General features: G+C 35.0%; 3 protein-coding genes across 4 annotated transcripts; 1 reads left to right on the top strand and 2 right to left on the bottom strand.

The window, feature by feature from the left end:
* Positions 1–13,039: 13,039 nt before the first annotated feature.
* On the bottom strand, positions 13,040–69,798 carry LOC124356821 (transcription factor AP-4). The gene is made up of 6 exons (XM_046808053.1): positions 69,368–69,798; positions 57,800–57,977; positions 17,513–17,663; positions 16,588–16,871; positions 15,510–15,829; positions 13,040–15,357 (listed from the first exon to the last, which is right to left on the bottom strand). The coding sequence occupies exons 1-6, from the start codon at positions 69,448–69,450 to the stop codon at positions 15,090–15,092; spliced, it is 1,284 nt and encodes a 427-aa protein (XP_046664009.1). The 5' UTR covers positions 69,451–69,798; the 3' UTR covers positions 13,040–15,089.
* LOC124356822 lies at positions 28,633–34,337 on the top strand. 2 transcript variants are annotated; one of them, XM_046808056.1, is made up of 3 exons: positions 28,633–28,660; positions 32,017–32,170; positions 33,705–34,337. In XM_046808056.1, exons 1-3 carry the CDS (start codon positions 28,654–28,656, stop codon positions 33,949–33,951), a joined length of 408 nt encoding a protein of 135 aa, XP_046664012.1. In that variant the 5' UTR covers positions 28,633–28,653; the 3' UTR covers positions 33,952–34,337. The 2 variants fall into 2 exon arrangements, with proteins under 2 accessions (XP_046664012.1, XP_046664011.1); XM_046808055.1 differs by lacking the exon at positions 28,633–28,660 and adding an exon at positions 29,437–30,233.
* A 9,357-nt stretch (positions 69,799–79,155) lies between the features above and the next one.
* LOC124358150 (polycomb protein Sfmbt-like) lies at positions 79,156–107,282 on the bottom strand. Its single transcript, XM_046810442.1, is given in 11 exon segments — positions 79,156–86,613; positions 90,016–90,192; positions 92,257–92,438; positions 100,482–100,652; positions 101,196–101,337; positions 102,815–102,928; positions 103,731–104,224; positions 105,104–105,143; positions 105,145–105,229; positions 106,251–106,372; positions 107,202–107,282. Coding segments are annotated over 11 exon segments (1,776 nt in total). The 3' UTR covers positions 79,156–86,445.
* Positions 107,283–109,659: the final 2,377 nt, after the last annotated feature.

The following is a 109,659-nucleotide window of genomic DNA, read 5'->3' as shown; positions in this document are numbered from 1 at the left end:
TCTGTCTGCCTGCCCATTAGCCATCTGTACGATAACTGTATAGAAAGGTCCTAGACACTTCAAACTTGAGACACAGGTTCCTCTTGGTCCTTAAGAACCCTATTTATTTAGTTGTCAAAAGGTCAAAGAACAGTTTGTCCGTCTGTATGTAAACTCTTTCATCATATTCTATCAGGTCCTCTGATATGTTGCATTGTTTCATTATTAATATTGGCACCAATAGCTCTAATAAATATTGAAATTGTTGTATTATTAAATTATAAATGTTTCTTTAAGTACAAATTCGACAACAATATTCATCTGACATTATTCGTTTCAATAAATATGATGTTCATGTTGAAGAGAAATATACAAATTGTACTAATCTATTCGCAATTTTTAATAAATTATTTGATAATTTTCTATGCTTAATATTTTCTAAAATGTACAATTTAAAGTGTACTTTTACTAAAACTTTTGCAATTTTCTGATCTGGATGAACTTTGTGCTCAACGTGCATTACAGGAAAGGTTAAAATAGGAAGTGTTGTTACTTTTACTGGACTATATATGTAAACAGATGTTTCTGTTATGGAATTTAGTTCAAAGTGTATCCAGCTTTTGAATTTTTGGTTCTCAGTTATGTTTAGATTATGTTTCATAATTATTATTATTTCCCTGAACAAAAAAAAATAAACTCCAAGAAAGTTTTCCAATATTTCTCTTCACACAGACCCAAAAACATAGCCAGGAAAAAAATCTTTGGGGGGGGGGATCCAGACAACTGATATTTTCCTGAGTGGACAGAGAGAGTAGGAACCCATTTTGTTCCTTAAAAAGTTCTTGATCCGTTTCTTTGTTGAGCATTTTTTTAACAGTACATATCAGTAATACTGAATTATTTAAATATAATAATAATCGTTTACTAAAAATAATAATTAAAAAATTTAAAATATCGGGGAGGTCTAGACCCCTTGGGCCCTCTTGCTGGCTACGTCCTTCCACAGACCTTATTCAGACTTCAACAAGTAATTGAACAAAAATAGGACAATTAGTCCAGCCGTTCTTGAGTTTAGCACTTTAGCAACACATTAAGCAATTCGCTTTTATGTCTTTAAAACTTACAATATTTCAATCAGTGAAGGAGATGCTTTTTATAGAATGAAAAAGTTTCCTCATCCGGGAGTACCAACCAATCTTGGAATGAAATACATTCCAAATAAGACAATAAAACTATGGGACTACAAAATATGAACAAATTTTCAATTATAAACTAAAAAAATTTGAATTGCTCTTAATTCCTATAAGTAGTAAATTGCAACCTATCATGATAGGTAAGTGTTTGAATGATTTAAATCATTTGAATATTTTATATTTCCCATGCCCATCTATACTATGCAGGAGGAGTATGCCAGTCAGCATGCCGTGTAACAGGCTTCACTAAATTTGCATATAAAATGTCAATTTAATTTTTGGGATATCCTGTGAACAGATAAACACAGAAAATTGTTTCCAGCACCTTGATTGATGGAATTCAATGTCGCTCAACCAAGTCCCATGGAAGTTCATAAAACTCAGTCTTATCTGAGTAATAATGAAGTTTCATGCAAAATCTAAAGTATAAATATGAGATAGATGTCCTGAAGATATTTAGGCTATGCAAATGCTCAACCAAATCCTATATAGAGCCATGTATCTTCATCAAACACAATACTGCCTATATAGAAATAAAGTTATATGCAAAATTTCAAATCTATAGCTCAACTCTCTATTCAATATGTCCTGTGGATAGATAGGCTTCAATGACATTCTCCCAAATTCCAAATAGAGACATGCATAGATTTGAAGTTACAAATTCAAATCTATAGGTCAATTAATTTGTTCTAAAGATATCGTACAGATAGGCAAAAGAGAATTTTTGTCATCCCCTTAAGTGACATGCTTCACTAACGCTCAGCCAATACGTTTAAAAAGTCCCAAGATCCAAGTTCCAACTAGTTCTGCTAGTTCAAAACAAAAACATAAAAAAACCATATATTAAATATGTAATGTCAGAAGGCAGGTCAATAGAATAAAACCACACAAAAAACGGTGAAAGAGAGTTAATAAAGAGTAGTAGAAATACAACTATCCAGTTTTTATAATTCCATTGTTTATCTGGCTCCAACTATGCACTGACTGTAATGGAAAACATTTATGTTAGTCAGGAGGAGATTTTGCTCTATAAGTTTTTCCTGTGATGTTTGACAGTTTCATTATTTTTATTTTATTTTATACTGTTTCCATTCATTCCAGTAATCTAATAGTTTTCTAGTATACTGGCCTATGCTACCTGACTATCTTGAAGAATCAGGTGTTCCAAAGAGGCCTGAGGTCCAAGCAAGCAAAACTTCAATAGGTGATTACAATTAATTAAAGTAACTACTCAAAGTTTATTGTGATTGTAATCAATTTTGGTAGTTTCTAACATACAGTTTTCACGTAAAAATATTCCACAATCATTTCTTAATTCTAAATTATTTTCAAACGATTAAAAACTTTTTGTACTAGAGACCCTTTTGTTTTTAATTAATTTAGTATTCTCTTTTCAGCTCCTAAAATTCGTAGACCAATACTTTTGTCAATTGCCGTAGCCAACCAGACATATGTATGTAAACAAGTCAGCTACAGGAAGTCAGCTTTAGGGAGCAAGAAAACAAAGTTTCTGAGAAAAGACGGTTTTGGTAAAAAAAATCTAATCTAAAAAAAAGGAAATTAGAACTTGGGCAAAATTAAATTTTAATGAATCTCTAAACAAATCTTTTAAAGATTTGAATGTACTGCCTGTTCATGAGCTGAAGTTTTTGACTCCAAGTTACTTCAATTTCTCTTGCCAGATTTCTAGCGTAATTAGGAATTTCCTAACTTTTCCAAGAAACCATTTCTTGTAACAAGCATCATGACAGCATTTTAAATACATCTGCTTCAATGAACAATCCTATCTCATCAGTTTCACAGCAGATCTCTTGTGTTTTTTCTTCTGTATCACCTAGTGAAGTGTTGAAAATAATTATGTCATTGCTGAAAAGTATTGTGTTGAGATTTTAGAGCCACTTACATATTGGTTAAATCAATGTATTTTATAGGGTATTTTTCCTTCATGCTAAAAATTCTCCAGAGTGGTACATATACGTATATAAAAAAGGAAACCTGGACTTAACCAGTAGCTACCAACCGATTTATTGTGTATCTGTCATCACAAAGATCTATGAAAAAATTCAGGTTGGTCATTTTTTGAATCTTTAAATTTATTTAGTAATTGTCAAAATGGCTACCGCTCTGGCAGATCTATTATTCAGGCCATAGATTATAATATTATACTATAATATATATTATTATACTACAGTTACTCTTAGCTCTTGAAAATGGTAATTCTGCTCAAGTAACCCTATGTGATCTCATATAAGCTTTTGACACTGTACACCATGATATACTACTTGTTAAATTACAATACTATAGTTTTTCATGGTAAAGACTGATGTTTTTGAATTATATTTGACCAACAGGAAACAAGTAGTAGACGTAAGGGGTACAATCTCACAGATTTTAGATTAAGTCAGGTGTTCCTCAGGATGTTGGGACCGGTACTCTTTTTGATTTTAATAAATGACTAAACCAGTATAGTTTTAATATTTTTAGTTTTTCTATAATCTATGCATATGATACCTCTATTTTAAATATACATAACAATATAGGCCAACTCAAATCTTTGTCTGATCAGACACTATGTAAAGTAACTAGTTGGTTTGAATCAAATGGTTTGTTCTTCAATAAAGATAAGACACAAAACTTAATAGTATCTTTGAACACAGACAATGTATTAGCTTGTAAAAATCATATGGAAAATTTGTGTAAAACACTGTCTAGGGTTATCTATTTAATTGTAAGGTTTAAAACACATTTTCATTTTTTTAAAGCATTATGAGGTATGGACTGATAGTGTGGGGATGTGGTACAGGCCCAGAGAAAATTTTAAAAGTTGTCAGAATAATTATGATAGAAAAACCATTAGTTCACTGTTTGTTCAGTCAAAAATTTTAACAGTCATCAACTTGTATATAAATAATGTTTTAATATTAGTTAACAAAAATTACACAACACTGCTTAAAGGAAAATTATGTATAGCTATGAGACAAGACATAGAGATATACTAGAGTTACCAAAATGTAGACTATTTAAAAGAATGAGTTACCACAAGTTGTCCTTAGCCTGGCTAGATTTAACAGAGAGAAAATTTGCTGACGTGACGTATTATTGGTTACTAAGAAACCCCTTTTATAAGCTGGATGAATATTTTAACTGTTCAACACTTTGACGTTGTAATTTATATTTTATGTTAAATTCTACATTACTTATGTTACATAGTCGTTTGACGGAACTATACTCTTAGTTTTAATTGTTTCACTGACAATGTCCATTACAATGTTTGTATATTATTGAAGGAAAAATAAATTATTTGGTTTGAAACACTGGCTGAATACAGAAAATAGTAAAGTAGCAGTTATTTATCAAATAGTAACTCTGTAATAGCAATCTCCAAAAGGAATTCCTCACCAGGCTCAAAGAGACTCTGATTTTCCAGTAAATTTATCCAGCCACTTATCGGTATAAGTAATATAGTTATTGCATCGACAATTAATACAGTTGTATTGCAATAGTCAACATTTGCAATTATAAAGGTGTTATATTTTAGCCACTCACTCAACTTCCACACATGTGCATGTAGGCATCACATGTTCACACATTTAAACATAAAGTATGGTTTAACCTGGGATCACAAAATGTTTTTCTCATAAGTGTGTTTGTACATGAATTCGCTGATCGAGTAAAAAGTCAAAATAATCATGATATACTTCAGTCAAGATTTGAATATTTTTGGATTTGTTTTATTTTTTAGTGCCTCAAGAAGACTATTTATACGCTTGATCCCAGCTTGTGACGGCAGGTTTTCGAAAGCTGCTGTTCTATGTTGGCTGTATCTTAAACAGCCTGTAGCTCTTGTTTCATAGCCATGTATGTCTCTGCCCGCTGTCAATGTACATTTTTATCGACAGTACAGAGCAGTTTCCAAGACATAAAAACTAGGCAGTGTCAATATGCCCAGCTCCCTGAAGGCGTTTCAACACGACTCTAAATTTTAATGTTGCAATAACTCTAACGGACCTCTTTGTAATCTTTCGTAACTGGGTATTCAATGTAGCCCCTTATTTTGCATTATAGTAAGAGACATATTGCAAGCTAGACCTCAAGATCTCAATTAATAAATTAAATACCTGTGTTGCCTCAAGAAATTAATCTTCTATACTCATGTGAAGTTGAAACAATATATCTCGGACCTAAGTATGTTAAACAACAGTTTATTTTATTTGCGAACCCAAACTTGCAGTGATATGTCTCATACTACGGCATCAATGTGTGTCTTATAAGTGTTAATAATAATAAATAATAATAAAAATGCCTTTTATTTCCAAGCGTTTCTCAGTAAAAGACTGTTTTTCAGAATAACTTAGGTCAATCATTATAAATATTTAAAATAGGTGCAACAAACAATATTTAACAAGTACATACTAAACTTAACAGTAACTAAATAATGAACTAACTTAAACTACATGACTATTTTTATAAAAACCCTTTACTTTTATTCTAAATGAATCTAGTTTTACTCGTTTGAGATTTTCGGGGAGGTTGTTGTACAATTTTGGACTGAAGTAAGAGAAGCTCCTCCTACCCAATTCCAGGTTCACTTTTGGAAAGTGTAGCAAGTGCGTGACATGACAGGTGTACTCCACTGTTTTGCACACATGAAGGAAAATCTGATGTGTACAGGTTGAAAAGAATTGGGCCCAGACAACTTTCCTGAGGTACACCTCTAGTTTAAACAAGACAGCAGATGCCTCAGCTCCCAACTTTGTAATTTGGCTCCTATCATCTAGATATGATTTGACCCAATCTATTACACTTTTGCCAAATCCATAATAATGCATCTTCACCACCAGCAGTTCATGATTTATTGAATCAAACGCTTGTGAATAGTCAAGCATTACAACTGAGCTATATCTTCCTTGGTCTCTTTCATCGATCAGATCACTGAATAAGTTTACCAGGGCAGTGCATATGCTGTGGCTTTTCCTAAAACCAGATTGTGTTGTTGGCAAAATGTTTTTTCTTTCCATATATAAACAATTTGTCTTGTTACAATTTTCTCGAGAATCTTGGATACTGGGGGTGATATCGATATGGGCCTTAATTGTTTGACACATTTAGGGGCTGCCACCTTTGGCAAAGGGTGTACAAGACTAATTTTCCAGTTTTCAGGAAAAATCTCATTTTATGAATGACTCGTTTATCAAATGTGTAATGGCCTCTATGGCAGACAGACTCACAGCCTTGATCATATCTATTGAAATTTCTTCACTCCCGACTGCTTTTGATTTGATTTCATTCATTGCTGATTTTACTTTGTCACTTGTTACTGTTGAAAAGATGAAATCATTTACCACTTCCTCTCGCCTGTTTTCCTTAAAGAAGGCAATTTTTTCAGCACTTACTTCTTTTCCACACCCCATTTCAATAAAATATTTATTTATATCATCAATATTTAATTGAAGTGGGAAACTTTTATTTTTGTTATTTCCAACATTACATTTCTTTAGGCACGTCCAAAATTCTTTTGGATTTTTATTGGATGACAACTTTTCTGCAAAAAAGGCTTTCTTAGTCCTCCACACCAATTTATTCAGGTTATTGCGGGCTCTCTTGTAATCTTTCCAATCATCACTGTCCCTGGTTTACCAATATTTGTTTCACAACTTATTCTTTAATTTGGTGTGTTTTATTATGATGTAATTTCTCCAAGGAGCTTTATCTTTGGTTACTATTTTACGAACTATTGGGGCCTCATTATCAAACACAGTTTTTATATGAGTGGTGATAAACGTTTCAATGCTATTTACCCCTTGCAGTTGAGTGACTTTTTTCCAATCAACTTCAGCAGTTGCACTGGCAGCTCGTCTTGGGTCAAATTTTGAAAAATCTCTATAGGTAATCATTTTTGGAATCTTTTTGCATTTCTTAAACATGATGGTGCGGCAAACCATTCTGTGGTCCGTAATCTTCGCCCCTTCATGGTCAAGAATACTAGGTGCATCAATGACAAAGTTGTGTTAAGGAACAACTTAAAAAATGTACAACTAGACAGGATATCCATGATTATCCTCCTAGAACAAAGCATTTGTTACAACTCCTACCAGTTAAATTAACCAAAACAAAATGCAGTCATCTTTTTATGAAAATTAAATTGCTTTAAAAAGTTACTTTTATATGCTAGATCTGTACCTTTAGTCAAATTTAAAACCGTTCTAAATAACATAAACTTATTCACAGAAAATAAATAAGTGGACATTGAAGCTTTGGTAAGCCATACACTATTTTTATTGCTGCTTAAACAGCTGGAAAGACCCTGTGAAATCATTTGCTGTAATACTTCTATAGTTAATTTTTATTAATTTTACCAATTCAGTCAAGTTAGTTCAGTCATGATTTCAGAGGTTTCATGTGAATTGTACGTTTTTAGTAGAATTAAATTTTTATGGCGTGTATAATAATTTACTTCTAATTTACAGACTTTTTATACCAAAAGGACTGTACTTATATTTTATTTTGAATTAAAGTTAAATTAGTTTTGTTGTTTTTGCTTGATCTACATAATTGCTGGAACGATTTGTAATAAATAGGTCTCCTAACTTGGCATCTGAAATGTGAGAGCCTTACATGCACTGGGGTTAAGGATTAAAGGTTGTCTACTACAGCCCAAACCTTAAAGCTTTAATATGACATCCTTAATTTCAGTGCATGTAAGGCTCTCATATTTCAGATACCAACAACATGTCCTTGAGGCTAAGGATTCAAGTTGTCAACTGTATTGTAGACAATACACTAGTGGTGTAGAATAGACACATCATTGTAGTATTAGCTCAAATACTGCACTATAGATAGCTGAGCAGTATCTAGCTAACTAAAACAATGGCATTATTCAAGGTTGCATGGTGTTAACTGAGATAAAAGCCTTGAGGCCAAGAATCCAAGTTGTCAATGGTAATGTAGACAATACAATGATGCTGTAGAACAGACACATCATTGTAGTATTAGCTCAAATACTGCACTATAGATAGCTAGGCAGTACCTAGCTAACTAAAACAATGACATTATTCAAGGTTGGATGGTGTTAACTGAGATACAAGCCTTGAGGCCAAGAATCCAAGTTGTCAATGATAATATAGACAATACAATGATGCTGTAGAATAGACACATCATTGTAGTATTAGCTCAAATACTGCACTATAGATAGCTAGGCAGTACCTAGCTAACTAAAACAATGACATTATTCAAGGTTGGATGGTGTTAACTGAGATACAAGCCTTGAGACCAAGAATCCAAGTTGTCAATGATAATATAGACAATACAATGATGCTGTAGAATAGACATATCATTGTAGTATTAGCTCAAATACTGCACTATAGATAGCTAGGCAGTACCTAGCTAACTAAACAATGACATTATTCAAGGTTGGATGGTGTTAACTGAGATACAAGCCTTGAGACCAAGAATCCAAGTTGTCAATGATAATATAGACAATACAATGATGCTGTAGAATAGACACATCATTGTAGTATTAGCTCAAATATTGCACTATAGATAGCTAGGCAGTACCTAGCTAACTAAACAATGACATTATTCAAGGTTGGATGGTGTTAACTGAGATACAAGCCTTGAGGCCAAGAATCCAAGTTGTCAATGATAATATAGACAATACAATGATGCTTGTAGAATAGACACATCATTGTAGTATTAACTCAAATATTGCACTATAGATAGCTAGGCAGTACCTAGCTAACTAAATAATTACATCATTTAAGAGAGGTTGGTGGTGACAACTGATGCTGTAACTTGTTAAATCTTATTGTCAAGGATACAAGCCTTGAGGCCAAGGATTTAAGTTGTTAACATTAGGTGTAGCTAACTAACAAAAGACATCATAAATATACTTAATATATGTGTGTTACTTTATGATCCAAGTTTTATTGGATAATGTATTCCGTATTTTTATGTTTTCCTTACTCTGAATGTCCATTATGATGTTAGGTTCACAATTGACCATTAGAAGATACAAGTGCTATGTATTGAATCAGCTAACTTGTTTGATGTGGGCTACTCTCTGGACGGTAGGGTATCCCTTGCCCAAACTGCGAGGAACTACCCTGGCATTTGCACTACCAACACTGCAGCATTATTATTTTAGATATGCAAGTCTTACTTATAAAGATAGAGCCAAGGATTAACGGTTGTATACTGTAGGTGTAACCTTAATTAAACAAGGACATTTTAGTCAAGGTAAATCAGTTTAATCATCTCAGATGGATTCTACTTACAAAAGTTGCCAGCCACTTTTGGCAAAAAATTACTTTTTCCTAAAAAAAACTTGACTATTTTTGAAGATAAATCATAATATTTCTTATATTACTCCTATATAGTTATTTGTCCACTATTACACAAACTTGTTTATTATTTTTTCATATATTTAAAATACTCAATAAAAAATTAAAATATTTGAGTTAAATTACATAACTCATAAAAATTTTTGAATTTTACTTACTTGGAAGAAAGTTACATTTTGTAAAACAAATATCTACTGGTTTTCATGCTTGTTACAGCAATTATACTACTGAGTCAACATTGGAAAATATCTTCACATATCAGTATGCTACCATGTTCTTGAAATGAATCAAAATTGTTCACAGGTAAACACTAAAAATAACAAGTTACTATTTAAATATACACAGGCAACAGGAAAACAGACTCAAAAATGAAGCAGTGAATTAACTGAAAGCTAAAAGACCCTGCAAGAGCTGAAATAGTACCAACTGGTGGTCCCGACTCTTGTAGGATGAAGATCATAGGGTGGGGGGTTTTAGTGGGTGTTAGCCTGGGGGAACCGTCAAGGATAGGCCTCTAGGTATCTGGTAGAGATTTCCCTCTCCCCTTGAAGCAAAAAGAGGGCAACAGCTGATTGAATGAAATATTTTTGCCAATTTCAAAATAAAACTAACTATATAGGTTTATTTTGATATTGAAAGTATCAAATTTTTTACAACACTTCCCAAAAATAGGATGCTGACAATCTATGCTTCAATTGCCATCATTCCAAAATTAGGATAAAGGCTGTCTACTGGAGTCACAACCCAGCTAATTAAACAATTGACATTGGTCAAGGTAAATCAGCCCAATCATCTCAGACGAGTCTTGCTAACTTTACAGCCAAGTATTAAAGGTAAGCTTGTCTCCCTAAACAAGTTAGGAGTATGCCACTTCATGTGTCGTGTAACAGACTTTGCTGAGTTTGTACGCTAGGTATCAAGTCCACAACTCATTTCATTCTCAAGATGTTCTGCAGACAGATATCTAGACAAACAATCGTAGAGTAAAATAGATCTATACATCCCACTGGGCAGGAAAAATATAAATTGCGTCAGCCTATTGAGCGATAGGCTTCAATGATGCTCAACCTAATTCCATGGTTAGACACGCACCATCAGAACTTTCTTTTGCAAGGTATCTTGCCCAATTATAAATTCACATTTTTCTTCGTTGAGTTAGGTTTCATTTATAAAAGTTTCGATGAGGTAAGGAGGTTATTACAAGAGTGCATCAAAATAAAATCTTATCTCAGATTTTTTTTGACTTTCCACTATATTTTTTTTCATTTATAATGGATGAATAAGCTACATGTGTTAATATGTCACATTTTAAAATCACATATGATTGTATTTAGTTTCTTTACAAATTTGTTCTTTCGGCTATTTTCTTGTTGCCATCACAGTTACCCATAAGAGCAATGCTCAGCCAAATCACATGGCATGGACATACAAAATCAGTGTTGCATATATATAAATATAACTTCATGCAAATGTTTCAAGATATTGTGTGAAAAGACAGCAACTTGAAACTTGACAGATATGTTAAGCTAACCAAAGGAACATTAATTAATAAAAAATAAAATATATCGAAAACTGTTAATCATACAATTATTATGCAAGGCTAATATTTTGTTGTACATTTAATGAACAATCCAAAGGTATCCCATTTTTAGTAATTGGTTAGAAAAATAAGTTGTTGGTTACGGCTATTTTAATTGTCGAGTGTACGTAAAAATATAATTTTGTTGTGATATAAATTAAATTTTTTATTTCAATTAAATACAGCTGTTAATGATGCTGAAACCAGCATAAGAAAAATCAGCACTTGAATCTAAAAGTACCTCTTTCTATCAGTAAGGCAGAATAAACACCCAAACACTGAAGTAGCTGTAGTAACTCTTTTATTTAAAAACTAATTTAAACAAACAGGAAATTGTTGGATTCATATTTACATTAACAAAACATTATTTTTACAAAACCTAAAGGTTTAAAATATATTTCAAATTGAAAACTTTTAATTGCCTCCATTTTGAAACAGAAAGTGAAAATATTTCGATTTTTGTTAATGCCAGATAACAGCTTAAAGAAGTGCCAAATTTCAAATAAGTTTGTTTTTCAAATAAATAAAAAAAATCATACAGACACAATGGAAAACTAACCTACCTTCATAGGAAATCTTTTCTTACCTTTGGTGTAAGTAATGTTAAAATCCTGTATTTATTAAGAAGAGTGAAAAGCAACCTACACTGTAATAAGCAGCTCTCATTAACAACATCAGTACTACATGAGGACTGGAAAAGGGATTTTGTTTTATATCTGTAACTACCTCGGACATTTAAGAGTTCTTTAAGTTCACTCAGAATCCAGCCATGCGAATGTGATATTCTAATTATTGTTTCTTTTTAGTTTACAGCGCTTATTTGAAATGAATACCTTCTATAGAGAATCCACTTAGGTGTGAGGTGCAATCAGTAATAAGGATTTTGGTGACAAAACATTACTCAATAGAAACTAGTTGGCAAGTGTGTTATTGTACTTGTACTTAGAGAATTATGTATCCCAAAGGGTGGAATTGAGTAAATGGTGAATTAGATTTCAATTGTAACAAACAAACATGCAAAAGTTGACTAGAAGATTCTTTGAAACTGCCGATTCACAATAATGGAGCAAGCAGAGGTGGTCTTGTATTTCCCTTAGTTTAACACAAATTTCACAAAGATTTTTCCATGAATCATTTCCATGAATGAATCATTATACAGAATTAGGAAATCACAAATTTTGTATCAGGTAGGTTCTAAATATTTTACGAGAAAAACACAAGAAAATAGCTACATCGTTGATTTAAACAAAGATGGAGACTCGATTATTTGATTAAATCTTAACTGGTGATGAGACTTAAATAGTGCATGTAAACTTTGAGACCAAATTAGGTTCTACAAACACAAATTCTTTCACAAAACCAAGAAAATGCCTGCAAACAATATCTGCAAAAGAGCTTATGTCAATTGATTTTTGGAACAAAAAAGTGTACATCATGTAATTTTTTAAACATACCATAGCATTAATGTTTACTCCAAGAGTTATTAGAGTTATTGACAAACTTTGGAAATCTTATTGTGCTTGAAAACTCCTGGATACTTCTACAAGCAGAAGGTGTTTCCACATCACTTTTTCGGTTTAGACCAATAAACCAGTCAGTATTAACGTAAGTTTTGACCTTGCACCAAATGACTATAATCTGTTTTCAAAAATTCTAGTGTCTCATAAGCTGTAGAGGAAGGAAGTAATTGAATTTCAAAGTTCAAAGCCAGTAAGTACAGTTTATACATGAGAGTTTCAATTACTGTGCAGGCTGCATTTCACTCTTTCTCTAATACATCTTCCTGTTGTGATCCATACTTCATCACCTCAATACATAGAAGGCTTGCACATCTTAGTATACTTATACTTTAATACCAACTTGAAAGCTTATCTTCTTCTTCAGATCTTCAAAACAACACTTTATACATTAATATTAAGGTATTAACAGGATGAATAAAGGTCAACAAGTACATGAATGATCTGATTTATTCAAAGTCTTTTGTTTTCAAATAGTGTATATTTTACAACCAATCATACCAAATGGTCAAGATAGAGTAAACAATTTAGCTATCTACCAATATGGGGAGACAACAAAACATTCTCAGTTATTGGAAAATAAATTAATAACAAAAATAATTCATAAACGTTCTCAACATATTCACAATTATCACTATTATAAATAACTCGAAAATGTGCAACTGAGTAAGTGATTGAAACATACAAAGCAAGAAGCTTCAGTTGACAGAAAAATGTACAACATTTAGACAAGTCCTTTGGAAATTGTTGAGCAATGATCCTGTTTGAAAAATCTGACTGTAGCTGAGTTTTTTGCTAAAACATTCATGCTGTATCTTTGTCAAGAAAAACACATCTAATGCCACAATATCATCTATTGATACAGTCAGTACTAATGGCAAGTGATCAATCATGTATGTAGTGAATAACAGATAAACAAAAAATGCCACTGAACATGAAACCAAACAAAGAACAGATTACTACTTATTACAAGGCCTGCGGTTTATGTAAAATACTCCTAGCTAGGCCTCTACAGTATGTATAATGTAAAACTACTTGAAAACCTGAAAATTGAAAACAGAAACATTGAAGTTCAGATCTGCTTTCCTTCTTTTAAAATGACAGCATCAATGTTTAAAAAAAAACAAGAGCAAAATGTCCACGAGGCCATATTTACAGCAGCGCATTCATACATGTGCTAATGCAAACTAAAGGACTACAAAGAGTGATTATGAAATGCAAAATATTACACCTAATATTATGATCTGAAAAGGAACTTTGAATTATATAACAATCCCCTGAAGAGGGAGGCCCCTTGGACTATGAACCTTACGTAAGCAAATATATACAGCGACTAACAGATCATTGTGTTCACCAACTAGATTAACAAAAAGAGCTGTCAAAAATGCAACTGTTTAATTGAAATAACACTTAAATTATCAGTCCTGAAGTGACTGAACATAACAATCTATGACCGAAATATATATGAAAAAAAGTGTTTGGCCAAATGCTACAATAAGAAGCGGCATACACATTATACACATTTTCCATCACATACATATATAGTAGAGAAATGTTAACACTGACATCAGCAAAATGAGAAAAACTCGACTATCCAGCACATCTATGATGTGATGCGCCCTGCACTTTTGTTCTAACTACGGAATTTTAATTGTACGTATACATATCCACGATAAGCTAAAACCAGCCATCTGTTGCTCAGTCACGCATATAAAACAATTTTTCATATTTTTTTTCTTTTTTTCTTGTTTCTTGCACAACAAAAAACACAAAACAATTTTTACATAACTTAAAAACAAATAAGAACTAGAGTTATCTCTAATAAAGTAGGGAAGAAAATATCAGGAAATTGAAAGAGAGAGACAAGTTCCTGATAACACAAACAGTCTTGAGAATGTAACCGAGAGCCGTGGCCGAGCACTAAGGTCCTCCCGGAGCACTGAGACCCACCCCACACTCCCCACACATTGTGCCTAGATAACAGTTTATTTAACCACAAACTGACTTAAATTTCATAGGAAAATACAAAAAATCAACGATATTACTTATTAATGTGGGAAAATGTTTTAATATAAAGTATAGTTTATTAACATTCGATGAAACCGCTTGAGAATAGGAAGAGCCGACACAAGACTTGCAAGAATTGCTAACAACATCATTAACACTAACTTCATTTAATACTGAAATTTCACTAAGATTAAGTAGAAAGAGGAGAATTGCAGTAGGACGTCTGATATTATATTATGACTAAAACACAGATTGACCATTAAATTGTAATTACTGATAAATACAAATTTGATAACAACTACTCAAAACAAATTATTAGGCCACTAAAACACTATAAATTTTTATGTCCAACTGCAATTTACCTGGTTCAATTCGTAAAAAAATTTTGATGGATTATTCTCTAGCCGGTGGGAATTAGCTAATCTGGCTACGATCAAAGAGAGTTGTTGTGAGTGGCGCGGGCTGGGGGAGACGATCACGTGTGTTGCTTGACAACGATGACACCAGGGCGCTGTTGCTGTGGGTGAGGGTGGGAGTGGAACTGCAGGAAGGGGTTCATCTCCACCTTGAGTAACCGCTGTTGCTTTGTCAGTGCTAGGGGAGACTCTTGCGTTGTTCCTGTTGTGCCACTGTTTGCTGACACCTCTGTCCCACTATCGCTGATAAAGGCGTCTCCCTCTAGGTGACGGATCGCTTCAACGATGGTCTCCAGATTTTGACGGGACGTGCTGGCCAGATATACTCTGAAACCAAACATTGTATTTAAAAAGCTGAAAGTTGATTTTTTGTCCGTAATTCAATAGTACATTGAACAAGATTTATCGATTGAATGGATAATGTTTATATTCACTAACAGAACTTTATGCAAGAACAAACTTGATTGAACTTATCATACCTAGCCTGTGGGACGACCTCTTCACCATTAGTTCCACTAGGTGAGGACAATCTCTCGACTTCCACCTTGGGTTCAGCCTTGATAGCAGACTCTAACATAGTGGGGAGGCGAGAGGCGGTGGCAGGGGATGGGGAGGTGGGAGGAGAAGGGGTGGTGGCGATGACTGTCTCTGTGTGACTGACAGGCTGGAGACTTGCCGCAGACACGACCTGTAGTGTCGCGACTGCACTGGCTGTCTCCTGTCCTACACTCTCAGACCCCGTGCTTGACTGGCTCTCCCTGCGCAATGGCGTCAGCAGACCTGCTGCTAAGGGCTCCTCCTGCAACAAATTAATACTATGTCAGCACTGGCAGTACTACACTGATATTACAAAGAAGTACATTTTTAATTTTTAAATATATTTTAAAACAACAAAAAAACTGATTCACGGTTGTCAGTTGAAGTGAGGGCTAAAAAACCAACAAAGTAAAATTGGAAAAGGATCAACACCAGTGGTGGCAGGCTACTATTCCAGCCACGGAAATGATTCAAATTCAATTCAGAGTCCACAAAGGTTTCTGGACACCTTCAATCGACATTTTGGACATCCAGACGCCATTTTCATGTGTGGAACACAATTGAAATTTTATCACACTTTACGGTCACAAATACTCTGTTTGTTTGATTTATCATCATAGATTGATGTCAACTATACCTGACATGTGAACTCTCAGTGACTGCTAGGATTGATATGAACACATGGTTACTAGTTGATCTATCATTATATACAGTGTATCCACGATTTTACATCAACATTTCCATTGCAGAAAATGAAGAAAAGATTGTCTAGTTGATTAAGTTCACTATCCTCAGTTTTGATGAAATTCTAGATTGGTTTGGAGGTAAAACTACTATTGAATTCCAGGTTCATTTCCACAATGACAAGGGATATACAGCTAACTCGAAACTCATCAATGTAGATGAGGTGGAAGCAATTCTTATAGTTAAGTCAACTAAAATCAAAAGAGTTGACTTGTTGGCATTTCTGCAGATTGAGGTAGATAATGGCAAAATGAAAACAAACGTTTAAGAACTGACCTCTTGCTGTTGTTGACTGAATTGTAGTTGGACTTGTTGTGTGATCTCCCGGATCCGTTCTGGATACAGTTGTGTCTCTAAGGAGCGGACCTGATCTTCCAGGATCATCCGCAAACCTCGCTCACGATCGAGCTGTACCCTCAGATCTATGAGCTCAGAGTTGGCTCCTGCCTGCTCTATGTCCAGTAGGGTAGGGCTCCCGGCACCCCCGACTGCGACTGCTCCTGCTCCTGTCACCGCGCCATCAGATGTTACTACCTCGTCCGCCACTGACACCACCAGTCCTGACAACATTACACCAACATTACAACATACAGTTGTACTTTACAATCAAATATTACAAAACCACAATTATATGTTCATTAGTTTTATTGAAGTAAAACATTTTACATCACTTTAAATCTAGAGAATTCCCAGCTTTAAGTATTTATTTCATAAACATATTGATTTTTTACATATGAACTGTTAGTAATTCCCATTACTCTTAAGTTAATTTTGTTTGTTTTCTGTAATGCCTGAAATAAATTAATTTGCAAAAAAAGATTAGATTACTATATAAGTTTAATTTACAATAGAGAAACAGTCCCTAATTAATGTGTATATCAATTTTGGATTGAAACCAATCATTCATGTCCCCTCCACAATTAAATCAAATAGTTTTGCTCTGTATACCATGCCTACAATAAAGAACTACCAGATACAGTGAACACTAGCACATGAATCGGGTGTGTTAAGGATTGGTAGTGAAACCAGGATCTCCAGTACACGAACTCTGTATAAACATCTTTGAGTGAATGTTTTCAGGACCATTTGAGCACAATAACATATGTATTCAATGTGTCCAACAGTGAGAAATGGAAAATAAAAAATCTACCGTTAACAGTTGATATCATCCAACAACGATTGGTCGGCAGGCATAAGTTACCTGATTCAGTCTTCCGCTTCTTCGCAGCAGAATTGCTCTCGCCCTCGTGCTGGTTAATTAGACGCTTCAACTGGCAATTCTGAGATAACAGACGCGTCTTCTCTTGCTCCAGCTGGTAGATGTATTCTGCAGTCTGCTGGAGGATCGCCGCCTGGAACACACGAATGGAAATCAGTCAATATTCAGTGGAAACTCCTGCAATGTAAGCACTAAAAGTAAAATGAACGAGTGTAGTCAACTGTTGTTACAAACGGCACTGCTGAAAATTGAACGAATTTGTATAATCCGTATCAGTAAATTCTCAGATACTATTTCAACGTGTAAATAAAAATCAACACCGAACGACATATGGAAAAATAACGCCCATAAAAATAAATGATGGGCTCGTTCCTCAATATTTTAATTATACCGGAGTCAGTTTGTAGCCGTGGTGAGGAGGAGAGGGCAGGTGTGTCGCACTCCTAAACACAACAAAGGCCTGGCAGGTGCAAGGGGAACAGCCGGTAACCATCTGACTCACTTTACCCGTCAAAAGACGTACACAACACCTCCTCCCCCTTCCTGTACGCGATTAATTGTGTTTCGGCACTCTAGTGTAGTTCAACATTCAGTACTTGTCACTACTTAGGGCTGTCCGCGTGAAAAACGCATATATTGTAACATCAGTATACTGTCCACATGACGGAACTCTTTTGACTCTATACGCATATTCAAAAATTAATTGTTTTCATACAAAAGCCCTCGAAACTTTCACTGGCGCTACAACACAACGAACATACAAAAATCGATATTTCTAACCGAGTTGTAAACTGAACTGTGTAATGTATTTTACTGACTACACATAGAATGTATAATCGGTGCAGTTTAATCTACTATGTCATTTATGCTTCGATTGTTCATCTTTAACCGTACATTTATATAAAATATTCTCATAAGTGCTCACTATTTTGATATAATATAGTTTACCACTCATACAGGACAAACCCAAAAAGGTTTCAAACAAACAATTTTGATGAATTGTGTACAAACAATGCACTGCGCACATAAAGGCTAATATCAAAGTTCATGATAACTTTTAGTAGATTCCGTGGTGAATAGAAAAATTCTTTAAATTCTATTGAAAATTAGTAGAAAAACATGTTGAAGTCTGCAAAACGGCAAAGCAGTGCCCTGGAAATACCTTCAATATATACTACTGTGATTAAATCGGAATAGTGAAGACATTTATTTCAAATTGCCGTAATCGAATATATATGTTTCTATTTTAGACAAAAAGTTTATGTTTACAAATGCAAAATTCAACGTACTTTAGAAAACGAATCGACTGGTACCCCAAAAAGTTCCATCACCACATAAAATGTCAAACATATTGTTTACATAATATAACATTGGTAATTCGAGATATCTTGAAATTTCCTACCGTTAAAATATATCTGAAATAAAAAAATCAATTGGGCAGCTCGAAATCCGCCACTATCACAACAATCATATGTCCAACGTGATGATTACTAACATTGTGATTCGACATGTTTTGTTATTAATCCATCTGATTAACATATCCAGAAACGAATCTACTGGATAACCAGAAAATTATTCACTACCACAACAATCATTGGCCAAAAAACGTGATGATTACAAATTTATTAATTCAACATGTCTTGTATTCAGGAACGAATTTACTGAATAGCGAGAAAATGATTCACCAATACAATCAGTACCTACGAAAGACATGATGTTTACATTTATAACATTTACGTTTCGATTCCTTTTTTCTCTCACTGACATAATTCAGAGCAGGACTTTAGTAGATAGCAGTAAAAATACTTTATTTATCAAATTTCATGAATTGTTATTTTTATTATTCGGGCTAGGGAGTGCACAGACAACTCCGAAAGTTCGTCACCATCAAAATCAAAATTAAATACCATAAATACACTTAATGTGAAAATGAATTTGTATTATTCAAATGTTTTATTTTCCTCTGACACACTTATAAAGCAGTGCCTTCTTCATTACTGAACGCCCGGGAAAGAAGGAAGGCGCAATATAAAGCAGAAGCAGCTGAGCTGAGAGGGAACTGGTTTTCGTCAGGTCCAGCCCCCCTCCACGACCTTGAGGGGAACAAAGAAGCACCTCGTCTTTGTCTTGTCGGCCCCTGGCCCCAGCCGGCGCACGGCTATTGGTTAACTGGAGCACTTTGTCGTTGTCCACTACCCGGACCGGACCGGACAGATATATTCACTGAGGACACCGTCTCGCAGCCCGGTCTGCAAATATATTATGTAAATAAACATTTGCGATTAAAGCGAGTATAAAGAACTAATCTGAATGCAAAAGAAGTGTTAGCGACGTCGGTGTTCTTTTATACCCACTGAAAAGAAGTTCTTTGAGAAAGGAAGAACTATACAGAAAGATTAATTGAATGAAAACAAAAGCGATGTGAGGAAGAGGGGTTATTATGTGAGAGATTGACATTTCCCGTTCTCGCACCCCTCCCTATCCTGAGCCGAGGCATTAACCCCTTTTTACACCTTTGGGTTCCCATGGAATTGAGCTTGGATTTCTTGGCCGTAGATTAGCTTAGTGGGAATGCTAATCTGTTATAAAATTGATGTAACATATGAAATTCCATTAACTTTCATCCATTTCTACTGTCACGTCACTTTTAATATTCGACTGATAATACAATAGTTTTGATGTAAATATTTAGTGATTGGCTTCTTGACATATTATCTCTGCTTTTGAAGTGAATGTGGTCAAGAGCTTTATTGCGACAGGCAAATCTTATACGGAATCAACCTAAAAGAAGTAAATCTCCGCAGACTGTTCTAAGACTAGCTTCAGAGTGGGGAAGGTGCGGATGCTGTCCCCTTTCCCCTACTTACGAGCGACAGAAGCAATAATAAAACCGGAACTTCCTGTGGCAACCATCTGTTTCCGGGCGTCGTCCTCCACTAGATGTTCAGACACATTCCGATCACGATCGCTATACACCAAACCCCTTCAGCTCCAACGTTTTTTATGTTAGACAATTAGAAAATATAATAATAATACTGATAAACTTTCAAGAATGAAGATTTTTGTTTCTAATTTCACACTTGTAGTTAAAATGGTAATATTCAAACAATATAAACATATAGCTACTGCCACAAGTACAGTCACAATAATGAGCAAAACTGTCATATAAAACATTTGTTAATGTATAAAGTTATTATTTGGTTGATACGATTCTGGCTGTTTCTTTTTTAATATTTAGTCATTTATTTCTTTTTTGGATTTGATACAGAAACGTTCCCGTGTACAAAATATTAATTATTAGTTAACAAAAAATTTTAAAATCTGTTATTACTTGATTTAATGCATAGGATTTTTTTATAAACTATTTTGATTATAAAATAGAAGAAACATAAAAGTCAATATTTTTAATTATTTTGAAAAGTCTATTATGTTTTGCAAATATTAAAGATTATATTGAATAGACTTATTTTGTTAAATAAACTTGTTAAGTATTCAATTTAATAATTAAAATAAATACACCTATTCCCATAAATAAACACACAGTCCGTTTATTTCTAAACAACAAGTTCACCCTAAAATAAATGTAAAGACATGATTCATATTAGAATTCTTTTCTACTCAAAAAAGAACAAACCGACATAATAAAACAAATTCTTGGGATGGTTTGACCTTTTAATGCCAACATAGTGGCCTGCCAAGATTTATAATTTGGAAACTGAATGTTCAGGTAGGCTTAATTCATGTTTAGTGTACAGAAAGGCGTTGCACGACGTAGAGGTTATAACATATGGTGTAGTCTACAGTGTACAGTGTAGCGGATCAGCTGGTGGCGCGGCGCGGCGGGCACACCCGGCAAGGGCCCCTTTCCCGTCAGCTGTTCGACAACAACATGGCCGCCGTCGCCACGGCCGCAGCCTGCTCGATAATACCCACACGCTATAAATAGCATCACCCACTGCTATTGCTGGGTAACGCGCATCTGTTATCTGTTCCCGCAATAATGTAATATAATTCAAGTTGTCACTTCTAATTTTCTAACTTTTCACACCACAAATGGTGACAGAACACAGCAGAGAACACCCTTTGAATTTTAGATGGATATAAAATAACTATGAAACACGTTTTTTTGCATTCAGAACTAATGTATTTTAATCGGTGTCAACTACATGTTTTATAATGTTTATCACGTAAAACATTGTAGAGGTGAGCGTGGAGGTAAAGGACACGACACGGGATGGTCACGGCCAGAGAAAGTGGTGGCGTGACAGTGTCTGACCTTCACAGCACGCCGCTATTCTGCAGGCCATGTGGGGAGGGGGCAGGAATGTGGCGCGGTACAGTCGCAGCTGATATTTTGTTTCCGGCTCTTATCTCCCGGTACCGGTACATTCCACAGCATCCTGCGTTCATCAGCCCTACCTCGGCATACTGTAAAACTATATATTAATTCTGTGATATGACGTCACTGGGGTAACTAGGGTCAGCCTTGGCTCTGATGCAGGCAAGGAGAGGGGCGGGGGATTCATCCCTTGCCTGGCCTGACCGATAATATAACTGGTTTCTTAACGGTCAGGGAGCGAGCGGAACAAGACAGGGGTAGGGGGAGGTGAGGGCATGACCTTTGAGGGAACGGACAAAACTGCACTTTAGTGTCCAACCATCAGCTGATTGAGAGCCACCATACACTCACTGAATGGCAGCAGACGTTCATAGCGATGATACTTTGTTGCAAGCAAGCAAGCAGTTACAGCAGGCCAATGCCATCGATACTGTTATCAGCCAGCTAGGAGCTGTTTGTTGTACTCTGCACACATCAGGTGTTGTAATCAGTCGATGATAACCACAACGGCGCGCCCGTACATCACAGTTTATGATTGCGGTTTCTCGTTTTTTAAATTATTAAGTATCGAACACCTGAATCAATACCAAAAGCAAATTGATATTAACGCTATGTTACTGGGTGGCGTGTTGGCCGAGTGCGAATGAAACCTTGCACCATACGGTCTATAGTTTACGGTAGTGTACAATCAATCTATGAGTGGACTAGACCGGGCGCGGGTGGCGTCGGGGCGGCCAGACCAGACATGACGTCATTGCCGCTCGCCTGACCACGCCCAACAGTAGTGTGAGGGGGCGCCGCGACGCCACCCGCCGTCTACAGCGCCACCGTCGCGATCAATACCTCGGTTCCCACCCTCCGTGTACGTACACCGACACTTGAAATCGGCTGTTTCATTACGCAACGACTGCAAAAAAATTATCAGCTTCCGTTCGGAGCAGGAATCGGGAAGAATGTATAATGCACCATGAAATATGCCAGTTGGAGAGAAGTAGCTTAGTAACATACATACAGGATGCATTTGAAAAAAATATAACATTTGTCAAAAGAAATTGATACTGGACGTATGTAATATTAATAGAGGAGTCGATCGATGTTAAGTACTATGCAAGATAACTAAGAGTAGGTAACATAATTGTTGGCCAGGTCAATTATATTAAAAACCACTTTTGGTTGTTGGGCGTTGTTCTGCCATAGAGGGGGAGGGTGGGAAAGGGTCAGCCATAGGGGTAAGATGGGGAAAACGCCCACACAATCCTGTATCTCCGGGCCTGGGCCTCCTGAGAGGTAATGTGTCATTATTGTGGTCATTGTTTTGTTTAAGCACGAGTAGTTCTTGTGAACAAACTGAAAGGTAGTTTGACAACTGTCCATCAACTGCACACTATGTTACCCATCATTATACTACAACCGATAGGTAAGGGACAGAGATCACTACAGGTTTAAGATCTACCAGGTATGTTATTTTAAAACCACTCTCTTTCTTTGTTTTGACAAACTAACGAAAACCAAACAAAACTCCAATCTGCAGCACTTTCCACCTTTTTGATTTAATATATCAAATAGAGCACTCACTGTCTGCAGGGGTTTAGGTCCTTCATTGCCGATTAGTAGGTTATATAAATTTCTTAATATATAAATTAATTTCAAAATGTATTAATTTTATTAAACTGAAACTAAGAATACGGTTATTTTCGTATGGTGTTGAATATTTTAACGTGTTGACCTTATCATTTGCTTAGTTATTTTAAAAATTGAGTGTTTACCTTAACGAAAATCTCATTTATTTGGCACTGTATAGTTGATAATCAACGGCTTTGAAATGCCCAGATGTTTTGTATGACAAGCAACCAGTTAACAATTCTTTCAGGGCACCTATAATCACTTTGTATATAAATTACGCCAGAAATACATTCATCGCATTCAAATTAATATTTTCTAAAATGTAATTAATGTTACACTTTGTTCAGTTTGTATACATATGAGTACGTTACAATAGTGAAAATCGTAAAAGTTAATTCTAACTCAACAAGTAATTAAATTCACGTAAAAATTCTGTTAAATCAATAGGACTATTAATACAAGAAATGCAACTATTATAGATGTCATAACACAACGGCTTCAAGAGGGCTACATTTAGAAACTGCGAAGACCCAATCAACTAGACCGACAAGTTTATGAAATTTGACAACAGTACCATGAAAATTGCAATACCTTTCGACACATTTAAATGCGATATTAAAAATTAAGTTGTAAATAACACAACTGGGCTAGACGGAGAGGTCCCAGATTTATTTGAAAGGTACACAAAATACTGCCAGGAGAAAAGTAGGCCTACACGTGGAAATATTGTTTGGTTTAAGATATGAAGGTGTTCTTCAAAACTTTAAAATTGTTTCAATCTACTCGTATTTAAAAGATTTCTCGGAACGAGGAGCAACACTGTTGGTCACAGCTTCTGGTTTCATTACTTCCGGTAAACCGAGTGGAATTTACATGAATGTGGGTAGGGCAGTATTACTTTAGAAGCGGTAATTTGAGATAGCCTCAAAATCCCGCACGCTTTCCTTGTTAGTTATAACCCTTGAGATACCGATATTCGTACCAATCGATTCAAACATTTCGATATATTCTGTATCTCTAGACGAAGTACAACAATGTTTTATGAAATACTTGAGTGCATTCACGTACATTCACTTTTAACACGGGAAGACTGTAATTTAGCGGACTTGATAAATGAGGAGCTGAACTACTTACTAGCGAAACAAAAATTTCCCCGGGGGTTTCTTTTACTTACTTGCAAAAAATACCCAGGAACGAAAGGGTTAATTTAAATAAAATGTACGTGATCATAATCATAATAAAACTTCTACACAATTTACACTACGCGCGTCTTAAAATGGATGATATCTTAGGTTTTGAGTAGACGAGACGGTGAGAGCAACTTCGAGTCAAACTGCAGTAAACGTTTCAAATCCCAATCATCAGTAAACATTCGCGAACTGAACCAACACTGATAAGAATCAATCCTCGTTTTAGGATCCATGGGCTGCCTTCTGTCACCAATTCCTGCACTTAAACCACTCATTGCGTACGACTCATAGTGATAAATAAAAGTAGTAACAACATTTTGTGTCAGTACGGAACTAATTATCCCGGATTTTACAAATCTTATAAATAACTTACACAGTATACAAAACTCTGCCAAGTGTTATTGTCCTGTAATGCTTATCAACGGAAATGCTAAGACACCGATCAAGATAATTTTCGAATAGGCCTCACATAAACCTCGGGTGGAAAATCATAATTCAAAATCCATTCCAGTTATTATGTATTTCAATCTCGCATGAGTACACGTACTTATTGCAGTATAGCTGCCAAATTAAATTTACAAACTTTCATTCATTCCAGGATGATGCGCAATTTCAAAAAGGTTTATTTCACTACACAACGTAAGGAAAAAATGCCTAAAGCCATAAAAGCTAGCCCATGGAAAGGCACGTTTAATACCGTCTAGTATTTAGGTTTACGTGTCATTCATTAGTAAAAATGTGTTTTGTTAAATTATGTTTATAATTATTATTTTTAACAGTAGCGAGCGAGGACAGTTACGTAATGTATAGGTAGGATAAATATTCATGCTAAATCGTAAGATCATGATGACTTATATAGTTTTTTAGGAAAAAAAACAGACAGGCATAAAACAAAGCATTAATTTGTCCTAAGAATCGAAATCCTATGTATATGTTTGATATATGATGTATAATATAAACAACATGAGTACAATAAACAACCAGTGATACAGTGTGTATATTCTAATCAGGCTAAGTTGGTAGCACTGGAGGAGCTAAAGTTAAGATATCAGCTGTTGAGAACAGCTGCGAGTGGCGCAATCATCGTGTCAGCTGACAGCTCTCAAATGGATGATGTCGCTGCCGGCTGCCGAGCGGCACTCCGGCACAACAGACCGCAATCTATGTATACGAATGTGTGTTGTACTATAAATAGCAGCGCAAACATTGGCTAAGAACAACAGGGTACGTAAATACCTCATTACAATTACAACAATTAGTCGCACATGGTGGTGAAATCTGCGCAATAATTATAAAAATGTGGAAAAGAATTAACATTTTATAACCCTACCAGCTAAAGATCACCATTCCTTAAATAATACGAGTATACGACTCAAATCGGTAAATTCTCCTTTGTTACATATGAGGATGGATATTTATAAAAACTTCTCGAAAATATGGAGTAGCACGTGAAACCAACGAACTGAGAATTATCCTATTGCGAGTTATCAGAAAATTATCTTTTGTGACAACAAACTTACTCCCGATACAGTTACACACTGCTACTGCAGTGAGATGTTGGAAGTGTACAACGAAACATTACTACATGACTCAATTATCTCAGTTTTAATTAAAAATTCGAAAAAAAAACTTTTGAAGTCCAAACTCATTCAATTCTAGTTGAAAAAACAAACGGAATAGTACAAATTAAGCTGGAATAAAATCAGTTATAAAAAATGTTTATTCAACAATTTCAACTTTATATGGCAATTTTAGTTTCAGTAAATCCATTAAACTAGTAGAGTTGTAATTAAGTTTGCAAATGTAGTGAGTGGGGCCAGCGCGCGCGCACGCCGCGTACCGCTCAGCTGACAAGTCGTGACGTCAACCGCCACTCCAGCCGGGCGGGCTTTGTCTGCGATAGGTTGGGACACACATAACCGCACCGCGCCCGGACACGTCAGTCGGCCGTATGCTGGCCGTCATACGGTGAAAGAATTGCAGCGCAGTTTTCAACCTGCAAGTCCACACATGTCCGCACGACACCAGACCGTCGTGGCCGCACCGTGCCCGCCACCGTCAAACCGATATGTTTAGTTTGAATTTTGACGGGCACGGTTGCGGTCTACGAGCGGCATCATATGTTGTTTACTGTTGCGTTCTTCTTTTTAAAACTATTTAAGTAGTCTACACGTTCTATTTTAGTGAATTATTTAGTATAGCCTACTAACTCTACATCATGTGTTCGCGTATATAAAATCATATTTATTATTAAAAGTATTACATTTTCTTACCTTAGAGTAAAACTTGTCATATTTTCTTATTGTGCATATTTTCTTATTACAACAAAATTTGAAAACCATGTTGTACCTTAAGTGATTTTAAAACAAACTAAATTCGAATCACGAAAAACCTATAAATATTTTTCATTAATTTAAAAAATAAACAAGCATGTAATTATTTGCGCGAAAATCTATTTTTCTTTGATGTATTGAAGTTACTTGATACATTTATTCCGGTATTTTGTAAGGGTCATATTTAGAATGTTTCTATGACATTTTTATTTTTATTCTTTTCACTTTCAATAAAGTAAAAATAAAAAAATATTTTATTTACAATAAGATTTTCAAGCAAGAAAACCCATGTTAAAAAATAAATAATAATAATAAATCATTTAGTTCCCCATAATAACAAACTGAATATTACAAATAAATTTTATTGCCAGTTGCTTAATAATAAATTAATACTATGACATAACGTATAGCAGTAAATAACAAATACATAAAATGTTTTCTAATTACTTTATTTCTAATTTATGTACTTAGAGTAATAAAATATAAAAAAGTAGGTTACATCCTTTTAGATTTGTCTTTCTTTTTTTTTAAACTAATAATTAGGCCAATAGATTTACAAAATAAGGGAAATTTAGGTACCCCATAAGAGGCTGTGCCTGTGTTGGGGGATACTATATACAAAAAGGGTAAAAAATAAAAATAGCGGAATCGAGCAAGAATGAAATGATAAAAATGAGTTATTTTAGCTTATGTAGTAAATAATGTACTCTTACGTTTCAAAGTTTAAATTTAGTATAAACTAGTGTGCTGTATTAAACAAAAAGGATTTATGCATGATTTACAATTCAAATATTAGGCTTTACACATGTAACATTAAATATTATATTATAAATAATTATTTTATAATGCTCTAACGTGTCTATTTAAATATTATTATAACTTAGCAGACAAGACTAACCATACACTAATGTATTATCTTAAACAAATACTCAATTATCATTTTGACCGATCAACCATACTCTAATTTTTTTAGAGAATATATTTATGTTTCTACTATTTTTGACTAATTCTGGCAATAAATTATTTGTCCTCGGAGCTATAAAAGAAAAAACATTTTGTAAAATCTGTTTTTTGTAAGTTCTCCAGTATATATTTTACAAATATTTTACTATGTTTTACAAATTATTATAAAGGGCTTGCAACATGGCAAACTCTCTGGCATCACACTATAGCTCTTGGGTTTAATACAAAAAACACTAAATATACTGTTTATAGTCTATTTGACCGAAATTCGTTGCAATGAAACACAATGAACAAGAATTATAGGGATAAAAAATATAACCAGATAATGATATTTACAAATTTTACATACTAGCTGATTGTACAAAGCTTTACTGTAGCATTACAATGTTTCATTCATCACAGCGATTAATAAAAATAACAACAATGATATTAACAATTTTCTCAAGCAATACTTAATCTTCCGAATATTTTTTTAAAGTATCTGTCACTTCGAATTGAAAAGAAACATGCTCTAGTACAAACAGTGAGATTTGTTGCGCTCGGACTGCATACGGACATGTGTGGCCTCACGGTAACCGAGCTGAGCCCGCACCGACAATCGGCCGACTCACGTGTCGGGCACGGTGCGGTTATGTGTGTCCCAAACCTTACTCGGAGCCGCCGCCGCGCCGCGCGATGCAAGGTCAGCCATTTTTAAATATCGCCTCATCCCATCCCGTACTTTGCAGCGACACCCTTACAACTTAATGGTACCGATCTCGACACGGCCTCAATGAACCCCCACTTCATCACATCTCGTGAGGCTCAGCAGCAAACACAGATGTAGGACGTGCCAGTCCCCGTGCTAAGTGGTAAGCCGATAGATCAGTCGGTACACTACAAGCGAAGCCGCTGACTGAGCTCATACGAGACCTATCTAACTATTGGCACGAACCTAGAAATCTGGATATAGTGCAAATAAATTAACGCACTTAATACTGTATTTTTTTCTATTTTGACTGAAATAATAAGGTAACATACTCCCAACATGACGACGAAGATAGATTCCAATCCTCGAAACGTTGTGTTATAATACCTTAACGATGGCAAATGTCCGAAATCCTGTTATCCTTACAAACCACAAAGCAAAAAGTCTCGTGTGTTTTTACTCATCTCAAAGAGTAATGAGGTGCCATGAAAATAGCCCTAAATATCTCAAATTTAATGTCTTACTAACTATTTAATTCCCCAGTACTCTTCACTTGACATCATTCTTATACTCCGGTTTATGCTGTGCTTATACATTTCTCAGTGCGTTCATTAAACAACAAATCATTGAAGAAAAACAAATTCTAAGATTAAAAAAGTACTCAATAATTTGAAAACCTCGTAAAACATTTGATGGTACCCTGCAATATGCTGGAAGGTACAAGGATTGTATCAGGATTGTATGCTGGATTGTATCAGCTAACAATCCCAGCACTTTTGTGCCAGTTTTGCAGACCACAGCCATTTCTTTGATTTATTTGCTAACATAATATTTCATAATATTCAATGATTTAGCATAAAATATAATGTACAATTCGTAAAAGATTCATTATTTGTCACACTACTTAAATAATTTTTTGACAAATTGAACGTTTTTCTGAATGTCCAGTTGTACTTACTATTTATTACTAGTATAAGAACTAAATAGATAAGTAACATCATATGAAGTCAAAGACACAACAATCACTCATCAATGAACTGTTTATATACTTATAATTTATTTACATCAAATTTTTTATATATTACACGATATGATAATGCACGATATCAAGTAATATACAAATTTCAGTTAATAACAACTATTGGAAACATTTGATACTGTATTAATAAAACAATTTATCTGTAAAGGACCGTGTACGACAAAATTTTCATAACAGGACTAAAACTACGTGTAGAAACATACTAGAGACGCGCGGCAAGAACAGCCTTGGGCGCACTGGGCTTCTCAGTCTGGCCAACGCAACAAAAAAATCCCGCGCGGAGTGAGGCTGACATACCTGTGCCAGTTAGAACTAAACAAGCCATGGCTGTGGCATCTCCGAACTGTGGTGCGGAACAGTTCGATATACCAGGGTTTATCAAGCAGGTGAAGCAAATGCCTGCGATATGGAATACGGCTTCCAGCGACCACGGCGTCAAACACAAAATGGCGACCGCTTGGCGTCAAGTCTGCATTACCAGCTGGCCCGACTTCAACACGTGGTCGGCAGATGATAAGCGGATTAGATGTACGTATACTTTACTACTGCACTTGCATGTGTACTTAGAGCGTTTAGGTAATTGTATTCATTGTTTGAGCAATAAATAAGTACATTACCTATTAACTGTATTCCGTTGATAGTAATATTTTATTACCCCGTATCATAACCTAACTCTGAAGTTTTACACAATACCGGATAACAATAATACATTGATAAAATACAAATTCGTTCATCACAATGTACTCTACTACATATAACATGTCCTGGCTGACCCATTTATCAATGGCGAACAAAAACAATGAAAGATAAGGACATTTAATTTTGTACATCCATCTTGTGTCCTAGGAACAACACAAAAAGGATTTTTCTTTCCAACCTGGGTCTACCCTACTGAACTTGAAAGTTGCAAAATATTCCCATAAGAAATTCATTGCAGCAAACGTGTTATTAATACAAGATTCAATTACATTCAAGCATTGATACATAGTGGTATCAATGATTGTCAATTACCACTACTAATTTCACTCAATTCCTATATTATTAAAGTATTTGCTTACAAAATAATGAATAAATCCAGAAAAAAGTGAATATATTTTATTTATAAGATGTCATCAATATTATTAAAAATTAAATGCTTTTGTTTGTAACCACACCACCTGAGAACAGCTTGATTGATTTTTTTTAATGTTTATAATAATCCAACTAGGTTTTTATAGAACAAAATTCAGAAAAGTTGGATGTATTATCCCACTGAAAAGAGCAATGTTTAGAGTTTTGAGAATAGTAGTGTAATGCCTAAATAAATGACAATAACATGATTTACCTTTTACTATATGACAGTGAGTATTCTGTACATTATTTTAACATTTCTATAAAATTCAATTAGGCTTTGTGACAAAAATTATTAATGTGTGGATGTAAAGTAAATGATAATAGATTCTCTTGACATTGTGGCATGAGCTACTTATAGTAGCTGAATCAATAAACAAATGTGACAAGCAATAACATAACTCAATGAGCCATTGCTTCCATGAACATAATTTGAGAAGCACAGCAAGCGTCCGATCATTACACATGGAATCACCAGTCACCAGACACAAAATGCTTCAATTTAAAAAGCATTAATTCTGTTCTACAGAAATATCATTCTTTTACGTAGCTATGTAACTGCTCTATTCGTGAGAAAATAACTTAAACACTATCAACGTTTTATTAAAATCAGAATTTGAATAAAAAGTCACATATTTTATTATTATTTTCTCTACGAGGGTTCATTTCTGGCTGGTTTAAACCTTTCAGTTAACCCCACACTAGGTACAGCATAAACCGATGTCCTTTAAATCTGAGCAACCTTATGGATGTCCAGGGGAGGCACATCACTAACCACAAATGTTGAGATTCTGGGACGCAAGAGTAATTCTATAGGTCTAGTCTACTGTGAGAGATGACTGTTGGAGTTGGTGGGGTCTATTCCCTAAGAGCCAAAGGTTCTTGCCAGCATAGACAAGGCGTGCCAACCCATGCCTGCTTTGACTGGAGAGGCTGGTTCGGAGCAGGCCTCTCCTTTTTCCGAGGGGACATGACTTGAGATTAGTGGCTTAAACTTTACCTCATGAATCTCGACAAGGAGGTGGTCCCTACTCCCAACCTTACCCATCCAAATATCCTGTCACTCCGGAAGCAGTGCAAAGGTCCTTATAGGACAAGGTTCAATATTCTAAGCTTCTTGTCCTAAAAGAACATAGGTTTAAGATTCCAATAGTTATAATAAGAACAACAAAGTTCTAAACCATTGTCATGTATCTATCAGGTTTGGAGCTGCAAAAAAGATGGAAGGACTTGCAGCAGACTTTTGTCAGAGACTATCTCAAACAGAAACGGGCAGGAAGCAGAGATCTGAGGAAATCAAGGAACCAGTACTATGATCAGCTGGACTTCTTAGTCCCCACAATCAAGTTTCCAGGGTGAGTGAAGAGGAAAAGATATCAGATGTTTGTGCTACTAGAGAGAGCTGCCATTGTTGCAACTGATTCATTGATGTAACAGATTGGGTATTACCAGATTGTGCTATACATTTGATGTTTAATACCTTTTTACACTTAGTTTTGGTTTTAGGGACTTATTTTACTGACCAAAGTACAACTCATGACAAGGCGACATTTTCAAATTGCAATAAACACTGAGATAATAATGAACATTTTAAATATTTACTCACTATACTCAAGCGGGTTACGCCAAACTTTCTTCATTAAATTGTGAAATTGGATTTTCAGTCACATTTTGTGGGGGAATTGAGTTCCACATAAAAAAATACATTTTATAGGAATCAACATTTGAGCTAAGAAATTGGTAAAACCTTGAAGAACATTATTTAATTATTGAAAGAAACCAATTCCTCTAAAGATATATCATTGTATTTTCACAAAATGGAACTTTATCTACTTTTTTATAGTTCCATTACAAAACTTATTAACTTGTCCCAATTGCTAATTTTTAACTTGCTAATTTGAGTATTGACAGCAAATATGTTTTTAACATAGTTTGAGAACATTTCCCACGCATTTTGTACATGCAAATTATTGCTAAAAGAACTATTTTCCATGTAACACTTACTTTGGAACACAAAAATAAGAATCAAAAGATGCAAAATCAAGCTTTAAGGGAAACAAGATAGTTTCCAGACTACTTTTTGTGTTAGTTTGAGAACAGAGGGATACATTCTTTGTCATGCTGAAGGATCAAACCGCTTATATGCAATCCATGACTTACTCATTTATTTGAGTACTCTTTATTGACTACATTGCCTTTTTAAATTTGTGTAATTGTCCATCCTTCTGCGTGATACTTTTAGATAGAAAGGTCCTGGAGACTAGAAACTTGGATCATAGGTTTCTTCTCTTGGCTCAAAGGGACAACACTATTGATAATAGGGGTAAAAGGTTAAAAGGAGCCTGAGCGATAACTCTTTCATTAAGCTCTACCGGATTTTTCAATATTCTGTTGTATCCGTCTATATTTTATTCGCACATAATGTTATCACTCAAAGTTTCAAATGGAGAAATTGAAACTTATTAAGGCCAGCAAAGAGTGTTTAACAATATTACTGAAGCACTTGTTTAATCTTGTAAAATTTTTTTGCATTCAATAAATCTCTACCACATAGGCGTACTTTCGTCATTTCAGAGGATTCACTGATGTCACTTTTTAAATGTAAAAACAAATCACAAAATGTTTTAAAACCGGTTTTGAAACTTGGAAGGAAAAATTGCACTTAACTTTGTAATAATGAACATGAATAGCTGATTCACTAGCTGGCCAAGTGATTATAAATCATTTTATTAATACATCTTATTCTTTACATATTCATTACTGTAACATGTATTCGTTTTTGAAATTTCTACTATAAATAATACATTATTGTTAGTTTTTAACTTGCCATTTTGATGGCCTTGCATTGGATCTGAGTATTTATTACTGAAAAACAATTTATTGATACAGAAAGGGAGACTCGGAGACAGAACAGAATCCAGCCAAGAAACCCAGGCTGGAGACTTACGCAGATACAGATGCAGAGAGTGAAGAGGACAGACACTTCCTGTTATCCCTGGTGTCTTTCATGCGGGAAGTCCCTAGGAGCTCAAAGCTAGCCCTCAGGGCAGACATGCTACAACTGATCACCAAGTATACAAAGACTGACCATCCATCTGTACCCCAGTTGGACACTACAAATTCTCCCCAGTACTGAAAAACGTCATACTCCATCACTACGAACCCATACTTATATTATGGAGGCTTTGGAAGAAAATTAAATTGCTTATAAAGTCTTGTCTATTGGCTTAGATTTGGCAAATTTCAAAACAAGTGTTAAGAGCAATGAAGCTAAAATATTGTAAATGTATAGTTGCATACCATAAATAATTTCAGCCCTGATCATGACAAGAAACTGTAAAATACTCTGAGGTATTTCTAAGTCACTTTTACTTTTTAAGTTCTGTTGTTTAGTAGGCTATAGAAATTTCCTGAACAGTACCCACCCACTCTCCTGTATATCTTGTGCAGGTATTGTATTAATACATATTGTATTTATTGTACGACAATTATTTTGAATAAACTTATTTGTATAAACTGTCAGAACTTAATACGTCTTTCCAAACCTTTCACTTACAACATTAATTCAAAGGAGGTATGTGTTTTAGGTAAACTATGCATTACCATTTGATGTTTAATATTGTGATCTTTGGTAACTCAAAAATCCTTCGTCAAGTTCATTAACAATATGACAAAAAGATTCTCTTACAGAGTTAAAGTAAAGTCATTCGCTAAGAACTGGAGTAGTACTAATAATCATGTTGTGTTTAGGTAGTACACCTAAGATATGAGATTACTCATAGCTAGATTGTAACAGTTTGTTATAAAACTTATGAGTGTACAATAACTATGCAATCAGCAATGACTAACTATGGATTATTTTACACAATCAGTAAATAAACAAGTAAGTTTTTTTTCAAATTTAGTAATGTTTAAAAGGTTACACGTGTTTTTGTTAAATGAGGAAATTGCAAAATTTTAGCCAGACATATACCAAGGTAACTATTTAAAATGTTTTGGTTACATTTTTATTCCAGAGAACCAGTTTATTCTTATATTTTAATTTTTATGTTTTTAATAACTAATGAATAATAATTGTTTTTATATAAAATGGTTTTGTCCTAAAAGATAGTTTTATTTTGATATAATAGTACTATTTTGATATAATTGTACTATTAACATCTTACTTTAATTAAATTATTTGAAACCATAAACCACATCTGCAAATATTTTTGCTCAAAAGTTTAAACTAGATAATATCTTAATCTTTACGTTCTAGTACTATGGGAGGCGAAATACAATGCCTAAAATGTAGTGTGGGAATCCCCAGTAGGATTCACTTCTGCTGGTTTATATCTTCCTACATGGGTAAACCATAGACTGATGTGTCAAATCTGGGCAGCCTCATGGATGCACAGGAGTGACACATCACTGACAAATAATGTTGAGTTATTGGGGTGCAAGGGTAGATCCTAGTTCTACTGGAGTTGATGTAGGTGCACTCAAACTTCTCATCTGGTACATTTAATGTTTAGTTGGATTATCATCCTCAAAAATGCCCAAAGAAAGTTCCTTCAAAGTCACAAATTTTAATCTTCTTCTCTAACAAAACTTTTTATGTTTATTAACAATGTGTTATTAATCTTGCTTTAGTTACAATAAGTATGTAAACTCAATTCAAATCCGACAATTGTTAGTGTTGTTTTTGCTAACATAAAAGATTAACAAAAAGTTAAACACTAAAACATTGTATGCTAAGTTGTACTATTTTTCAATAATATTATTTGTCTGAACAAAGATAATTTTAGATATTTATGATCACGACAACATCCTCTTTGATACAAATATTTCTTATCAAGTTTTAATTGCAATTCGAAGAAAAAGCCCAGTTGTGAGTCATGCAAGGCCGGAAGCTGGATGATCTAGCCAGATTACTAGTTGCCAAACTGTGCAACCCTCTAGTGTAAAGTTACAGCACAGCAGTGTAAGTGTTAAAGGCAGTTGGTAACCAGAACATAAGAGCATACAACCCCTGCCCCATTTGACTGGAGAGGCTGGTACAGAGCTGACCTACCCTTCTTACATGTATCCTAATTCTTCATCATGGATCTTGGGGAAATTACCCCTATCTCCAACCTTAATTGTCCTAAATATCCTGTCACTCTTGAACCAATTCAGATTATCTCCCATCTACTACAACAGATCATCCACAACGACAATTGGGTGCAGGTGCAGACTAATGACAACATTTAGATAGTGGTTCCAACAAATGGTAATCATATTCTATTTTCCTCTTAAACGTAAATGATTTGAAATACATGCTATTCAGGTTGCAAATATTTTCGCAATAAATTAAAGAAGTTACTCTCTAATTAAATGTTACTTTTTCACCAATGAGACGCAGTAATTACAAAACTAGAAGTGGAGACCTATTAGTTATAGCTGATGAGAAATTATAATTAGATTAACTCTTTCACAACCAGCACCCACGTAGAAAGATATTTTAAGAATCTGAAGTAGAAATATCCTGTTTGGCTAAAGTATTTATACTTCAAAGCGCTTTTTATATTAAACTATTTCATTGTCGTCAGTACACATACAGCATGTGCAGTAAGACAACAAAGTATGAAATTACTCAAATGTTGAAAAACACTACAGAATGTTTATGAAATTCACAAATTCACAATTAAAAGTGCAGACTTATAAAAACACATCACGAAACACTTTCCAAAAGAAGAAATACTGAAAAGGAATTCCCAAACCAATTAGTGCTTTAGAGGTATTGCCTTGTTTGGCAGAGGTAATTGGAAAGTGAACGAGGGCAGGCGAGGTGCCCGTGAATGATGTATATTGGGGCCAACTACGCCGCCGCTGCAGTGTTGGTATTGACAGTTCGGGACGTTGACCGTACACGATCACTGAGCTGGGTAATTGACGACTAACCTGACACTTCACGCGTAGTAGATGATGTATATTGGGACCTACTACGCCGCCGCTGCAGTGTTGGTATTGACAGTTCGGGACGTTGACCGTACACGATCGCTCGGCTGGATAATTGACGGCTAACCTAGCTGCAGTGTTGGTATTGACAGTTCGGGACGTTGACCGTAGATGGTGTATATAATTGACGACTACTACGCCGCCGCTGCAGTGTTGGTATTGACAGTTCGGGACGTTGACCGTACACGATCGCTCGGCCTGGATAATTGACGACTAACCTAGCTTGCAGTGTTGGTATTGACATTCGGGACGTTGACCGCACACGATCGCTCGGCTGGATAATTGACGACTAACCTAGCTGCAGTGTTGGTATTGACAGTTCGGTATGTAGTAGTGGATGTAGCTGGTTCTCTACAGTGGCAAGATTAGCCTAATTGCAACTACGAGAATGGGGTTGATAAATCAAATTAAAAATTGAAGGAGATTATACCAATGAGTAGGTGAGTATATTAATGCATCATGCTATTCTGCGTAGTTATACAATTTAAAAGTTTTTAGCAGTACACAAATATATGAGAACAATAGTTAAGACATTTAAGTAATTTTAGTCTTACCAAATTACCGGCGTTACTAATAGATCAAGATGATACACACCTGCAACAGAAAATGTCTTTATTGTTGTAGCCGAAGAAGAAAAAAATAATCATAAAGACTGTTACAGAGGTTGCAACTTCGAACTAGCTTCATACGAAGTCAATGGGTCATTAGAAAATAAGTCTTTGATTATATGCAACCATATTTTAAACAATTAAAGCAATTTTAAAGCGATTGCTGAATAGTTTCGAGAGACAATTATGCAAGTGGATACATTTAGCACCTCGTGAAATGTACTCAGAATGTGAGCAAGAGTGCCAACAGCCTGGCAGATAGTGCGTGCTGTCTGTGACTATATACAGAGATATGCCCGGAATGCGTGACTATATACAGATATATGCCCGGAATGCGTGACTATATACAGAGATATGCCCGGAATGCGTGACTATATACAGAGATATGCCCGGATTGCGTGACTATATACAGAGATATGCCCGGAATGCGTGACTATATACAGAGATATGCCCGGAATGCATGAATGTATACATAGATATGCCCGGGATGCATGAATGTATACATAGATATGCCCGGAATGCGTGACTATATACAGAGAGCCCGGAATTCGTGTGGTGAGACACAGGGCAATCTAGGGCAGTCAAACACTATGGACGTCCAGTACGTAGTCTGACTGTAAGAGAGACTGCAAGAGTACCGGCAGCCTGGCAGTCTGTGCGTCATGGCTGTGACCATATACAGAGACAGACAGCGTCAAATCTGTCCATCCGGAATGTGTGTGGCGAGATCCTGCACCGGCTAGGTTAGTCAGTCACACACGAACAACTTGTCGCACACAGTTAGACTGTAAGCAAGAAGTGCCGGCAGCCTGGCAGTCGGTGCGTCATGGCTGTGACCATATACAGAGACAGACAGACAGCGCCAAATCTGTCCATCCGGAATGTGTGTGGCGAGATCCTGCACCGGCTAGGTTAGTCAGTCACACACGAACAACTTGTCGCACACAGTTAGACTGTAAGCAAGAAGTGCCGGCAGCCTGGCAGTCGGTGCGTCATGGCTGTGACCATATACAGAGACAGACAGCTCCAAATCTGTCCATCCGGAATGTGTGTGGCGAGATCCTGCACCGGCTAGGTTAGTCAGTCACACACGAACAACTTGTCGCACACAGTTAGACTGTAAGCAAGAAGTGCCGGCAGCCTGGCAGTCGGTGCGCCATGGCTGTGACCATATACAGAGACAGACAGCGCCAAATCTGTCCATCCGGAATGTGTGTGGCGAGATCCTGCACCGGCTAGGTTAGTCAGTCACACACGAACAACTTGTCGCACACAGTTAGACTGTAAGCAAGAAGTGCCGGCAGCCTGGCAGTCGGTGCGCCATGGCTGTGACCATATACAGAGACAGACAGCGCCAAATCTGTCCGTATGGTGTATGTGTATTGATACAAGTCAAAAACACATTGGTACCTCAACATCGCATATTGGCATTTCACTAACAAAACATACTAAACCAAAGGTGTATTATTACTAAGGGTACATTAATATACATACGTACAAAGAAAATAACTTATGTAACAGAATTCAATAGAGAATAAGAATTTTATTAACCTTTGCGATAGTTATGTTCCATAATGTAAATACGATATATAAATATGTGTGGAAAATACAAATGTTACAATGAAATTCTTCTACACATATAATACAGTGTAGAATTGATTTATTTGATATACCGTATGAATAAAAGTAAAATATATGAATGTGAATATGTTAAATACTTAATTTTAGAATTTTTACGTTGTTTTAGATGCGTATTCAAACAGGTGTTTTTTAAAGTTACGTAACGAAGCTTAGCTCACATCATAAAGCTGTAAACGAATAAATGGAAAAGTGTGACAAACACTGCCATTTATAATAATATTGTAAACATAATTTGTCCGACGTAATATTCTAAGTTTAATAACGTAAATGTTAGCTGGAGTTGACTGGAACGGCCCACACCTCAGTTCTAAGAATAACCGAGGACAAGCGTTACACAATGTTGTGGTACAGGTATACCGCTGTGAGCTGGGCCGGCCGGTAGAAAGTTGGGGTCAAGAAACTGATTCTAGGCGGCGCCACCGACACAGCTGTTCGGTGAGTCACCGACAAGTCAGCTGATCGGCATTTATATTTACACGGATACAGGCAAAACGTCACGCTAACCTTCTTCCCGACATTCTTAGAATGGTTTTTTAGGCTGTCAACTTTTAGAATAGGCATTGGCAACGATCAAGCCTAGCTCACTTGCAGACGTCAACAACATCGCCGAATCACAATAATGGAGGCAAATCGCTTCAGGTGGAGACCTCAATAGATTATGCAAAGTTCACCACGCGATGGCTGCTGATGGTAAGCTACCGGAAGGAAGCGAGAAGGCGAGATCGTGACGTGACGTGACGTGGCGTGGCGGTGACTCACGGGCATGTAATCACAGTTGGCGTAGGTCAGGGCCTATTGTGTCGTGTAGCCTGCTGTTGCCGGTTCTTCTATAAATACTGAGCCGTGTGTCGGTCTAGACGAGTCAATCAGCTAACACAGCCCACGCAATTAATCAGTGGGCTTACCGCTGCGTCTTGTAATGTCATGCACTATGTGAGGCCGGAACTGCTAGTGAACACCGCAACTGCTACTGCACAAAAGTATTTATGTTGTATAGCTATAATATACGGGGTAAACAACATCCTGCTACGTATGAGCTTTAAAATATCAGAAAAAAAACCAGAACAGATACGTTTTACACACAAGTTTACACAACGCACAAGTTATAAATTACAGTTGCAGTAACATACACATTTTAAAACATAATTGGCTGAGCTTAAGCGAAGCCTATCACTTGATATGGGATGGAAACATCCATATGTGTATTTCTGTCAGTATGCGCACACGATAAATCGAAATTTTGTAAATAAATTGATTGTAATCAAATGGAAATGTAATACGTTACGTAACAACACATGTTACTAGGATTTGACAGTTTGCATGCGATGTCAAATTTCTATGCTGGGCAACACGGGGTCGATGATGGAGCACGTCACTCCACACAATTTGACTGATTTAGTAAACCATGTGACTTCTCGACTTTTCGTATCAATAAAAAGGCAACATTACATTATGATGAGTGCACCTCTCTTTGATTCCACGCCATCGCTACCTGGCAAGTCATTACAGGAGTCCCTGTAGTAGGATTTACGGGACAATCCAATAACAAATAATGTTCCCTCGATACTAGCTGTGAACACTGTCCACTGAACCACATTTTGAAACTGCTGTACCATTTACTGCATACACCGCAACAATAGTAATTTCTGTTTCCTGGTTCTAGTACTGACCTCAGTGAGGTGTGTGTTGTTTTAGGTTTACGAGTAGAATATCCATTTGCGATAACAAAAAAGGTATTGCCCAAAACTATTTTATGGTAATATTAATTTACGATTTAGATATTGAGAGCATTGTATTTATATTTAGGAAATACATGTTGGGAATTTGGAATTTTGCACATAAAAAGTAATATTTAAGGGCATCGTGCAAGAAACTAAAGAATACATTTTCTGGACTTTTATCATTTAGGTTTGGGAAAAATGTGCAATCATTTGCCAGACAATCGCAAATTCCCTACTTTTCGACGCACCTGCACTATACTCGCGAGTTCCAGACACGCCCTCCCTGTCACCGCGAACGGCTGGAGTTCCAAGAGCGGCGCACTCTACATCGCTAAGAGCTCGTGAATTCAAAGAGAGAGTCGGATCGTCTAAAGGATAGCGATGCTAGTCAGTAAGTAGTATGAAACTTCACAAGCGCAGAAAATAATTGTACGGCTAACGAAAGAATCGCTCGGCAAATCATATGAATGAATATAAACATTAATTAAACTGTAGTACTACCCAAAACTATGCAGAATTTCTAAATATAACAAAACGCTGCCAAAGAAAAAAAAACCCAGAGGCTTCCTGCCCAGCCCACGAGATAACCTATGACCATGTGCTATCTGGGAACTAGGGGTTACCTACCCATCTCCTTTAACTGATCATAATGATTAAAATCTTCTGACCAAGTTGCCTGTCGTTGTCACTGTTGGATCCCGTTACAATATATCCAAAAGTGAAAGCACATTCATCGAAAGTATCAGATACTCCTACATATGTACTTATTTTGGTCAAACGTGTAATTATTGCATGTCTTCAGTGTATTACCTTTTTAAAAACACACATAGCTAAATACAATATATTCATAACTTTTAAGAATTTATTTAAGGATTGAAATAAGGCCTAGATTTAAAATCAAACATTTAATTAATGTCATTCAAATATTTTTCTTATTATGTACATACACTATAATGAAAAGATCCACCATTCTTCAACAAGAAATTAATTCTTATCTCAAATCCACCTGTGCGATTACGTTTCCTTGATATAGTTGTCAAAGCACTCGATAGGACACCGACCGGGCTTGTCAGGACACCCACCAAGCACGAAAGTCGATTGTTCCTTTTGCCATCCTTGTAAATAAACTCTGCACTTCTTGTCAGTGCGGTCACATGTCCTCGTGATAGTTGTCAAAGCACTCGACAGGACATAGACCGGGCTTGTCAGGACACCCACCAAGCACGAAAGTCGATTGTTCCTTTTGCCATCCTTTAAATAAACTCTGCACTTCTTGTCGGTGCGGTCAAACATCCTTTTGATGGTTGTCAAAGCACTCGATAGGACACCGACCGGGCTTGTTAGGACACCCACCAAGCACGAAAGTCGATTGTTCCTTTTGCCATCCTTGTAACAAACTCTGCACTTCTTGTCGGTGCGGTCAAACATCCTTTTGATGGTTGTCAAAGCACTCGATAGGACACCGACCGGGCTTGTTAGGACACCCACCAAGCACGAAGGTCGATTGTTCCTTTTGCCATCCTTGTAACAAACTCTGCACTTCTTGTCGGTGCGGTCACATGTCCTCGTGATAGTTGTCAAAGCACTCGACAGGACACAGACCGGGCTTGTCAGGACACCCACCACAAACGAAAGTCGACTGTTTCCTTTTGCCACTCTTGTAACAAACCCTGCACTTCTTTCTCTTAGTAAAACCCTTGACATCTTGTTCATCATTCTTGACCAGGCGGTGGGCCGCGTCCAGGGTGGGCACGCGACACGGCTTGGGCACCGGTGGCAGGAGCGACTCCAGCACCTGCATACGGAATTCGTACAGTTTCAGCCAGTGTTTGTCCAGAGGTTGGTGCGTGTTGTACAGATGATATGCGTTCATCATTACTATCTGGACGAGATGGACGAACACCTTCTTGTGCCACTGGAGCTTGTGGCGCTCGCACGGGTAGTACGACTGCATCTGCTCCAGCCTGTCTCCTGCGGCCATGTTGGCGTTGTATTGCAAGAGAGCGATGGGCTTCTCTTTGGTTTGACCCCTGTTGCCGGTCACCGTCACAATTTCGTTCTCGAACTCGCTGGAGATGTACAAGACAGTTCGCCTGTCCCTCCACTTGCCGACCATGACTCCCTTGGCGTACTGTGCCACTGTCTCCCCTCTCCTCAGTGGAGCGTCGGTCACCGCGGCAGGGTTGTGTACTCGGTCCACTCGCAGAGTGCCGGTACAGTACGTGTGAGCCGAGAGGAGAGTCGCGACCAGTGGAACACTGTTGTAGAACTGATCGACGAACAGGGAATGTCCATATCCCAGCTTCCCTTCCATTAGTTTCAGAACCACTTTGGAAGTGTGGTCTCTCCCGGCCAGAATGTCACACGAACCGGTATACACGAAAAACTTCACGGTTAAGCCGTAAGGTTCGCTCAGCGAATATAACTTTATGTCGTATTTGAGGCGTTTGGTTTTAGTGTTACGCCCAAAAAGTAGCTGCCCCTTCGACAAGAGCGTCGGCTCGTCGATTATCAACTCTCTCGAAGGATAGTAGATTTCGTCCATTTTATTGTTGAAATAGTCTACAAGTTTCGCAATTTTCAAGGAACGGGCCCCGGGTTGAAGGTTCGAAGGAGAAACTTCGTCCGTAAAGTTCAAATATTTAAATATCGCCAGGAATCTATCCCTGGGCATGTACTGTCTAAAGAATGGTAAATTGAACATTCTGTGTGTCCTCCAATAATTCTGAAATCTGTCCATCCTGATCGTTCCCGTATGAAGAAGAAGTCCTAAGAAAACCTTCAGTTCGGACACAGTGAGCTCCTTCCAGTTATTGATGCGCGATGTATCGGAGGTGTCCGGGCAGAGAATCGTGTCTGTAACATTTTTATTGGTCTGCTGACAAATGTAGTCCAGAAAACGATCATCCAGCAGCATAAAGAACCAGTCCAGAGGAGTGTTGTTGCCCGGCGTGGACACCAGTAGCTCGTTCTGTCTCGTGAAAGGGAAGCGTCGCGAGTCCAAGTTGAGATCTGACCAGCACCAGTTGAGAGCAGCGGGTTCGTCATCCTCAGTGGCGGAACTCTCCCCCGAGACGTCACTGCTGTTAGAGTTCCGCTCGTCATCACTGACACCATCAGCCATCTGGCACTAACAAGTTGTTATCACGATATCAAACACGACTTCGATGTCAACAATAAAAACGTATTATAAAGATCACACAAACATCATGCTGAGCTCTCTTCTGAAGACTGAGCTCTACGCCACACCCAACATACGGGTACCGGATCCGGTGCGCGCGCACCCCAGTCGCAACCAACTGCTAGTAGCGCAGCTGTAATAACAGCACAGAATGCCACACAGTGTTGCCAATATCACGAAGAATCCCTTTATTATAGTAAAGTACTACTGAAGTATACACGATCAAAATGTACAATAAAATGAGTTGCTGTTTTAAAATGAAGCTACTTCATTATATACATTTGCAACCTTGCAATTTAATTTCCCTTCATATTTATGTCCAAAATAATACCGATTTGACCACTTAACATGTCTGACACTCCGGACATATATTATAAACAAATATAAAATAAATGTACCATTCCGTTTTACTTGTAATGATGTGGCTTAAGTTCCACTACTTGGAATTACCTTACCAGTTATTTCTGGCAGTCGCCCAACTGTGCATTTACTAGTGTTCTGTTTTTAAATTCCTAGAGATAACTCTCAATTAATCTCTCGTTATTATAATATAAGCAATAAACGTTTCCTGGCCTTTAGAATCATGCAACTAGGTATTGTGGAATGTGATGTGAGAGGAATGGGTTGGCAGCAATGAGTGGAGTTGTGGTGGTGGTGGGGATTGCTGCAGCCGCACATACCTGCCCCCTCCACAAGCCACATCTAGTCCTGCTCTTTCCCGCGCTCAGCTCTGCCCTCCCACCGCCCGACAACTGGTTTCGTAATGTGGGAAAGGAAAAAAACTTGGGAACTTTTGAAAAAAAAAAAAAAAAAAACTTTCTATCGTGTGTACTATACGTGTTTTATACGGTATCGGAAAAAAGTCCTGGGCATTTGGCTTATTAACAAGACTAGAGAATATAAACAGGTTACGAAGTTTTCAAGGATTCCCCAAAATTCCAGATGGATAGTTAACAGTATAAACCTCGTGGTCGGCATATATACGTCACCGTTACTAACTTTGCATTTAATTCTCGTCGGAATTGTTTCCGCACAAACGGAGGAACACGAACTATTGTAGTAATGCACGCACACGTATTTCATCTAATCAGTAATGAAGCGAAATTATTAATACATGTTTTACTGAAAAATGTTGACAATTAGTACGCAACGCGGTTACGGTCATGTATTATTATAAGCGAACAGACGATGACAGGTGAGCGCGAGTCTTGAGGTGAACGCGGCTGAGAAGGAATGCCGATCGCCAGGAGAACCACATTCCGCGGTCCCCACTACGTCCGTCTACAGCCCTTGAGACAGCCTTGCCCGCGGACTAGCGGTAATGTGGAGTGTAATTATAGAATACTGCAGAATATCTCTTCCTCTTGCAGGTCGCTGTGGAATCTGCTCTCGGCTGTTTCAAGCCAATCATTTTTCTCAGAGAAACAAAAATATTATGACTGGACATAGAAATCAGCTGCTGATAAGGGACTAGATATAAATATCCGCATATCCTCTGTACTATTTGCAGACAGCAAGATCAGCTGTTGATAAGGTTTATTATAATAGCCTCTCTGCAGCGTAGTAAGTATTCCACCACAACATAACCTCAATCTCTCACTCTTGAAAACAAAAATGGCTAGACCAAGCCATCAGCTGTTGATAACAGAATATGACATCTGTGCATCGTATAGGTTGGTTATCCACATAACTCGCTCTCTTTCTCTTAATGAGAACTAATTGCTAGCCCACTCGTAAGCCGTTGACACAGTCCTCTTGATCAACCTCTCACAATATACCTACTGACCCAACATTCTGACTATATATGGCAAGGTCAAACGATCAGCTGTTAAGAAGATATTTATTCTTTCATCGCCTTTCGGAGTAATATAAATAAGAAATGGGACATTGTAAATAGTCAATTAACAATAATACCATTTTCATTTTTTATGTGATGTGTTTCAGTACAAAACTCGTACTGTTATGTTAAGCTTCCACGATCTGATTAAACATTTTGTATTTCATATCCACAAGTCAATCGGTATACTATGCAAATAACTTATGCATCTTCGAAATAATTGAAGAACAAACAGGGAAAGGGGAGCTTTTTTGGAACATATTCCACCACAGAAATGGAGAATTGGATGTAAAGTTCCCAAGACCTAGTGGGAGAAAGTAGATGTCGGCGACTGTTATAGGCAGGCAAACAGCTGGGACTGCGACCTACACACGCTGCGCCACCCGTGTCACGGACACCCACGAGCCAGACAGGAAATGTCAGTCCCACGCGTGACACCCAGCTTGGCGCTGCCGCTGCCGCCACTGCTCACTACCACTTTCACACACACGAACAGCGTCAAACATACGATTTGTTAGTAAACCGTGTCCTACTTTATAATTAATATAAGTCATTACAAAACACACACACATACATATGTATAATAACAGCTTTGTGTTAAGAAGAAAACCCCAACTCATTTCGATTGTGTATGATATGAAATAGGTTTTCGTCCACAACGCTGTAAGCGATCTGGTAATAACGAACCGGATAATTAATATGACCTCCCGACAGTTATATGACCACCTATACTAGTTATTGTGAGGGTTACGATAAACCCCTCGGTGTGGGCATGTAACTGTCTCGTAACCTTGGGCGAGTTGCGTGGTGTGTAGTACGGCATCCATTCAAGGGCGTAGCACCTGCCCCAGCCCCTCTCATTCACTCACTCTCTCTCTCCTCCTCTCTATTCAACAAATCAATGTCAATAACGCTCAATTGGGACTAGATACATTTGGGTTCCGAACTATTTATACTTATGTTCGAACGCATAATAGAGTATAACTTAATTTTCATACACTTCTCGATCGTTGTAACACGATGCATCTATAATGTTTCTTGAATTTGTTTATATATATATATATATATATATATATATTATACGTTAAAATAAAGTAGATATTTTAAACCCTCGAACACAGCACAATTACACATTTCAGACACGCGATGCTGTACGCAATAGCACGTACGAAAACAGTGGACCATGGCAGAACAAGGCTATGGGCAGGGCACTCACTATAAATGGGCCAGAGCACAGAAGACGTCTAGACGGGCTATTTTCGGCACGCGCTGTCAGCTCAGCTGTGCGGGCAAGACGACGAGCCCCTTGTTGCATCACCGTCAGCTGACTAGAGCTTATTAACTACAACTTAGAATTCTGTGCCACACCTGTGTACTGACAATACGAGCCCCTCGGCGTCACTTAACTAGAGCTTAGTTATTTCAGACTGACAGTTCTACTTACCACACCACAGTCAAGTGTTCGTGTACGGACAGTGTTGTGGTTGAAATAAGAGATTATCAGCCGTGCTTCCCCTTCAGAAGAAACTACTCCGTTTAATTTCATCCGCTGGTTATCGGGATTACTGTGCTCCAATTTTTCAGACACTTGGGATCCAGTCTGTTTTAGGCCAATATATTATTCAGAACCTGGTTTATATAAGGAAGAACTTAAGACTCTTTCCAATCTAAAGCGGACAAACACTCTTACAATCTCCGTGGTTTAAACAATAGGGACTTACCCTACTGCCGGCTTAGTAAGACAAGGGACTGTTTCCCAGTGCTGGTACTAAGGATGTTTAACAAACTCCCTGAGGCTGTTCAATGTTTGGAGAAAAATGAATTCGAAGTCAAAATTAAATTATGGTTACTCTCCAAATCATTTTACTCTCTTGATGAGTTTTTTTAGCTGTTTATGTGGAGGAATGGGCTCACATACAGTGTAGTACCGCCATATTGTCTAGAGTTTTATTTTAAATAGTATTTATTAATTTAAAGTCCAATGACGCAATCTATCCAGCTAGTCTGATCAAAGATGCAGTATTCAAGTAACAAATGGTGTATTTTACCGTCTGAAATCCACGAACTTACGAGCGCAAGGCATCAGGCATCCTGATTAGTAGCACCGTACACTGGGCAGTATTACGCAAAAAAAAAGATAAATCGAAGTAACAGTCTAATTAACTAATAGGAAGAGCGAATAAAGGAGGGCGGTAAATGAACGGGAGGCAGATAGTGGCCGTCTGATTTGTATCGATATCACATTGTATGACGCGGGTGGAGAGGTCAACAGCCAGGGGGCAGTTAGGGGATGACCCTCCCCCCACTCCACCCCAGCGGCCGACCCACCCACACTCACTGGTAACTACGATTGCACCACCCGCCTTTCTTCAACCTGGATCCAGTATTATAATAATACTAACTGTATTTATAAGTATTGACTTGTAGATAAATCACACAAGTACCACAAAGCATGAAAGCGGTTCCACGATAGTTGAGATGCGAATGAATGAGGAGGAGTGAGTGAGGTGGCTGTAGAGCTTATATTTAGCAGCAGAGTTGCGGAGGAATGTTCAAGGTCGGTCGGCAGACGTGGCGATGACCCGGCACCGGCAGCAGAGCGCGCGGCGCGGCCGACCGCGGAGAATGGCTTTGGTTCGCTGAGAGCCGGGCTGCAATTGGTCAGGGTGGTTGCTACGATCCAAGGACAACTGAGGCATTGCCCGTACCGTCCGCGATGGCTATCTCCTGCCGCGGTCTCGGTCTCACGAGAGATCGCCCACCTCACTGTGTGGCAGGTGACAGACAGACCTGTAGTGAGACGGGACCGACAGACAGTGTGGGAAACAAAACTCTTCCCGGCACGGCACGCTCACTCTATCAGCGTATTTCGTGCGCCCCCCCCCCACACCACAGCCTACTTACTGTAGTGTGTATCGAGGTCTCACCATGGATCGAGAAATAATCTTTTCTATTAAGAAACGTTTAAATATATAAACACGAAATATAATAAAATCAAAAGACTATGTCGTTTCTGTCTTTTTTTCACACGATTTTATATCATAGACAAAACCAACAACCCATATTTGACGCTTCCTATCAATCTTCTGAAATGCCTTTCTGTACATTATTTATTATTATCTTTTTATTCGTTATATATTTTTGTTTGCAATTATATGGCACATACGTTTTATTAGTTTTAAGGAACGTTTTATTAGTTTTAAGGAACTTTTTATAATCAAACTAATTTGGAACTAAACACAAATTTAATACAATTAAGAAAAGTAGACTTAGCCACAGTTGATTTCAAAATCAACACAACCTGGTGCACCTAACACCAGACAATTTTACATTGGTTCCACATTTCAAATGATTCTTATTTATATTTTTTGCTTGTTGTGTAGTTGACGATTTGAAGTTTGTTTTAAGGATTACAAGCTATGATGAAGATCAGCAATAATCGAAATATTAGCTGAAACCCCCCCGTTTACTTGTTTCCTTTACCCACAAATGTTTTATATGTTTGAATAATAGGTTAGTCACACAACAGAGTTACCATCCATGTTCTACTGACTAATCGGGAAACCCCTGCAGGGTAATTCGCTACTCGCCGCGATACCCGAGACGTGTGCCAAACTGCCAAAGACAGACGAGTGACGCTTGTAAGGGCGGAAGACGTGTTCTACAAACGGAAGATCAAAGGGTTCGTTAGCATTTAGTGGTGAGGGGAGGGGGAGGAATGGTAAGTGCGTGAAGCGTGGCCCTCGTCCTCGACACATGAAACTCTTGTAAACAACTTGTCACTCTGGGTCAGAGGCGGGAAGGGCAAGTCCTTACTGCAATACTGCAACCTGTGTACTTCGCAAAACTTCGTCATTCATACGAGAATCGCGTGATTGTTTAGATAAGGTCCAACAAAACTGTATTGTCAATAGGGAGCGGCAATACCTCGTTAAAATTTGTAATATTTCGTGAATACAAATATACAATGAAGGTAATTGAGTACAATTGGGATAGATAGAGAGATCAAGATACTATTTTTAGTCGCATTCGTGGATAGAACAGAATTTGCGCTCGTGGAGTATCGATGGTTGCGCCACGTCACGTCATGGTGACGTAGAGCCAGACAACCCGGCCTGGTTAGTGGTCGCCATGGAGACGGTAACGATCCACCACCCCCGACCCCGTGATTCTCGCGCCTTTTTACGATGCCTTACTACCCCTACTGCCGTACGTCTAGCTGCCATTAACAACGGCAGACGTCCCGCCAGACCCGCGTTATGGCGTCAACACTTCCTGGGCTTCTCGCACCGCACCGCTCACATGGGCTGTACACGACAATGCGATATTACCTGTCCGCCACGGCAGAACTGAACCGTCTAAACATTCAATTTCGGCCACATCTGAACAGTACATTTATGCGACAATAACACAAATAATGGCAAAGGCTACATCAACACCGAGTTTAAATTTTTATGTACCATATCTAACCATATTACAAGATAGGGTTGTGATTTATTTAGTTTAGATAACTCAATAAAATTTAACATTTATAAATCTTCCATTGCTATTTTGGACTCAGTTCTGTAGTAATTTAGTTTTTAAGTGCAGTACTGTTCAGGATGAACCTAGAAATGTAAATTATGGTTACTACAAGACATAGTATTTTCGGGAATCTGAGTACCGATACATATATTACGACTAAATATTATCGCACAAAAGCGGTTTACATGCAATAATTTATGAAAATAGCACTGTTTCGTTGAAAACTTCGATAGATATTACAACAAAAAAAGTTTAATACGCATCGCCAGAACTCCTAATGTAACTTGGTTCGTGGAAGGTGTCAGCTGATCGATAATAGTGACAACTGACAGCGCTGAGAGGGTGCTGAACAGCTGACTGACAGCCCCGACCGTCCAAGGTCACCGACTCTCGGGGACGTACCTATAGTAGATAATCAGACAGTACTGTTAATCCCTAACAAATACCAAAAACTTGCAATTTTCACTCAGCACATAACGACATTTGCTTCATACAAACAAACCGCATATTATTCATAATTTAGTAGCAGTCATGGACTTGTTGCTAACAGGAACAGAATAACCGGACAATACAGGGCAAACCTCGTCAGTGTACATTTTGATTTTTTGAAATTGTCCGCTAAAAAGGACAAAAGCCAATTTGATTATTTAAATGAATTTTTCAAATGTAATCTGCGTGGGGGCCGTGGGGCGGCAGCGCGGGCGTGGTGGTGAAGGGTGAGCCGGCAGATCAATACTACGATCTACCTACCCCACACTCGCTACCCCACTACCGACTTTCCATTTTGCTCCGGCCAGACGAGAGAAGAGGGAGCCGGCTGCATTTAATTGCTCGGTTTTTTGCAACGCCGAGTACAAATCATACGCTAACGTCTTTGTGCCCGACGGAGGCGTAGTTGTCAGGCGCATGCATGTCGCGTTAATTAACGGTCCTACCTCAGGGATCCTCGCTGGCTCCGATTCTGTTTATGAATCACACAATTCGACCCGTGTCGAGTGACGTGACGCTCTTTACATCCGAGCGACGGGTTCAAGTGCGATGCAATATTCTTTGACAAAACTGTTTCATCCCCGTTATTGTTCACGACGTGTGACTTCCACGCCATAAACTTACATAAAGTCACGCAGATCTCTCCTTCTGGTTGGGTTTTAAAACTTTACACGATGAGACCGTGTTTTCAATGCGAAGGTCGAGAGAGAGGATCAGACACGCTGCAGACAAAGAGTGGCCGAGGGAAGAGAACCGTGACCGTGGATGGACTGTCAAGGCCGGCTCTGGAACACTGCGTGGCCGGCCACCAGCCGTCTCCTTGCTGCACAACCGCAGCGCCAGACACTACGTCGGCTTTTTAACAAATGTCCGAGGGAATAGTTACTTATATAATGAAATTTTAAAGGTTGAGTAATTTTGTTATGTTTGCCGGTTACTTACTTACAGTTAGTTACTCTACATTAAATTGTCACATATTACACAAATTGTACATAATAACACAAATATGACAAGTTTAACTGAAACCGTTATCGGTAATTCTTATTCTAATGAAACTGCCTGTACAGTTGTATGGAGAACGGTCTTGGGGCCCATTCCTTCCATCTCTGGGGCTTTCACAATTCAAGGCTACTCAAGACCCATTATTACGGCCGAGACCTTGAATACTTCCACGCCGACTTACTTTCTTTTCATATTCTACGTGATATCAGGTAGTGAGTGGACTCGGTGATTGATTCATCACCGATGTGGGGCCGACAAGACAGAGAGAAAGCCGTTACGCAATCGACCGAGTCTGGTGTCCGCCTGTATTTGGGTGTGACGCAGCCGGCCGTGACGCTGCGGCGGTCTACTACCTTTGTTATCGATCCATTCCGACGCCACTCACCTAGACGTCGCCTCCAATTTCTACATTATTCAACACCGGAATGCAATAACACATCCAGAGGCATGAAATATGAAAAACTACAAATATTACTACATTTTGAAGAGTGAGAGAGAGAGATTGGTTAAAAAAATATCTCCCTTCTGTTAGAATGAACTTTAAACCCACTAAAACTTAATAATTTCAACCTTGACATTAAGGTGACCGAGTCGTGTTTATGACTCATTTGCAAGCTGATTGATTTGGCGTAGCCTGACGTACTGTAAGATTAGGTATATCTTTATCTCCAGAGTAAAACAAATCGACACTTTCTCTTATATAGATGAAAGCAGTTAAGAGAGGTTTGTTTGTACATGTGAGGCCTCGGCTATAAACAATGAATGACACCCACTACACACTACCACTACACGGGGTAGGTCGGGACATCAAACGTCGCTCTTTATTGACCCCGACTAAATTGTGCAATCGGTCAGTGCACTCTACTGCTGGTAGTCCCTATCTCAACACAGCCCCTGTCTCAACACACGTCACTCACATACTACGTAGATTATACAAAATGACATTCTACCACCTTGAGTCCAGTACATTCTAATATTCTCATCACTAAAAAAACTGTACAATCAGACTTGATAATCTTCAGTTTGACAACTGATTGCTACTCACTGATAACAGAAGGCCAGGAACATTATCAATAGGAAATGATGTGGGAAAATTAAACGCCATATCAAGTGTTGGGTACAGACAGACCTTGACTGACGTATAGCCCTATGATTAGTTGTGTGGGAAGGACTGGTGGGAGATAGAGGCCGAAACACTCAGCGTGGTGTTTAGTGACTCACATAATTCCCGCCCCACTCCAGTATATCAGTAGTTCTTGCTAAGAAAATAATAGTCCCTTCAGTATAAATAACTTTAATAAAAAAAATAAAATAAATAAAAATAAAGGAAAATTAGACCATTTTAAATGGGGAGAGAAAATAACTAATAACAGCATTTTTCACTGAAATTATTATTATCATCAAATCACAAGACTTTATTTATTGTCACATAGTATTTATATTATTTACAGAAATTTGTATTTTGCTGTAAACAGGTCACCAGTACATTATTACTCGCTTGTATAGTAAACAAAATAAATTGCAAACAACAGTAGAGGGCTCGGGGATGGGATAACGGGGCAGCGGCTGTGGTGAGGTGAGACGCGGGAAGGAAACCGAATACGTTCGGAAACAAGAGCCGAGAGCAAGCAGAGTGGCGAGTGGCGAGTGGCGGGAGATAACATGCAATTAGGTCAGTGCACACACACAAGACAAGGTAAGCGTCTAGACAAGCCAAGGCTTTGCCGGTCGCCGCGTCTCATTGGGATAACAGATATCTCGGGACTAGGGAGCGATTACTCTGTGGCAAATATATACTAAATGAAGAACAAGAATCTTCTACGACGCGAATGTCCTGAGATCCGACTAACAACCGTATCAGATCTGAAAACAAACGGGGTTTCCTGGTAAGTTATATAAGACAGTACAAAGCGAAGTGTGCAACACGACCACTGTGAGATGCGAGATTTTGGCGCGCAAAAGCCTGATCTGGCTGGCGGGAAGGAAGGTCGCCTGACCGGACCGAGACGTCACGTGGTACGGTGCAGTGCAGTGCCCGCGAAACCCTACCATTGACACAGGATACTGCAGTATCAGGTGTACCCTAGCATTCACACGTCGCCGTGGCGTGGCCGGCGCGACAGTATCGAGTGTTCCTGTGCAAATGCATCACAACACGTCGTCCCCTCAACACACTGCGACCGGAATAAAATATAACTTCGGCAGAGAGACGGATATCGGTGGCGGGAGGTTGGCGTGAGCGGCCGCACGTACAGACTCTGACCCATATACACACGCGCTTGCTGTATATTTAGCAACACGATACAACTCGAGTATCGTGTGTTCTGGGCCAAGGTCTCTACAGCCTACTAAACCGCTTCTCTCGCCAGCCAACAACACAATGAACGTTTGTAACGTCCTAACTGTGTTAAAGCTACTATTATCTCTACCTTTGTTATTGAGCCAATTAAGAAATATTATGATAGTGTACAATAATAATTTTATATAAATATCAAACAAACACAACTAGGAAAAGAAAAATCGAATGACATTCAGAAAACATTTAAACCACGGGATTGCCATCGATGTTGGAATGTGTCAGGTCACATGTTACTCTTGTCCCCATTCATTGTCTGATAGGACTTTGACCTTCACCGAAGCCGCCACCCCAAGGACATTTATGTGGGTTTTAAAATGCCTATTATTGCCACTCCGGTAATGAATACAGAATTATTAAGGGACCACTTAAATTGATGTTCACTTGCAGATTAGTTTCTGTGACGACAGACAGAGGGAGTTACAACAGTTTGGGCCTCATTATGTAAATTGACAATAAATATTTACACTCACCCATTCATCCATTCATGGCTATAGTTTTTACTAGAATTCTGAAGTGTCAGCAATTTTCATGGAACCAGATATTACAGATTCTACTTTGTGACAGCACATACGTCATCTAGCTGATGTATATAAACTAGCAAACCCTAATGCCATGACATCCTCCATTCCAAAATACACAGGGTGTAAAAACAGTCCCCATAATATTACAGGTAAAGCATTAAAATTTGGTACATCATTACTGCACCTATAAACCTACTTTTTGAAGTAACTACCATTCTTTTGTCATGTGAGGGTGATAGTCAGAAAGGAGTCAGAAGAAAATCTTAAATTAGAGCATAGGTCGAGTAGTCCATCAAGTTAAAGGTTTAGTAGAGTACATACAATGCCACAAATCCGATCTGAAAATGTCCTCTCTTTAAAAATTTACGCTGGTTTGAAACATTTACAATGTAGGTCCTGTTCAAGGTGCTTTAATATTATTATTTTGACGCAAGTTGAAAAGTTAAACTTAGTAAATGAATACTGGACTTATGAAATAGTTTTTAGATAGTTATTGACTCTTCACATCAAATATTGTTATTTTAAAATAATGATTACACTAAATTCTTTTGTCAAAATCCTTGTAGACCATCCTCTATTGGATAATGTAAACTATTAGCATATCAAAAAAGACTCTTGTAAAATATTTTGAATCTCCTAATGCATATTTCAAATAATCTCTGCAAAACATCTTTCAAAATTCACTAAATTGTTATGACTACTTCCTGAGGTAATGAGGTCATTAACCTATCCAAATAAACACAGGGCTATAGAGATGTACACCCAACATCTCTATTTAAAAACCAATTTAATCACACAATAGTAATTACATTTTTCAAATTTACATTAACATTGTTACAAGTTAAAAATCCAAACTTTTACCAGAGGGGAAGAGAGTAACACTTAGTGTGAACTCCCTTTTTGTATTTGCACGTATCAATAAGGATTTCTTTCTTTATAAGAAATTTTAAACACGATGCACACAATTTTAATGAACATTTAATATATTATACACTTTTTTCCCTAAACTGGACATTGTCGTTGGAACGGGTTAATCATTCCTGTTATACAAATATCATTAAACATTGATTCAGTCTTTTTTCCAGTAAGATTCAATGTATCATCAATTATTAAGTCCAAAACGGCATAATTTGTCGCATTAAAATGTGTAGGTTCCCAAAAAGAGTTAGAACAGAACAAGGTTCCAGCAATGCTGAAATGAGAGCCACATGATGCTGGAGCACTAGCTTGTTTACTTCCAGCTGTTTACATCACTGTTTGTGTAGGTCAGCTGTTGAGTACTACTCTGCATCCACTTTCATTCATCATGTTTAAACCGATGCAATTAACATATTTGGTAAGATACAACTAATAAAGCACCAGCAGAAACCTTTACTAGGTGCTGTGGAATATGATATGGACACCTTGACGAGTTTATAACAGCTATATTGACACATTTGCATACTTTATTATAATTTTAATTAATTATATTATATTTTTTATATTATTATTTTTAATTATTATATAATTTTACAAATTAGGGAGTATTTTGATATATGGTTGAAAAGGTGAAAATAAAACTAAGTTACTTTAACAAATTAATATAATAATATATTACAGTTTATTTCACTTTTTTTAGTGTATGTCCGTTTAAAATTTTTTTTAAGCTAAATTCAGAAGCGGTTACAGTGTTGTAATTTTTCATGATTTTATGCCTTATTAGGGTGTTATTTTCTGCTAAAAAATCTATAGTTGTTAGTTTCAAAATTGTGATTTTTAAAAAGTTTAAAAGCAACATTTCATAAAACCGACGAAAAAAAAAAAAAATTGTCAATACACATAATATATAGCGTACATTTTGATATCTTATTTGTTATGAATGAATAATAAATAACTGATAAATGTGTGTTTACTACTCTTATGCAATCAGTATAGTTACAGACTGAAGTGGATATGGTTATTTTTACCTATCCTACTGAACCACATCCCAAAATATCCTCTCACCTTTATAAACATACACTACTTCTAGCCAGCCTTTTTAACAAGGCTGCTTTAATATTGTATTTACTAGCACCCCAAATACAACTTGTGCAGCTAAATATCATTGCTCCCAGAAAAATATGCTGAGTATTTAGATGTAAGATTCTTGGGGTTTAAATACATAAACATTAGAACCCTGGTAAAAAATCTCATCACATCAGCGTTAATAAATAACAAATTCATGTGGTGCTACTAAAGTTTCATTCTTTTTCTGAAGTTTGATATTGTTTTTTTTAAGATTTCTCAAAAAATATTTTGAATTTGTGTATTCCTGTTGGGTGATGTTACACGCAAAAAAAAGAAGTTTAATTGTAATTATATATTTATTCAGTTAAACCATTGACTCACATGGACCATTTAATTTCTCCATTTTGAAATGTAATAATAATTAGGATGGTAATATTTAATGTTTTGAATTTTAAAAACATATTCACACTCTTTGGTAAATAGGTGGACTTTTACTAATTTCGAAATGTTACTTTAATTACATAAAACTACATACATTTAATTTATAATTCTTATGAATATAACTTTTTGCTATATTTGTATATAATTTCTACATACAATTTTTTAATGACTTACATTGGAAATTTTATTTCGAGGACAAACATTTTTGGTTCTACAGTGTGCCTAACTGGTTATAAATATCATTATGATGAACAGAGCATTTCCTTGTGAATAAAACAAGGAACTCAAAATTATGGGGTAATTGTGAAACCTGTAGTGTTTAAGCATTTTTGAAACATGTCTTGTAAAGATGCCAAAAAAAACCTTGCCAGTATGCAACATTGTCAATTCTTGATCATGCTAATTGAAAAACACGCCACCTTCTTGATCTTGACGGGCACATACAACATTGTGATTTTAACTGGTACCTACATAATAAAACGGCGAGGTCATACATTTCAGTTGCCGTGATTGCGGCGGCGTAGTATTTTTAGAACTGACAGGAAACAACGGTCTCTAATTAGAGCAAAGTGAAGCTTAATAATGGGCGCTGGAAATGTTGTACGAGCGAGGTAATTGTGGGGGACAATTAGATGTTGTGCAGCCACGCTCCACATCCGCCCCCCGGCCATCCTACACTATCGCGGGCCGCCTACCTTGCTGAGCTTCTCGCCCTCGTGGTGCGGCAGCAGGGTGCGCAGCGACTGGAAGCCCGCGTTGATGCTCTGCATGCGGCGGCGCTCGTTGCTGTTGGCTATCTCCCGGCGAATCCTCTTCTCCTGCTCCATAGACCCGTGATGGGTGCGGAGAGTCGGCGAGTCCGGCCGCTCCAGGCTGCAACACCGGGCATAATGAGTACAACACTGACAAAACATGTCTCAAAACATATCTACTTAAGGTGTACAGTTGGGTCTTAATATCCATTCAATTCCAGAGTGAATCATCCAAACCACGAGCTCAGTTAAAGGGATACAAAGATAAATGAGACAGACGGAGCTGGCGCCAATAACAACCACTATAACATGCAACAATTCGCCATTAACTTAACAATAATTCACGACGCCGGTGTCACACGACCCACTTCTGTGGCGAAGCGTGCGTATTCTTATACATTATGGACTGTCCAAGAAGATAGATCCTCCATACTTTTTGTGATTCCTGACTTAGGCGTGTCACAACGCTCTGGTAAGATTTGTTTATTTTAACCCAGTTTGTAATTATGTGTTAGGTTCGTTTTTTACCTGAAGGAGAGATCAGATTGCAGATCTCGAAACGTAGTGTTACTGATTTTTTGTATCACTGAACGATGGCAAAGGTCCCGAAAACTCAACTGTTTGCTTCACAATCCTTTCATCGTCAAAAATAATCTTCAAACTAAGTACCGATAATATACTAATCGGAGCTAGCACATCACACCTTCAATATGAGTCGACTTCCAGAGATTCGAACCCGGGACCTACGAACAATTTTTAAACCATACCGCCATCCAAGAAGAATTGACAGTATCGGCGGAGAAAAGAAAACGTAGAAAGGATTGTTTTCCAAAGCGACCAGGTAAATCATTTACCCGTGCGTGCCATCCTCAAAAAAAGAAAAAAAAGTTGGTTTTAGGTTTGGTGGGTTTAGTCGAATCGTGGTTATCGCTACTGGTAAAAAGCCTACGGTTACAACCATATTTGTAGACGACGTGACAATCGTCAGTCCAACGTTGGTGTAGTGAAGCGCTCACAGTCAGCTGAGCGGTTATCGACACTGTTATCAGTATAAACAGGTGTGTGGGCGGTTCAGTTGATAACGTGAGGCGCGGCGTTCACAACCACGGTCGGGCGTGCGAACCACTCGAGTCGTCGCGACAACATCGACCCAGACTCCTCTCTGTCACGTCACTCCACTCCACTCCACTTTACTACAGTCAAGTAGCTAATGGAAGTATTTATTACTGTTACTGACACACTACCGGCTTTCCGCCTCAGACCGGCACGTTCCGATACTACCAACTGATCTGTTACTGCGATTTAGTTTATGGTATACTCCATTCCTCAGTCAACACTGGTTTAAGTGGAGATATAAATGACTACTACTACTAATTACAATTTCCCGAGAATACAAGACCAGTTTCCAAAACACACCAATTTTAATCATAAAACCTAAAATTGTATAAATACTTCCTTAAATTTGTATTAATTTTACAGATTAATCTTGAAAAAATGTTGAATTACATTTATATACATTCTCGTTATAAATTTAAAATAAATTTTGATTTACTATGGAAAGACAATAAAACACCTACACCCTTCCTCCAAACCTTCTGGATCTATACTATGATAGTACGGAAACGGCAGAACACAATATTAGAAAACGTGAAAAAGTCGCATATTGAGCCACGGTTCTAACGCCACACAACGGAACACACGCTAACGGGTTCCCTTCCTTCTAATTAGCCACAAACCCGGGCGTAGTGTCCGCAGCATGAATGGATCAGCTGGGAGCGTGGCGGCGGCGGCAGCGGCGACTATGACTCAGCAACCTTCAATGAGCCACCAACGACCGACCAGTCTTGCATAACAGTCCGCCCGTTATTGATACACGGCCACCGCAACCTACAGCTGACTGACTGACTACACTCGACTCTGTACACGCTCCAGGAAATAATCACAGAGGATTTCAGTGGTGGATTCACGAGAAAGTCATGAATAGTTTTTCCTAGTCGTAGTATTTAATTTTAGAGGAACAAAAGGCTGGTTGAATAAAAGGGAATTTTTATTAAATTACGAGCAAATACACGTTCCAACTGCATTATATATTATACAGAATATAATAAGGCAACATAGACTTCATTCAAGCATCCAAAACTGGTTCTGTGGAAATTAAGACTTTGCTCCAATCACTAAATTTAGAAATTTCAAAAATACACGAGTCAGTGGCATATTTGTGTGTGTGATTGATTTCACCTCTGATCCACGAACTTGAAGAATTAGGTTACGTTTCAGGGTGAGGACATTTTCCATAACGGGGGCCCTGTGCAGATCTGCGGCCGGACACGTTAATGAGGATATCCTCGACACTCCGAGCATGGACCACGCCACGGAGGCAGAGCTCGGATGGCTGGGAATGTGAGCGGCGTGCATTCTCTTGCTCGCCTGACCTACAGCCACTCTCCTCACCCCACTTCCGTACACAGCCGACGCGACGGCCGCGGAGAAATCTGTGAAGGTCGGTATACCGTCTCGTGCCGTGTCCCCGTTTCTAGAGACCCCCAACAGGATACCGAGCCAGACGCCTACAGGGGTTCGCGGGCTGTTACCGCCTGGAGGCTATCGACGATTGTCCGGCCAGGACCATCTCTAAATCTAAAATTAAGTGAACGCGGATTCGATGCATCATTTCTAGACTTAATGGAAATAGGCATATTATTTATAACTTGGCAATTTGTTCTAAAGTTGAATATAGCAACAAAGGCAAAAAATGACTAAACTTTGAGATGAATTTCAACAACTATACATAGTCTATTCTACTTTGAAGAGCAAAAAAAGTAATTTACACCTATTTCCCGATATATAATGTCCTTCATGAGATATTGTATAAAAACAAATTAAATTAATATGCATCTACCAAATCACTTAAAGTTCAAAATTACAGGCACCAAATATCATTAATGTATCTCACCAGAGAATAAAATAAAGAAATGTTATAAATTAATATGGTACATTCTCACAGTTACAGCGAATTGTCCAAGGACATTAAAAAACACACAAGTGTCCAAAGTGGTCACATTTGCCGTTAATATTATCATTACATAAGATTATCGTGACACAGTGTAACTATTACGTCTTGTGTTTTTATTATTATTAGATTTTAACCTCGTCTTGTCATAAAATTAAAAATTCGTAAAAAATTCATCAGAATGTCAGTATATTTATGATATACTATGTATTAGATATATGAATCTTGTGTACACTATATGAAAATGTGCACTTATTTTTCTTACTCAAATACATTAGGTAAATGCCTGGGAAGTAGGTCTAGATAGATATATAATAAGCTAGCACCGACTCAACTTCAATGCGGTTTCTACCCGTACAGCAAGAAAATAAAAACTATAGCTACAACAAAATTTGACGCCACAGCAATGTAAGAGAATCAAAGTTTACGCTCCAAAGTCATATAGATGTGTTATCGCCGCAGCCTCACCGCTACCTATTAAAAGACGTTTGGAAATTACAAAAACTATATACAATTTGCCAAATCTTGTATATAATTTCCCCTCATTGGTTTATAAAATGTTATTTTTAACAGCAATTCTTCATTAAAAAGCGCCAATAAATTTAACCACTTTGTAATACACCACAAGGGTTGGTCACGTTTAAATACGCATATAAGCAGTCACTAAAAAGTTTCAGGGAAATTCCGCGTCTAGAGGATAACACAAGTGGGGAGGGGTGAGATAGTGATGGGGACGGAAGGGGAAGGGGAGGAGGCAAGCTGCAAGCCACGCACCGGACAGCTGCGCCGCTAAATATATCGGCTCTCACACAGCACCCAGTTTTATTTTGGTAGGTATCCGCTTACAAGCGCCCGACCGTGCTCTCAAGACGCCATCGATAGATTGCGTTATCCTCGGTTAGACGGGTCGCTCTCGCTGTAGCTTCAGGCCACTCACTCACTCTGGGTTCTACAATACGTCAACAAAATATTTTTTTTTTATTGCCTGAAACCTGATGCGCAATTATAAAAATAAAAACGAGATTGGTCGAAACAAAAGCCGAGGTACACGATTTAAATCATAAGATAAAACATACGATATCACTCGAATATAGTTTTGAAGTACTTGGATATAACTTTTCTCTACATTCACCATAATAATAGGTTTGGAGCAGCATTGTCATAAATATTTGTAAAAGCATTTGGTCCTATTTGAGACCAATAAATCCAAAAATGCAATAACTGAACTTTGAATAGCAAGTATAAACAATAAACATATCAAGTCAAAATACGGCCTTCAAACACAAAATTATGGATAGGCTGATTAATCAGTAAATTTGTTCGCCACTTTAAGTGGTTCACAGACGAAGACCAAACGAAGTTTTTGGAATTTACAACGCCCAAAGGAACATGATTGGAAATGTTTGTTTGATGTATGCACGACATACGTTTTTTATTAGAGCCATTATACAGCGTAAATAAACATCCGACAATTTATTGTAGATATCAACGTGTATAGTACTACTAAACGCGAGTGCAGTTAAAACCTCGTGGCATTGGCGTAAAGTCAGTCTCTCAATCGTAGTCACTTGTCAGCTGAGAATGGCTGGCTGGCAGGGTCTACTCGAACAGCTGCTCGCCACACCACATCAGCTGACTCTGACTCATCAGCTGGCGCCTTATCGCAAACAACTTGCATAACATACTTTAATCGCACTATCATGCTACATTTATACACACCGTATTTTCCACTCTGCAAATCGACATGTCTCATGAATACATTACAGCCAGACCAGAATAGCAGATGAATATAAGTTACGGTAACGTAAATTAACCCGATTTATCACTAAAACAATAACAGTAATTGTTACCATTGATTACTTTAATTATTTACTGAGCTTCAGCAGACTTATTATTCGCAGGGACGAAAAAACTTCTGTTTGTCGGCGATATCTCGAAAACGAACTGATATATAGACTTGAATAGTGGATGAGGCTTTATTTCAATAAGGGGAACACTGAGTTCCATGATAAAATGCATGTTATTATATGCGATTTGGCTAAGCCTCAGCAAGTATTTTACATTAGCCTTACGAGTAACTATGATGGTAACGAGACAATAGCAGAATAAATAAATTTGTAAACGAACTGAATGTGAAACAGACTGTAAAATATCACATTTCATGTGTTGTCAAATTAGTCACTCAATAATGAGCAGGAATTTGTAGTGCGTAGTCTATCGGCAGCAAGACAGTGACGAAGGCAATAAGACGCGAGGAGTGATGAATAAAACAGCAGCGGTGGATGGAGGGGTCAGGTGAAAGGCCGTAGGATAAACAATCGGAGAGTCAACAAAACAATCGATAATATGTGAGGAAGTAGTGGGGAGGGGGGACCAGCTGTGTGTAGTGTAGGGCCCGGTCCCGTCTCGGCCACCTGGTGAACTATAATGGCGGACAACAGCTGTTAGCGTACAAACAGCCGGCCCATCACCCCTACCGCCTCATCTGAGCGAAGCTTCGCCGGCCGTCTCCATATGTGGCCACGACCATCGAAATGTACATGAACTTATAGTTAATTCCTATTGATTGGAGTTCACTTCGAAATGGTGTAGCAGGCAATGAAAAAAGCCCAAGACCCAACTCTAGCAATTAGTGAATCTGATACGAAGACCAAAGTCAAGAGTAAACGGCAGCCGCAATAAGGTCTGCGAGGCAATTCATTAGTGGCAGAGACGCCGAGCGTGACGGTCGATGGGTTCATTGAGGAACGTGCACTAAAATTGTTTCTCTGGAGAAAACCGAAGGTATCAGATGGAAGCCGGCTCGTTATTACGGTCTGTTGGTTCATGTAATTATCTCCAGTATCCGACTCGCCAACAATCGCACTTGTGCTGCGTACGCGACCCTCCCACGCCATCGGCAATGTAGTTGCACCTTGCGATAACTTTTGTCTCACAGAGAACGAAGGAATATCATTTGATCCGAGCGATTTGATAAAGAAGGAAGTAACACGTTTTTTTTTTTAAATTTTGAATTAATATACCTTTAGCTAAGTTGAACAAATAAGTCATATGGAGGATCAGGCTACATTTAAATAAATCGAATAAGTAGACGTATCTGGAACATGACAGACAGAGCAAATCACATGGAAAATATATCGGTTTCATTTGGGTACCACCGGAAGACCAAAGAAGCCGCATAAACATGTCACCCAAAAACAAAAACATCCGGTGTAAATAGACAGACGCTACTTGACGTCTCTTACGTGTGATTCATCTGTATCACGATCTGGTACGATTCTCCCACCTTTCTTGCTCTTTCACCCATGGCTGTCGTATAGAAATATCGAATCGAAGACATATCCTATTATTTGTTTTAAAGTTGTGGTGATATAGGAATCATCAATGGTTTAAGAAAATTATACAACAAATAATAATTAGTTATAAGGTACTTAAAACTTATTTTTTTCACAGGTTTTGCCCTCTATGAGCTTATTTAAGATTGGATTAAATTTTGTTTCAATATCAAGGTGGTTTACACTATGTAGCAAAATCCTGCTAAATGTTTTACCTAGCACAGCACAACATTTGCTAAGAGTAGAAAATCTCAGTTTTAAAAGTGCTACAAGTGTAACACAATATATAAGTTATAGCAGATTCTGCTACATTTACCAAATCTTCTGCTATCCATTCAAAGTTAATAAAGATCCTCGGGCTACACCTAGCAATTGCATCTAACAAAAATAAAAAGTATATTATTGAATTATTTTTAAATTTCAAGTTACAGCTAACTTCTCCACACAGGAAAAGCATCTCTGAATGTAATGTCTTTTCCCCCAATCATGTAACCAATAATGGAAATGACATACCTACCCAAAATCTTTATTGGTAATTCATAAGAAATATTTGAAGGTTTCGTCATATTTAACTTCAGATCTCAATGATGGTTTATTTGCATTATCAATGGTATCATATGATTTCCAATACTGGAAGCAGAGTTGCTTTCTAGCATGAAGATTTCACAAAAGTCACTGATCTAAAATTTTATTTAGCATTTGCTACATACATGTAACAAGTAGCAGAGTTAAAAAGTACTGAATTAAAATGTTATATAACATTTGTTACATTTAGCAAATGCTATAAGTTACATAGTACTAACTGTTATAAAGCATGTTTTGCTACTAAGTGTACACCCGCCTTTAAAGTTCACTATTATTAATTTTGAGGATATATTTGCTTCATTGCTGTGGAGATGTTGCATACTCCAAGGGCGGATCCCGTAAGGATTTTCGGAGGGGGCTGTTTTGGCTTTAGTTTACCATGATTATCTTCACTGTACATATTATACTCCTAAAAACTTTGTAACATCATGTGGCCCTTACAGAGGTATAAAACAAAGTGTAAGAATTACAGATGTAAACGACTTTAATGTTCTCTCCAATACCTAATGGGTGAGACATTCCCCCCCTTTTTTATTCATATATGTCAGCAATATCCTTTACAATCTTTGGTCAAACTTTCTGGTTAACAAATAAAAATCTTATACAATCAAGGAATAGTTGGCACTTGATATATATATATATATATATATATATATATTCACTTCGGTTGTATAATGCAGAATTGCTCTATTATAACAAATTAGACTTCTTAGTTTAAATTTCCTTTAATATTTCGGCTTTGCCGTTTTCAAAAAGGTATAATAAAAAGTATAAAACAAAAATAACACAGCAACAAAATTTACACAAGTAAATAAATAAACATTTGCATAAATAAATAAATAAACAGGAATTTTTGAACATGTGATTAACACCAAAGAGAAATATCATGAACAGAGAAAGAATTTAGAAAAATAATTTAGAAAAAATTATAATATAACAAAAAATTATAACAAAAACAAAAAATTGTAATAACAAAAGTTTCATTTTCTACAAAACACAATGAATGATAATAAAATCCCAAATTCAGTTGCTAAGTTCAAAGAAAAAAAAAAAAAAAAAAAAAAGATAAATGATCAATTGTTTTTGTTATTATAATTTTTTCTAAATTATTTTTCTAAATTCTTTCTCTGTTCATGATATTTCTCTTTGGTGTTAATCACATGTTCAAAAATTCCTGTTTATTTATTTACTTGTGTAAATTTTGTTGCTGTGTTATTTTTGTTTTATACTTTTTATTATACCTTTTTGAAAACGGCAAAGCCGAAATATTAAAGGAAATTTAAACTAAGAAGTCTAATTTGTTATATATATATATAAATGCTTTGAATATTTAAGTTTTATGTATTAACTTTAAATACATTATTGTAAATTGTTATATTATTAATTTATCAGGTCCTTTCATACAGTTTGGTTTGATAGGGCTACAGTATAATAAGAGACCACCACCACAATAGAATCATATTTTCTACTATCTAAACTATAGAAACAAAAATGTTGACACGAATTACGTTATGTTGTGTATCTATAAAATGTAACAAATCAAACTTTTTTTTAGGTATACTATGATTCTGTTGTGGTGGTGGCCTCTTATTGTACTGCAGTCTTTGATAGAAACATAATGGGTGCAAGTTTGAATCAGTGTAGGTTGGAATGGTATAAATCACATAAACTACCATTTAAGAACATTTCTTTAGTAATTTAAAACAGGTTGAATGAATAGACCTAATTAAGAGGTTTTGTGATAAGCACAATTCATCCTAAAGTTTTGATACTATCTATGAAGTGACAAACTGTTCCTTGATTGCCTGTAATTTTCAGCCCTAAACTAAACAAACAACCTTGTATTGTTTCTACAATCTGTCAGCTTAGTAAATAAGGTATAATTACATCATGCTTCAGCTATCCTGTGCTGATTCAGTCCACTGTAAATCTTAATTAATAATTTATTCTTGCTCTTTAGCCACTTAGTCAAACAAGTTTTATTAAATATATTACTATATCTATCCACCTGTAAAAATATTGCTGACCTAAAACAAACATGACATTTGTTTTTGTTAACCAAACCTAACCTACGTAATTGTTTTTACTTTTTTATCTGTTCAATTACAAAACATTGTTATCAAAATGTACTAATTCATTGATTGTGTCGAATTTTATGAATCTTTGGAAATGGCCCTTTGATTTTAAATGGGAAACATTGTGGTTTGAAACTCCTTAGTAAGAAACCTTCAGCATGATCCATCATTGTAATGTATTGTGCATTTAGTAGGCTATACTACATGTGTAACTATAGAAATATTAACTACTTCGTATTTAGCCCTTTTGACCTACAACATCCATATAGGCTATACATGAATGTCAAAAAACGCAACAAGTTCACAAAATTATTTGTTTTATTGAAATATTTGCTCTTGATTACAATGATCTTGTGATCAATCAATCTTTATAATTAATAGTTTTTTTCCGAACTAAACTATATACAGCTTTTATAAATGCTACAAAACATATAATAGGCGACATTACAAATTGCTTTTTCTATATTTCAATAAACTGTAAATGACAACTAACTACTGTAGGGCCTACCTAGTTTATTATTGCGTGAGCATTTTAGTGTTGTTAGAATTTATTACTTAGTTACTTTTAATATTCTGTATACGCCTATACAACATTGATGTAAAAGAAAATTAAACATTTAATGTTAGCCCCATTTAGTTTGGTGTTTATGTACTAATCCTAACTCTCAAACAAATAAATAATTGACATTAGCATAGCAAAAACATAACAAGTTTATTGTTCCTTATTAAGAAACAAGTTAAACTAGTACATTGCATGCATTTTTTACTATAAGCCTATGCAAACAATCTACTAGAATTTAGGAATAAGTTATACTTTGATATCAGCTGCTCCAAAATAATTAATTTTATTAATTGATAACATGATTATCAGATGATAAATTGTCAATAGGCATAACTAATTTAAATTTTTAACTGACAAACATGTTTGATTTAATATCCAAGTTCAACATAGAAATCTAAATTTTACTATGTACAAACAAAAAAAGAGATGTTGAAACAAAAATAACTCACTTTAAAGTGTGTAAAGCCATGATCATAACAACAGATTTTTGGAACGTCATGTTATTTAAATCTTCCTGATGATGACTATTACTAGCTAACCACTGCAAATTTTATTCTCTTCCACCACTAATACTAAAAAAGTTGGAATTTTCTTGGATAGGCAATTACAAATACTTAGAAGTAGTGAACACAAAACTTATGTACATGCCTAGAGCCACGAAGTAAATAGTCGGAAAAGGAAATTAATTTAGATACCATAGCTCATAATATTCAAATTAACTACAGGCTGACTTCTGTATGAGGTAGTTGTCCCTAAATAATCAATAGTTACATTATAGGCTAATTTAGTAAAGAGTACAAATGAATAATGAACATTATAAATTGATAAGCTAGTATATTAATCGATATTTTTAATAAATTGATAGTTTATAATCAGATGTTTCTTAATGAAATTTATAAATTGATAGTTTATAGTCAGATGCTTCTATTCTATAAAAACACTGAAATACTACTAATTGTTTGCTGTGTTGACCTGATTTCATTATATCAGAACATGGTTCACGTTTTAGGTCTTAGTAGAACCAATCCCAATTAACTTAGGTATTTAAGTTTTTTGCAAAATCATTAAGACCATGTTTAGTTACATTTGTAAAATTAATTGCCATAGACTGTAAACAATAAAACTTGGACGGAAATTAAGTAGTTTTAAACAATAAATGATTAGACTACTAAGCAAACTAAATTTAATATCAGTCTAGGCCTAGGCTAGTTATTATTTGTTTAACCCCTTAGTTACCAAGCCTATTTTTGGATTTTAACCCTAAATAAATAATAATGTAGTGTAAGAAAACAAATAAAATTTACTCGTAAGGCCCAATTAATTTGACTGATAAATTTGGAATATCAGCTGTCTATGTATTCTACCCATGTCAATGATACAGGGGCTATTCAGTTATGTTGTATTAGCAATAGGTTAGTATACTATGATAAATAATAGGATCTACAAGTGTATAATTCAGTTTTTAAACTTTACCATAATATAATCAATGAGAGGGAATGTTACAAATGACAGCTTGAATAATTAATATTTTCAGCTAGCATATTAAAGTGTAAGCTTTGTAAAACATTTTAACTTTAATAATTTCTTGCTTAAATGTGACAATAAAAATATCAGTTTTAACAATACACTAAATAATTAAAGTAACAAACAAGTATTTAATTTAATTACCGTGAAATACGAATTCATTATGTTTGCGGGCAAAATGGCGTAATCAAACAGCTGACCCACCGGCGGGATAACACATACAACTTAGTATAACAGAATGATTGTAAATAAACGCAAGTTGGTATAATAAAACTGACATTTCTTTTCGACAAATAAAAAAAAACTTTGAATGAGTAGGATATGCGTTATTGACATTATAATGTCAAACACATATCATTTAGCATGAATGATAGTACGTATATTAACTGCATGGCGCTATAACAGACGGGCGTTTCTTACCTGCAATAACCAATATCATCTTGATCGTACTGCTGTAAGTCTTCAAGCCTGATTTTTTCCTCACTTCTACTTAGCGTAGACATTTTGCCACGAAAAACACTAATAACTTATTAAGTTGTCTCTTATCAGCATAGAAAAACAACACAATTCACAAATTACGAAACTTGCCGTACGCACAACGCCTCACAGCGGTTTGCTATGGCGGTGTTTGGCGGGAAACAGCTGAATAGGGTAGTACTACTTTTCAGATCATTCCGCCTCGTAATTTGTACAAATCAAAACGGAACGTATGCCTATACCATGTTTTTAAATAAAAACTAAATGACATTCACAATGTATTGTTGTATTTAAATTAAAATATTAAGAGATTTTGGAAAGTAGTACGCTCTTTCAACGTAGAACTACTTTTTTCTCAATATACGTTCAGTACAATGAACGCTAGCACCTTGCTGACAATCAACTGCCAGCTGTTCTAATATGGCGGCCAACAGGAAATAAGTCAGTTTGAATTTCAGCAATATTCACATGAAGAGCATAAAATAATGTAAATCAAATTAATTTGGCCTTTAATTTAAAAATTTGTAGAGAATATGACGAAATATTTTTAAAGTGTCAGGAATTATTTTTGTATGAAGTTTAAAATCATCCTTGACATCTACAGTATCTCTTTATAGCGTTCAGCTGTATTATTTAGATTAGTATTTAGAAATGAGATACTTCTTATTTAAAACATAAAAAATACGTTTCAATGATTTTTCAAAAAAAGTAAATCACTTTCGTACCTAGATATTTGTTCTTGTAAAATTGTAAGAGGAAATTTTTGTTTAAAAGCAATCTACTTAAAGTGTATCGCCATGCTACCTAGTAGCAAAACAAGGAACTATCTTCTGTCGTTTTGTTTTCTTGTAGCACGTTGTCTAGTCGTTCCATGGTGAGATTTTACAACTTAACATACTTAGGAAAAGGATGATGAGCTTACCTTTAAATACTTACTGGATAATCAGGAAGAAGCTGTCCATGTTAATAACTAATAATAGTAACTAAAAATGTCTAATATACATTTGGTGAAATTTGTGAATTACTAATGATAAATTAGAATATTTTAACAAGTATTTTTAAACTGATCTGAAATAGTTCTGAATTCAATAAAAATTTGGTTATTTCAGAAATCGCTTGCATCTCTGTTTGAGAAATTAACTAATACTAACTGAAAAGGAGTTGTGTCAGAGTTGGTCTGTTAAAATTATGAACCTATACAGTCTAGTTTTAGACTACCAAAACTAAAAGCAAGTTACATCTTGTTCCTTGATACTGGTTAACTTCCAGTTCTATTTATTAAAATGAATGGTTTGAAAAGTATTTTGTTCAGAACATGATTTCTTCTTATGTTGGAACTATCTTAAATCTCTTAAACATTTGAACAAAGAAGTTCTAGCTGCATTGTCACACCTATAAAATTATTATGTTTGGTTAGAGGTTACAGTAGTTGTATGTGGTGATCTTGCATCTAAAAGTGGTGGTAACATCTAAAGCTAAATAAGTACAACGGATTTATTACTACACCTCCATGTATACTTATACCACCAAAATATTGATGAACTATCAACATAAACCTAAATATTTACACTCAATGGAATTAAATTTTACTTTTAATACTACTTTTAACTGTGTCATGATTGAGAATTCCTGTTTATTTGTAGAAATAAGGAATTGGGTCACAACTTCTAATATATTATAAGTCATTTGGGCAGCTTCTGAGAAAAAAGGATTTTGGTAAGAGTATGATATAAATGCTCAGCTTATTTTTTTCTAATGGAAGGCTATAACCCGCTATTCTGGGAATGCAAACCTTAGTAAAATTGGTGTCACTCAGGTAACCTCCATAGTTAAATGTGCACTATTTTCTTTAAAAAAGTTAGAAATTCTAAATTATACAAACAGAAAAATGTGATGTTCCTATTGAAAAATGCCTATGCTAGTCATACTCAAGAGGACAATCTTGATTCAGCGTAATGATAATTGTTATCTTTTGTAGATGATAATGTTTTTGGTTTCCAACATTGAAAGAGCATACACAAGATGAGGGTATTTGCTGCAGTAACACCATGCTCAACAATTTGTACCACTGTTGTTCCATGCACCAATTCATCTTATGGACAGACAACACATCATATCAATTACACATTGTTCGTCATAGAATCAAGTACCTCCTCTATATGAACCTTAACCTTAAAACTGCTTGAAATTTTCCTCAGTGGTGGAATTTTGGTACTTCGTCTTATCTTAATTTTATTAGAGTATACAGGTAATTTAAAACAAGTATTTTTATATAATTTTTATTCAGGATTTTTCAAAAATGTTTATATATGATTACAACTGTTTAATTGATATAAACTGTTTAATATTGTAAATTAAAAAATGGACATATAAGTACAAGTACGATTCATTTTTGATTGTTCAATACTGAAACCAATTATTTTTCAACTAGTTTCAAATTTAGCTTATCATAGTTCCACATAAATGTAACTAAAGCACAAAAAAACTATTTTACACTTTATGGATTAGGTGGCTATCTGTCCCAGTGAGACCAGGAAGCAATATATTGCTGTTAGGAGCTTCCTTAGTATATATTGAACGCATTTATGTCATACAATATGAAAATTGAAGTATGTTTCAGCATTAAATTTCGTGTTTTTGTTTTACATTTAACCATGTGATTGCAATCGCAGTTAGATAACAAAACCTTTAAATAAAAGCGTTTTAAGTAATAAAAATGTATTTTATAGTCCAGAGGAATTTTTTTTAAAGTGATTTTAATTTAAAATAAATATTAACTATTACTAAAAAAAATAAATAAATAAAACTACGCGAAACAGAGAAAAACTATGATTATTTTTAATGTAGTAAACTGAGAAAGTTAAATAAGAATTTTCTTAGCTCCGTGTCAAAATTCATTTCAAAGTGGACTTTTCATGTTAAATGTCAGGTTTCTTTTATTGAGAGCTACATTAATTCATAAAATTGTATATATTAGTTAATATATGAATGCTTTTTTTTTCTTGTTTTTTACTTTTATAAAATAGTTTACTTTCATTGAATTTGTTTAGTATTTCATTGCTTATGTGTTTTTTGTATTAGTTATTTTATCTTCATTGTGTACTGTCCGCACCCGATGAGATGATCGGGTTATAGCCTATTTAACTATGTGATTGCATTCGCAGTCAGATAACAAAACCTTTAAGTAAAAACGTTTTAAGTAATAAAAATGTTTTTTATAGTCCAGAGGAATTTTGTTTAAAGTGATGTTAATTTGAAATAAAAATTAACTATTACTAAAAAAATAAACAGATAAAACTACTCGAAGCAGAGAAAAACTATGCTTATTTTTAATATAGTAAACCGAGAAAGTTAAATAAGAATTTTCTTAGCTCCTTGCCAAAATTCATTTCAAAGTGGACTTTTCATGTTAAATGTCAGGTTTCTTTTATTGAGAGCTAAATTATTTTATAAAATAGTTTACTTTCATTGAATTTGTTTGATATTTCATTGCTTATGTGTTTTATTTTATTAGTTATTTTATCTTCATTGTGTACTGTCCGCACCCGATGAGATGATCGGGTTATGGCCTATTTAACCATGTGATTGCATTCGCAGTTAGATAACAAAACCTTTAAGTAAAAGCGTTTTAAGTAATAAAAATGTATTTTATAGTCCAGAGGAATTTTTTTTAAAGTGATTTTAATTTAAAATAAATATTAACTATTAACTAAAAAAATAAATAAATAAAACTACGCGAAACAGAGAAAAACTATGATTATTTTTAATGTAGTAAACTGAGAAAGTTAAATAAGAATTTTCTTAGCTCCGTTTCAAAATTCATTTCAAAGTGGACTTTTCATGTTAAATGTCAGGTTTCTTTTATTGAGAGCTACATTATTTCATAAAATTGTATATATTAGTTAATATATGAATGCTTTTTTCTTGTTTTTACTGTTATAAAATAGTTTACTTTCATTGAATTTGTTTGGTATTTCATTGCTTATGTGTTTTTTGTATTAGTTATTTTATCTTCATTGTGTACTGTCCGCGCCCGATGAGATGATCCCTACGTTATGGCCTATTCGGGAGTTGCAGACGCTACTTCAAGATTACACGGCACGTGGCGCAGCTGAGCGTTAAGCATATATGGTAGACACACAACGTACTCTGATACATTCCCCAACAGTCAGAAGTTTTGATGGTGGACCTATCAACCATTTGTATCAGTTTTCAACAATGTAGGTCATGTATTTCTATCTCGTTAAATGTAGGAAACACTCAAACATTTAATAACAAAATGTTATACAATTACTCTTTTAAATGATAAAAACAAACAGTAATTACTAGTCTGGATCTTGTCAAAATATAATTTATATTTAGGCATCTAAAAATCTAAAGCTTGGATTCATAAAAAAAATATTCAGTTAGTTTCGAAATTATATTTTAAATGTCTACAATTAACCATAACACTGTAACATAACATAACTCTCAATTATTTGTAAAAATCAATCATAATATACTGTATGGGAAAATTAAAACATGGTTTGTTTCCAAAAAAGGTCAATTAGGATTATATTATAGTACTTGTACATCTTAAATCAAGGGTAGGAATGTGACAAAAAAGATATATTCCCCCTCTTTCTAACACCATTGTACTTTTATGAAGAGATTTAATTTTTTATCTGTCTTGGTCGAGTTATCACAATAGTGAGCTGAATTAATTTGCGCACTCTGCCGCAGGAGATAATTATTTGCAGTTTTTAAATTTTAACAATTCCATTCAACAAAACTGTTACAGTGATACAGTGTTGGATGTAGTATTACATTTTCTACGATGTGGTTATATTGATAAAATTATTTAGCTTACGTGCTGAACATAAATAAAACAATATTAGAAAATAAACAACATAAAAATATTTTGTCTTAACATATGAAAATTACGATTGTATGCTAACCTTACAGTTAAATATGAATTATAGGAAAGTTAGGCTTACATTTACTCTTATTGTGAAATCTCTACTTCTTCCTATAGTTGGTTTTTGAGGAAGGAATGTATCACTGTCAATTGAGTGATGTACAACATATTTCTTAGATTATTTCTAGATATCAACACAATACAAAAATAAATTAAGTATTATTCGATAAGTTAAAAAACTGCTGAATAGCAACAGCATAGAGCTGAGAGTGATGATAAACCAGATCAAAATAATTTGACATTAATACAAAGCTCCCAGAGATGGTTAATAAAATTATATAATTATGTTCTAAGATAAAACCACAAGAAATTGTGACAAGATTGAAAATTGCATTTATTAAAAAAAAAAACTTTTTTGTTAACTGTTTCATTTACAACATACAGCTTTTAATGATAAGAATTTGATAAAGTTAATTAAATTCTGCAGTTAAGTTTCTTGTAAATTAACTCATTAAATTTTACTCTGTATATTGTATTTCTTAAGTTGGCATGCAAAATATTAATCTTACAAGATATTAAGTATTGATGATAAGGATTATGTAAGGTTCCTGTACATCTTCAGGATGTCTAGATAGGTCTTAGTAACAATTTACTGCATTGCTGTTCCCAGATCAGTTCAACTGGGCAGTTATATACTTGACCAGCCAAAGAACCTTTCTGGGGTTAATAAAACTGTTATTTGTTATTTCCATGCCTTACTTAGTAAACAACAGTTGCTACTATCGCAAATGAAGCTCCACTTGTGGCTTCCGCTGAAAGAGAGAATATTTTTTCGTCTTAGTGCAAGTTGGGCCATAATACCTTTAAGTTTTTGTGCTAGCCACCACCGTTTCCTTTGCCAGTTTGGATATATTTAGTAATTTGCTGGACATCCTCTGAGGTCGGATGTCCAGCACAGCTGGTCATTAATGATTTCATCTTCTTCCCAGAATAGCTAGCAATTCAAAATGTGTTTACATTTCTATGTTGATGCTAGGGAAATGTAATGAAGAGACTGGTAAGGCCACCCGACATGAGTGTCCATTACTTGAAAGATGCTCCCGAGCACAAACAGTTAAGGTAGTAGACAATTTAGAGTTAAGACACGAACATTGTAAATGTATGTGGTATACAAAAGATGTTCTGGTTACAACAGTTCTTTCAAATTAAATTATTGTGGGTATTTGCTACGATGAGTCAACTGTTCATTTATATTTATTTTACTTCTGACAAAATCAATGATATATATATATATATATATATATAAAAAACATGCACACGGTTTAAAAAGTAGGGAAATATTTGTATATACTATGAGTAAATAGGTGAAAATAAACAAAAAATTTCCTCTAACACTATGGTCTATTTTGTTTTGTTTAGTGTCTGCGTTTTTAATTTTTTTATATCATTCTTAATGAAAGGTCTAAGCTACAACATTGTAATTTTACATGTTTTATGTCTTTTTAGTTAATTTCTACTAAAAAAAAAAAACTTTTTGTCACTATTAGTTTTAAAATGGCAACCTTTAAAAAATGTATCAGCAAATTTTTAACAAAAAAATATGAAGAGAAAAATACATAAAAAGATAAGCTTGTAAAATGTCAAAAATTGTAATACCTTATTTTGTTATGAATATATAAAGGTAAAAAGAAGAATAATACAACAAATGCATGTTTACTATTCTCGTACAATCTGTATCTGTATACTTATTGACCAAAGCGGGATTGCGTGAGAGTTGTAAATACGCATTTATTCAGTTATTTTTAATTCCACTGTAAAAATGTGTGATACATCAACTCTTTTAGCTAATTAAAGTACAATTTTAAATTATCTTTCGGATCATTTACTTTAAATGTTGCATTAATTGTTATGGATAAGATTATATAGTAATAGAGAAATAATTATTCACAAAGATAGCATCAAGAAATTGTAAAAACATTATTCCCTACCACAATAGAAAGGCAAGAGAGAAAAAAGGCAACACTCAATGATGTTTGGTCAACACTGGGGTCTATATTACATTAATGATATGACATATTAAAACCACAACAGTATGTCAGGAAAAAATATTCAACAAGCTACCATAACAATATTGAAACTAGAAATTAATATTTTCTTTTGAGAGGATGTCTCAAAGTTTGGTTAAAATAAAAAATGTTCATCTATTAACCTCTTAAATGCTGCGTCCATGTTAAGAAGGGCGACCCTGCTTATGCTTTCAACTTCCATGCACGTGTTATCACGTTTCCGAACAGCTGCTTGGATTGTAGTGCTCTTAAATTGCTACTACACTCTTACAGTCAACTAGGGAACTATTATAAAAGCACATGAAGAAGTTTTACAGGGATGTTAGAGACAGAATATTATTGTATTCTAGTTTTTAAATGCGTTTTTGCTATCGTAAGTTTCAGTTCTTCTGTAACAATTTGTACCTTTCACTTCTCATTGGTCAGACTTTATATATTGCCACATTTCACCTAGAAATAGTCCGACAAGTCCTAGAAAGAAACCTCAAAACACTAAAAGATCTCCAAAAATGGAAGGAGGGCAACTTTCGGCTGGAGACTCATCATTAGATTCTCAAAGATATTTTCCCTTAGCTGTGCCATCAACAGAAATGATACAAGATCCTTGCAGATAGTGTTATGTGTGCAAAGCGGCACGGTACAGTTTACGTATGTGCTGACAGTGGAGTAGCTATGTGTGCAGCACCCTGTTTGACTGACTGTCATGGTCTTAAAACTACTGAAACAGTACTGTCGTAAATAATAATTTCCGTGTATAATATTTTATATCTATAAAAAACATCAGGGGTGCGTAAAAAAGGGGAAGAAGGAAATTAGAGCACATCTGAAAACTGGCAGTTAAAATGGTTAAAAATTTCTAGGATAACAGCTAGGTGAACATCAAATTTTCCCCCCACTATCTGAAAATATATTCAATATTTTATTTAAATTATATTGAATAAAGTATTCATATTGTTGGTTTTTAATATGTTTTTGTTTAAATTTTAAAGCAATGAAGTTTATTGCTCAAACGCAATTGTTGATTACTCAGCCGGTGCTTGTATGTCCACCACAGATTTCACTGCATGTTTGTTCATTTTCTCAAATATTACTCATGTGCTGTCTCATTTATATTTTAAGAGAACTGCTCAGACTGTCCCTCAAAATAAACCACTGTCTAGTCTGAAACTAAAAAAAACTGCAGAATCCGAATCCAGTCCGTCTAGCTGCACTGAGCCATTAGAAAGAATCAGATCTTATTCTGATTCATTATTAGAATAGTTTTCACTGTCCTCTGTTACCGTTGAAAACCAAGCTGCTGATTCGTTTTCAAAATAAGTCATTGAAGACAATCCTTTACATCTTCTAAGTTTTCAACTATCTACCTATAAGAGGCATACTATAGTATTGATAATTTATTATATCCTGTATGCGTTATTCTGAACTCCAAACATGTATTAAAAAAAAAAAAAACAAATTAAGCTTAAAACTCGACAAATATAGTTTTTTTTTTAATAAGGCTCCCCTCTATTCTATAAAAACAATCTAGATATCTGGGTAAATGAGATCCTTAGAAACGATGTTAGTAACATATTAGTAATAGTATATACCGATATATATTTATTACTAATATTACTAAGATGTCCATTATGTTAGGAAAATTTTATTATCAAAGTGGATATCACTGATTTTTGTATTTTTATCGATGACCATCAATTTAATTAGTGACTATTAATGAGTTCTTTTAAGTTGTTTAAAAGTACGCTCATTAAAAAAATAAAATAAATTATTGAACGAGTTAACAACAAACTACCCATTGTTACAATATGAAAAACTTAAAAAATAATTCACAAAAGGCTATCAGATTAGGGATTCATAAAATTTATTCTTTATAGTAGAATGTAATAAATAAAATTCTTTCAAACTAAACTATATTTCGTTATTAAAAATAATTCCTTAGGAAAGAATTCATTTTATAAAATTAAGTATGTTAAATAGAAAAAAAAAAGAAACATAAAACATACTACCCTTTAAAAATATTTTTTTTACAGGCACGTTTCGGCTGTAATGCCATGACCACAGTACTTCAATATTGGTTCTTATGATTGATTCTCAATGTAGTGATTGAAATAAATAATAATTAAATTAAAACATTTGAATATGTGTGTTAATTTTGTATAAATAAACTAAACTATCAATCTCTTGTGGCAAAGTTTTTAAAAATTTGATATAACATTTGGCACATTGTAATTAGAATTAGTATTTTGCACATTTTACATGACAAGAATGTATTTGAACATATATTTACTTATTCTGGAGGTAATATTGATCCACTGCAGTTCTAACGCAGTTTTCCAAATGCACACCAAGAAATTTATGTAGTTAAGAACGTTTTACTATTAACTATTTTGTCTGCTTTCTACCATACAATTTCACAACCAGATCTCTGTATTTATAGAGAGATGGAGCAATATAAAAGCATGTATTAAAGTCTGAACAGAACTACAAAATTCCATGTTCCCACCCAATGAATAAACGGTTAATATATAGGAAATGTGAGTTCTTAGGACAGTGTTGCACCAACGTTTAAATATTTTTCTCTGAACATCAGAATTTCTTTCTCACAACAATTTCGACCATGGACAGAGATCTACTTGTAAAAAGCATCGCAGTATTTATAGTTTAAAAATCATTAAATCTATGAATATACGTTGTTTGTTTATTACTAAATGACTTCCAATTAAATAAATGGAGCTGACACATAATGATATATAGAAGAAAGCTTCAGCTGTAATAATGTTTCATTTATTTCTATATATATATATATATATTTCAGCATAAAATTAACCTATGGTATGACTAAAAACAGTTATAAATGTATCATATTTTAAATTGTGTCATGTGTCCTTAAGCTTCGAATAACTGTTCTTTTTACTCATAAATATAAAGTAAATTATTCATTTCACAAAACACTCATTTTAAAATCAATTGATTGAACAGATGATATAAATTAACAATTTTTAAAGACAACTCAATTTCAAGTCTTTCTCTGGTGAGGATAAAACTTAAGTTAACAACAATAACTACCTTACAGATAAAATACATGATATTAAGGCAATGTCCTATAACTGTATATTATGTACATATAGACAACAGGGATGTTGGGCTCAAGGCAGAGTCGGGGCAGTGGCTCGGGTTTGTTAAGTGACTTTCTCAGGTACGTACCGTTTTGAGTATTATATGACAGTCAAGTACAAAAATCATAACAAATACACACATAAATCCTTTTAGACATAAATATCGGCATACAAGTCAAACAATCCAACATATATAAATACAACACAACAAAATACATAGAATGAGTACCAGCTTATGCCTACATCGTCTATTTAATATTGAAAACATTCAATGCGGCTTGAGAAACAATTTTAAGGATAATTATTCGAAATTAGAGGACAATTGTCAAGGAAATAAAGCACTTCAGTAATAGGATGTCATGCATTATTTGAATGTAATTTAAAATTAATTAGAGTACAGTGTGTTTAATCCTCTCCCGCACAAACGGCTAGAGGCAGCCAACTACGCTTGACACCCGAACAGATTGTTCTGTAATGCGTAGTTGGCTTTATTGTAATTTCCATGCATTGTGTATCACATATTTTTAGCTATTTTCACACTCGTTAGATACAACATAACTTGAAATATCTATATACATCATTACTATTTTTTTACATTAAATGTGGGTTTGGTTCAATTCTCCATTAGATATTACAATTTCTTAATAATTGCATACAATATTTGTACTCATTAAATTATTAATTTTTGTAAATATAATAAATTTCTGCTATCCAAACTCTATTTATAAGCTTTAGTTCTATGCAAAAAAAACAATTATTTTAGACAAACACATACTGAAATATAAACAAAAATAAGAGCCTATATGACAATTTCCATAGAACATGCCATATATAGGGTCTGCCAGGACCAACCAGTCCACTGCAATTCCTACGTGAGAGTTTAAAAAAATTACTTAATAGCTTGAATTAATGTCACATTGTTAATTGTAAATTGAGCTATAGACATTAAAATAATTTATATCAAAATATTAACTCTGTTGCTGTCATATTACATTGTAGTTACAAAGCTAAAACGGACCACACATGTAGACCTCAATTTTTACGTTAAGATCAACCTTAGTTAATGCATACATTGAGATCAGTGCCCTTTGAACAACTTGACTATTCAAAACCCAGACTAATATGGTAGCCAGGAGGTCCCAATATTGGGGTGCCATTAATTTTTTTTCATCTAGTGTAACTGCTGAATCTCAACACTAATTTGGTGAGGTTTTCTCTGGGAAATGCCATATACTAGCTTTGCATTATACTCTTTCCATCACTGTAATTTCATTTTATTGGGTTTATTTTATTCGACGTTACACGTTAATATGCCTTACATTTCAGTGTTAGATCATTTTAATATGTCACATTTACTTGAGTCTTATTTCGCCTCATTCTAGAGATGAACTATCTAATAATACACAATCGGGAAACAATAAAAAGTGACTAGGAAGACAAATATACAACAGTAAATTAAATCAAAGAAAAAGATTTCATTCCTGTTACCTATTAAAATACAATACAACTAGTACAAGTGTTCAAATTTTGTATATTAACAGTAAAGCCAATAATAGGGAACAGAAAGCGTTAACAATTATGGGAAAAGAAAGATTATTTTGTTTTAACAGTAAAAATATACAATAATTTTATTATTTTGAAAAAATGTCTTATTCTCTAATATTTAAACATTTTGAAATGTTGTCCATATAAGCCATTTCATTATAAGATACAGTACTTATATTTGAATACAAAAATTTCTAAACATATTATTGGATGTGCTTTGAGCCTCCAGCTGAATAATCCAAGAGTACCCTATTCTAGGCAGTTTCAAAAACCGAATTAAAAGATGTTCTAGTTCTCAAATTAATGACAGAGAGAAGGGATTTTATATTCAGAGGGAAAACCTCTAGATTTCATTATATATGTAAAAACGTACAGTGATTTGAAAATAGCTGGAACAAAAATTACTTGTTTTTCCACAATAGAAGAAAACAAAACTGTTTGTCAAATCCAATTAAGGTATCTTATGATGAAATATATCTAAAATGTGCTTAGTGTTTAAATTATAGAAAATGAGAATGTTTTTCATCAAAATTAAGTAATGTTTGTTTATATTGTCACTTATAAGTGTATTTTATGATTTAAGTGTCTTGCTAGTTACTTTACGACTCATTTGTTCCTGCCGTGAGTACGGACTAATGCATATTACAATTTCGGTGTTATTGTGGTATAAGTAGATTTTTAAGTCTTAAAAGCTATTATTCTGCAAATGGAAATAGTATCTCTGAGGGGAGGGGGGATGCTTGTAGAATTCCGAAGAGCAAAACTTGGCCGTTACGTTAATTTTTTGTCTGAATCGACTGAAATCGAGTCGGTTTGGCCCCAATGGAAGAAGTATGGAGAGTCCTGATAAACTGTAAACTCACAAAGTCCTATGTCTTGGAGAGCCTCATTATCTTGGACACAAACTGTCGTATCGGTAAGAGTTCACTTGAAGGAGAATTTCACTTTCCCCAAGTGCGGCTTGAGTTCGGGAGGAAAAGCTTCAGCTACTTTGGCCCAACCATTTATAATGACATCCCTGACACCGTAACGACTTATGCTGTTAGCATGTTTAAAAATAAAACAAAAAATTATACATCAGCAACCAAGATGTTACTATTATAACTGCATATTAAGTAGTGATCTTTTTTATTAGTTTGTAGGTTGTGGAACTTTTATATGTTTTACTTACATAGTTTTTACTTCTATATTTGACGTCTTAAAATGTTTAAGTCACAGCGTTTTAACTGTTTTTTTAATCTTTGTTATAGTTTGTATGTTATTGTTATTTAGTTGTTAATTAGTTATTAGGCATATACCATTTGACACAAGTTAATCTGAAAAACAGTTATGTACGGAAAAACGCTTAATAAAGGCATTTTTATTTATTTATTATTATGGCCATGATTCGATAATAAATGCCTCATAGATATTCAAATATTCTGGATTAATATACTGAATGTGCCGATAGCTCACTTAGTGACACCCGCTACTGCTGTTCGGTTCAATTGGACTGCATGCCAGTTCTAGGGTTAATTGTTTACAAAAAGAGTAAACAAGGATAATGAGCCTGTTAAAATGAAACACCTTGTACATGTGGATAGAGGTCTAGTAAATCTCTTACCTGGTACAAAGGGCATATTTTAACTTTTTTAAAGCACAATGTTTGTTCTTAACAAGTTAACATATTCATATCTATCCTTTAGAATTGGCGATACTCTGTGTCAGAGATGTCCAAAAATATGGCAATTCCTCTGATATATTTTATATTAATTTGAGTGAATGATAACTGTGCCCTAATGATCCCAACTGTATTCTCATTCATAAAATTTATCTTCAAAAATTTATCATTTCTCAGTTTAAAGATGTAACTAAATTATCGATAAATCTATCCTCCCCCTGGAATATTTTTTGTTTTTCTGGTCCCTGCAAGTTGACTGGAATTATTCCTAATGACTTGAAATTAAAAAGTATGTTTATTAAAGACGAAGTTAAGACTAAGAGTTGTCTTTTCCATTGAATATCATTTACTTGTAAAACAAATATCTCTCCATAGTGTGCAAATAGCTAAACAAATTTATTTTCATGAAGAATCAAGATTTCTAAAATTATCACAGGTAGTGAAAAAATGAAACTAGTTTATAATGACTATTTTATATTTTACAAATAAATATGTAGCCTATAAGAAAATAAAACAGAATTTTCAAATTAAATGAAAAATTATAATATAAAGGAAACAAAATCGAAGTGAACAATGTTTAGATGTATTGTAACATATAACACATAAACCAACATAGGATTGCGCAGATCTCAAGAATTGCTGTCATCCTCACTACACGGAAAAAGCTGTTAAACACACCAGCATACAGTACAAGATGGCATTTAGTTGCAGTTACAACCAGTTTTAGATTGATAATATTAGACCACGAACAATAGAGCAAATTTTGTAACATTCTAAAATATCATTTTATCACCAATTTAATGAACTAAATAGTTTGTGATGGAGGACATAAACTTTGAATGCAACATTTGCCTTCAAAAGTGTGAGGAATAATTTTTACTGAGCGGGATTTGCTGTAATATGCGTGGGAAATGATATATAGGTAAAAGCATAAGCATAATTAGTGTCTTCAGCTGAAAAAAACTACTTTGCACCTCACGTAACATACGTCATTACCACCTTTACATGATTAAAAACAATTTTTGACATTACTGCCACACCTGGCCAACTACTTCAATGTCATAAAGAAGCTATCGCCACTTTCATTGATGATCTTTAGATTTAGACACCAAAAGGCTGGTCTAGAAACTTCGTGACCAAAAAAGAAAAGAGAAGGCCCGGGTATTGAGGTCTAAAGACTGAATAATCATGTAAGATAAAAAATTTTTTTAAGAGAGCACTGAACAATACAGAATTATGAGACACTGATACCTACGACGGAAATGGCCTTACATTGAGAACTCCACAATCTCTCAGGCGAAGATTAAGAAATGCTGTAGATTTTTTTCAAGACATAACTAAAGAAGGATCCTGTTAACACTTTCACTGCCAACAATGTCATTTGACATCGCGCATGGACTTCTTTAGACTGTCGACGTCTTTTAATGGCATTGACTTTTACAGTAATAAAAATGCATTCACTATTTCCATGTTTTTATTTCTTACCCTAGTGATTATGATCTATGAAATGTTGTTGGCAGTCACCTGAATATCGGAAAAAAGTGGTTTGTTTACGAACTCGTCGTCGCGGCCGTTTGTTATCGTTCTGCTAATTCGTCTGCTAACCTTTAACAAAAATTAAGTCTTATAGTTACTTAACAAATTATATTTATTTAAAAAATCATTAAAACAGGAGGCAGTGTAACAAAGTTGTCAAAATTAGGAGGCGGCAGTGAAAGTGATAAGTAGCTAGCAACAGGTACATAGAAGAGAAGATGCTAGTATAGGAGTAACCTTATCAGCATTTAATGAGTAAAATAAAAATTTTAAATGTCAAAATGGCCATGCCTGGAATAGACGAGTGAATGTTAGTTACGTGTAGTGCAATGGACAGTCACGATTGATCACTGTCATTCAGATAAAGATTTACGTAAGACAATTTTAGTGCAGTCAAGGAAACTAAAATCCAGATTACATTAATCAAATGTTTTGTATTGAATAATTTTCTCTTTCAAACCACTTTCCTCTTATGAAATAAATGTATTCTTCCACAAAAATAAAAATCAGTTAAAACCGTTCTGATAATTAACGCAATGTATTAATTACAATAAACATAAACCATTTATGTACTTAACAAAAGTATTTGAAATTAAAATTTTAATTACATAGCAATTCCCAATTTATTGCTTGATATTTCAATTGCGAGATTCACGTTTTATAGGGCCACTTCAACTGTTTCTAACTTCTTATGGCTTGTGCTATAAGGAACATTTTAAATTTTATTTGAAGTACAATATAAATCATTTAGAAAAACAAAACAAACCATCGTGTGTACTTTCTTTTCATGAAACAAAACACTTGTGTGAAATTATCATTTTCTTAGAAATAAGAATTAATTGTACTGTGTATAAAAAATCAAAATGGATACATAGAGTTTAGCCTATTTGAATCTACAAGAAGCAAAATATAACAAATAAATAAAATTGTTAAAAATACTGAAATGGAATTACTAATACTATGTAAAAAAATAAATATACAGCAGGACTATTAACATTATCAATATACAAAATACATGACAAGGCATACAACCCACTTAACAAATATTATGCTAAAAATAACTAGAATCATACAAACTTTCCTGCAGGCTTTCAGATGATTAATGTTCCTCTGCATGTACATTTTATCCCCTTAAAATATTAATTATAATGTAAAACTAAATCTCATTACCTGCACAAAGAAAAATAAATCCCATACTTCTCAACTTGTCTAGAACCAGAGGAGACATCTGAGAAATGTTCTATGAAAAATTCACATCATAAAATGGACCTATACAATTCATTAAAATGTAAAACTTTTCTTTAATTGAGTTTACAGTTACTTGTAATTGAAAACTTCCGGTATGGACTGATTAAAATAATATCTTTACAAGAACTAGAACACAGAAATTTTATACAATTCGTTATTAGAATTTCAATAACAATATGTACTTACAGTTTTAATTAGTTACGAATAACAAAACATTTCATGTTATTATAACAAATACATGCTTTTGCTCTGAGTGTGTGTATTGCAGTGATTATTAAATTTGGTTTAAAAATGTATTGAAAAATGTAGCTTTGTAACAGAAAGTGTGCTTTTACTTGTGAATATAAGTATCCAAATGATAAAAATAATTTATCCTACAACAAAAATTTGTTATTTAAAACTTATTTATTTGAGTAACACATTTACTGGATGTCTCTGCAAAAATTGCGCAGTATTTATTGTAAGTAATATTGTTCCTACAAATGTCCTCTTAGATTCAGTTTTGAGATATTTGTTCAGTTTAATATTAAACGATATAAAAATGTTACGTCACTTAATATGTGTTAATAACGAATGCAACGAACAGATCAAAGGAACTATTAAGAAACTAATTCTAACTATTTATGATAATTAAAAACTGTTGAAATAAAATTAAATAAAACTAAAATGAGGTGTCCGAACAAACAAAACAGTTCCACACAGCATATACACTGTGCAATAATAATGATGTGATAATCATTTAAAGCTTTTAAGATTGGTCAAGAGTTCAAAATTTTTAAACTTACTTAATTTTTTGAAGAGAATTAAATGAAACAATACTAAAATGGAATGAAGAAACCACTAATGACACTCATCCACGTGGAATTGTCGAGCAGAGGAACAAAACACCAATAAGGCTTTCATAACGTATAACACAAGATAATTTTGCTCCGGGTTGCTCAAACACAGCAAGTTTACAAATGTTTTTTGAATCCAGCTTTCATCCGTTCCTGAGCAGGGTTCACTTTGATTTTTAATTGCGTGATAAGATTTTCAATCTTCAGAGAAGGTCCCACCTTCATTCCAGTGAGATCCATAATCTCGTCTTTGGTCAGACTCAGAAGCTTGGCACCTGTCACATTCTGAAATCACACCAATAACTATCATTTCAGTATAATTATTTTAATCTTAATAGTAACACTACTGTCCGGTTGGCTTCTTCTATATTTTTAACTGTTACTTTTCTTATTTTTTCCTTAAATGCCAAATAGTCAGTTTTTATTTTACATTAGAAGTGGCAATCAATGGCATCTATATAATTAAACTCAATATTGGTTGATTATAGACCTTTTATAATTGGCAATCAACAAATAATTGTGTATTAGCCAAGCATTCCCTATTTAATTTGTTATAGTACGAAAATAAATCAACAAAAATAATTGAGAATTTATAGTTTTATCAATCTTTATTCATAGTAAATTACGCTATGTATACTACTTACTGAGTATTAGTTATAATATATATTTTAAACATAAAACACTCAAAGAAATCATATATAAATAGAGGACATACATACTTATACAACAATACAAATGACAAGATAAACAAAAATTAGTAATCGTCTGTTTGTTTGGTGCCGTGATCTTGATGTCCACCCGTCCATACGCACAGTAGACGCATGTCGTTGCATTAACATTCGCATAGGAAGTACAAACTGCAGCCAATATTATTTATAAGACCACAATATTTTAGCCATTGTATGTTTGTTGAGCAACTTTCATCCGCACATAGGTACAGCTGACTCATGGTTAATGTACGAATATAAGTACAGAATATAAGAACTCCAATAAATTATTTACAGCCCCGGAATAATTTGTTGATCTGGTTATCTTTATAAATTTTCACACAAGAACAACAAAAACATGTTTTGGCAATAATAAGTAATTTGCTTACTGCAATCAGCTGATATCCATCAACAGACACACACTCCAATGTACTAATATAAACATAAAATATATAAATTTCAATTAAAATTTGACAAAATCAAAATATTTCATTTATTTTGATTATTAAACCTCCCATCTATCCGTCTATCACTACTAAAGCTCATACAACAAAGATCTCATCTCAAATACTTAATCACGATCACTTTATGACTTATCACCAGTATTGATCGACCCTCTCAACAAACAGACGATGCTATACTATTTCGATAAAATAACCCTCCCATTTATCCGTTTACCACTACTAGATGACAATAAAGTTCATACAACAAAGAACTCATCTCAAGTACTTTATCAAGTTCCCTTCGTGGCCACTATTGATTGACCATCTCAACCAACAGACGATGCTATATTATTTTGATAATCAAACCCTCCCATTTTTTCATCCGTTTACCACTACTAGATGACAATAAAGTTCATACAACAAAGAACTCATCTCAAGTACTTTATCAAGTTCCCTTCGTGGCCACTATTGATCGACCATCTCAACCAACAGACGATGCTATATTATTTTGATAATCAAACCTCCCATTTATCCGTTTACCACTATTAGATGATGATAAAGCTCATACAACAATGAACTCAGCTCAAGTACTTAATCAAGTTCCCTTCATGAATTATCGTCCGTATTGATCGACCATCTCAACAAACAGATGATGCTATACTATTTTGATAATAAAACCCCCCATTTATGTGTTTACCACTACTAGATGATGATAAAGCTCATACAACAATGAACTAATCTCAAGTACTTAATCAAGTTCCCTTCACGAATTATCGTCCGTATTGATCGACCATCTCAACAAACAGATGATGCTATACTATTTTGATAATAAAACCCCCCATTTATGTGTTTACCACTACTAGATGATGATAAAGCTCATACAACAATGAACTAATCTCAAGTACTTAATCAAGTTCCCTTCACGAATTATCGTCCGTATTGATCGACCATCTCAACAAACAGATGATGCTATACTATTTTGATAATAAAACCCCCCATTTATGTGTTTACCACTATTAGATGATGATAAAGCTCATACAACAATGAACTCATCTCAAGTACTTAATCAAGTTCCCTTCATGAATTATCGTCCGTATTGATCGACCATCTCAACAAACAGATGATGCTATACTATTTTGATAATAAAACCCCCATTTATGTGTTTACCACTACTAGATGATGATAAAGCTCATACAACAATGAACTCAGCTCAAGTACTTAATCAAGTTCCCTTCATGAATTATCGTCTGTATTGATCGACCATCTCAACAAACAGATGATGCTATACTATTTAAAATGATTATTGTTAACTAGTTTGGGTACACTATATTGCCGAACTGTTGGGGATTTTCCAGATTGCTTAGACTACTTCCTAGATTTCTAATATGGAATCATCTTTCTGACAGTCTGTGCTGCTTAGCCAACATAGTACATGCATTACACAACACACAAGAGGAATGTGTCAGTCGATCTCAATCAATATTCTGAGTGGTTTGAGATTGTTTGCAACAGCTATTAGTGCTAGCGAACAATCTCCACCGTGATTTACATTTGAAATTATTTATTTATATAGGAAAACTACCTTATTTACATTAAGTGGAATTACTATATACATTAAAGGTAAGTAAACAATTGTCCTTTACATTTGCATGCCAATAAGTTTGCTCGGAATTGATTTAAAACCACATAGTGTCTCTCTACGGTAGAATTCAATCACATTAACCCATCAAGATGGTTTGACAGACCCTATTCTTCACCCAAAAATATCACCAGTAGCAGTTTGACTGATATGATCCATCCCATGGCCATTCCGTCATGGAGTGAAACCTGCCGGCATTTTGGCGAGTGATTTCAGACTAGACTATATGAAATATATTGTTTATTAGTTGGCCAAACTTTTACAGCTGTTTGCTGAGGAAAGTGAGTGTGACAGAAACAGATGTTAATTACAAAATTTAGCGCCTGACCATGGCTCAGTTCATTTGTTCCCATAACACCTGTTCTACGTACATTTTGTTATAATTATATTGTTGTGTACTTGTGGTTTTGTTATTAATAATGTTATTATGTAATATATGATGATAAATCATATTCAGTAGCTTTTAGAATCAAAGTTGTAACTGTAAGTGTCTAGTAGAAGATTGTATTTGGGTAATACAAAACTGAAAATGTGCAGGCATAAATAAAGGCAGCTTTAAAATGTAATTATTTTGAGTGTTTTTCTCAATTATTTCTTAACATTTTAGTAAAATAATTATGTTGATGGAATTAGGAGTTTTGTAAAAAAATAGGGCACGTTTCAGAATAAAGTACCACAGGTGGGTCCGATTTACATTATAAAAGTCCCACGCTGAAGGGTTAAAGAAGCCGATTTGGGCCTCTTGTACAGGAGATGGTTAAAAGCTTGGTAGAACAAAATCTTAGCTGGTAAAGAATAACAATATATTCCAACTCTCTCCAAGTTTCCAGGATCCTCTTGTTTGTTCCCCTTTGTTCAATCGCCAAAAAATATTAATTGTGATGCATGTAGCCTGTACCTTGCTGACAAAACTATCAGTGTAAGCACCGCAGTCGTTTACTCGCAGAAACTCCGCCACCTCCGGAACAGACCACAGGTGAGGTACGAGCTCCCTAGTGTCACAGCTCTGATCAATCAGTCTCGGGATCACATGGCTGGGGCTAGGACTGTGGTTGCTCCACCCGTTCATCTCCTGCTGGACAATATACAAATATTGCACTAAAGGGAATATATGGAATGGAAATGGATTCAGCACTGAATCGTACTACAAATCTGCATTTGATACAAATTATATATTGTAAAACAATGTTGTTTCTAGAGAGAGATAGCTATTACATTTGCTCTTCACAGCAATGGTTGAAAACAAAATTGGTATATATTTTTATTTTTTTTCAACAGTTGACTAACAGTTTATAATTTTGGGAAAATACATGAACTTATCATAAATATTTTTATTCTGATTATGATACAAAATTATATAATTACTTAATCCTTAAAAACCAACATTAAGAATGATTTCTTAAGTAAGTAATTGTGAGTATGTACTTTCCTCACAATTTTTTAGGTGTCCACAGTACACAAAACTAATCTTGTTACAATTTGATTTAGTAACATGCTTTGTTTATCAAGAATTAAAATGTTTTGTTGACATTGAACCATGGTGATAGTAATGAGCATTGTAAATAAATAAATATAAGTTAATACAAAATTAATGAAGTAAGTAAAATTACTTACTTAATTTAAATTACTAACCAATTAAATTAACTTTCATGAAGGATAATAAAAATGTAAAGTACTAGATGAAGTTTAAAATACAGTCCAAGTAGGGAACTTAAGATCACAAAACATATGAACATAGCTCAATTAACCCATTGGTGTCTTACCCGGAAAAGTTCTATGATGACTAGAACTGTCCCAAATTCTGCATCATAGAACCATATTGTGAAGAGTATTGCGAATTTGTAATCTCCTTTTATAACTGTATAATACTAATGTACTGAAATTTAAAAATAAGAATTGTACTATCAATTTATAAATTTAGAAGAAAGCCACACTATGTGCCACATAACAGGCTTCGTTGAGGTTGCATGCAAAATTTCAAGCCTTTAGCTCATTTCATTCTTGAGAAATCCTGTGAAAGGAAGGATAGACAGAAACAATGATACAGAAAAGAAAATTTTACCTTTTTTGGCAGACAAAAGATAAATTGTGTCAGTCTACTGATAGGCTTCTAAGACACTCCACCATTGGACATGCACCATCATAGAACTCAATCTTGTTTATGTAAACATTTTTTATAAAACTTTAAAGTTTACATATGAATTCTTTCTCAAGATATAACACACATGATACTATCATATTTTTATTTATTAAATTATGTTTTATAGCGGTGTTCAAATAATAGTTTCTGGTGAGCTAGGGAGGGTTTTTTAGCTCAAGAGTGTTCTCAGCTTCTTTACAAATTTATTGAACCGTAATTGAATTTAGTGATTTGTTTTCTATATATAAATGAAACTTCATGCAGTTCGTTTTTGAGATATTGTGCAGAGAGACTACGCAGAAATGAAATTTTTCCATCACTTTGATTGAGAGGCTTCGATAATGGTCAGCGAATTTTATATATAACACAACTATACAGTAAGTTCTGATACGTTTTCTTCTCATTAGTTGGATATTTTAACGGTATAATGCAAGTGACAGACTGATACTCTACCATGTGTTAGGGGAATCTGCAAATATTTTAAAACATGAATTGAATTAATACAAATATCGATTTATTGTTTGATCCAATATGAAACTATTATCGATGCCATTTTAGTTTGACCAAAACATATTTGGCCGCAAGACTAGTATCAAATGCGAAATCCATCAAAGAGTGTAAATTACAACCAACACATCTCTAGTAGCTCTAATAAGCAAAATCAAGATCATCGCTTCAGTACAAACAATACTTCTGTTCTTTTGTATCTGACGACCCTATTAAATATATCTCATGGCTAGGAGATATTTTCAATTATCACACTGTCGTACTATTTCAAGATTAAGATAAAATCAATTAGTTTTAAAGGAGAAAGTGTAAAGGTCATTATTTAAAACAATTTATTATTATGAATTATTTTAAACACTTATTATACTATGGTCTAACAAATTATGTGAAAAAAGACTTTCCTAGGTACTGTATTAAGGAGATTCTATATTCCTGACACAGTTGAGATTCTTGGATCGTTAGAATGGTGACAAATGTTAGTGCTGTACTGACCTGTGTGGTGGGTGGGAGAGGAGTGCAGTCAGGCACTGGCCCTGGCATAGAGGGAGCAGCAGGAGTGCACTGTTGTGGCGGGGGTGGGCAGGGGGGCAGCAACTCCAGCAGCACAGGAGGCTGGTGAGCTGTCTCTGGCTGGCTAGCAACTAGCTCGTCTACCAGAGACATGTTCTCGTCACCTATAGTGGTCAATAGTTTACAGTTAACACACAAATAAATAACATCATCACACTATCAACAATACTATCTCAAACAACATAGTAGGAGTACGCCACACCACATGTCGTCTAACAGGCTACGCTGAGGTTGCATGCAAACTTTCAAGTCCATAGCTCATCTCATCCTTGAGATGTACTGCGACAAACAGACAGAAAAAATGTTACTTCCTTCCAGCCGACAAGAGAATATTGTGACAGCCTACTGAGTGACACGGATCAATGACACAATGCCAAATTCTATGGATGGACATGCACCATCATATAACTCATTTTTGACTATGTACAAATAAACTTTCATGTTTCATGCAACAATTAAAATTTACAATTGAAATCTATCTCAAGATAGATAATAGTCACATGTTGAAATGTCATATGATTGTATTCAGTTTGCATACAAATGTATTTATTCTGCAAGTTTCTCATTGCCACCATGTTAAACTGCCAATGCTCTGTTTAAGACCTGGAGGGGCATACTATGTTGACATACTCAATGTTTCTTATGTATAAATGAAAATTTATGCACAATTTCGAGTTTATAGCTCAGTTCATTCTAAAGACATTATGCGGACAGAGACAGAAATAAAATTTTCTAGCTGTTTGAGTCGCTAACGTTCAGCCAATTATTCTCATTTTCGATCTGTCCTACACTCTACTTCCAACGTTTTATCTTCAACACAATTTCATAGAAGCAAATTTAATCGTTATGATAATAAACAACGCAAACTGGTCTCACTACGGGATGAGACGAAGACAATCTGTGCAGAACATTTTGGAAACTGATGGCTGATTAGAATAAGCTCATTCTATCCAAAACAGGTTTCATGAAGTTAAGTGATCTTTGGATTCATCTGTTTTTATTTCAAATTTGTTTAATGTTTAGGTGAAATTTCATTTGATTTTTGTTTATAGGTTAATCTAAGTTTATAGTTTGTCTTTACATGAATACAAACAATGACTGTGAAAATGCGGTGAAATTGATATGGATCGAGGACTAGTGTGAACGTGAGGTACTAGGTTCCTGAATTTTCTTTAGATCTTGATGAAATTATTTGAGAATAGTTTGGGAATAGAAGTTCACAGCCTTTAAGGGCAAATTAAGATTACTTGCTGTGTTGAAAACCTTTTTTACAACACAATTCAACTTTGCACAATAAAGCATGAAGCGTTAATAGAATATAAAACACGGTACTTGTAATAAAACAGGGAATATAAAATATTTACATAAAAAGAACTGATTTATAAAAGGGTAAGGGTATATATATATATCAAGATTTCAGTGTGTACGAGCACTTGTGGTCTTGTGGTTCAAATGCGTTATATTTTCGGAGCCATAGATGAGTTTTCCTATTTTTATAACAGAATATATACATGCGTAGGTATAAAAAGCCTACTTTGATCACAAAGCGTCAATTTCCAGCCAAACAGGTGGAGTGTAAAATCTCACTTCTGACTGAGCCTTACAATTCAACAGACCAAGTTTGGTGCTGTAACTCTCCATTGTATGTTAAACCAAACATAATGTGCGCACAATGCTACATGGACAAACAGACAGACACAGACAAGAATGTTTTGCTCGCATCAATTTGTTCAGCCAGCAATATATCTGTTTATTTAACTTAGTGGCTTAAAATTAGTATTATATGATGTGAGTTTTGTATGACTCAACTCTCTTAGTTTGACATAAAAAGTATTAATAATAGAATTAAATTGGCTTTGCTACAAAATAAAATGCAAGCTACTAACAAGACCAACATTGTAATGTTGCCATTCCACTTATATGCCTGACAAAATTAAATATAGCAATGGTCTCAGTACTAATTTATTTCTAAATGGTTTGCGATTATTCCAGTTTTGTTAATGTGGGTTAATTAATAATGATTATCTAAGTCAAATTACGATACTTGTACTAAAACTAGGTAGTTCCGATAGAAAACCTGATGGTTGATCAAATCTTTTTTTACAAAATTTATAGAATTTTGGCCTAATTTAACAGTAAAAAAGAAATGATTTAATACACAACTTGATTTAGCTCAATTAAAATATACTTGCTTTTACTCTATAATTTTATAGTAGGGTGAACATTTAAAAATGCACACTCATGCTACATAACATTTAAACATCAACAAAAAAAATATGTAAGAGATAGAGCCAGTTAACAATTTGTAAAACACGGACTGTAACAATTATATACCATTTCTATGACTGCACACAACAAAAACTCACAAAGTTAAGAAAAGATCCATTATTTTGTTAATCTACATTAGAACGAACAATGGCAGTTTTAGCTTAAAATTTACTAACATTCTATGAACAAATTAATTGAGGTAAAACAAAATATACAACAAAGAGATGCGGTTTCAAGAAGAAGGTAAAGTAAAGATTAATGATTAAGTTTTATGTTTGAGATAAGTTTAAGTAATGTTAAGATACACATAATTTTAAATAAATTGCATTCTGTGAAGTCTTAATTACTTTCGTAAAACATAAATATTTTATTTTAAGGAATTTTAACTGTGTGGCATGCAAAAATCATTACATTTTATATTACGTCTCATCCAAGTAACATATAGGCTAGCAAACACATCATCACAAGAAATCTGAGGTGCATCAAGCATTTCAGTTTTGGTAAGTTAAGATAAAAAGACACAACTTTGTTCAGGACAATTTAGCTGGTAGAACCAGAATATTCAAACGGACGATTTTTTATCTGATTTCTTACGAGCCAGCTATAGCGAAATAACATTGAATTTTACCCTGTAAGATCAATGATAAACCTTTAAAATTTTAAGGTCTTATTTATGGTTGTAGAGTTATGGTTCATGTATCATTTTAAAGATATGATTAATATGCAGCCTAACGACTTTTCTTGTGAAGTGTGTACATCTTTAAAACAAGACCCATAATTCTACAACCGGCTATGATATGCGACTAAAATTAAGATGGGGGCCAGTATGAGATCAGTTCTTAAAAAAAATTAAAGCTCAAAGTTTGGATGAATAATCTCAAGCCCTCATCTCACAGCATGAGTAGTTCTAACTGTGTGTCTAGTGTTATTGCCATCACAAAGCACCATCCAGAAATTCTTCTATTTACAAAAATATACAGGGAATTGACTATCTACGATGATAATATAGGAGAAGAGACCGTAAATCCTTATTGTTGTCTTTTACAATATTGTAGGCTAAATACAGTAGTGATGAGTTGGTACTATTTTTAGTTCCCTTTTTCAACAACTTAATATTTTTTGGCACAATTAAAAAAACCTGTTTACACAAATAACTCGTGTAAAAGTAAATAAATTTTCCGATAATTTAAAAAATCATATGGTTGCACATTGGAAGAACTAATCTATACATTGTCAGGCACTATTGGCCACTCGACAGGGTGCATGAACAAAATGTCCCAACCTGCAATTCCTTTTGTACTAAGCAGGATTAGGATTACTATTGCAACAACTTTCATCAGTTTTTTCATAAAAGGGGAGGCCGATCCCCTGGTAAGTCTTATAGTGCCTATTCTCATGGGCCATTGGTCTGTGCAAGAATCTCATCAATCAGAGAAGGAGGAGAGTCGATACAATACAAGCTCGATGGTACTGATAAAAGTGCTACAGTCACAGATAGGATTTGAATCTGCAATACCTCCAATTCAAATCCAAAGTCCAGCACTTTAGACTGTTCAGCCATCAGCACTCCCAAAGGTAAAACTAACCTGTCTCATTACACACCTAATAAATATTATAAATATAGTTGACCAAATTATCATTTTGAGAAGTTCATAATTTTTACAATTATTCATTTGTCTTTAAAATTTTTATTTTACTGCGGACTTTAAAACAAATTGTTACGTTACAACAATCACTGACAGTTTGATTCTTCTGATTTGTTACCATTGCAAGTTTTGTGGTTCCTGAACTTGTTTTGTTTGTCCTGGTCATTATTTATAATAAATATGTAATGAAGTGTAATACAACTTGACTGAGAATTATTTGAAATAGTTAACAACTTCTATGTTTAAAAGATAATAGGATTTCGGACATTCCCCTCGTTACGTGTTACAAAAAAGTAATGTTATAACATATAACAAAGGCAAATGTCCAAAATCCTAATATCCTTTCAAACCTTCCACAATCAATAGCAACATGTAAACAAAGAATACTATTGTTTAGTTACCTAAAAAGATGGGATTTTTATCGACAGAAACAAGCATAGATTTATAAAACAGCTATAAGATTATGACAAATTTTTAAAGTAACACTTGAACTTTCTTCCAAATGTTTCAACATATTTCCAATTAGTTAACAGCAGAATAAACGTGTTGACAACAAAAGCATACAGCTAACAGAACACACAGCCCACCCGCCTCTGTCCTGTTGCTATGCTGTAGCGCTGTACGCTATACTCGACGAGGCCACGTCGCTGTAGAGTGATTCCCCTAGCATCCATAAACATCAAGATCAAATTTACTATTATTTTAGAGTAGAGTCATTAGGTATTAAGGGTAATTAGTTTTCAAATTCATTGCTATGTTAAGCACATTAATTCTGATTCTCTTGTTTTAGAGAAAAGTAGTAACACATTTTTAGGCTGAAAACACATTTCTAGAAGTGAAAAAATACAGGATATCTCAGAATTCTCTACAAACTTTTTCACGTTATTATTCCTGGACCAAATACAAATAAAAATATAATACTCATAATAACTTTCCAAAACTCAATAATTACCCAAGAACCTAAGGATAATTAAGTGTTGGAAATTTGAATATTTTATTTTGGTTTGTCTTTGGTCCAGGAATAATACCTGAAAAGGTTGATAGAGAGTTCTGAGGCGCCCTGTATAAATAAGAGATTGCTTGCAGTTTATATAAGCCTATTATGTAACATAAGCGTGTCACAAATGTTCCAATGTGTGAGAAGCCATTTATAAATGATTTTATGAGTGTATATATATTTATTAACGGTTTGATATTAAATAGATTTAACTTCTAATTGTCAATGGTAATGAGGAAACAATGACCACAAGTCAAAATCATAGTTGATGCAGGTCATGTAAAAATGCACAATGACTGCTAGAAAAAAATTACAACTAGAGCAAGGAGAGTGTTGAATAGAGCTTACTTGTAGAGCAGTCAAGTAAAATCGTTTTAGAATTTCTAGAATAATATTTCTGTTTGATATTCTACTGCTTCTTCATGAGAATTACCCATAAAGTCTTTAAATAAAGTCCAAAACACCATTAGGGACATAGAGTATCCCAGTACTGCCATTCAAGTGAACTAGTGAATCGAACCACAAACGAGAACTGGTTACCCTACTCTGCAAGGCATGTGGGGAATGAGATTGCAGACAGGTTGGCGAGAGTTAGAAATGTCATTCTCACTATTATGGAGGAGATTTTGGTGAAAAAAGGAATTCCAACATTGCTGCATCCACCCAATAGCCCTGATATAATCCTTTGTGACTTTTCTTATTTTCCAGATGAAATCATATCTCAAGTGAGACTAGCACGTTAGCGTACAGGAGGCTGAGGGGGTTGTAACCGCAGTGCTGAAAAGGTTAAATTTGGAAGATTACTACGGCCAATTCCAAGCATAGGAGCAACATTAGACTCGTATAGAGTTAAGATTATTTGAAGGTTGATAATAAAATAATAAAATGTTTTTCTTAACTTAATTTGATTGTCTTCTATTAATAAATTCCCCAAATCTAACTGCCACACCTCTCAATGAGAAGAATAGAAACCACAAGAAAAACAAAGACTACCAAGATAGCTAGCTTATAATTGACTAATTGAGACACTCAATTGGTATTAAGAATAAAAGACAAACCTTCAATAAGTTTTGGTAATGCAGAGCTCCTTTGCAAAATAGAGAACCCTGTAGGTAGACATTGTATAAAATCCAAATTTTGTCTGTAACCTCTCAGGTTACCATTTTTAAGTACTTTTCATTTGGAAAGAGAAAGTGACTACAACAACTACCTTCATGCAAACATAAATTTGAAAAGGAACAATTATAAACCCTCCTTTGAAAACTGTGGAAACATTTCTTTTGAATGACCATAATAAGACAAGATTGTAAATACTGATGATGACAATTCTGACCATGTAACTGCTGTATACTACTCTTGAAACACTGAACAATTTTCAAAAGCTAACGCAGACTGAGCAAAGCTGATACTGTAATGACAATATTATAGCTGCACATGCAATCTATACATTTTTATTTTGCATTTTACAGTTCTTATTACGTTTCATTTGTATATTACTACAAAAGATTTATAATTAGTAGTTATATATAAGCGAACAATATATGATATGTTAGATCCAAAGGCTAACATGCGTAAGCATTATCGGGGTAATGAGCTTCTGTCAAACTCTGGCACTAGAAATATTAATGGGATACACTTCACTGGAGCAGGAGGTGAAGAAGATGACCTCATTAAGTGCTATGAAGCTGTAAAGTAGAAAGGTGACTATCAGAAGGACGCCTGATACAGGAATTTCTTGAGGCCGAAAAAACGTACGTTCTGAGTGTATGATAAAAATAAACTCCTTTCATAAACCATATCTCGTCTCTATAGAGTATAGAAAGTACATATATACGGAATACCAAGAAGGTACTAATACTATCAGACAGTCAGGCAGCATTAAAGGCACTTTACACTTGCTCCTTTGACCTAAAGACAGTATGAGAATGCAAAGAATGTACTAATGGAACTGGTAAAGGGAAAATAAGTTGTCCTTGCTTGGGTGCCAGGTCACAAAGGCTTTTCCGGGAACGAAACCAAAGATGCACTTGCCAAGATTGGCTCTATAAGCCTTTTGGTAGGACCAGAGCTAGGCTGTAGAGTTGCCTTCTCCTACATTAAAGGACTGGTAAATGCTTGGGAACAGAGGATTAGATTCGAAGAAAGACCTCAGGAATCAGGCAATCAAAAATGTTTATCACTCCACATGCAAAAGGATGGTCAACAGTCCTAGATCTCTGCAAGGAGAATATACTATTAGCACTTGGAATGTTAACAGAACATAATCGTCTTAGAAAAATCTTATAAAGATGACTCAAATCCAGATTGAGAAATGCAGATTCTGCGAAGAGGCAGAAGAATCAGCGAAACACATATGGCTAAACTGTCCTGCTTTTTGCAAAGCCAGGGAAAAATTCCTAGGAGCTTGCCTCCTGAACCCAAAGGACATCACGGAACAGGAGTCCTCAAATCTCGTGTTTTTTTGGAAAAAAAACCTAAGAATTTGAGGGACTAAACATTAATTATGAGAGGCGCAAATGTCCTTTCCGGAGTAAGTGCAAAAAAAATATCTAGATCAATTTTAAATTATGTTATTCGGTCTTAATATAGTTAATTGTTGATGACTGAATTTAACCCATTGCAGGTGGTCAAAAACCTTAGCAATGTTACATCCCATTAGTTATTTACATAAATATTTACAAAATAACAATCCTAGCTGAGAGCATTAAAATGCACTCTAGCGCGAATGTCTAGAAACACAACAGTTATTAATAAACGCAGAACTGAGAACACAGTGTCCTCTTTGGTCTCTGGTCCACTAAAGAGAAGAAAGCACATGCTGTGCCCTTCGCCTGCAATGGGTTGAAAACAGAAAATTGTGGATTTTTATTGACATTTACAATTGCTAAATATAACATCAAATCGTAATACTGTTTTGGGAAGACTTGCACAAGAAACCTAGCTATGTTAAATCCTATACTTGATTTTTTATCTTTAGCCCTTTTTTAATATTTCAATTAAGGAATGAATAAGATTGAAAACATAAATGAATATTTCAGACCCTCACTTGAATAAAAACCCTGTCATCTAAACTTCCAGGGCTGGACAAGTCTTGGTGTTGTATAATATTTTTGTAAGTTTTTTGTAAGGATTTTTATCCACCAGATTTCACTGATACTGCATGATTACAAATTGTGCTGGGTGTTAGTGAGAAATAAGAGTTGTAGCAGTACATCTGTGCGCAGACACGCACTAACCTGTCAATACGCTGTCCTGCATGGGCTCAGCCATCCAGATGTACTCTGGTCTGAGTGGCACGGCTAGTGGACTCTCAGTCACCACAGCTTTACGCAGCCCCACCACTCCACCAGGCTTCTTGTTGCCCACGCGACGACGTCTCTTGCGTCCTATACGACTGGTACCCTTGCCTGACAAATCAACTAAACTATCAAACATGCATTTCCCACAACACTATTTACACCCACTATTTTTTTAAGAACTTTCTTTAGGAAAGCGAATGGTACAGTTAAAAAAAACTAATTATGCACAAATTTCTAAAAAATTACTATGCTTTTGTAACAAATTTGGTCTCCTTAAATTACGTTCACTTAAGTTTATTACACCTCGTCAAATATAATTAAAAATTATTTTGCAAATCATTTCAGTGTTTACAAGTAAGATAGCAATAAGAATAAAAAGTAAGCAATTAAGTACGATAAGTGATTTTCATCCACTTAACTCTTCTTGTAACGACTTTTAAGTGCAAAGTTTATGAAATACAATTTGAATTTGAGAAAAATCATTTATAAAACTAAGAAAACTTCAAATTAGACAGAGAATGATCATTGATTAGTACACTAATACATCAAATAATTTGTTTTACTGTGGGTAGACAATTATCAGAGATATGGGTTATCCAGTCCTATTGGCAGTAAACTAATACGGGTAACTTAATAAATGTGTGAGCAAACCTTGGTTGAGGCCGTTCTTGACAGGTGATGGTGGTGCCTCCAGCTTGTGAGCTACCAGCTGACACCAGCCCACTGGGTACATATCCGAGCTGGTACAGTCTAGCCATTGGTCGTACTCTTCCTCCCATCCATCAAAATGGATCTGAACAACATATCTCATAGTACAAACAATGCAAATCAGCTTGAATTTGTGAGATCCATAAAAGTTTATAACAGGATGAAAGTGATCTTCAGACAACAAACTCATAAACTGACTGTCTAAAGTAATCCATAGTCAACTTTTAAAAATAAGGGCTGCTGGAACAGATATTTATGTAATAATGAATATATCATCTTTATACATTCACTAATTTACTAGACTGATCATCTTGCAAGCACTAATCATTGAGAGCCTGTTTATAACAATGCTTTAACACACAAGTTTAGGTGCACACTTCTTTATGAGGATATTGGATGAGTTGTTACTACCAATTACAGTAATTCTTAAAACGACATGTCTTTATTATTACTTTCAGTAGTTCTTTTTAAACCAAACAAAATGTCAAACAAAAATGACAAAAACGCGCAAAACTCACAATGAAAAACATTCTATGTTTATTAATTGTACAATATGAACAATCACCATTACATTTTGAAAATACTTTTGAAAAATATAGTGATTATCTGTTGGTAAGAATTTTATAGTTAGTGGTCTCAAACCGCTGCTTAAGCATTACATAACTAGACATTTGCAAATATCGGTATGACAGCAGGTCATTCATGTTAACGTGGATTTAGCAGTCATGGAGTTAAAATCAGAATTTATGTAGAATACAAGTTTTACGCTACACAACAAGGTTAAAGCAAAAATACGTCACACCTGAATTGACAAAGGTGAGAGCTCTTGGATCCTGTGTAGTCACATCGCTTGGGTTAATTCTCTCCAATCTGGACTTCATGCAGTTTTCCAGGTACCACTTAATTATTTTAACTTTGATTGGCAGTCCATTGCCACATTTTTTACTTTTGTAAAAATGGTAAAAAAGGGCCTTAAGGTTATATAAAAAGAAAAACTGACCATGAAGAAAATACAATTTACAAAATAAACAAGACAATGCAAAGCTGAGCAAATCGTTGTTATTTATTGGACAGACTTCACTCAATCGATGAGTTTATTTGAACTTACTTATATGGCAACGTAACACAGAACAACACAACAATCTACTAAATTGTACAGCTTTATAAATGGAAATATTATACTAACAATTAACAGAATAGCGAACATGAGAAGAATGTCATGGTCATCTGTCAATGATTAAATCAAACTGAAACGTACAGAAACAGTGGTAGTTGAAATGGAAACTTTGTAGATACAGTCTAATAACACCAAACATGCACTTACATTCACATGTACCTGGTCTAGTGTATTAGTTTACTAGTTATTAATATTTCTTTTAATCTATTATAAAAAAATGTTAAAGAAGATTCTTAGAAGTCTGAAAAAAAAAACAATTCATGCTTGACTTAAATTTAAAATATTTTGCTTGCATGCATTTACGCCTTCTAATAGTTTACAATAACGACCTCTCCCTTATTTTAAAATTTCTGAATGATACATGTATAGCAATGCGTAAACTCACTTTCAGTAGCCTCCCAATGACCCTGGAGATGGTTGCGACACACACCAACCTAGGCTCCATCAGGTCAACAGCTTCCAGCTTCATGCCGACTTCAAATCCGTGAGATGGAATGTCCTGCACACAACAAAAACATGAAAGTATAATTTACCAGCCTATTTAAAGGCAAACAAACCAAAATGAACTGCATACTAATATATATATATATATATATATATATATATATATATATATATATATAATTATTTTAAAATGATGTTACATTTAAAAAAAAAAAAACCTAGTGAATTTACTAGAAATTAGTAAAGTTCCAATGATAACATTTAAGAGTGCTTATATTATTTACAAAAAGAGTGTCATCAACTAGCAGAGTAAAAAAAACTAATTTGAAAACGAATGACTCTACATACAAATGCAGACACTGCAAGTGGTTTATACCTACACAATAACAACTTTGTGTTTTGTTTTTCCTCATATTATCTCTTATATATATATATATGGGCTATTTCAAAAGTAACCACAATTTGGCTAATAAAAAAATACCCAATCTGATAAACATATTTTATTATATAGATTTCAAAACTACAATTCCTATATTTTTATAAATAATTACCATTAAGGCTTAAACATTATCGTATCTGTTGACCAAATAAAAAATGTTTTCTTACAAAATTTCTGTCATCTGTGCCTTTAGCCAGCCAGTAACAAATCTTTTGAGTTCTCCATTGTCATCGAAACACTGAGAGATTTTTTCATGACAATGCGAAAATTTATCCGAAAGCTCAGAGATTATGACACGTTGACCTTCTCTATCTCACCACTAGCTGCAGATTGAACTACTAACAGTATTGTAAGCAAACAGTGGTTATATTTACAATAGCCTTCGTAATTAACTGATAAACAATAACAAGCTGATTACCCTACTGAAGAGATTGAGTGGTGCTGCAATACAACCAGTTGTGCGAAGGTATTCGCCCCATTCAAAGGTGGTGTTCTCCCACCCTTTGGGTCCTGACAACGGGATACCGTGTGATGCACAGAAGCCAGCTGGGAAGATATACGGGGAGCTCATGTGATAACAGAACCAATCTGAACCGTTCATCTCCTCGTAAGAGTCTACTCGAATCATGATGTACCCTTCGTTTAACACTTTCATAACAGTGGCAACACAAATGGCGGAGAGATTGAGGGGATCCACTGCCTCCAGTTTCATGCCCTCTTGGAAACACTGGGAAGGCGCGAAGGGGATGTGGTCTGGCAGAGGGAAAAGGTCTTCTGTTGCATCGTCCTTGTCCCGCAGTCCTTTAACGCAACGGTCAATGTAGGCCGGAGGTGCATCGATTGTCTGGCCAACACGGCGTGCCCATCCTACAGGGTGTATTAAGGGAGAATCTTCATGGCACCAAAACCCCCCTATAAGCATAAACAATGTTTTATATTCTGATCATGACCTTAAATGAACAATTAGACTATCATTCTACAGTATATACCATTCAATGTAACGAATAATAGGTCACATTTTCCAATATATACATATATTTCTTATGAAACTTTTTGAAATAAAAGATTCCAACTATAGAAAAAACTACACAAATTACTTTTAGTATACCTTTCCAATCAAAATACTAAAACCATGGTAAATACATTATAGAAAATCCGAAATACTGAAATTATGAGAAAAAGAATGCAATACTATTATTATTTATCATATAAATAAAGTTAATAATAATTAAGTATTAAAACTGATAAGATAAAACATAGAGCACAGATATGATCGTTGAACAGTTTCCTGCTTTATATACCCTATACTATATATTCTTGAATATTACTATAGACTTCTTTAGTTGTTATCTGTTGAATAGACAAATTTTTTTAAATTACATCTAAAAATAATTAAACATATAGGTTTAAAAACAATAAACTTATAGTAAATAAACTGAATAAGAAAATTACAACAAACCAGACTAAGAGAATAATTAATATTGTTTAAAATGTAGGCTACGCCTCATCTCTCATGAGGGAGGATTGCAAACTTCAACTAACAAAACATGGGCAGTTCAGGGCCTGCTTTTAGGTGGTACTTAAACGCATTCACTGGTCAAACCAGCATGCAATTAATTTGTTAATGATGAAGGTAAATTTTGTGATGTTCATTTACACAAAACAGTAAGTTGAAGCACGATATATATACTCTGTTTTCTATTTTAAATTTCACTAAGTTCATTAACTTCATATCACGTTGAGTGTAATCATTTAAGCAATAAACAAGGAAAACAGAAAATTTAAGCTTACCATCTTCCTCAGGATCTGCATCATAATATTTTATATGTAAACCGTTTACCTACAATTTTCTTAATAGTTGCTACTTTTATTTGACATATCCTATTTTTATCCACAACCTCCAAGTTTAGGTCACACCTGAAACAAAAAAGAAGGTAAGGAAAGAACCTAACTCTAGAACTTTACACAATTTTTACGAAATTAATTAATTGGAGTGATAACTTGATATGATTCATTTATTACCAGTGATCCAAGTATTAAAATCAGCTCTTGGTTCAGGTGGTAAAAAAAACTAGGAGCTAGTTTTTCAGTATCAATGGGTCATTTACCTTTGTAAAACTAATTTATAAACACCCCAAACTGATTCAAACTGAACTTGGTAAAAAATACGACTTATAAAAGACTTGGAATAAGTTGGTAGAAAGCCCTATAAAATAAACAGTTTCAAGATGGCAACAAAATGTATCTGTCTAAAACTTTTATCTTAGTTATTTTGCAATCTAAACCAATGTTGCACCATTCTTTTGAAGTATCTTGTACACATTGTTTCAATACCTCTCAAGTTTAAAAAAACAGCTCAAGTTCAGGTGGCAGCTGTTCAAAGTTTTGGAAAGTAAATAATAACCCAGCGGCAATGTGAGTCGATACAATCGTTATTTATAACTGATTGCATTGAAATCCAGCACATATTGTATTTATTTAATATCCCACAAAATGGTTTTTGTCCGTTCATTATATTTAAAGGCTCTCTACGCCACCTTTGAATTTTAATTTGTTCATGGTTATTTTCTGAATAAATATAGTCAATTTATTTAATGAACTAAAATGGTGCCATTTCACATTCATAAATTTGTATTTTAGTAATGAAAACATAGCATAGTTCATTTTTGTGTTTGAACCATTTCATAATATGGACTGAAATGGGCCCATTTCATTTTCATAAATTTGTATTTTAGTAATGAACACACAGCTAGAGAACTTGGTGTTTAAAAATCTGTAAATATTTAGAAATCTCTTCAGAGCTTATAACCCTTACTTTAAGATATAGTAATAACCAAGAACTAGTGATTACTTATTAATTAGTAAATTAACCACTAAGTAAAATGCATATTAGTAAAATAGATCCTGACATTATAAAGTAATGTGTGGTAAATCTCACCTGAACCTTGACCGCAAACTATCATGAACTTTAGAATAAAAATTAGAAGGCAAAGTTCTTGCTCCAGTTAACCTTTTCACCAGAAAATCTTTCCAATCTTTGTACTTGTCCTCAATTGCTAGAACAAACAAAAGCAACAGTGTAATAAGTAATCAACTTAAAACTTAAGATGCTCCAGGTAAGGTTAAGAACAAAAAAGTAATTGGTAACCTTGGCCGGAGAGAAAGCTACTGTTCATACAATGCTGAATAAACAGTAAACTAATAAAAAAAAACAAATTGTATTGTAAAAATTAGAGATCTACGGTTCAATGAAAAATATCATTCTGTATGATATGGTTATATTCGTTCCAGTGCATCCTTTTACTGCATTTGTTCATCACCACAAGATACATTAGTGAATTGAACAATGTCACAACAATTGTCATATAAAATTTGTTTGAGTGTTTAGTCATTTATGATAACTGTTAAGTTATCATAAATGTATACATAATATAATTTTTTATTTGTATATATAGTAATATAAAAAAATAGTTATAGTTAAATGGACCAAGTTATAACAAAATACTGAACTTGTGGGGGGGGGGGGGGGTGGGGGGGGGGGGGGGTGGGGGGGGGGGGGGGTGGGGGGGGGGGGGGGTGGGGGGGGGGGGGGGTGGGGGGGGGGGGGGGTGACTACATATTAGAAAGAAGTCCTATTGTTATCTATAGTAGCCCCATGAGCTGAGAGGACAATCATAAGTTAAATCAACGTGCAAAGTGATAAAGTAAACGTACCCTCACCCATCTACAAAAGTGTTTTGTTTTGCAGGTAAATCAGCACAAGATGCTAGTGAGGATCAGTGCAAGGAGATGACTAAGAGATTAAAAAATGGAGCGGGGGCTATCACCCTCTCACACAGTGGGGAGGTAGGAGTGTATTTTACTAACGGAGCGGATGGCATGGGCCTACCAGCTGGGCGACCAAATACATTACGGGATAGATCCGGGCCAGCACCTTGTTGAGCCCAGCATAGCCAAACTTGCTATGCATCTTATATACAAATAGTTGTGCAGTGGTTTTGGGTAATTGAATAAATATTTTTAAATTATTTTGATTTTTAATGAAATGACCAAATTATATTTGAACTCATGTTAAAAATCATAAAATGATACTAATGATAAAAACTTCAGCTTTATAATTATTTGCAGTGTAATTATTCCCTTTGTCTTGAATTTCTTATAACACTTAAAAGTCAAAAGTATCTCTGTACCAAAAGATTTAAAATATTTACTAGCTGAACTATAAATAATTTAGGGACAAAAAACTTCTCAAAATATTAAAATATTAGAACAAATTTCTTAACAGAAGTAGAACTCAATCCTTGTAAGATGAAATTTGTCATGAAAAGTAATTAACGAAAGATAGATCAAAAGAACAGCTTTCTATTAGATATTAAATTTTGAATTTAGACACACCCAGTTTAGTTGTATATTTTCAAGTTCAGTCCATTTTAGATCTAAACAAAAAATGTTTTACCACCTTCTTTAGTTCTTCTATTAATACGAGTACTATGTTTTTATTAATTGTTTACTAAGCACAGTGAACTATTGATCCTGGGTAATTTACTACTTGACCCAAGATCAACTAAAGTGGATACAAATAAGGTAAAAGTTAATTTCAGAAACTAATTTAATAATTCCAGTTATACAAATTAAATGTTAAAATTTATCAAAAGTTACAATATCCAAAATCTGACAATTTTCTGGTTTAACATTAAAAATTCATCTAATTCCATACTATCTAAAAGATTCTTTAATGTAAGAAAATAAATTAACAGAAAATTACCTAATATAACTGGGTAAAGGCAAATGTCCAGAAAAATCCTGTTTTCTGCACAATCCTTCCATCGTCAAAAACAAACTTCAAACAAAGAAGATTTAGAAGTAATGGGATCATAATTGGGATAACAAGTTGTAATAAATATTAATACAGACCATAAAATGCTTTTTATTTATGTAATATTTTACAGGTATTTTCTGGAACTAAGGACCAAATATTTTTAACATTCGATTTTTTCCTGACGATAAAAAATAATACTGTAAATTCAGTTTTCCATAATCCATGGTTCAATAATTTTTTAAATTGCGTCACAAGAATTGTAATTTTAGGCTACCTTAATATTATGATCTGTACTTTTCTTCCTTTCATTCCAGAGAAGTAGTCAATAATGTTATAAAAATTGATTTTGGCTGTCGTGTCAGATTCAATTGATAACATTGCCAGGGATGATAGCCTTTCTTGATCCATGGACGATCTTAAATGTCTTGACAAGTTTCAAGCAGGAAAAACTCCTTTCTGCGTTTGCCACAGTAACAGGTATAGTCAGTCAAATACTATACGTAATAAATGCCCTGGAACTTGGGTTTTGAATTCTGTTAGTAGATCTCAAAATTCCCACAGCTGTTTCCACCTCAGCCGATAGGAGTTCACAACAAACCTTAAGTTCAGTACAAAGTTCATTCCCACAAACACATTTTTCTACTTAAGCAAAACTTAGGAACAATCCTAGGTCTTTACACTTTTGAAACAATTGGTCTTCTTTTATTGCTTTTAGTTCTTTGACATGATACAAAAATCCATACATAGTATCGTAATTAGCAATTTGTTCAAACCTTTTTTTCAAGGACTGTGCTGCAGTATCTGCAATAACATAAAAATACTCCACTCACTGCCCGAGGCCTGGAGCGGACGCTCCACTCGCTCTACCCTAAGGATGGCACTGAAGACATGTTCGGTGTAGGTATGAAGATATTTTCCATAATGTGAGGACAATTGCAATAGGATGATTTTCTATACAAAATCTACTTTAAATTCTCAAGTAGAATAAATTAAACAAATTAACACACATCATAATGACGCGCTTTGTAACATCAGATAAGAGTGTTCTCATGTCTCATTGTCTCAATTGTGCACCTGATGAAACAATGATAACGCCTCTTCACCTAGATTTCGCACTATATTTTGCAGTCTAAGTGTGTCTCAAAAGGGTGTAAAGAGTTCATTTTGAGCTTCTTCGTCACAAACTTTTTTTATCTCTTCAGACAAACATGACTCCTTAGTTCAGGAGTCAAGTCTGTGACAGCATCAAATTCCAGACTCAGCACTAAGAGGAAGGTGAATTCAACTAAACTCAACGTTCACAAATTCTGAGAGTTGTGATGAAATCTGACTCCTGCTTGTGACGGAAGATTTTTTTAATAAATTTAGTCTGTGTTGCTGATATCTAGGGACTTGATTATACATCTTGGACTTTATGACAAGGTATGTTTTAGCCTATAATTGTTTTAACTTTGCAGTCTGGCGTATCGATATAATTTGAAGGAATAATGTTTGCTAATCTGTGCCATTAAAGTTCTTTTAATCCTAT

This window comes from Homalodisca vitripennis, chromosome 3 (assembly GCF_021130785.1).
Source record: "Homalodisca vitripennis isolate AUS2020 chromosome 3, UT_GWSS_2.1, whole genome shotgun sequence".
NCBI lineage: Eukaryota > Metazoa > Arthropoda > Insecta > Hemiptera > Cicadellidae > Homalodisca > Homalodisca vitripennis.
This window is presented reverse-complemented; position numbering and strand designations above follow the sequence as displayed.

Coding starts and splice junctions, on each gene's coding strand:
- LOC124356821 (XM_046808053.1), bottom strand. CDS start 69,450: ATGTCTACGCTAAGTAGAAGTGAGGAAAAAATCAGGCTTGAAGACTTA. Junction 57,978..69,367: donor GATGATATTGGTTATTGCAG/GTAAGAAACGCC, acceptor CCGGTGTTGCAG/CCTGGAGCGGCCGGACTCGC. Junction 16,872..17,512: donor GAAGCGGAAGACTGAATCAG/GTAACTTATGCC, acceptor TAATGTTGTCAG/GACTGGTGGTGTCAGTGGCG.
- LOC124356822 (XM_046808055.1), top strand. CDS start 30,029: ATGGCTGTGGCATCTCCGAACTGTGGTGCGGAACAGTTCGATATACCA. Junction 30,234..32,016: donor AGATGATAAGCGGATTAGAT/GTACGTATACTT, acceptor TGTATCTATCAG/GTTTGGAGCTGCAAAAAAGA. Junction 32,171..33,704: donor CCCACAATCAAGTTTCCAGG/GTGAGTGAAGAG, acceptor TTATTGATACAG/AAAGGGAGACTCGGAGACAG.